The 130,319-nt window shown below is 39.6% G+C and overlaps 3 protein-coding genes across 4 annotated transcripts; 1 reads left to right on the forward strand and 2 right to left on the reverse strand.

The window, feature by feature from the left end:
• Nucleotides 1–2,423: 2,423 nt before the first annotated feature.
• On the reverse strand, nucleotides 2,424–58,210 carry LOC125239889 (protein phosphatase 1 regulatory subunit 3C). Of its 2 annotated transcripts, XM_048147654.1 has the most exons (3): nucleotides 58,190–58,210; nucleotides 57,977–58,037; nucleotides 2,424–5,792 (listed from the first exon to the last, which is right to left on the reverse strand). In XM_048147654.1, exon 3 carries the CDS (start codon nucleotides 5,783–5,785, stop codon nucleotides 4,913–4,915), a length of 873 nt encoding a protein of 290 aa, XP_048003611.1. In that variant the 5' UTR covers nucleotides 5,786–5,792; nucleotides 57,977–58,037; nucleotides 58,190–58,210; the 3' UTR covers nucleotides 2,424–4,912. The 2 variants fall into 2 exon arrangements, with proteins under 2 accessions (XP_048003611.1, XP_048003610.1); XM_048147653.1 differs by lacking the exons at nucleotides 57,977–58,037; nucleotides 58,190–58,210 and adding an exon at nucleotides 22,154–22,372.
• Nucleotides 58,211–68,816: 10,606 nt separating this feature from the next.
• LOC125240137 (serine/arginine-rich splicing factor SR45-like) lies at nucleotides 68,817–102,611 on the forward strand. Its single transcript, XM_048147984.1, has 14 exons — nucleotides 68,817–68,937; nucleotides 69,045–69,147; nucleotides 70,549–70,652; nucleotides 71,101–71,221; nucleotides 81,370–81,456; nucleotides 85,031–85,147; nucleotides 86,086–86,302; nucleotides 88,321–88,430; nucleotides 90,829–90,940; nucleotides 91,706–91,938; nucleotides 96,772–96,927; nucleotides 97,508–97,635; nucleotides 101,052–101,161; nucleotides 101,795–102,611. Exons 1-14 carry the CDS (start codon nucleotides 68,817–68,819, stop codon nucleotides 101,840–101,842), a joined length of 1,767 nt encoding a protein of 588 aa, XP_048003941.1. The 3' UTR covers nucleotides 101,843–102,611.
• A 14,867-nt stretch (nucleotides 102,612–117,478) lies between these two features.
• Nucleotides 117,479–126,493, reverse strand: LOC125239936 (C-type mannose receptor 2-like). Its single transcript, XM_048147713.1, has 7 exons — nucleotides 126,374–126,493; nucleotides 124,648–124,770; nucleotides 123,261–123,392; nucleotides 122,010–122,150; nucleotides 120,096–120,287; nucleotides 119,073–119,294; nucleotides 117,479–117,685 (listed from the first exon to the last, which is right to left on the reverse strand). The coding sequence occupies exons 1-7, from the start codon at nucleotides 126,441–126,443 to the stop codon at nucleotides 117,519–117,521; spliced, it is 1,047 nt and encodes a 348-aa protein (XP_048003670.1). The 5' UTR covers nucleotides 126,444–126,493; the 3' UTR covers nucleotides 117,479–117,518.
• Between the last annotated feature and the right edge of the window lie 3,826 nt (nucleotides 126,494–130,319).

Genomic DNA, 130,319 nt, shown 5'->3' on the forward strand with positions numbered 1-130,319 from the left:
TTTACTTGCTCGTTTTTCAATTTCACACTCGGCGTTAAAATACAACTTTGCCCCCTTGTATAACAAATAACTATTATTTATTTATTCAAATGGCCTCTATCTTTGAGGCTAAGTGCGGAAATCGGAGCCCATAAGCCATAACCATTCCTGACTTAAAGGATCATTGAATTATTATTTATTTTATTTCTTTTATTCAAATAAGTTACACAGCATAAAAATTTAAACCTAAAGGATCATTATTATGCATCAGTCTCCCGTGTGTGGGACAAATAGCACAACCAGCATAAGTATAAATTCAGTTGACGTTTTAATTTTTTTTTTCATTTACCTCGTTTCAATTTTACACCTAGTTTTATTTAATTTTACATTTCATTTTATTTGTTCCTGTTACATGTTGTATTTTAGTATGGGCTCAAGATTTGAAATAAATGTCATTTTTTATTTCTTTATTCGATAAGTTACACAGAATAAAAGTATAAACCAAGGCACTGTGTAATTAAAAAATTAAATACAAAATCAAGAAAACAATATACAACAAAAAAAAAATGCTATTGGTATCATCGTGGGTCCGTCGCGTCGCGTCGTCTGATTTTTTTTAAATAACTTTATTGTTTATTTATTCATTAGTAGATATTATTTACTCGTATCATAATTCATAAGTTTATTCTTAGGCACTGGTCCCACCGCGAGCTAGTAAGCTATGAGCTATTGGCTATAAAAACGAACAAAAGATAAGCACTCCTGTGCAAATAAAAGAGACACGGCGATTTTGATAGCTCACCGCTGGGCGAGTAACTATCAATATCGCCGTGTCTCTTTTATTTACACGAGAGTGATTATCTTTTGTTCGTTTTTATAGCCGATAGCTCATAGCTTACTAGCTCGCGGTGGGACCAGTGCCTTAAGTAGTTATTTAGTTAGAATCTAGTTTTATTGAATTTGTAAGATTTAAATTTAAGTGTTTATTATGTTTTAATTTGTTTCTCAGTTTTTAAAGTTTCAGGTCTTTTGAGCCCAGTCATTTATAAGGCATGCGTGGGGATATGGATCCAACACGTAGAGGCCGTTTGGAGATATTGGATGTCATGTAGAATTATATTATTATTATTAAGAGCCCATATTGTCCCACTGTTGGGAAAAGGCCTTCCTCAAATTCCTCCACGCATCCCTATCTCCTGAAGTGTTAGTGTTTAATGTTTTAATAATTATTGTTAAATAAAAATATTATGTATTTTAGTCATCCTTATGTACACCAGTTAATCGTAAACTACATACTTAACCAACGTGCATGTAGATTACTTAACTACTCGTTTGTCTAGACATCAATAATGCCTATCAAATAAAGATTAGCAATCTATATCAGTCTGACATTTTTATCCATGCATTTTATCTACACACGTGTACGACGCAGTAAGCTAAGTATCTATTTTTTTTTCTTCTGGAGAATTGATAAAGTCTTTATTTACATCAACATATTTACATAATTATATAAGAAACTAAGACTAAACTCAAAAGCTAGCTAATGTCTAAAATATACCCTTGAGGCATTGTACCAAGGATACTGGCGACATCGCTGTATCGCAATGCTGAGATGAATTCATTCATAATTTCTCCATGCTATTTTGCAGCTCACTGTACTTACCATACCCATATTCGACTGCATGACGACATGTCGACGGTCATTACATAAAGCTTCGGCCGACCTCGGCTATATTCGGCTCTGGGTCGTCCGGTTGGTCAACAGCAGTTCCTCTTGGTGATAATACTGGTTGTCTGCAGGGCTACACATGATTGCCGCGAGAGTATGTCGCCGCGAGATAGATGACACTTTTAATTGTATTAACGACATAAGGACGACTTTCGTTCCGGAGGCGGCGGGTTCGAACCCCGGCTCGCACCAACGAGTTTTTCGGAACTTGTGTGCGAAATGTTGTGCATTTGACATTTGCGAGTCGCTTTTCGGTGAAGGAAGAAAACATCGTGAGGAAACCGGACTAATTCCAATAAGGTCTAGTTACCCTTCGGGTTGGAAGGTCAGATGGTAGTCGCTTTCGTAATACTAGTGCCTATGCCAAATCTTGGGATTAGTTGTTAAAGCGGAGTTCAAATGAAATCCCTCAAAACTGAAAACATTTATTCAACAAATAGGCCACAGGGGCACTTTTAGGTACATTTTTATTATTTATTACAATATGAAATGTAATGTGTCAACATTACATTTCTAACTAACGAAAATTCTAACTAAAGTCTAAAGCTACTATAATTAGTTACAGATGTCGCTAAATGTCGATTGCATCTAAAAACTCCGTCGTCGGACCGTATGCTTGTTTACCACCATGTGCTATAAAAAAACTAGGGGTTGATTTCAAGTAGTAAGTACTTATTAATACATTAGGTAGAATATAGGATTAATAAAAATCACATTTAATTCGATTCATTTTATTTTATAGAAAAAGTGTGGTCAATATTTACATACCGATTCACGTAAAAATTAACTAAAAAATTAACATTTTTCTATAATTATCTGTACAAAAATATAAATTAAAAACTAAATTAATCAGTTCTTTCATTAAAAACATACATCGCTTCATAAATAACAACCCATTTTTTTTATGGGATAGGAGGCAAACGAGCAGACAGGTCGCCTGATGGTAAGCGATCACCGCCGCCCATGGACACCCGAAACACCAGAGGTGTTGGAGGTGCGTTGCCGGCCATTTATAAATATAATCAAATATTCTAATAAAATCATTGATTTCAATAAATTATCATCATTCAATTTCAATTTATTTTTTGCCTAGATTTTAATTTATTCTGACCTCTATAAATGTCACAATGTTTAACGAAATAGATGCTATCAAAATAAATAATATAAAATGAAATATTTAAAAATTATTCGGTAAATATTTCAATATAATAAACAAAACATACAATTACATTTTTGCATTGACAAAAGTGACGTATGCTGTCGTTTATAATATTTATTTTTCATTAAAAAAAATTGAAAGTCTACCTACTTATTATAACTCTTTTTAAATGGGAAATAACTATTTTATTGACTGTTTGACTTGACAAATAGTTTATAAAATATACAATTAGGACATAACTGACATAAAAAAATATAAACAGTTTTGTCAGAGATTTTCGAAACCTTAAAAAGTAACATTTCACGATTTCATTTATACAGAGCTGTATCAGTTACTTATAGATTAAAATTCATTCATAAAATAAATTAATATGTAGCATGAAATAGTAAGTCGATTATAGTCTAGAATATTGCCACTTGAAGTTTTGGATCGATTTTTATTTTTTCGTAATTAATAAGTATTCGCATTATTTTTGTTTTATAGACTAAGTTCCTTATTCTGTACAACGATGTATTGCGTATTTTCACTTATTTTTGGCCCTAAAAATCAAGTCACTCGGGAAAAAGTGAGATTAGCCCAATTATTATATACAAATTATGTTTTTAAATTTCGTTATAAATAAAATCGATAAAAAAAATCCGCAGAAAAATAAAAATCTATCCATATAACTTCTCTTACTTCATCTAGTAATGCGAGGAACATCAGTGCTAAATAAAGTATGTATAATTGTATATTTAAGAATATTAAAACGGGAAAACCCTTTTATAGTATATTTAGAGTTTAAATCATTTAATGCATTAACTGACTGTAGAATTGTTTAAAAATTAACAGTAATATTTATTCTAAATTCTAACCCTTATTTGCTATTTATTATAATAGTAAAAAGGGCGATTTGAAATCAAATTTCATTCAAAATTCTAGGGTGCCCAAGTTTTTACAAAACGACGGACAAGTCTTTTATTTCGAGACTACATGCAAAAATTCAATTATTTCGTACCTACTTATAATTATTCGCGTTCATTTATTGTATATCTTTGGAAACCAATATCTAATATACTTTCTGACATAAAGGAATGTTCATGTTTCACGAAAAAGCTTAACAATAAAAAAACAGCAAAATCATGAAATGTCAGACACTCTTCACTTTACATAATAATTTAATCGTTGATGTCCAAAGAAATACAATTTCGACTCGACTATGACTCAAGATTTTTATATAAAAATAAGTCTTTTATAATTATTATTGGCTTATTTTTAGTTCTTGTCTGTTGATAGCATGGAGGCAATTTGTTTTGATAATCACTATAACAACATTAGTGACTGTGAATCACGCTTGATGCAAAACAATGTCGTTTATCAGTTAACATTATCAGTCAACGAATACATTTTTTCTCAACTCGGAAACGATGTAGGTATTTATAGTAAGCGACAACGGAACTACTTTACTGTTCAAGGCTTTTAAAACGATAATGAATTTAATGTTGTTATTGCAAGAACGAGATGTCCTTTTGAGGCAATTTTAATTTAAAATGAAAATATAGCGACCGGTTTAAGACTGGCAAAAGCAATTTTGTTTAATTGCAACGAGTCTCAGTCGGATTTCGTTTTTTTTAGTACTCTTTTATCTCTTTAGCATTTTTAATTGAAACTACTTAAGTATAAAACATGTAGGCTATTTTTCACAATAGCCAAATATACATTGAGGAGAATATTATCACAGCTGTGCCTCTAATAAAAAAGAAGACTAAACTTATGTAGTTTCCTCACTTCATCGGAAGTAAAAGCTGAAATACCTTCTTTAATAGTCTCTTTTCTACTTATCAATGGAAACTTCCACGGAAATCCAATTATACCCATATTAATCAGTCGGACATATCTCCGTGCTATCTACAGTCAAGTGTCAAAGCGCACTGCCCTCCTGTCACGATCGTGAATCATGTCAAGCATACATACCTACGGATCCAGTCTTGACTTGGCACTTCAATGGCACTTAGATCACAGTAAAGCCGACAGGCAACTAAATCCACAAGCGAGGCTAGTGTCTTTCACCAGTAAGGTGTGTTTCCGTTTAGGTCTGCCCGTGCACTCCAGGAGTTCCCATATTTTATCCTAGCGCAAGACACTGCTGGCGTTTTCCGGACTGAAGACTTCTCAATCGTGTAGTTCTGACCTTTATTGCTGTCCCAATACTCGTTTCCTTGGCACCGGTATCCAACGCAGAAATCTAGCCGTCTTGAATGTATTGGTAGTTGTATTCTGAATCCAAATGTATCGTAAGCTGAGACTCCCTGCTGATTCAAAGGTCCAGATTCTACAAAAGCACAGTATGTATCCTCGCTTGTCGTCCAGCCGTCTGATGACGTTCGCACAAACACCTCTTTAGTGAAGTCCAGGTTTTTAACTTTAACAGTTCCGTCAACTGCACATTCGTTCTGTTTCAGGATGACATTCTCAAGCGTGACACAGTCTTCGTTTATTTTTCTTCTGAACTCGACGTAATCTGACGCTGGCTGGACGAATCTACGCTCCCACACGTCTTGCGGTGGTTGGGGCGGTGGTTTTCTCTCTAGCGTTGGACTGGCTACGATCTTCAAGGCCCAGTAAGGTGGTACATGAGAAGGTTCGGTCATGAACTTGACTTGTTCCAGAGCGTACCCTCTATCATCGGCGAACACTACCCTCTTCTTCTTGTTGTCAGTCGGCATTTTTAAGCACGATCTGGGCGCTGCCTTCAACGTAAGTTGTAAAGGTTTTAGCGTCATGGAAGTGGGTAAACATGGTGACGAGAATCCTCTGGTGACGGTGGTGATCTTGGATATGTTTGGCCGTCGTACTGTATAGTCCGTGAGGAAGCCCGCCGGTGGACTATGTCCGTAAAACAGCTGTTCCGATGATAACATGTCGATCGCCGCGCACATCGCGAGTCTGTAACAATCGAGCCACAAGTTACACTTCGCGTGTGATAAGAGAGTGGACGATACATCCGCACAGTCTGGCGGTTAGCGATGAACTAAACGGAATGCCGGGCGCGTGGGGTTTATATAGCTGCGGGGGCGCCGTGCACGCGAACGATATGAATAAACATCGGGTGACAATGAATCGATCATTCATTGTTAGGACAATTGACAATATACACGTCACGTGGGATGGTGCGTATATGTTGACTGTTTAAATATTATTAGTTAGCAAACTTTGTTAGGAAAATATTAATGGCGTTTGATTTGATGGATTTTTATGCAAGATATAAAATCAAAATTATCTTTTTAAAGCAATTTTTAAAGTACTTTTGAAAATACAGTATATATTTAAAAATACCTAAGAGAAAATATAAAATAATTAAAGTATGCCTGAGCAGTTCCCGGCAACTTTGTACATAGCCACGTCAGCAAATTTTAATTGATCCTTTTTTGTTACCAACATTTAGTAATATAAGTCGACTTTCGTAAGATATATACAGGTAAATTGTTATAATTAAGAAAATATAGATTCTAGAGAACCTTAATGACGAAATAAAACTTAATAAAATCTCAATTCATCAACAAAATCTTGGTAACAAAATAGGAATTAATAAAAACAAATTTAACTTTTTCCTTAATTTTTGTACAAACTTTTCGAGAACTGCTGGCCTATTTCATTATGGATGCTTAAATGAATGATATATCAACAAAGTATGGGTTATCACATCACATTCATCACAACATTCACAACCTATAATTTTATATGATACTTATAAAATTAAGTAGGTAAAATAATCCCAATTTATTTTACTATTAAGTAGATTTAAAGACTATAAAGTAATTAGATCATTGTATAAACTGAAATAAATTATAGATAATTTTATTTTATTGAAAACTTTTTTCCAGCCCTCCATAACCTTTTTAATTAAAAGATATAAACGTTGAATGAGTCAAGGTTGCTTCAATTACGTTATATTAGATCCGAGAGAACTCTTCATGTGAATCATAATTAATATGATGCTAATAAAAAATGTTATTTATGATTTTACTGCGATTACATTAAATTTGGGACACGAAAAACAAAGTGGGTGTTTTCTGGATTATATTTAGTACTGTATTGCGTCGCGTCGCGTCCTTCTTGTAATTAAATTGTGATGTAAATTAAATTGAAAAATCAGTAATGAAAATATATACTTATATACCCACTAATATCATAGATGTTAAAGTAACTTTACATGTCTGTCTGTATATTTTACCTTATAATGATTCTAGCTGGAACACATTTAGGTAAATTTTGGCACGGACTTAGTTTCAAGACCATAGAACAACAAAAGATATTTTTTGTGAACAATAGGGAACTTGACTGTAGTTAAAATAAAATATTTTATAACATGCACGAAATAAATCATCAGATAATTATAAGAAAAACACGGACAGAAGTTACTTTTAAATCCAATTTCTATTTAATAAGTCAAGTAGAAATAAATAAAGTAACTGAGTTGACCGTGACGTCACTCAATTCGATTTCATAAAAAGAAGCTGATTTGACTAGGAGCTAGCCTATTGTTAGCATCATAAATTCTTAAGTAAACAATTGCAGCAAGATTTCGCTTCATTTTTTAATATTAACGTTCCCAGTGCTTATAACATTACAATAAATATGACAGATTATTCACACTACAAATAGATAAATAATAAATACAATAAAAATAAAATAAATAAATAAATATTATAGAGCGTTCTTACACAGATTGACCGAGTCCCACGGTAAGCTCAAGAAGGCTTGTGTTATTGTGGGTATTCAGACAACGATATATATAATATACAAACTTATATACATAGAAAACATCCATGACTCGGGAACAAATATCTGTGCTCATCACACAAATAAATGCCCTTACCGGGATTCGAACCCGGGACCGGGCCTTAGCAGGCAGGGTCACTACACGCTAGGCCAGACCGGTCGTCGATATTATAGAACATTCTTACGTACATTGAGTCCCACGGTAAGCTCAAGAAGGCTTGTAGTAGGTATTCCCACTCAAATAGACACCAACTTTAAAAAATTGAACCACAACCACAGAATATATAATAGTACAAGTACAGAAGGCCCACTGTTTTGATGTTTACGAAAGGCCGCCTTTTTAAATGCCTACAATTTTTTTACAAAGAAACCAGCCGCACGTGCGCAGCGTCGGATGATAGGGTTGCCTATGGATTAAACGAATTACTCAGATAAAATGTTATACTATTATATTTAAGTCTTGGGTACTTTCTAAGTATATTTACAGTATTTTGGTTTAAGTTCCAACAGCACAAGCCTTATTGAACTTTTCCGTGGGACTTAATCAATAGTAGATCAGTGTAAGAATGTCCTATGGTACATATTTTATTCATGATGTCTATTTAACTTAGCATTGTTAGCCATTCCACACGCGGACATCGCATATGAACCTTTACATATTCATATATTGTATTTGTTCATATTACCCGTGTAGTGCCGGGTTTAGAATTTCACCACCCCCTTTCTTCCCATGGGTGTCGTAGAAGCCGACTGTGGGATATGGGTTAAAATTGTTGCGTAGGCGAGAGTCTGGCAACCTGTCACTGCAATGTCACAATTTTAGTTTTCTTTCAACCTCTTTTTGCCAAGAGTGGCACTGAAACTTGAGTAGTTCATGTGCTCTGCCTACCCCTTTATGGGATACAGGCGTGATTGTATGTATGTATGTATGTACATATTCACATATTCAGGCGTTAATAAGTCTGACAAGTTCCGTTTCTGGGTGGCTAGCCGAATGGCACAATCGCTCACGAAACGCTCACGAAACGAAGCGCTAGTAGATATCTATCTCTATCGCGCTTGCGTATTGGCGCGACAGAGCCAGCGGCGTATCGCTTTCGTTTGGCGTCGGAGAAATGCCATTCGGCTACGGGGCCTGATATCAGTATTTACTCCTGATACTAGTTGCTTATTAACGGAGAATGTTAACAATTACCCTCTTTATTTCTAAAAGGACGTATCTGTTCTAAGTTTTTAAGTAAAATATGCGCTTTTTAATTTCAAAGTCAAAGCAATCCTGGGTAAGTAACTATTTGTTTACCTTAGCTGATTCAGGGCAGTAGATTATGTTTGTGTAATTAATATAAGTAGAAAAAGATCGTCTAATGTAATAATAATAGGGATCTGATTACTGTTAAAATCCATACTAATATTGTAAATGGGAAAGTGTGTGTGTCTGTTTGTCTGTCCGTCCTTCACGGCAAAACGGAGCGACGAATTGTCGTGATTCTTTAAGTGGAGATACTTCAAGGGACGGAGAGTGAGATAAGCTATTTTTTGTCCTTTCTAACGCGAGTGAAGCCGCGGGCGAAGGCTAATTAATAATATAAGACAAGAAAAAGAGGAAGTTCGTAAACAGTGGTGCTATATTAAAACACGACCGGAGCAAGTGTATTGAATCGACATGAGTTGCATATTACATATTACCTATTTGTGCCTCGTAAGGTTGTCTGGAAGATATCGGTTTTTAATGACACCGTCTGTTGCTTTGTTCCTCATTATTTATTTATTTATTTATTTATTCAAACTTTATTGCACAGTAAAAAAATGTACAAAAGGCGAACTTAATACCAAAAGGCATTCTCTACCAGCTAACCTTTGGGCCAAACAGAGATCAATATCAATAATACGTGCAAGAAATATAACAAGACGAGAAATTGAATATCTACTTAATAAACCTAAATGGTTACATACATATCTCATCATACAAACGTTTACAAAAATAAAATTATGTATTGAGGTGTAGGTACATTTAAAAAATATTATTTTTATTGTCAATGAATGAACATTTTTTAGTTGAGACCAGTCTCCGTCACATAGCCACTGCGCACCCTTCATTTTCCACTACATTAATATCCGAGACTATCCATAATTTCCCTCCACGCACTGTCACCAAAAAGTTTACTTTTTCCACTTATTTGCAATGCGATATGCCTAATTTTCCATAATCGCACACTACAATCATTTCCCCTAGATTCCAAACCTAGACTATCCTAAATTTCCCCTCACACATTAGCCACCGTACACAATCATTTTTTCCTCAACGAGACTGTCCCAAATTTCCCCTTACGCCTGGTCACCGCTCACATTTGCACAATCCTTTTTTCCTCAACGAGACCGTCCCGAATTTCCCCTGATGCGTGGTCACCGCGTGCGCACGCGGCGCGCACACAGCGACGCTACGGTCCTGCGTGATCGTCTGGCGCGTGGCGTGATACTCATACCAGATACCTGTTGACACGGTTATGTTATGTGACATGGGGTTATGGCGTGCATGACAAAATAACATACAAATTATTAGATATTTATACATACAACATACATACAATCACGCCTGTATCCCATGAAGGGGTAGGCAGAGCACATAAAACTACTCAAGTTTCAGTGCCACTCTTGGCAAATAAGGGATTGAAAGAAAACGAAACTGTGACATTGCAGTGACAGGTTGCCAGCCTCTCGCCTACGCCACAATTTAACCCATATCCCACAGTCGCCTTCTACGACACCCACGGGAAGAAAGGGGGTGGTGAAATTCTTAACCCGTCACCACACGGGCTAGATACGAGCGAGATATTTATAGATCTTCAAATATATCTGAACAAATAAAAAAAGGAAAAGAAAAAAAAAGACAACAAAATGTTGACATGGGGCTATGGGAAAGTAAGAGACATAGGTACAATATGTGAGAAAAGCATACAGATTAAATATATATAATATACACATCCACACATAAAATCACGCCTGTATCGCATTAAAGAGGCAGAGCACATAAAACTACTCAAGTTTCAGTACCACTCTTGGCAAACGAGGGGTTGAAAGAAACGAAAATTGTGACATTGCAGTTACAGATTGCCAGCCTCGTCACAATTTAACCTATATCCCACAGTCTACGACAGCCACGGGAAGAAAGGGGGTGGTGAAATTCTTAACCCGTCACCACACAGGGTATAATATACAGAGCGGTCGAATTGTTTAAAAATAAGTATCAGAATTGGCATTCGATTACGTGTAGCAACCAGGGTAGAAGTTTTTCGTCTTTTATATAGTGACATATTTGGGGGTGTTTGGGGTCAGATAAAGCAGTTTATGCAGGTATGTAAGTATTGCCACGCTTGAGACGGTTATACTGTGCATATATACATATATGGGGTTATGGCGTGCACGAGACATAACACTTTGTTATTTATAAATATCTTCTATATTACCTCTGAGATAAGCAACCTCCCATAGAAACTGGTAGATAGTAGAGAGAGAATATTCGATATTCGGCATATTCGGCATGTTTTTCAATGTTCGTATTCGGCCTAATAATCCGGTTGCATTGCCGAATAGTTACCGAATAAAAAGAGTAAATAACTAATGAAGATATTAAGTATTTCATTGGATAATAAGCTCCTGTTTTATTAGCTTTCTAAGGAACTACTAAAAAGTCAAAATATAAATACTTACAATTGTTTTGTAAAAAGTAAAAAAACCGTAGTTTAAGAGTTGAGAAGAGTTCAGAGTTGTTTTAACTAAGTTTTAGTTATCCACTAAATGATAAGAACATAGTTGTAGTAACATATGTAAATTATGTAACCATTATCAATCACTTAATAGTTTTAATCTCAACCTCCGCTTTAAAAATATGGCGTAACCGAATGTTCGGCCGAATATTCGTATTCGGCAAAGTCCATATTCGGTCCAACGGAGTCCCACACTAAGGAAGCCTAACGATTCGTGGTGTACGATAGTATTAGTGAACGTTTATATTTTTGCCATTTTCTTTTATTTTCATATTTTTAGGAAAATTTAGGTCAGTTTTACTCAGAGTCATGAGTACTTTCTATCTCAATAGGAAGCAAAAAGTGTTCCAGAATTTCTATACATTTTTATTACTTTCCTCTTTTGTAACCCCATACAAAATGTTTTGGACATGGTAACGTAAAATACGAAAAATCGTATGGGACAATTTTTTTTACCTATTAGAAATGAGAAAGCTCGTGATTATGACCAGACCAGCATATTGGAATCTTTCGCTTGCTCGGGTATCAATATTGGCACTTTGCCCCCTTGTAAAACAAATAATTATTGTTTGTTTGTGTTGTTCATTAAGAGGATACGGTAGCGAAAATGCTAAAATGGAAAGGAGCCCCCCTTTCAACTTGGGAATTTTAGTTAAATATACAAGTGTTATTAACTAGATTTATCGAAAAAAAAATTGTCCATTAAGAACAACTCAGTCAAAAAATATTTCAATAAAATCTTTAAAATCCGCTCTCGACTCTTTCCTCCTTCAAAACTTAATCAATCGGAACGAAATTTGAGAATCTAAATAACAATGAAATAATCTATGTCGGACCGTTTAGCTTTTTTGGTTAATTGTTACCAATCTTGAGTATCACACCTTTTTTTGCCCCACAATGAAAATGGCCGTTTTTGGAAAATTTTGATTGGCTCTAGAGTCTTTAAAAAGCAGAATATCAAGAAAATCAAAACGGTCCGACACAGATAAAAATAATAACAATCTGTGTTGAAAAAATTATTGCTCTATCTTCAAAAACCAGGGAGGAAATAGTCGAGAGCGTTTGTATGGAGAATTGACCCCTACCGTATCGTCTTAAAAGTGCTAAAAAACGAATATCTCAGCTGACGTTGATGCCTTACTGAATAACTGGCCGGAAGAAACAGATAATTTTATTAGGAGTTCCAATTGTTACATTTGAACTCCACGTGTACAATTTATCAATTATAGATGAAAGCGATAGAAGCTGATATACTCGTAAGGATAAAATAACAACAAAACAATACGTATTTTCCACTTAAAGTTAGATAACTCTGTTGCCAGACAGATTTTGCTGATAATATTGAAATAGTAGGTCTCTGACGTTTCTATCAATTTGTGATGTCATTGGTTTTGTAACTCAAATATTAATCAAAATCAATATCAGAATCGATACACAATAATTCAATATGATTTGGTTCGCGGGGTGCCACATTTAATAAACGATATTCGGATCATAGCCCGAACAGTATTACTGTCGCAGTATTGGACCCAAAAACAGATTTCATATATTTAGACAACGCAAAAATGATGAACACTCAAGAATCTAAAGATATATTTCTAATTTATTATTTATTCGTATGGCATACATGTTAGAAAATAGAAACATAGAACGTGAAATTTTACTTAAATATCTAGACTAAGAGCAGTCAGCCATTTTGTGGCTTCGTCGCACAGGGTGATCAGGTCTTCGAGAGGGCCGGCATAGCGTGTTATAGGGCAGTCTTGAATTATGTGCTGGATGGGAATTTGGGCTTCCATATATATCTAATCACAGGCAAGTAACAACTTCAGTACAAAATCTGACACGCTCGGCCCCTATACAACATTACAAATAGATGAACTTGTTTCTTCTATCTTGTTAATCTCTTCTATTATGCTAATCCGAGCGGTAGGTAAATCGATTTTGACATAATCGGTAGTAATATCATGCCGCCAGAGCCAGCTAAAGATGTTTCATATCCGAAGAATGAAGGAAAAAAACGGATAGCGGAGATCGGATCACACTTTCACGGATTCGGATCGCTCGGCCACACATGCGCGTTTTGAGAGCGTAGGCGGAGCGTTAGCGGAGCGCAATGACAGCGGTGCGCCGGACGAACGCTGGCGTTGCGCCCTTGCGCCCAGCGGACGTCGGCGTTCCTCCGGCGACCGCTGTCATTGCACTCCGCTAACGCTACGCTATCAAAACGCTTTATGTGTGGCGGAGGCTTTAGTGCGAACTTGAAACCACTATAACGGTATAACCACTGTCGTGGCCGGACCGTTACTGGTATCACGTTAAAAAGTTGGTTTAGTACCTCTTGGAACTCTGGGCCTTATCACTATAACGTGTCATTTATAGGACACCATTATGTAACTGACTGCAATATGATTCTTACGTCTCAAGTATAATCAGCCTAATACCTGACCTGGGTGGCTAGCCGAATGGCACAATCGCTCACGAAACGCTCACGAAACGAAGCGCTAGTAGATATCTATCTCTATCGTGCTTGCGTATTGGCGCGACAGAGCCAGCGGCGTATCGCTTTCGTTTGGCGTCGGAGAAATGCCATTCGGCTACGCGCCAATACGCAAGCGCGATAGAGATAGATATCTACTAGCGCTTCGTTTCGTGAGCGTTTCGTGAGCGATTGTGCCATTCGGCTAGCCACCCTGGCCCCGTAGCCGAATGGCATTTCTCCGACGCCAAACGAAAACGAAACGTATAGTCCGGCTCTGTCGCGCCAATACGCAAGAGCGATAGGGATAGATATCTACTAAGCGTTTCGTTTCGTGAGCGTTTCGTGAGCGTTTGTGCCATTCGGCTACGCACCCAGGCCTACGTCACTCGCTCGCGGTCGCGCGTTAAGTACCTACCCGCTAGCAGTTGCCTCAAGGTAACAAGTGGCCGAGGGGTGGCGCCTTTCTGTGTAGTCGCGTGGCACGTACCTAGTATTCTTCTGAGTTTTACGTAGTAACTTTATAAGTATTAGTTAAATAAAGCGTAGGCATTTGTCGTTTTGCGGGCAAGTGAAGGATTTGTTACCTACGTCACACGAACATATGTGTGTTATAACAAGATCATACCATCCCATACATTAAAATGCGACCGCCTAAGGGACCGGCCACATCTAAGAGACGCATGTCCTGAGGTGCGGAACGGACGTCCGCGCCACGCCGCCTGAATGTAATTCAAAAAACGTCTCCTCTGTACATTTTGTATAGGAAGGACGTAAGGAGCGCCCCCAGGTGGCGCGGCGCGCGCCACGCCGCCGCCACGCCACCCTGTGGGGCGCGTCTTACCAAATCCTATACAAAATGTACTGAGGAGACGTTTTTTGAATTACATTCAGGCGGCGTGGCGGAGACGTCCGTTGCGCGCCCCGAGACACGCGACGCTTAAGTGGGAACGCTGCCTTAGACCGCGCTTACACTCCACCACACAAAGATGGCGCCACAAAAAAAATGTCTTGTAGCTTTCGATTATACTTGTAGATAGCGTTAAGTGTCACTTTTGACATAGATTTACGGAATTGACACTTAATGCCAATCTACAAATAATCGGTGGCAACAAGGCATTTTTTTGTGGCGCCATCTATGTGTGGTGGAGTGTAAGCGCGTTCGTAGGCGGTCGCATTTTAATGTATGGGATGGTATGATCTTGTTATATTTAATTTATACACGAAAATATGAAAGAGGCGCGTTCCTAGCACACAGTCTAAGCTCGTGTATGTGAACGCGCACTATGCTTGTATGAGTGACATATGACAGTTCGACTGTTCGCGTTTTTAACAGGCGGTCGCTGTGAGGTAGCCGACAGGGGGTGAGCGGCACTTTCAGCGGGGAGCGGGAGTGGCCATACTGTACGATAGTACTCTTACTATGCCTACGTTAATAACTTATTTATAATCTGTGCCCTAAAGAACATATCATAGACACATAGATAAGATAAGGTAAAAATTCACAAACAGCTACATCATATTATTATGGATACAAGGTTATTGGCCGTTGTTATACTTGTTATCTTCGCATTTTATAATCAATGCCAAGGTGACGCTCTTCAACTGTTGACTAGCATATTAATGTATGTGTTGTGTTTGTGTGTGTGACTACTTAAATAATGTCCATACTAATATTATAAATGGGAAAGCGTGATTGACGTGATTTTTTAAGTGGAGATAGTTGAAGGGATGGAAAGTGACATAGGCTACTAGGGTTGCCAACTTTTTTCTAGGGAAAAATAGTATTTTAGAAAATTCCATCTATATAATATAGTACATCGAAATAAAATATAGTACGGTACAGATAATCGATAACCGAATCGTAGAAATCGTTTTTTCTGCCCACTGTAAGGGGCTCCACTCGGTTTTCATCGATTTTGACAAGTTTTGTGTTGTATTGGTTCTCTTAGGCAGCGTCCCCACTTAGGCGTTGCGTGTCTCGCGGCGCGGAACGGACGTCGCCGCCACGCCGCCTGAATGTAATTCAAAAAACGTCTCCTCAGTACATTTTGTTTAGGAAGGACGTAAGACGCGCCCCAGGCGCACGCGCCACACCGCCGCCGCGCCGCCGGTTCATCCGTTCGGGAGTTACGATGCCACAGACAGACACACACACAGACAGACAGACAGACAGACACGTCAAACTTATAACACCCCGTCGTTTTCGCGTCGGGTGTTAAAAAGACAAATGTTTGCAAACAACGGTGGCTTTATATATTTGTAACTGTAATAATTTCATGTCAGAACGAAGTAATGATATGTACAATGGATGTCAAGTAGAAATGAAAGCGCGAGCGTAGCGAGCGCGAAATTTTTTTTATTATAAAAACGCCGCCCCTGGCGGTTTGATCCTACAATAGTAAATTTGCCACTAGCAAGGACCCCAAAAATATAGTATTTTTGCGTACTATATCTTTGTCATGTAGAATATAGTACGCTGGGCCAAAATATAGTACAATACTATATTATATAGTACGGTTGGCAACCCTATAGGCTACTATTTGTCTCTTTCAAACGCGAGTGGAGCCGCGGGTAAAAGCTTGTATTTTTTTAAAGATTATGTTACCTATATGTTATGCCCTCGTTTTAAGTATAAAACCTAGCACGGCTGCTTGATTTCATACTTAGCTAATCGCTTAATTTCCCTTGATTTCTGAATAATCGATATACAGGATGAATTTCGTAGCAGGGCCAAAAAACAAAAGTCGTTTGTAGTACGCGTCGGTGCAAACTGCATACAAAAAACGCGAAAGTGCATGTAAAACATACCTATTGACCGTCTGCAAGTATTTATTTTATTTTATTTTTAAATTATTTATTTAATGCATCATTGGACAAGTATTATTGCATGGGCGTTCGTATTTATTATTTTCTTTATTTATTTTCATTCTTAAGTTAGGCTGTATATAATATGAATACAAATGTAAAATACAAAGACACATACAAAACAATATAAAAAACATATAAACATATTATAAAAAACCTAACCTAAATAATAAATAACCTAATCTAACAAAAAAGGAAGGTTTCATACAAGCTACACAGGGTACTTTGGGAAACCTAGTGGAACTTGCTCAGCATCATGGACTCTATCAGTCTAGTCTTTTTATCCAAATCGGAGACGTGATCCAAATGTACAAAATATTCGGGAATTGCTGAAATAATCCCTTATAAAATTCTTAGTCTTTAAGAATAACCACTGTACACTTATGTTATTCATAATAAATTATATGTATTTGTATTTATTTGAATATGTCTCACAAAAGTTTAACCCTTTATTTTCCGTGAAAGTTTCGTGAGTTTTTCGTGAGAAATTTAAGATTTTTTGGAGAGTTTCCGTAACTTGCACATCACTACGGCACCCTGTATACACCTCACATCGAAATCAACTTAAATCCACACCGTTTTAACACAATTCTAGTACCAAATAACCTTTGTAAATAAGGCTTATAATGGCTTGTGTATACATTTATAATGCTCGCGTGTCACGTCCATCATAGTTTGGCGGAATTAATTCGTAATTAACAAATATAATCAAAGTTTGCCGCTCGATCGGGCAGTTGCAAAACGTACAAAAAGTGGTATGTACTAAACGCAAAATATTACTGAAAAAAAACTAAGATATGCAGACCGATTCAGGTTTTAAAGTTGTTGGCGTTTTGAACTGTGCTATTGTGAATTTGAAAACGTGACGGTATAAGTTACGCCGTGGCTTGCGTGGGCGACGGTCGCGCGATCGTCGCGCGACGGCGATGCGACGCATACGAAATCAAACCTTATCGATATGGAAGTAGACGATGCGATGAGACGCGTCGGCGACGGTCGCGCGACGGTCGCCCATGCAAGACACGGCGTTACTGCCAACCCCATTTTGTTTGCGATTTTGTCTAGAAAATATATGTGGTACATAGGTATCAGTGGCGTAGCGTCGATACAACTCGATTCCCAACGGGTTCCCTAACATTCTGCATTATTAGCGTATTGACATAAATTGTTGAGTAAAAGCCTTTTTAATCGCCGTAAATACATCTACACCGTGTTTTTTTTTGTTTTCCGTTAAATTCGACATGTAGCTAGGTTCATTATCAGGAACCACCCTGTATATGACTTTTAGTTAAATTCGCATAAAAAAAATTTTCATCTTTTTCATACATAATAAATGAATTTATTAGTGTGAGAGACCCTTTAGAATTACATTCAAGTTAGTGTCAAGTGATTGACAGCACATGTCAAAACAAATAACATTAGGAATTGGAAAAGGCTGTCACACACGTGTTCAGTAATTATCTTTATTTTTTTATTAACTCGTTAACCGTAACAGTTAAGACCCTAGTTTCTTAGAGAAATTAATTGTATTTGATCTGAAGAACCTTCCCTTAAGGTTAACGGAATTCAATAAAAACAGGGTGTATAATCAGTAAATAAGTGAACTCTCTCTAAACATTAAATCATTATGATCAGTATTATCGAGTTTTCTAAATTTGTAGATAGATTAGAGATACCTACTTTTTATTCGCCGTCACAATCACAATATAAATAAAATAAATAAATAAATATTATCATTATTAATATTTTTTATTAAAAAAAATTATTATAGGACATTCTTAATTTCTTACACAGATTGACTGAGGCCCACGGTAAGCTCAAGAAGGCTTGTGTTGCAGGTACTCAGACAACGATATATATAATAATATGTACCTAAATAAATACGTATATATTTACATAGAAAACATCCATGAGTTCCATGACTCACGAACACCGTTCGAGGGGACATCGTTATATTAATATAACGGTGTCCCCTCGAAATAAAATAAAATTTATTTAATGCTGTGTGTGTGTGTGCCGGTAAGGGCATTTATTTGTGTGATGAGCACAGATATTTGTTCCTGAGTCATGGATGTTTTTTCGTACCGATCGCTTACAGCGCCATCTAGCGAAAAAAATTTACTAGCGAAAATTAAAACGAATAGTTTTATTTTAAATATTTATCGATAAATAAAATACACCACTTCATTTTAGATATTGTTGTCCATCTTAAACTCCATGACAAGTCATCCTGTAATACTAGGTAGCCTGTTTTTAACTTATATTATGAAATGTGATATTTAAAAAAAAATATGCTATTTCTACTCAGAATCACTAGCTTTTCCAATCCTAGTAGTTAAATTGACCCAGGATACGAGTTTTTCTTATTTTGTTACCATTTTCCGTACATTGTGTGTTGGGGTAACAAAAGAGGAAAGTAACAAAAATGTACATATGGAAATTCTGGGACACTTTTTGTCTCCCAGTGAGATTGAAAGCACTCGTGATTCTGAGTACAATGCTTTGAGTACAATTGACCTAAAATTCCCTAAAAAAATAAAAATAAAAAACCGGCCAAGAGCGTGTCGGGCCACGCTCAGTGTAGGGTTCCGTAGTTTTCTGTATTTTTCTCAAAAACTATTGAACCTATCAAGTTCGAAACAATTTTCCTAGAAAGTCTTTATAAAGTTCTACTTTTCTGATTTTTTTCATATTTTTTAAACATATGGTTCAAAAGTTAGAGGGGGGGGGACACACACTTTTTTTTCCTTTAGGAGCGATTATTTCCGAAAATATTAATATTATCAAAAAACGATTTCAGTAAACCCTTATTCATTTTTAAATACCTATCCAACAATATATCACACGTTGGGGTTGGAATGAAAAACAATATCAGTCCCCACTTTACATGTAGCGGGGGTACCCTAATAAAACATTTTTTTCCATTTTTTATTTTTGCACTTTGTCGGCGTAATTGATATACATATTTGTACCAAATTTCAGCTTTCTAGTGCTAACGGTTACTGAGATTATCCGCGGACGGACGGACGGACGGACAGACAGACATGGCGAAACTATAAGGGTTACTACTGTTACTAGTTGACTACGGAACCCTAAAAAATGGCAAAAAAAAAAAGAAATAATCAGGTACCGTCTTGCTAAACATTTGAAAATATCACAATATGGCGTGATCATTGTTTACTCACGTAGAAAGCCAGACTATGCAAATATTTTGGAGGATATTTTACTAGTCAATAGGCAGAACGCGTCATATTTTAAACACATGAGACTTGAGACGGACATGAACACTTGAAAAACAGATGTTACAGAAGACCGCAGCCAAATAGCACTAGACCCTACTCATAGTGTTGTGTTCCTGCCGGTGAGTAAGGCTGCCAGAGCTCAACGAGGGTGCGGTGTGCTGATGACGGGAGGACTTACGGAACTGACTTATTCCTTTATGTCCTTTGAGTCGTCGGCAACCCGAACCCTCCTTAGAACTTGTGCACTCCTTTTTACTGTGTATTTAACACAGCAAAAGGGAATGTACAAGTTTCTAATGGGGTGGCAACGCGCATGTGACACTCTTTGAGTTGCAGGCGTCCATAGGTTACGGTGACCGCTTTCCATCAGGCGGGCCGTACGCTTATTTGCCACCGATGTAGTATAAAAAAAAAAGATGTTAGCTTCAATGCAATGGTCCTTACACAAATTTTTTTTCTTGACCTTTTACGGACCGATTTTCATAGATGTATGTAGATGCTATTGCTCGCGGCTTCGCTCGCGTTATAGTATTTTATGCAACAGGCGTTTAAAGGGGGTCAAAAAAGACGAGTGGCGTGGGTAACAATTTGAGGCGAAGCCGAAAATTGTTATTAAGACGCCACGAGTATTTTTTGACTCAGTTAAACACCGTTGCATACAATACTTTTTCTACGACTATGCACTTAGTTTTTAATAGTTTTCTTGAATAACTTTCGTGAAATTCATACTGTTTCCTTTATTTTGACGCAAAGGTTTGCACTGTCAGCTCAGCACGCGCGCAGTATCGTTATAACAATGCGTTGCCATGGTTACAAAGCCAAACAATGCGTTTTCAGTTTTTTCGATACTGCGCGCATGCGCTGAAAGCCGGCGGACGTTGGCTTTAGGAACAGACTTTTATGTAGGGTTTTAAAGATCTATGCACGACCCTGTAAATGACGAATAACAGTTCGGGAGTAGAAAAAATTTGAAAATAGCGGAATGTTCCATACAAACTGCCACCCCCTATTTTAGGAAAGTGGAGGTTAGAAAGAGATTAAAAGTAGCCTATGTCACTGTCCATCCTTTCCACTATTTCCACTTAAAAATCACGTCAATTCGTCGCTCCGTTTTGCCGTGAAAGACGGACAAACAAACAGACACACACTTTCCCAATTATAATATTAGTATGTATTTAAAAGTATCGTTTAGCCTTGAAACCTTAATCTGCGAGAGCGAGTAATTTCTGGAAGCTCTGATGACAATATTCTTACTTATACATACAATTAATATTTAAAAAAACAACAACATACAATTAAGTTTAGTATTATGAACACCACATGTAGAAAAAACCGGCCAAGAGCGTGTCGGGCCACGCTCAGTGTAGGGTTCCGTAGCTTCCCGTATTTTTCTCAAAAACTACTGAACCTATCAAGTTCAAAACAATTTTCCTAGAAAGTCTTTATAAAGTTCTACATTTGTGATATTTTTCATATTTTTTAAACATATGGTTCAAAAGTTAGAGGGGGGGGACGCACTTTTTTTTCCTTTAGGAGCGATTATTTCCGAAAATATTAATATTATCAAAAAACGATCTTTGGAAACCCTTATTCATTTTTAAATACCTATCCAACAATATATCACACGTTGGGGTTAGAATGAAAAAAAATATCAGCCCCCTCTTTACATGTAGGGGAGGTACCCTAATAAAACATTTTTTTCCATTTTTTATTTTTGCACTTTGTTGGCGTGATTGATATACATATTGGTACCAAATTTCAGCTTTCTAGTGCTAACGGTTACTGAGATTATCCGCGGACGGACGGACGGACGGACGGACGGACGGACGGACGGACGGACGGACGGACGGACGGACGGACGGACGGACGGACGGACGGACGGACGGACGGACGGACGGACAGACAGACATGGCGAAACTATAAGGGTTCCTAGTTGACTACGGAACCCTAAAAATACCAAATTATTTAATCATTTTTGTTATTTATGGGGGCGATTTTTGAACCTCGCATACGGGATTTTGTCATTAAAATACCGGTTGAAAACGGTGACTTGCTTATTATTTTCAGTGACAATTTTCTGAATTCAAACGCGTGTGACTCAAAAATCGGCCCGCAGGTATTTTCTTTGCTAGGTAGGTACATTAGTAATACAAACAAATTGTTATGTCTCACCTGCTAGAATGACTCAACTCGCATAGCGATTTGTTTCACCAGACACTGTATCCACAAAACCACACTTGGCACCTCACGTTGACATTCATATGACACTTTTAAACAATTCTTAATCGACCATGAACAAAACAATGTATGAGACCGTTTCACCTTGTTTTCGTGCTTTATTTTGAACGTATGCAGGTTGTCATTTGTTTTCGAGCTACCCACCTCTTTGGTGCACTTTTTTTTAGCAATGTGCGTTCAGCTGTTTGAAAATTGAGACATAAATCGTGTAGTTTTTTTTATAAATACCTCTAGATGCCGCGATGCATAGACGCGACTTTCACTTTTTAAATTTAGTTTTTTTTTCGTTCAAAAATTGTCCTAGACGTAGCTCAATTTTTTAAATATTTTGTTATATTTTACAATGTAAGTAGTACAAATCCGGTCTTATTTTAATCACAGTCGAGACACGTTTAAGATTATGCCGTAATGAGCATTGCGCAGTAGTTTATATGTAAATAGTCACTTTATGAGTGGATGATATTTATATTTAAATACATGTACGAATGGAATTTGTAATAAGTGATTTTGTCGTGATTTTTGTAATTTTATCGCTTATCTCCTTGTGTGAAGTGAAAGAAGCTTGGTTGTAGTTAAAAATAAATTAGTCAAGGTGACAAGAATGTCATTAGAAGGGGTTACGAAAGCATTTCCTTTGACCTTTGTTCTCAATCTATTGCCTCTTTTAAATCAAACCTTAAAGAATACTATCTTTCCCTTCCTTAGATTTTATGAATGACACTGTTGTTTGTTTCTTTAAGGTTTATACCTTTTTATATATGTATTTATGTGTGTATGTTTATGTATGTTTATGGTTATACTTATTTAATATGTCTATTTGAATGAGTGTTTTGTGTTATTTGGTTGTATTTAAATTCTACTTCTCATATTTCTTAGAGCCACCTACCATATATTCTGATTATATTAACTCCAGTATCCAAAGGTTGTCTGGAAGAGATCTCTCTTAAGCTATAAGACCGCCTGTTGTTACCTCTGTTTAATTTGTTTTGTTTCTTGTGTATTACTTGTAAACTATGTGAGGTGTGCAATAAAGAGTATTGTATTGTATTGTATTATAGGTTAGGTAATTGTCAGAGAAAACAAAAATCTATCAATAATTATTTATGATAGGTATTTTTAGTACCTACTAAACTCATAAAATTACACTGAGTGAGAACTGCATTAGGTACTTGTATTTACGATAGACGACAATAAAACATATATACTCTGTCAAACAAGTCTGTCAGTAAATAAGAACAAAGAAAACTATATGCATCCTTTTCTTTAGGGTGCTAGAGTAAAGGATACTTACCTATAATTTTCTTTGTTCTTATTTACCTACTGACAGACTTGTTTGACAGAGTTTACATACAAAGTAATATTTTCATGTCATGAATGGATATGAAACCGTGTGACTCATACAAAGTATACATGTAGCAAGCGCGGATCCAGCTTCGTGCCCAGGGGGGGGTCACGTGGTAAAGGCCCGGGGCCCCAGGGGGGGGTCACGTGGTCTATTTGTATGGCCAACTTAGGCTCCAGGGGGGGGTCATGACCCCCATGACCCCCCCCCTGGATCCGCGCATGACATGTAGCATTTAGTATTGAGTATTTAAAACTAATTAGGTATGTTACCTACCTGTGTCATTTTTTCCAAAGTTGTCCACCCCACTTTTTTGTAACATAGGTATATTTTACGCGATTCATACTCAGAATCGCGAGGTCTTTCGATCCTGTTAGGAGTAAAAAAATGTCCCAAGATTTCCATACATGTTTCAGACCTTCCATTCCGTTACCGCCATACAAAATGCATGAAAAAATGGTAACGGAATGGAAAAAAAACCTTGGGACACTTTTTTTCCTATTAGGATTAAAAGAGCTCTCGATTCTGAGTGGAAACCACATAAAAAAATCCAAGTCCAAAAAAAAATGGCTCACCTATAAACTACTAAACTAACTACATAACAAATAATGTATGTATTTGTATATCATATATAGGTAGCATAGTATACAAGTGCACATAATATGTTAGGTTTAAATCTCGTGACATCTAGATTGACCTTTACTAATGCTGCTATTTCCGTGATCGATTATGATGACATGTGCAATTGCAGTTGCACCTATCTGATGCCACACTTAAGAGTGCCTTTCCACCAGAGATAGGCATTTTTGCGAAAAGAGTTTAAAAAAACTTTTTTTTTCTAAAAGAAGGTCAGTGTCGGGAAGACCGTCTACTGAATATAACTTTTGGATTTATATATTTATCACTTCTTACACCTCCGAAGGTATAGTACCAGTTTTTCATCCTTAATCCATTGGTCTTCAATAGATATCCCTAGGACGAACACTAGTTAACAAAAAACTTGATTCGTGTTTCGAACTCAACCGTTGAGTTCAACAAGGTTACGCAAAAAAAAATAGAAGCAGTTGGAATACACACACACATTTTGTGCATTATATATGTAACGTGTTAATTTCATAATCGTTCATCCTGTCTAGATATTAGGTGCAAGTGTTCATAGACTACAGTTTGCTTATAATTAGACAATCTGCATGTTTCTTTGCCACCGTACTTGTAAAAAGCATCCTAGCTATCGTATTACATATTATTATAGTCTTCTAACTTCTTCGATGACAAACTTCATAACTAATTATACACCGTGTTTTTTTGTTTTCCGTTAAATTCGACACGTAGCTATTAGGTTCATTATCAGGAACCATCCTGTATATCACTTTTAGTTAAATTCATTAAAAAAATCATCATTTTCATACATAATAAATGAATTAATTAGTGTGAGAGACCCTTAAGAATAACATTCAAGTTAGTGTCAAGTGATTGACGGCACATGTCAAAACAAATTACATTAGGAATTGGTAAAGGCTGTCACACACGTGTTCAGTAATTATCTTTTTTTTTTAATAACTCTATAACCGTAAGAGTTAAGACGCTAGTTTCTTAGAGAAATTAATTGTATTTTATCTTAAGAACCTTCCCTTAAAGTTAATGGAATTCAATAAAAATAGGGTGTATAATTTTAAGGTTAACTATCGCAAGAAATGAAATAAAACTATGAAAACGGAATAAATCGCGAATAATGAATTTACAATTCATCCCGACGTTTCGTTTGTTTTTTAACATAGTACTTGTAATTGTTATCAATATTGTATAACTAGCTTTATTAAATAGTGTGTGAACCGGCCTTAAAATCTATATTATTTATTTAATATTTTTTTGTATGTGGGTAGCTTTTGCACATTGTAATTTTTCCTCAGTCACCCGTTGATCACGAATGCTGTAAAGTGTTCGAAACGTCGGGATGAATTGTAAATTCATTATACGCGATTTAATCCATTTCCATAGTTTTATTTCATGAGTAACTATCGCGGTAACCGAAGACAATATTATATCGCATGAAATATAAAAGTATAAAAGTATTAATATAGGTATATTTGATAATAAAATCGTATGATGCTTTCTTTTTATAAACGTAGACATTATATACTGATAAAGTATAGTTCTGTTATTAAAAATAGTAGACTCATAATAAGATTAATAACAAACTATTTATTGAATAGGTCAGAAAATTATCTTAAGTCAATGTCACATTTATAGATATTTCATGTGTTTTCTTTATTACTTACATTATGTTTTAGGTTGTTTGTTAGGTAACAATGGGTTAATTTTATGGCAGCGTAGTCAAGTACACCGAATGAATAAATAAATGAATAAATATTGGGGACACCGTACACAGATCAACTTAGCCCCAAACTAAGCGACGATATGATATACATACTTATATAGATAAATACATGCTTATATACAGAAAACATCCATGACTCAGGAACAAATATCTGTGCTCATCATACAAATAAATGCCCTTACGGGGATTCGAACCCAGGACCGCGTCTTAGCAGGCAGGGTCACTACCGACTGAGCCAGACCGATCTTCAAAACAAACAAATAGTTTTAAAACATGTCAGTTAAGGTTATAATTAATAATTTAACAAACTTATCAAAGCTGCTATGAAACTGAGACGTTGTCAACTTGTCACCAACCACCAACCATACGTTAAGTCCGGTAAACACAAAATGACAGGATTAATTAAAAATTAGAAAAAATAGTATGCAAAATATTAAATACTAGTGTGGATACAAATACTTAAACACAAAAGAAAAGTAAATTTTCTAGAAAGAAAAATCTGTACTCACCACTCAAATACCCGGATTCGAACCCATGACCACAGCCACTAACTCACTATTCGCTACCAGACCGGTCGTCAAATCACAAAACTGCAACCAATATCTCAAATATAAGCCAAACTAGTTCATCACATAAGTCTGTTTCCCTGCGCGATACTAACTCATAAACCACTTTCTCCAAACAGGTTTCGATATAAATATTATACACACCCGATGTATGTCGACAGTCGACACTTTGGAAATCGGTAGTCAATGTTGTCATTGTTTGACAAGTTTGACAACCGGTCTGGCCTAGCGCGTAGTGACCCTGCCTGCTAAGCCGCGGTCCCGGGTTCGACTCCCGGTAAGGGCATTTATTTGTGTGATGAGCACAGATATAAGATATTTGTACCTGAGTCATGCATATTTTCTATGTATTAGTATACATACAGCGTGTAAATCTAATAAGGGCGACAGATTCAATCGGACATAGTATTAGCGTAATCATGAATTAAAAGGTTTTTTCAAGTTACACTTAATTATGAGCCTATAATTAATTTTTTCTACTCCCGAACTGTTATTCGTTATTTACAGGGTCTAGCATAGATCGTTAAAACCCTACATAAAAGATGCCCGCCCCCGCCCGGCGTCCCGCGCACCCGCGCATACGATATAGCTCTTAAAGTATTGTTAGCTAGCCTTTAAGGGATATAGCGTGGGTGCGCGGGGCGCCGAGGGTTGCGGCGGCGCGGGGGAGTGCGAGCGACAGGGTGAGTGCAGGATCGTTACAGAGGACAAGTCAAAATACAGGGAACAGTGCGAAATTCACGAAAGTTATTCTAGAAAACTATTAAAAAGTAAGTGCATGGTCGTAGATAAAGTATTGTATGCAACGGTGTTTAACTGAGTCAAAAAATACTCGTGGCGTCTTAATAACAATTTTCAGCTTCGCCTCAAATTGTTACCCACGCTACTCGTCTTTTTTGACCTCCTTTAAACGCCTGTTGCATAAAATACTATAAATAGTAGTAAAATAAAAGCTAATGAGTTTTACCCGCACATTTTTAAATAAAAGCGCTTTACAAACATACCATGAAGAATCTACTCATGATAAATAAATATTGGGGACAACTTACACAGATCAACTTAGCCCCAAACTAAGCAAATGGGTACTAAGCGACGATATACATACTTGAATATAGATAAATACGTACTTATAGATAGATAGAATACTCTTTATTGGCACACCTCAGCAAAAGATACAGTGGAGACAAAACAAATGATTATAAATAGAGGCAGACAACAGGCGGTCTTATCGCTAAAGAGCGATCTCTAATAGACAGCCTTTGAGTAGTGGAAATATAAAACATAATCAAAAAGAGTAGGTGCTTTGAAATAAAAAATCATACATACATACATACAATCACGCCTGTATCCCATAAGGGGTAGGCAGAACACATGAAACTATTAAAGCTTCAGTGCCACTCTTGAAAAAATCATAATTATTCTCAATGTCACAATTTCGTTTTCTTTCAACCCCTTTTTGCCAAGAGTAGCACTGAAACTTGAGTAGTTCATGTGCTCTGCCTACCCCTTTATGGGATACAGGCATGATTGTATGTATGTATGTATAATTATTTTAATTTCCAACACACAAATATATACTTATATATGATATTACTTGTATTTTGTTTGTCATCCGATCCTAAACGGTAGTAGTATCTTAACCGCAAACACGTGAACGCGGATAGCAGAAGGACGACCGCAATCTTCCGATATTCCTTATGTAGGTACTCGTATAGCTACCGGGTAGGTACATCTTCGGATGAAGGTTGGATAACTTAGTTAAGTACTAAATACTATAAGTACTTATTCATAAAATAGTAAGTAATATTTTCAATAAAAAGAGTTACTTACACAAGTTCGAATCGTTTTATTTACGATCTCGAGTAACGCGTACTTACCGTTAAAAAATCATGACAGAGCCTACCTATTAATAAAAAGGTTGTGTTTTTTCGAAAAATGTGAGGCCAATTTACACGGCGTTTATTAATTAGTCTGGTAATTTACTTACAAGAAATTTCACCAAACACCGTAGTGACAGAAAAAAATCTATCGCATCTTTTACATTTGCGGCGTCATCGATGCAAATACTATCTAGTCGAGTAAACTATTTTGAACGTTGCCAAACAAATCGGAAATGAGCAACCGTGTTAAATTTGGCTTGACAGTTTACTTCAGCACCCCCAAAGGGTTACGAGTACATAAGGTAATGGCGCCTATTAACGTGGTACTTAAGGCAGATTTCAAAAGATACCAAAAAATTAAGGGTATCAAAGCTCATTAACGACCACAAATATTTTTTTTATGGAAGAGTATTTATTGAACTATTAGTTTTGAAGAGTTTTAGGATCATTTTAGTTTATTATATGTCATAAAATGATTATTGAAGCCAACATACCTAAATTTTCTATTACCGTGGTAATGAACAGGTTGCAGTTCTATTAACGCGAATTGAGATTTCATTACCGAGGGTATGAATGACAGTGTTTTTCTGCCATCGGTAAATAGAAACCCATCTCAAAATTCGGAGCTTAATACCGACGGTTGAATATACAAATTATGACAAATACATATACCTTTACTATCCTCCTTTATGAATACCCACAGAAGACTCAGTTTCACCTAAGAAATCTGTACTTACGATACACTAAATGTCATATTTTGATACAAGACTAATATGTCGCTCGGTAATAGATACTTCTATAGGAACCCATTACCGACCCAAACAAATATTGCATGGATCGGTAATAGATTCTTATATATTCTATTACCGAGGGTTATCTGATCGTACCATCGGTAATAGGCATAAATTGGAGTATTATAAAATCTAATTCCGACCCATAAAAACAAAGTCATACAGATGTATTTTCATTACAAATCAAAATAAAATATTGCAACCTTATATTAAAACCAAGTTTACATAACTGGTAAGTAAGCATCAGACTTTATGTCAATGTTTAAAAAAATTGACAAATTAACGATTTTCATAGAAACTACGAAATCAGTCATGAAGTTTTTGCTAAAAATTAAGGTTTTGTTGAATAATTTTCATACCGCGTAAATAGTTCTTTGATAGCGTGAATAGATCAAGATTGAAACAACTGTAAGACATTATATAACTGATCACATATACTTAAAATAAAGCAAAAAGAACTAATATCACTACTTTAACTATTACCGTGGTATACCACAGTAATAGAATCTACTCACGAAATGGCGCCTTTCACCGCTGTCTTTTAATTTCCACTTTAAACACATTTCCAGGCTAAACAATACGTAAAAAGTACTCAGAAGTCATGTAGAAAACTATAAACAATAATTTGAAATGCATAACTTTCACCTGTTTGCCATAATTATTACATAAACTACTAAATGAGATTGGAGTTCACTTAGGTTTAGCGTCACACGTCAGTATGACACAAACTCTTCTCGCGGCCCCGTGGCAAAAACTGTCAAATAGCGAGCGTCTTCTTTCATTCACACTCTCTATCGCCTATATGTGCGTTAGTCAACTAAACAGGCTTCCTTTGTGTGAGTAACTTTTTTTAAGAAATTGGTCGGTTTGCCTATAAAATGCGTATTTGCAAATGCGGCGGTAATGGACGTCGATTTCGATACCCGCGTTGATAGCCGCCGTTACCTTACTAGAACCAAAAATAGATACCTATGACGTTTACGCTATAAAATAACGTATTCTAAAACGTAATAACTCATAGAAAAGACGCAGCTGCCACGAAACGTCTGTAGATGCATCACGCCGTCACACAACGGCGCCACTGAAAGAGTCAACAGGGCTATGCTTGAAAACTTGCCAACAATCTGCAGACGTAGATTTTTTGTATATTTAAATCTGCAGTCGGCTGTTTAAGCCTTAATCAGATAATCTATTTGAGGAGTGTCTTTGCAAAAGGACTTATTAACCTGGTCGCCCGGGAGCCGCTGACGCGCGCTGTGCGGACCCTCAACAAAATAACAACAACCATATCCATTTTACTGGTAAAATGCCACGATTTGAGAGCAGCGCATTTGAGTACCATTTCACACTACCTAGTAACAGCCCAGTTCAACCCTAAAACTCTGTTATAAATATTCCTAACTACACTAGAACTGAACGTTGACACAAAGACTGGATCAAGCAAGGGAAATCCCTTTAGTCTGTTATCGTAATTGAGATTTGGTAATTTACTACGAAAGAAGAATTATTTTTCATGTGTGGTGGCTGTGAGTAGGCTTGAATGCTCCGCTTAGTAGTCGAGGTATATTTTATGCCTCAAGGGCCTATTTTAAACATTAGCTAGCTTTTAGGTTTAGTCTTAGTTTCTTATATAATTATATAAATATGTTCATGTAAATAAAGTTTTATGTATTTGGACACGTGAACATCAGAACATACTTTTATTTTAGATATTTCTGTTAAGATGTGTCTGAGAATAGGTAAACGCCCTCGATTGTAGACGCATTTTTCAACAAAGGCGGCGCCGAAAGTTTTCAACGCGTGCCAACAATCGTCAGACCACACCCGAATTAACCCCGAATAGTCTGCCTTGCCAGAGAATTCAACACAATCATGTGATAGTGACAAAACGAAACGTAAAAGCAAAGAGGATCGAGTATAAAGAGAATTACTGTCAAAGTAAACGTTGCATAGACTTCCATCTCTCGACACAGGATTAAAACTTTTGAACCTCAGTTTTGAGAGTTTGGCCCAATATTTTTAAGTTGATCATCAATATCTTCATTCTCCTTGCGTTATCCCGGAATTTTCCGCGGCTCGTGAGAGCCTGAAGTCCGATTTGACAAAAATTCTCTAGATTTGACGTAGATCTTCAAATCAAGAGTATCTTATAAGAGGCATCTTCTGGGCGAGCTCACTCCATCGTAGGCCACGTCTTTGGCTAGTTCTATGGTCAAGAGTGAGATAATTAAAGGAAAAGACACTAGTTTTACGAAAGCAACTGCCATCTGACCTTCCAACCCGAAGGGTAACAGGCCTTACTTGGATTAGTTCAGTTTCCTCACGATGTGGTCCTTCACTGAAAAGTGGCTGGCAAATGTCAAATGACATTTCGCACTTATGTTCTGAAAAACTGATTGGTAAGCCACAGTTCGAGCCCGCCACCTCCGGATTGAAAGTCGCACGCAAATTGCTAAGCTACCAGCGCTTTTTAAGTTGATATGTGGTAAAATTGACAAATATAAATCTTAGCGCCATCTACCTGAGAATTAACCAAAGGTGTTGCGCCATTTAGTTGACCATACACCGAGTTTTTATTGTTTTCCGTTAAATTCGACACGCGGTTAGGTTCATCATCAGTAGGCCTAGCACATGATGGCCGCGGGAGTATGTCGCCGCGAGATAGATGACACGTCTTTGTCTAATTGTATTAATGACATAAGGACAGGTAGTCTATCTCGCGGCGACATACTCTCGCGGCCATCATGTGCTAGGCCTGCAGGAACCACCCTATATATCGCTTTTCGTTAAATTCGAAAAAAAATATTTTTTTTCTTTCCATACATAATAAATGAATTAATCAGTTTGAGAGGACTTTAATCATAACATTAAAGTCAGTGTCAAGTGTCTGCCGGCAAATGTCAAAACAAATAAAATAACATAAGGAAGTAGTAATTGGTGCCACACACGTTAGAGAAATTAATTGTATATTTGACCTAAAAAAACCTTCCCTTAAAGTTAACGGAATTCAATAAAAACAGGGTGTATATTTTTCTTGAAGGTCCCCAGGTGCGTTTCTTCTTAGACTTTATCTGTATCTGTCTATACGGAGTTATATCGTTGGTAAAAGTAAAAGAACTTAATGTTAAGAAGATTTTTATGCAGAAATGGTCTAAAACTTCAGACTGACACTATCCTCTCTCTTTGCCAAGCCACATCCCATCCCATTTCAATTAGAATGGGTACGTTGCCAAATGCACAAACGCTCACGATAATATCTATTTCCTAGCTACCACAGATGTCATATAAACCATAGATCAAGCAAACGTATCTACTTAGCGTGTCAAATGAACTCAGTGAAATCCACTGAGTTGTCCGTCTTTACTCGCAGCTTGCAGCTTTCGGGCGTCAATTTTTGTAAGTTGAAGTCAACAAAAACATTAAAAATGCCTCGTTACATGATATTTAATTGCAACAACATAAAACTTATCAACACTCAAGGGCCTGAGACATATTTAAAATCACAGGCAAGTAACAACTTCAGTACAAAATCTGACACGCTCGGCCGCCATACAAATAAATGAACTCGTTTCTTCTATCTAAATCTAATTCTGTGCTAGCTACCTATTCTATCGCTCTTGCGTATTGGCACGACAAAGCCAGACTGCATCTCTGCCGGCGTCTGGCATCGACTATTAGCATTCAGTCACACCTCGGACACTGGCGATCAAATATATTGAAAGAGGCGCATTCCTAGCACACAGTCTTAGCTCGTGTAGGTGAACGCGTACTATGCTTGTATGAGTGAAATATGACAGGTCAACTGTTCGTGTTTTTGACAGGCGGTAACTGTGAGGTAACCGAGAGGGGGTGGGCGGCACTTTCAGCGGGGAGCGGGAGTGGCCATACTGTACGATAGTACTCTTTATTATACTGTGATTCAGCTATAGGCACTTCTCCGTATCAATTATCGCCACACTTCAGTTTTAGGTCATCGTGTCATTGACTTAGGCGTTCTTTAGGTAATTCTTATTAGAGGACATCCAATTTTCTGGGTCTGCTTCCTCGTACCAGTATTTATACTGAGAACTTTTCTGGTAATGCGATTAACGGGTCATTACGTATCCATTCTAAGTAAGAAAAGTCAGCTAGTAGGTCAGAAGCTCAGGCTGACAATACCGAGAAAATAATTTCGACGGCTGATAGATGATTTTTTTTACTTGAAAATTGCATGTTCTCAAACCTGGCATAAACCTTTGACTATTTAATTTATTTTGTCTCTCCTATCATGTTATTTCATGACATTCAAATAAGCATCTGGTCTCCCGCAATATAGGCCCTAGTGCGGTAACTTCGGAAATATCTTTAATACCTATTAAGTTATACACCCAATTCCATAATATAATATGTATTACTAGCTTTTGCCCGCGGCTTCGCTTGCGTTAGAAAGAGACAAATAGTAGCCTATGTCACTCTCCATCCCTTCAACTATCTCCAATTAAAAAATCACGCCAATTCGTTGCTCCATTTTGCCGTGAAGGACGGACAAACAAACAGACTCACATACTTTCCCATTTATAATTTAAGTATGGATGGATGTAATGCATTTAATTTCCCGTGTTTTTGTACAATAACTTTTGTCAATTTATAAAATTCTGGACAGGATTTTTGGACCAAATGAAACTAATGGCCGATGCATGATTTTACAGAAAAAACTCGAGAATATACAAACAGGGTAATTTTAGAGTACCTAAATAGAAACTAGAAGATAGTCAATGATTGCGATTAAAAGCGTCCACTTACGGTCCGTTCTTATGGTCTAATAGTTATTTACCCATTTTCAGTTTCATTTCATAATAACATCTTAAGTACCTAGATCTTAAACGATAGACGTAATTCACAATTTCAATTTCAATTTATTTATTTATTCAAATAACAAAATGCACCTTACAGCTAAAGCCAAAGCGGCACAAATTGGAATACATTACAACGTTACATTATAATTTATAAAACAATACACTGATAAAAAACAAGAAAACACACAGGTAAAAAAAAAAAAAAAAAAAACTATGGGATGGTACTCTGAGGCATCTCTCTTTCTAACATCTTCTTGCATTCTGTTATAACTTGCCCCATCGCACTATCAAAGAGATCGCACTGGGGCTGTGCCTCGAGCACGGAGTTGAGCAGCGTGAGCGCGCGTGCGATGGGCGCCTGCGCGTGCGCCTGCGTGCGCGCCGCGCCCCACGCCAGCAGCGGGTGCCGTCGCGCGCGGGTGTACTGATTAGGTACAAACAAGCGCACACAGACTTCAACAAGTTTTATGCTATCGATTTTATTTCTAAATATTTGTAAAACGAATTTGGCTAAAGAGAGCGACCTTCGTAATTGCAGAGAGTCATACCCGAGTTGACCCTGCAAAAATAAGGTGGGATACATATAGGGATAAAATACATACATTTTCTTGTACAAAGCCCTGAGGTACATTTTCTGGACCTGCTCTAACATTAAATTATATTTATGTTCATGCGGACCCCATACTACCGAATTCGTCTCCAATAAACTGCGGACTAGTGCAGCATAGAGCACGCGAGTGGCGCACACGCTCAAGGACCCAGAATTACGCAAAACGAATCCTAGCCTCTTGTACGCCGCATCAGACACCGCCTGGATATGGTCATTAAATGTGAGTGCAGCGTCGAAGAGCACACCCAGATCGCGGACGCGAGTTGACCGCGTCATACATACATCGCCAATGGCATACCCGTACTCAACTGGACTAAGCGATCGTGAAAAAGTCATCACCTCACACTTACTCGAATTAAAATATAATTTGTTTTCGAGGCTCCAACGATAGACCGCATCTACATCCATCTGTAACTTCTGACAATCCTTCTGACTTTCGACACATCTAATTATCTTTACGTCGTCAGCAAACAGCAATAGTGTAGAGTGATGTACTCGTAGCGGCAAGTCGTTTATGAGCAGTACGAAAAGGAACGGGCCCAAATTAGACCCCTGACTAATACCGGAACGCGTCCCATAATCACCAGATACATAGGGGCCGTACTTGACATACTGCGTCCTCCCGGAGAGATAGCTCGCGAACAACTTAAGGAGTCTCGGAGTAAATCCCATTTCTCCTAACTTTCGAAGAAGAATGTCGTTGTCCACGCGGTCGAAGGCTTTTTGGAAGTCTAGGTAGATGACATCGACTTGAGCCTTCCTATCTAACTCACGTGACAAGATCTGGGTTAGGGTTAGCAGATTAGTTGCCACAGATCTTTTGGGCAGGAACGCGTGTTGTGCATCGGTGATATGAGCAATACATTGAGGAAGCAGCCTTGCTTGAATAGCTGACTCGAAAATTTTGGCTAAGACACTTAAGATGGCAATAGGACGATAGTTTTCTACTTTTATTTTAGAGCCAGCCTTAGGAATGGGTGTTACCCTAGACCTCTTCCATACTTCTGGATAGACTCCTGAATCTAAGATAAGCTTAAAGATAAACTTAATCGGAGTGACTAAGTCCTCAATGCAAGCCTTGACTAGAAACGCCGGTATCGCGTCAGGCCCAGGTGCGGCACTAGACTTTAACTTTTTTACGGCGTTTCTTATATCAGAGGAAGTAAGACATTTAACGTCCACGAGCCTAGCATCAGCTGGCAAGCTGGCGCTGGCCACATGGGGATCTAGAGCTGGAGTATCTGGCAAAAAAACAGAACTGAAGTGATCTGCAAAAGCAGTCGCAGCAGCAGGACCTGAGTACTCTATATCTTCACGAGTTACTTTTGGCTCTACGCCACCTTTGGAACGGAGAGAGTTCACAAAATCTTTATTCCCCTTTCGTTCTTGACATGACTCATGAAAACCCCAGAATCTAAATGCCTTAACATTCCATAATTTCTATAATACTTCCATCTTTTCTTTAGTAATCTTATTTTATATGGCGTTGTACTAACAGCAACACCCGTAACTAACCAATAGATTTTATGCCCTTGTAATAAGGATTACAAATGGACAGCTAACAGTGTTGCCAATGGTACAATTTCGGGCACGTTGCCAGAGATTAAAATAACTAAATTAAACTGTTTGTCCGGCCTTTGCGTGGGCATGGTTACTTGGTTTTGGGATTGTGACACACCTGTTGCGTGGTAGGTATGTACCACACCTTTTTTGGGCTAAGAGTGAATAACTAGTGACCTCAGTCACATGTTTTTTCAAACAGAATCTTAGGTTCACCAACTGTCAAAAGTCCTAAGAAAGTAACCGAAAAACCATAAGTAAATATAAACTGAAATAGATACCATACACTAAAGAAAAAGCGATCAAGCCCACTGGTACCGGCGGTTTTGACAGTTCCTTAAAAAAACAGATTTTACTACACAGAAAGAAAGTAGCCTATTCTTACTTTCAGCTATAGTCAGACCAGACTTTTTAACCGCCTTCCAAATCTCAAAGGAAGGGGTTATCAAGTCGTCTGTATGTTTTTTTTTTTATTTTTTTTATTTTTTTTTATGTTTGTTCCTCGATATCTCCGTCGTTACTAGACCGATTTTGAAAATTTTTTTTTTGATTGAATGTATATGCATACAGATTGGTCCCATTTTTCTCAGAACCCAGTTCTGATGATGGGATCCTGGAGAAATCGAGGGAACTCCTCAAATCTGAAAGGCATACATATGGTGATTTTTGTGTTTTTAAAGGAACAGCATGCATTTACGTACGGAACAGTGACATTTGGTGCAGTGGAACTCCTGATGATGGTCAGAATGGAACTCCTCAAATCTGAACGGCACACTTATAGTGACTTTGGAATTTTTATAAGAACAGCATGCACTTACGTCCAGAACAGTGATATTTGGTGCAGTGGAATTGCTGATGATGGTCAGAACGGAACTCCTCAAATCTGAACGGCACACTTATAGTGACTTTGGTATTTTTATAAGAACAGCATGCACTTACGTCCAGAACAGTGACATTTGGTGCAGTGGAACTGCTGATGAAGAGTGAGCCGCCCCTGGTTAGAGTTCCGTTCTGATAATCATTCTCATCTGTAAGTACTTCAGAATCATCCAGATTTCAAAATTGGTTCAGAAATGACGGAGGTATCGAATAACAAACATTAAAAAATATACAGACGAATTGATAACATAATCCAACATTTGAAAGTATTTATCACCAGAACCCCAAAGGAAGGCGGTTTTTTTTTCTTAAAAATTATATAATCTACTTCCTTGGTTATGTATCGTAAATTCATAATTTAATTAGGTATTATTTGTTATGCTTGAAGTATTTCAAGTCAATAGATTGAGCTACCAATTTTTTGTAGCGCGATTGCGTGCCATCGACGATTTTGCGTAAATAAAAAAAAAAGTTGATTCGTGTAAAGCACGCTAGTAATTTTGTGAAATATTGGCATATTAATTTAATTATACGTAATTAAAATATAGTAAAAGTTTAATACAAAACGTTGATTAAACAAGTACAAGAAAAATTCACTCGCGAATGAATACCTAACTGACAATCTTGAAATATAATTTTGATTTCAAAATAAATAAATAAATAAAATTAATAAATAGTATAAGACATTCTTACACAAATTGACTGAGGCCCACGGTAAGCTCAAGAAGGCTTGTGTTGTGGGTACGCAGACAACGATATATATAGTATTTATAAATACTTATATACATAGAAAACATCCATGACTCAGGAACAAAATATCTGTGCTCATCACACAAATAAATGCCCTTACCGGGATTCGAACCCGGGACCGCGGCGCAGCAGGCAGGGTCACTACCGACTGCGCTAGTAGGCCTAGCAAATGACTGCCGCGGGAGTATGTCGCCGCGAGATAGATGACACGTCTTCTTCTAACTGTATTAATGACATAAGGACGGGTAGTCTATCTCGCGGCGACATACTCTCGCGGCAATCATGTGCTAACCCTGCTGACCGGTCGTCAAAAATAAAATAAATAAAAGAAAATTGTATAATAGGCCTCTTGGATCAAAACAACTTTTTCAACTTCCGTTTTGAAAATATACGTGAGAATCAGCCTCTACCTTGGAACTTGTTCCTTCGAGAAATGGACCACTGTGCCATTGACGATCGGTCTGGCGTAGTTAATAGTAGTAATCCTGCCTGCTAAGCCGCGGTCGCGGGTTCGAATCTCGGTAAGGGCATTTATTTGTGTGATGCGCACAGATATTTGTTGGTTGAGTCACGGATGTTTTCTATGTAAAGAAGTATGTATTTATCTATATAAGTAAGTACTTATATCGTCGCCTAGCACCCATAATACAAGCTTTGCTTAGTTTGGGGCCTAAGTTGATCTGTGTAAGGTATCCCCCAATATTTATTTATTTATCGACAACACTGTTAGCTGTACATTTGTAATCCTTATTACAAGGATATAAAGTCTACCAATGGGTGTTGCTGTTTGTACCAAACTTTTTTCGAAATATAGCCTCGTATCGCCCACCATTTTGATTCTTATTGTACCTACTTAAGATTGAAACAATTTTAGAAACAAAAGAAATCATATTTTTCCTCTCACTAGCTCGGAAACACGTGTTTTGTCCTTTAATACCAGCGGGTAAAAACGCATTTTATTCAGTAGTGGGTAAAGTAATTTGACCCTGAATAAAGTCAAATTAACTGCTTTAAAATTGATAAAAGTAGGTGAATCTAGTAATAAAGATGATTTACCACCTGTCCACCTGGAAGCAGTGATAAAAGCATTTTTGCGTTGTAGTTTCCTCGCTGTAGTGAGGGGAAAAATGTTGTGTTACACTCGGGTGCAAATGTATTTTACTCCTCGTGTGTTAAAGTCTAAACTCGCAAGTTCAGGATTCTATTCTCGAACCACTCGCTTCGCTCGTGGTTCAACTAGAATCCATTCACTTGCTCGTTTTTCAATTCGACACTCGGCGTTAAAATACAACTTTGCCCCCTTGTATAACAAATACATAACTATTATTTGTTTACATGAAAGTTAAAATTCCATTGAAACCGTTACGTAAGTACTTTAGAAAGTACATTAGGCGGCACGAGGCTCTTCCATCCCAGTTTATTTTTAAATCGAAAGAATTAAGCTATGAAAATAAAGATGTTGACAAACCAGCTACTAAAAATTAAAATGACACAAGGTTGCAACATTGACCCACATACAGACGGACTTGTGAGGTTACGGTTTTGTGAGGACTTCCTCCTCGAATTTTATATATTAGATATGTCAGCTTTATCCTGAGACTTGGTCGCAAAAGTTTCCTTTCCCTGACCTTAAATTATATATTTATTAACGATTTTTGTCTTAGTCCGTTTTCACATTATCCGATCCGATATCGGATGTCGGAACGAGTTCAATAGAAAAAAGCCAATATGGCGTCTGGAATGTATGGGGATGTCGGTCAGATCCTCAGAGGTCAGATCGGATAATGTGAAAACGCACTTGTTACCAATAAGTTTATTGGTTACATTACATTGTAAGCTTCTGACTAGGTATCCATTATTCTACTATTATAAATGGGAAAGTGTTTGTATTTGTTTGTTTGTCCGTCTTTCACGACAAAACGGAGCGACGAGTTGACGTGATTTTTTAAGTAGAGATAGGTGAAGCGATGGAGAGTGACATAGGCTACTTTTGTCTTTTTGTACCCCCCCCCCCTCCCCCACTTCCCTAAAATAGGGGTGGAAGTTTGTATGGAGCATTCCAGAATTTAACACGAGCGAAGCCGCGGGCAAAAGCTAGTGTGAAATAAAGGCTACTGAAATTGACATTTAGAAAAGACTAACTTGAAATTCAGTCTGATTTCTATAGTCATAAATTAAATATAACAAGATCATACCATCCCATACATTAAAATGCGACCGCCTACGAACGCGCTTACACTCCACCACACATAGATGGCGCCACAAAAAATGCCTTTTTGCCACCGATTATTTGTAGATTGGCATTAAGTGTCAATTCCGAGCCGTAAATCTATGTCAAAAGTGACACTTAACGCCATCTACAAGTATAATCGAAAGCTACAAGACATTTTTTTTGTAGCGCCATCTATGTGTGGTGGAGTGTAAGCGCGATCTTAGGCGGTCGCATTTTAATGTATGGGATGGTATGATCTTGTTATATTTAATCTATGCTATAGTCTAGTTTCTTATTTCTAGTTCGTTGATCTACTTTTCTTATCTATTTAAAACTCCGTTCCGCCTCTGATACACATGGCTAATAGCCATAATATTACAATTAGCAACACATTCAATTGTGTTTGCTCAACAAAATCACGGTGCATGGCATTTCAATTATACTTTGTGAACACACTAGTGGAATGTAGGTACCTATGTCTTATCTATCACCAGTAGGCCTAGCTAGCAATGCACGGCCGAGAAGTTTCCAAAGTTGCAGAACTTTCCTCATGAGAATTTTCGGTAGCTTCTGAAAATGTTCTCGAGAACGAGAATTTATCAGAATACTTAGTAACTTCGTAGTTTATACAATGATTTCGTCGGACTCAGCAAGTCAAGGCGTAGTCCCGTGGTAGTGCGCTGGCTTCGTATGCCGATGTTCTCAGGTTCGATCATGACAGCGATCTTTTTTTATTTATATTTTGACATGACCAAATCAAGATCAATCAATTAATCAAGAATTAATAGTTCGGTACCTAATTTAAAAAAGTCAGGACTAAAACTGTGAAGTCTGAAAGTCGAAATGGTCCCTGAAGTATAGTGAGAATTTAAGCAACTTATTGGTAACCTATCACTTATCAACAAAATAGCTAACTGTAATAGACAATATTATATGTATAATAACATATAGTTTTATATTATGCCCATTTAAACTTTATTTCAAGTATATTCTCTCGTTTAAACAATAAATTTCATGTTGCCGGAATGTTCTGCGAACATTCTTAAGAATGTTTCCGCTTTTTAGGAATGTTCTGCAATTTCTACATTACTAGGCTTACCACATGATTGCCGCGAGATAGATGACACGTCTTCTTCTAACAATATATTCTGTGACTTTAGGTATATATTAATGACATAAGGACGGATAGTCTATCTCGCGGCGACATACTCTCGCGGCAATCATGTGCTAACATGTGCAGACATCGTAACCTTTTCAGAAATTATCGTGCAGCATTGTCACGTTAAAGGATATATGAGGATATATGTCCGAAGCTAGCAATAGTTAATTAGGATTAATAACAGTAAAATGAGCCTGATCATCTACCTAGAAAACACATATACAGGGTGTCCCACGACTATGGGACATGAAGGGGAAATACCTAAAATATCGTAAGATATATTACCAAAGGAAGACCTCATTTTTTTTTATATGTTAGTAACACTGCATTCAAAGGTATTCTAAAAATTACTTACATCGTCTGGGAATCGAACTGACTAAAATAAAATAAAAAAATCAACCTATTTTTATGATGCCAATCAAAACAATGGACAAAAAGGAATAATTCGTCTTAAATAACATACTATTTTAAAGGAAAGGAACAAGGTGAAGTAAATCATTTTTATTAACCAAAAACGTACATGAAACTGCCGTCCATTTATTTTCAAATTTATTAACAACATTTTAAGTATGCAGTACCTATTACTAAAATTGAATATATAATTACCATCACTGCAAAAAAGAAATTCCTAAATGGCTACAAGAAAAAACCTATAATGAGACTGAACAACTCTTAAATCTTTGATCCATACACACACAAACACACACACACACACACACACACACACACACACCGCGTGCGAAAATACGCACACTTGTATATGGTATCTTACACCTTTAACTGTAATCTGAAATCTGACATCTTCTGTATTCTCCTATTCTGTAGGTAAGGGTTCTAAATATATACGTGTACCTTAGATATATATTAAATACATGCTGTACTACTTTCGTAATCAGGCGTTGGATGAGGGGTCGTCTCAACACAGGCGCTGTAAGCCTAAAGAGAAGTCCCAGCAAATTGTATAAGCATATGTTATTATTTAAATAAAGATATTTTTCATTTTTTCATTTTTCATAATATCAACTATATTTAAGGTACTTTCCCTTCATTTCCCATAGTCTTGGGACAACCTGTATGTATGAATTCCTTATTTCTACGTGAACCGGTTATTATTATTATATTAGGTATATACTTATGCTTGTCAGTGTACTGGTAAACAGTGGAAGTAAATTTGGGGGGATGCCAGGCCAGGTAGGTATTTGTGTCTTTGAAGAGCGGGGTCAATGCTTTATGTGATCTAATAATTTAACATACATTAGAATATTTAAAGTCACACACAGGTCGAACGCGATTAATTAACATTATTTTTACCTTTTTTCCCAACGTTTCGGCCAGGTTGCACTGGCCGTGGTCGCGGAAGACTCCCAGTCGGCCAGTCAGACGGCCAGTGCAACCTGGCCGAAACGTTGGGAAAAAAGGTAAAAATAATGTTAATTAATCGCGTTCGACCTGTGTGTGACTTTAAATATGTGTACAAAGCGCGAGAACTTAAAGTGTTATATTAGAATACATAGGCATACGGTGGGTAAAGTACCTACCGTAAAATTATCCGTCTAATGCGAGTAGGTGTAATATTGGTGACTAGGCTTACGAGATAACCGCCATGTGAGATGTTGATTTTTTTAGGGTTCTGTAGTCAACTAGGAACCCTAATAGTTTCGCCATGTCTGTTTTTGGATAGGTATTTAAAAATGAATAAGGGTTTTACTAAAATTGTTTTTTGATAATATTAATATTTTCGGAAATAATCGCTCCTAAAGGAAAAAAAGTGTGTGTCCCCCCCCCTCTAACTTTTGAACCATATGTTTAAAAAATATGAAAAAAATCACAAAAGTAAAACTTTATAAAGACTTTCTAGGAAAATGTTGAAAATATCAACGTTATTTATTTTAATATCTATCTCATTACTGTTGTTACAAAATTGTTTTCAACTTGATAAGTTTAGTAGTTTTTGAGAAAAATACGGAAAACTACGCGGAACCCTACACTGGCCCGACATGCTCTTGGCCGGTTTTTATACACCCTATTTTTATTGAATTGCGTTAACTTTAAGGGGCGGTTCCTTAGATCAAATACAATTAATTTCTCTAATAAACTAGCGTCTCAACCCTTACGGTTATTGAGTTATTAATAAAATAAAGATAATTACTGAACACGTGTGTGACAACCTGTACCACTTCCCAATGCTATTTGTTTTGAGATGTGCCGTCAATCACTTGACACTAACTTGAATATTATTCTTAAGGGTCTCTCACACTAATTAATTCATTTATTGTATGTCTTTCCCATCACGGAACAATGGTGTTCCGGACCTTTGGGAGGCGTGCGCGGGGCCGAAGCCAACGCGTAGAGGCCCTTTCGACACTTTAATGAAATGTAAGGGGTACACCGAGCGGATGTTGCCCTTGCCCGTATCATGGGACACACGCAGAGGCAACACCCGCCAGGGTGTAAGGACTATTTGAGAGTTAATGGAATCTAAAATGAACTGGTCTATTTTGATGAAAGTGATGGACTAAATACTGGGCTATGGATAAAAAACCGGACGCCTGCCTAATAAAACGGTATCCAATTTTATTTCCGGCAGACGGTGACTCGTCCCCACAAGATGGGCCCCCACAAAAAGCGACATCCAAGATGGCTCAAGGGCAACACCGGTGTGAGAACTCAAGGGTGTCGAGAGGTGTACACCGCTTTCTGTCCAGTGGCTGTTAAGCCACTGTACCAACTCGCGTCTTATGCAAATTTTCACTTCCACCCCTGGGGCATGTAGCCCTAACGACCCCACTCTGGACGGCCAGCCAAGGCAAGCCAGAGGTAGAGAGTACTGTCCCACCCACCCGCCTTACGGGTAACAGAACTCCCCAGGAGCACTCGGGTACGTGGGGTCGCTGTTCCCCAACAGCTCGCCACAAGCTGCCCTGCGTTGACTGATTGCACTGGTAAAACCAATGGGCGATGGGGTCGTCACATCCCTACGCCATTTATTATTATTATCTATGAAAACGGTGAAAATTTTTTTTTGCGAATTTAACTAAAATTTATTTACAGGATGGTTCCTGATAACGAACCTACCGACATGTCGAATTTAACGGAAAACAAAAAAAAAACACGGTGTATATTATTTTGTTTGTAAATGTTTTTGCATTTTGAGTTGCGAGTAAATGTCTTTGGTACAGGTAACTTCGTCAGCTCGTCAGTGTAAAACTATAAATTTGCAGTTAAACCCAGACAGTAGGTAGGTACATTTTCCTGTGGATTATATTATTCGTCATTTTACGTCACGTCCACAGAAATGTAGATAGGTATTTAGGTATATGACGTATTGTATGTCGCAATAAGTTAACATTTTTCGTCACAGTTTGAAGTATGTGTAATTTTGAAGGTTTCTAGAAAAACACAAATGTAATATGTAAGGTGCATTGGGGTAATTTCGAAGCACAGAAATACTCGGGTAATTTCGAAATGGGAATCTTGATATGATGGAAATAATGATTTGGTGATTTTTATGAGGTTTTCGAAATTAGAAGACTTTCGAAAATTAACTTAAGTTGCAAGTTGAATGCATGTACTTAAGTACTTTAATTACTATTAGGACCACTTGCGCCAATGAAAATGGAGGGTTAACTCGAGGGTTAACCACCATTTTATATGGAATTTGACAAATGACAGCCCACTAACCCTGAGTTAAGTGGGTGGTGCAACTGAGCCTAGTCACGTACTTTACAACTTTCATAAAGATAAGAATTTGTTCTGAAACGAGTCTATTTTCAAGCATTCATAAGTATTTTTAGACTTCACACATATTTACATGAAGTAAATTTATCCAAGTGATAATTATATATTATCTACATTATTCATTCGTTCTTAAAAACACATTGACGCGTGAAAATTGCGTGTTTACTGCGTGATTCTCATGTCGGTTTGTATAATATACATGAACTCACGCATGTATTTTAAAAAAGGGGTAGGCGGTAGGCGGAGCACATGAAACTGATCAAATTTCAGTAGGCCTAGCACATTATTGTCGCGAGATAGACTATTCATATTCATATTGGTTTATTGCAGTCATGTACATGCATTACCTCTAGGACTTATGACTATGTTACATGGACCCGGGTAGGGTAAAGCAATTTAGTACATACTTATAACTTATAACTAACACTATCTACTCGCACAAATAAATTTTGCCTGCACAACATATTATTCTAACAGTTAAATATTCAGTCATAGTAAAATGTATGTCAAACTTAAGTTTTAATCAGCATTATTAATATAAATTATTTAAGTATAGGCAGGTACAATAAGTTTAGGTAACATCATAGATTAGCGTCGTTAAGAAATTCGTTCACAGTGTAGTAGCACTTATCAATTAGCAGCTTCTTAAGATTATTTTTAAAAGCGGTTGGATTTATTTCTAGTTTAATTTTTCCGGGAATTTTGTTAAAAATATCTATAAACCGTGTGGTGACGGGTTAAGAATTTCACCACCCCCTTTCTTCCCGTGGGTGTCGTAGAAGGCGACTGTGGGATATGGGTTAAATTGTGGCGTAGGCGAGAGGCTGGCAACCTGTCACTGCAATGTCACACTTTCGTTTTCTTTCAACCCCTTATTTGCCAAGAGTGGCACTGAAACCTGAGTAGTTTCATGTGCTCTGCCTACCCCTTCATGGGACACAGGCGTGATTGTATGTATGTATGTATAAAACGGGAATGAGGGCTGTTTCTATGCATTTGCAAGCGCGACTGTGGTATTGCTAGTCGGTTCTCATGCCGCGTTTTCATGGTACGGTTTGGTGCGTCCTTTATTTGTCTAAAAAGGTGTGTATGGTTTACTACCCGTCCTTATGTCATTAATACAGTTAGAAGAAGACATGTCATCTATCTCGCGGCGACATACTCTCGCGGCAATCATGTGCTAGGCATACAGTGCCACTATTAGCAATTAACCCTTAAATACATACTGCTGCCGTTTGGCTACAATGTATATATTTTTAAATAAACTAGCCAAAATATACGATGGACACTCAGTCAAGTGTAAAAATATGGGTGTACACATCTTACTCAAAAATATGTCCCATAGCACCTTAGTCCGGTCAGTCCGGTGTAATAAATAAGAGCGTAGTACCCACAGATGTCATATATACCATAGATCAAGCAAACGTATCTACTTAGCGTGTCAAATGAACTCAGTGAAATCCACTGAGTTGTCCGTCTTTCTTTACTCGCAGCTTGCAGCTTTCGGGCGTCAATTTTTGTAAGTTGAAGTCAACCAAAACATAAAAAATGCCTCGTTACGTGATATTCAATTGCAACAACACAAAAATTATGAACAATCAAGAGCCTGAGACATATTTAAAATTACAGACAAGAATCAACTTCAGTACAAAATTTGACACGCTCGGCCCCTATACAAATATATGAATTTGTTTCTTCTATCTAAATTAAGTTCTGTGGTAGTACCATATTTTGAGTCGATTTTTTCGATACTTGTTTTTGCACTTGACTGGACCAAATCGTGACATTGCATATGACAAGTTTTTGGCCCATCCCTCACACAATTTAACCCTTATCCCACAGTCGACTTCTACGAAACCTACGGGAAGAAAGGGAGTGATGAAATTCCTAATCACTAAACAAAGACATAATATATGCACCGCGCACTCACACTCCTCAATGATATCTTGGACAGCGACAGCAATCTGGACATATTCCATAGTACCGAGACCTATTTTATGATAGTCAGTAGCAGATACCTGGAATCCATAACGACGCCGAGCTCAATTACAATAGGTTAACATTTTATGTTGTAATTAAGTAACTAACTTTGTAAACTGTCACTCCTTTAACAGTTTTAATTAGCTAGACTGTAAGTGTTAATATAAGGAATAAATAAATAAATTAAATAAATAAATAAATATGTAACTCCGTATACACGGATAAAGTCTAAGAAAAAAACGTACCTCAAAGCCCTAGAGAAAAAGGTACGGTGGCCTAGATGGCGTTATACCTTTGGGCAACGCTCGGCTAGATGGCGCTAATATTAGTATTTGACATTTTAACACATATCAAGCTTACAATATGGGCCAAATTGACAAAACTGCGGTTCAAAAGTTTTAAGCCTGCGTCGAGAGATGGCAGTCTAAGCACTGTGATTAAACATTTTACTCTGACAGTAACTCTCTATAATACTCGATCCTCTTTGTCTCTAAATTAATACTTGCCACCATAGGTACGGGTATTAATTTTTAACAAAACCTAGGTAACGTCATCACGTAGGTAACCAACTTCCACCAGCTCGCAAAAATATCAGCAACAGGAGCCACGTCCTTTTGCGCATTTACCATTTGCCTAGGTCTAAGTTTAGATTGCAGCATGGTTTTCGAGACTTCAATCAATCAATCAATCAAAATATTTATTCGTAATAAACTTATAACTACACAATATGCATAAAAACAGTATTACTAAAACTACAAACGTACAATGGATTGATAAGTTTATCACGAAATGGTCCCGTCTCAGCAAAATGCTGACCCGGGGGTCAGCGCTGCCCATATAACCATAATCGGTCGCCGTTCCTACGCAAATCCTCCTATTTTGTGTACACACAGGTGTTCGGGTCTCAATGTTTAGTCGCAGTACGGTCGACGTTTAGTCGCGGCGACCCAAATGGGGACGATTGGTAACAGGCACAAATGGTCGCAGCGTACACGCGTGACCGAAAGCAGTGAATATTTATTATATTTTCAAAATGGCTTCTTGTATTAATTTTTTCCAGGTATCCTCAAACTTTACAAACAATTAAATATGTCGTCGTACTCAGTTGCCCTCACTAAAGAAGATTAAAAAAAAATTGTAACGTGCGTACCGAGACCGAGACGAATTGACATTATTTTTTAATTGGAGATAGTTGAAGGGATGGGGGTGGAGAACATAGGCTACTTTTTAACCCCCGACGCAAAAACGACGGGGTGTTATAAGTTTGACGTGTCTGTCTGTTTGTCTTTCTGTCTGTGTGTGTGTGTCTGTCTGTGGCATCGTAGCTCCCGATCGGATGAACCGAGTTAGGTTTAGTTTTTTTTGTCTGAAAGCTAAGTTTGTCGGGAGTGTTCTTAAGCCATGTTTCATGAAAATCGGTTTACTATGTCGCAGTCGGGGGTTTTTTCAAAATTTTAATTTTGTGGTTATTGTCCCTTTCTAACGCGAGCGAAGCCGCGGGCAAAAGCTAGTAAAACAATAAATACAAATATGTTATACAACAGAAAATTAAATTAATGCTAAAACTAAATATAAAAAATCTCACCTAGAGAACCGACCTCTGGAAGTGAACCCAGGATACTGGCGGCGTTGCCCCTTTGCACCGCTAATAGTACATTACGATACAAGTGCGTAAAAAATGAAGTTACGAATTTCCTTTTCGCACGTGTACCTATCGTACGACGTTTTTCAATACAGATCGCCCTCTGAAGTTTCAACCTGACAAGAAAAGAACCACTTCTCGCACTAGTGCATAAAAAAAACACCATCTGTACCACCAAAAGAAATAAACGTTACAAAAGAATACGGAACCCTAAAATCATGAACATGTTACTTATGAAAAAATGACATTCACACCCCCAGACATAATTAACATGATAATACATTAATTAAACTATTTTAAAACTCTCGATCATGCGCTGATCTAAATAAATAATTACTATAACGAGTGTGAAAGGCTATCTATGGTAAATATGGATTGACATTTTGACCTTTTTTGTTGATTGTGTGTCCAAAGAAAGCGTAATAGGTGAATGATAGCAAAGAGGATCAAGTATTATAAAGAGTTATGGGGGCGATTTTCGAATCTCGCATACGGGATTTTGTCACTAAAATACCGGTTGAAAACGGTGACTTGCTTATTATTTTCAGTGACAATTTTCTGAATTCGAACGCGTGAGACTCAAAAATCTGCCCGCTGATTTAGACGGCGTGCGAACTCGCATGCGATTTTAGTTACAATGCGGGCTGTTGAGATTACATACAATTCAGCACAGCCATCAAATGCCGCAATGTGCCGCAATGTAATAAAACTTGTATGCGAGTTCTCGTACCGTCTAAATCGGCCCTTACTGACAAAGTAAAATATGTAATCACAGTGCATAGACTGCCATCTCTCGACACAAGCTTTAAAACTTTTAACCTTCAGTTTCGAAAATTTGGTCCATATTCTTAGCTGGATATTTGTTAAAATTACAAATATTAATATTAGCAGGCATCTTCTGGGCGAGCTCACTCCATCGTAGGCCACGTCTTTGCCTTTGGCTAGTCTGTGGCCAAGAGGAAGCCCATTTAAAATTAAAAAAAAAAATAATAATAATTAGCGCCATCTAGCCGAGCGTCACCTAAAGGTGTAACGCCATCTAGGCCACCGGACCTTTTTCTATAATGGTTCTAAGGTACGTTTGTTTCTTAGACTGTAGCTGTCTATACGGAGTTGATATGTCTTTGATGATAGTCTTATAGTGAGATATGATAGAAAATAGAAATTAATTATAATTAGATACCTATCATCATCATCCTCCTCGCGTTATCCCGGCATTTGCCACGGCTCATGCGAGCCTGGGGTCCGCTTTGACAACTAATCCAACTAATTAGATACCTATGTAAATAAATATTACATTACGATACAAGAGCGAAAAAAAGGAAGTTCAAAACGCGAAAAACACGACTGAAGGGAGTGTTTTAAATCAACACAAGTTAGGTACGTATTTCCTTTTCGCACGTGTATCGTAAGACGTTTTTCAGTACAGATTTCGGAGGGCCATGAGGCCCCGTAGCCGAATGGCATTTCTGCGATGCGAAACGCCGCAGAAATGTAGTCTGCCCAGGGTGCGTAGCCGAATGGCACAAACGCTCACGAAACGCTCACGAAACGAAACGCTAGTAGATATCTATCTCTATCGCTCTTGCGTCAATGCGCAACAGAGCGAGACTACCTTTCGCGGCGTTTCGTTTTCGTTTCGCGGCTCACTCCGCGATTCTATCGCCGCGCTACAAGTACATGTCGGCGGCCGCGAGTTCGCGGCTCATTCAGTGGTGACGACCTTCGCGCGGCGCAATAAAATTCAATGTCGGCTGCTCTCGTGCGGTCCGTTTGTTAATGTACTTAGGTAAGAATTTAGAATGGCGGCATTTTATGAATGACAAAGGAGTGAGCCTTCTGTAAGTACTTGTACAATTAGAGAGCGCGCACACGGGCAACTTTTTTCAGCGACTTTTTTGTCGCTCACATCATCGGTCTATGGGCTAATGAGCATTTCTTTTTTTTTTGCCAATATTTTTTTTTTATTGTTTTAGGGCATTTTAGGTCAATTGTACTCAGAATCACGAGTACTTTCAATCTCACTGGGAGACAAAAAGTGTCCCAGAATTTCCATACATTTTTGTTACGTTCCTCTTTTGTTACCCCATACAAAATGTACGGAAAATGGTAACAAAATAAGTAAAAATCGTATGGGACAATTTTTTTAACTACTAGGATTGAAAAGGCTAGTAATTCTGAGTAGAAATATCATATTCTTTTTCAAAAATATCACACTTCATAAAAGTAGCAAAATAAAAAAACGAAATGCTCTAGTATGAAAGTGCGCACACGAAGCGACGCAACTTTTCATACAAATACGTAAGTCGCCGAGCAACTTTGTTGCCCGTGGGCGCGCACCCTTATATATTCTGTGGTCTGGCTCAGTCGCGCCAATACGCAAGAAAGATAGACTACGAAAAAGTTATTAACGTAACAGTTTTTTATGCTCGTATTACAGACGAAATTAACACAATGAATTAACATGCAAATGTATGGCCTTGCCAACTCCTTATCAGAAATCCAGGATTCGATTTCTACTTCCCTCAGGCCGTCAAACTTGTCGATGAAGCAATTGATAATTTGATAAGTACAGTCAACAACACAGCAGTGAATACAGTAAGTGTCAAAAATATACATACATACATACAATCACGCCTGTATCCCATAAAGGGGTAGGCAGAGCACATGAACTACTAAGTTTCAGTGCCACTCTTGGCAAAAAGGGGTTGAAAGAAATCCAAATTGTGACATTGCAGTGACAGGTTGCCAGCCTCTCGCCTACGCCACAATTTAACCCATATCCCATAGTCGACTTTTACGACACCCACGGGAAGAAAGAGGGTGGTGAAATTCTTAACCCATCACCACACGGGACCAAAAATATTTATACGGTACAGCGGGGCAAATCCCAACTGGGGGACAAATGTAATTAATTCATTTTTTCCATGTTTTACAATGTTTTCATAATTAACCCTTAAATGCATGAATTTTACTTTTAACGAGATATTAATATATGTGATAGACAATGGTTTTCTGACTCTGGGAAAAATAAAAAATAAAAATTAAAATCGATTTTTATACTAAATCAGTGTTAGAAGTTAAATAGGCCAAATCTTATTTATATAAATATATCGTAATTGGTAAGTTTTATTAAAAAAAAATACTACTATTAAAAAGGTACACAATTTGTGAAACCTTTATGATAAAATGTTTAAACATAAACTAATTACTAACTCCGAAAAAATCAGCCTAAATCACATACTAAAAATCGCCATCGTCCTGTTTTTTTACACTTTTCCGCCATTTCATCTTAATCCTTAAATAATAAATAGTAAATCATTATATTATTTAATTTATTTAATTGTATATTAAATAATAATAAATAATGAATAATGAAAGCCGAGAAGGACAAGTTCAGTAAGTACCTAGACTTGGCTTACAAGATAACCGCCATGTGGGATGTTGATTCGACGATCATTGTCCCGATAGTCGTTTCAGCGAACGGTCTTATAGCGAAGAGTCTCGACCAACATCTCGAGAGACTCTCGCTAGGTGGCTGGATCAAGGGTCAGATGCAGAAGGCGGTGATCTTGGACACGGCGCGGATAGTCCGACGGTTCCTCTCTCTGCAGCCCTATAACCACCGGCAGCTTGGGCCCTGCCCCGCTGCTGGCGGCACCCTAGGTTAGGTTTTTTATAATGTGTTTATATATTTTGTATTGTTTTGTATGTGGTTTTGTATTTTACTTTTATAATCATATTATAAAAATACCTAGCCTAAGAATTGAAATGAATAAAGAGAATAATGAATAATAATTAAGCAATAAATGTGATTTTGGATAGCTACATGTCGAGCCACGGGCCATCAAATATATGATGCATATATACATCACCATGCATTAAGGGTTAAATAGTGTCCACCGGTTACAGATGAGCCGACGGAAAGTTTCCAAAATTCTGAAATTTTCACATAGGAAAACTTCGGAAACTTTCCATACTTTGTGTGGATAATTGTATGGATGGAAACTTTACATTTCATAAATTTAAATTCCCACCCACCATTTTACATGGAATTTGACAGTTGAAAAGCCCACTAACCCTGAGTTAAGTGGTTGGTGCAAGTGGGTCTTAGGGAATATAGGCTTGAATTTATGTGAATATAACATTAATGTTTTATACATATGTCACACGTTTGAAAATAAATGGACAATAATAATAAAACGAACCATATTTTAATAGTTTACATGATTATTTAAGATTTTAGAAATTATTATTAGGGGTAATTAATAACCTTAAGTAAGAATATATTTTTCCCCTCACTAGCTCGGACACACGTGTTTTGTCCTTTATTACCAGTGGGTAAAAACGCATTTTATCCACTAGTGGGTAAAGTAATTTGACCATGAATAAAGTCAAATTAACTGCTTTAAAATTGATAAAAGTAGGTGAATTTAGTAACAAAGATGATTTACCACCTGTGGAACTACTGGAAGCAGTGATAAACGCATTTTTTGCGTTGTAGTTTCCTCGCTGTAGTGAGGAGAAAAGTTTTGTGTTACACTCGGGTGCAAATGTATTTTACTTCTCGTGTGTTAAAAAACTCGCAAGTTCAGGATTACATTCTCGAACCACTCGCTTCGCTCGTGGTTCAACTATAGAATCCTTTCACTTGCTCGTTTTTCAATTCCACACTCGGCGTTAAAATACAACTTTGCACCCTTGTATAACAAATAACTATTATCTATAAAAAGTTTGTCGATATTTTTATTTTGTCAAGCACTAACAACTTGTCGTTCGTGTCAGAAAAATATCTACTTTAGGTATGCTTATGATTGAGGAGGGCACACAGATAAAAATATTAACAGTCTGTGTTGAAAAAATTATTGCTCTATCTTCAAAAACCAGGGAGGAAATAGTCGAGAGCGTTTGTATGGAGAATTGGACCCATACCGTATCGTCTTAAAGCTATTCACGTCTGTCATAAACTCAGATATAAAATTTGTATTAGTGGAATTCTACCTAATTAAAAACATGTTTTTGCAAACACGAGAGGCGATTCTGTAAATCACGCGGTAAAAGCGTGACGCTTTTTTTTACTGTTTACCAAGCAACGAAGATGAGAGGGTCCAACATGAAACATGAAAATCTTTTTTCACCACACCAACTGGTGCTCCAAAACCACCATAACATCATCCTCCTTGCGTTGTCCCGGCATTTGCGACGGCTCATGGGAGCCTGGGGTCCGCTTTGACAACTAATCCCAATATTTGGCGTAGGCACTAGTTTTACGAAAGCGACTGCCATCTGACCTTCCAATCCGAAGGGTTACTAGGCCCTATTGGAATTAGTCCGGTTTCCTCACGATGTTTTCCTTCACCGAAAAGCGACTGGCAAATATCAAATGACATTTCGCACATAAGTTCCGAAAAACTAATTGGTACGAGCCGGGGTTCGAACCCGCGACCTCCGGATTGAAAGTCGCACGCTCTTACCGCTAAGCCACCAGTGCTTCACAAAACCACCATAACCTAACCACAAAATTAAAATTTTGAAAAAACCCCCGATAGTGGACCGATTTTCATGAAACATGGCTAAGAACACTTCCGACTAACTCAGCTTGGAAACAAAAAAAACTAAATCTAAATCGGTTCATCCGTTCGGGAGCTACAATGCCACAGACAGACACACACACAGACAGACAGACAGACAGACAGACAAATAGACACGTCAAACTTATAACACCCCGTCGTGCACCAAACACCAAAAGACTTACTTTGCTATTCGAAAACAGATAATTCAAAATTGCATGTTATCCATATGAGTGCAAAGTAATTTCATACAAATTTTAACATGATATCTTGAGCTGGTTGGTAGAATTTACCTATAAATGATCATTTTGAATCATAAATCATAAATGAGCATTTCTTTTTTTTTCGCCACTTTTATGAATGTGATAATTTTGAAAAAAAAAATATGCTATTTCTACTCAGAATCACTAGCTTTTTCAATCCTAGTAGTTAAAAAAAATGTCCCATACGATTTCTTCTTTTCTTATTTTGTTACCATTTTCCGTACATGTTGTGTGGGGTAACAAAAGGGGAAAGTAACAAAAATGTATGGAAATTCTGGGACACTTTTTGTCTCCCAGTGAGATTGAAAATACTCGTGATTCTGAGTATAATTGACCTAAAATTCCCTAAAAAAATCAAAATAAAAGAATGGCGAAAAAAAGAAATGCTCAAATATTGAATAAATTGATAGATTTGATTTAGTTTCATGTTCATATACAATCAATATTATAGTCAGTATTTTGTTGTGTTGGTGTGGTGAAAAATGTTGTGTTTCACTCGGCGGCAAAGTTTGTTTAACCTTCGTGCCTTGAAACCCTCGCTACGCTCGCGGTTCAACATTGAAACCTCCGGGGGCTTAATACCATGATGAGTTACGATATTTCTGTTCATTTGTACATGCGACTATAACACAAATAATGAATAAATTGAACTATTTTATAAAAATAAAAACAATGTTATCGGTCAATGAACTTATTGACAGTATTTTGTTATTGTTATTCTTTCAATTTAATTAAAATACTTAAGTAATTATTTTTAAGAGGCGTCCTTATCGGAGAAGTTTGAATTGAATTCATTGTTGCTAACTTGATAAGTCTAAGTACTTTCATTATTTACGTCAAGTCATAAATTAAATATAAGAAGATCATACCATCCCATACATTAAAATGCGACCGCCTACGAACGCGCTTACACTCCACCACACATAGATGGCGCCACAAAAAAAATGTCTTGTAGCTTTCGATTATACTTGTAGATGGCGTTAAGTGTCACTTTTGACATAGATTTATGGCTCGAAAGTGACACTTAACGCCAATCTACAAGATGGCAAATGTGTAGTACACACACTACACATTTTTTTGTGGCAATGAAGCTGGGAACATACTACGCGGACGTCCGTCGTAAATCGACCGCGACCGATCAGTGTGCACGGAACAAAACATCCAGCGAGCCAGATTTCGATCGGACGTCCGTGCGCTCAAGGCCACGTCCGCGTCCGTCGACCGATAGTTTGCACGGTTAAGCTAGGAACACACTACGCGGACGTCCGTCGTAAATCGACCGCGGACGGGAATCTGGACAATGGAAAGACACATAACCGTGCAAACTATCGGTCGACGGACGCGGACGTGGCCTTGAGCGCACGGACGTCCGATCGAAATCTGGCTCTCTGGATGTTTTGTTCCGTGCACACTGATAGGTCGCGGTCGCGGTCGTTTTACGACGGACGTCCGCGTAGTATGTTCCTAGCTTTATGTGTAATTTCATTGTCCAGATTCCCGTCCGCGGTCGATTCACGACGGACGTCCGCGTAGTGTGTTCCTAGCTTAAGGCATAAGCGGTCGCATTTTAATGTATGGGATGGTATGATCTTCTTATATTTAATCTATGGTCAAGTAAAGATTTGCATACATAAACTCACGCCAGTCACGCCTATATTCCTAAACGGGGTAGGCAGAGCACATTAAACTACTCAAGCTAAAGTGCCACTCCTGGCAATTAAAGGGTTGAACACAGGGTATAAATAGTTATTTATTTTACAAGGGGGCAAAGTTGCTTAAAAACTGCACGTGCCAATATTGATACCCGAACCCGAGCAAGCGAAAGATTCCAACATTGAACCGCGAGCGTAGCGAGTAACGTTTTCACAGGAGGATTTCAATAGTAAAAAATCAAAGATGGCGGCTTAAATTATGGGATGTCGGTCCTACATCCAATATCGGATCGGATAATGTGAAAACGCACTAAGGCAATAAACCGCACAGCGTTTGTAATCGTAGATTACAGTAGCGACATCTGTAATCTTTGGCACACCTCGGACACTGGCGATCAAATATATGAAAGAACCGCGTTCATAATTACGCACACAGTCTAAGCTCGTGTAGGCAAACGCGTACCATGCTTAGTATGAGTGAGCTATGGTCGACTGGTCGCGTTCTTGACAGGCGGTAACTGTGAGCACCCGCTCTCGGTTACCTTAAGGGACCATCCACTGGAAAGACGTAAGACGCGCCGCTTGGCGCGCGAGGCGGCGCCAAGCAACGTCCCTTGCGCGTCCTTCCTATACAAAATGTACTGAGGAGAATTTTTAAGATACATTCAGGCGGCGTGGCGCTGACGTCCGCGCGTCGGCGGACATGCGTATCTTGAGTGTGGACGATCCCTTACAGTCACAGGGCGGCACTTTCAGCAGGGAGCAGATAGTGGCCCTGTACCATAGTACTCTTTATTATACTGTGCTTTCAGTGTACATTAAATTCTCATTAACCTCAATAGAACAAAGAACCGTCCGTACTGCTATCGGGAAAGTAATTAAGATAGGCATTCTTAAATAAAAACACGCAAAACAATATGGTATTGATGAAATAGTTATTTGTTATACAAGGGGGCAAAGTTGTATTTTAACGCCGAGTGTGGAATTGAAAAAGGAGCAAGTGAAAGGATTCTATAGTTGAACCACGAGCGAAGCGAGTGGTTCGAGAATAGAATCCTGAACTTGCGAGTCTTTTAACACACGAGAAGTAAAATACATTTGCACCCGAGTGTAACACAAAACTTTTCCCCTTACTATAGCGAGGAAACTACAACGCAAAAAATGCGTTTATCACTGCTTCCAGTAGTTCCACAGGTGGTAAATCATCTTTATTACTAGATTCTCCTACTTTTACCAATTTTAAAGCAGTTTGACTTTATTCAAGGTCAAATTACTTTACCCACTAGTGGATAAAATGCGTTTTTACCCGCTGGTATTAAATGACAAAACACGTGTTTCCGAGCTAGGGAGGGTAAAATGAATTTTAGTGATATTTAATAATGTATGAATGGATTGAATGGGAAATACAGCCCGAGCCCTCTCAAGCATGCGAGGAGGCCTGTGCCCAGCATTTGGACCTATATAGCTAAATTCTTTATTTAAATAAATAAATATAATATTAAATAAATATTATAGTACATTGTTTACACAGATTGACTGATATGAGCCCCACGGTAAGCTCAAGAAGGCTTGTATTGTGGGTACTCAGACAACGATATATTTAATATTATACAAAATACTTATATACATAGAAAACATCCATGACTCAGGAACAAATATCTGTGTTCATCACACAAATATATGCCCTTACCGGGATTCAAACAAGGGACCGCGGCTTAGCAGGCAGGGTCACTACCCGCTAGGCCAGACCGGTCGTTAATTAAGGTGCATTAGGGTAATTCCGAATCACAGAAGTGCTCGGCTAATTTCGAAAGGGGAATCTTAGATATCATATGACGGAAATAATGGTTAGACGCGTGACTTTCGGAATTACCCTAATGCACCTTATACCTAATGAATGAAGATGAGATAAAGCTAAAATCCTACCTAAAATATATGTTATAAAACTTATAGATAGATCATAAAATATATAAATTAATCTTATACCTACCTTGTGGCAGTATAGATGCTGGTTTTCTTGGTGTACAGAAGGCTAGTTTTTCCTCTGATACCTAACAGCAAAATAATAATACATTTAGATAGGTATCGTGTTATTAGAAAAAAATATTTTGACGTCGACTCTATCTCCTGACTTTTTCGGGATCACATGTATCACTTGATAGTTTATCAGTAAGAATTTAAATAGTTAATTAGTTATACTAACCGAAAAATATGCCTCCGAAGCAAACCCCCACCTATCCCCCACCTACACAAAGTTGATACTGTTTTTTTTTCAGACGACATTGACACATTATCAGGCTCAGTCAGGCTGATCCGAAAAGAGGTAGTCTTCATGGCTATACCTAACAAAATAATTATATAAAGAAAATAATAAGAAAATGTGTTTATTTTTCATCCATTCCTATTGAAAATGAAGAGTTTCATCTGAGATAAAATTTATACAACACCCAGGTTTGGGTTTCAGGCATTTTTCAGATTCAAAGGAAGTCCTGAAAACTGAAAATAATTTATTATTATGTGCTGGCAACTATTGCCTGTAGGGCTGCCAACTTACAACAGTATGCTGAAATTCACGCTTTGTAAACTAGCAATGTAAACGCAAAATGCCAAAAGATGACATTGGTCAAGGGTCGGAAAACTAACAAATGTAGACGCTAAAGAAAATCTTGTTACTAAAAAAATGGACGATAAACCTTCGCCACTACATTTTTCGCTGCTTAGATTTGCTTGACCGTCTACCACACCTGTTAAGACTTATTAATGGGTCTTGAATTTTGGTTGTTTTCAAAATGACGGGCGTTTTCCTTAGCCTTCATTTATAATGTCATTGGTAGTATTCCGACCAGGGATCGGATACCGGTATTTTTTTCGGAACGGTTCCGTACGTTGACCCGAGAACTTTACTTTAGCGTTTCTGGTTCCATTAACCGGTATTCTTTTTCGTTCAGTGAACGAACGTTTATGAGTGAGAACTGTTCCGAAGAACAGAATTAAATGATACGTTCTTTAAAGAACAGTTCGCGGGAACGGAATTAAATGATACGTTCTTTAAAGAACAGTTCGCAGGAACGAAATTATTTCGGTTTTTCTATTTCCAAGAATTTGAACGAACAGTGCAAGCGGTGTCGGCCACGGCCATCACTTTAGTAACTTTAGTTTGATTTGAGACTAGCGGTGAGTAAACGTGGCGTCGAACGAAACAAATACGTCGAAAACATTCTGCACCACAACCACAATGAAGTAAGTTTTTTCTTTTAACTTAGTGCTTTCAATTTTACCGATTTTAAAATTTAAGTAATGTCACGACGCTTAAGTATTTATTTACAGGCAATCGTACAGTCCAAGGTCAAATAAGGACGGGACGCCGCTATTAGCAAGAGCGAGCGTCCTTATTTGACCTTGGTACGGTCATCTCAGGTCATCTGTGTGTGTGTGTGTGTGTGTGTGTGTGTGTGTGTGTGTGTGTGCGTGTGGGTGCGTGTGCGTGTGCGTGTGCGTGTGCGTGTGCGTGTGCGTGTGCGTGTGCGTGTGCGTGTGCGTGTGCGTGTGCGTGTGCGTGTGTACAATATACACTACTTTCCCATTAATTGTGTCGTTGGTACTGTAGATAGTCAATTACCATAGAAATTACATCAGCTACTATCAACAATGGACCTTTAGGGTCAGTTGCACCAAACCGTCTGTCACCGTTAAAGCATTCGTTAAATTTTATTGTATGGACAGTTCCATAGGCGTCTGCTGCGTGACGATGATGTGTGTGTCAAATGTGGTTGATGCAACGGGCCCTTAGTCTAAAAACGTCACAATGAAAGATGTGAAATGTGCAATTAGTCACAAAAATAAATTGTTTTTAGTATTCAACACTCCCGTGTCCCAGAACTCGAAGCATCCCAATTCATCCAATGTTCTTATACTGCTGCGAGTGAAAGGGGCACTAATGATGATATTTATGACTTGATCGATGCACAGAATGAGCCACTGAGTAAGTACTTACCTATACTAAACCTTCATAAACCTAAATACTGAAACTCTGCCCGGTGGTCCGGTGTTAGGGCTTGCAATTATCCGTCCAATTCGAAATCCGGATGATTCGACTCGATATTTGAAAATCCGGATATTCGGATAAAATGGATATTTCGAATATTTTTTATTTTATTTAATAAATCTCATAATTAGTAACATAATTATGTACTACGATACGAAAAACACGTCGTAGGAAATTGTTATTTTACAATCAGGCTTGAGCTGTTGTTCGTAACCTTAATGTTAGGTTAGGTTACTTAGTTATTTCATTCTTGCCTTTTTTAGGGTTCCGTAGTCAACTAGGAACCCTTATAGCTTCGCCATGTCTGTTTGTCCGTCCGTCCGTCCGTCCGTCTGTCCGTCCGTCCGTCCGTCCGTCCGTCCGTCCGTCCGTCCGTCCGTCCGTCCGCGGATAATCTCAGTAACCGTAAGCACTAGAAAGCTGAAATTTGGTAGCAATATGTATATCAATCACGCCAACAAAGTGCAAAAATAAAAAATGGAAAAAAATGTTTTATTAGGGTACCACCCCTACATGTAAAGTGGGGGCAGATTTTTTTTTCATTCCAACCCCAACGTGTGATACATCGTTGGATAGGTATTTAAAAATGAATAAGGGTTTACTTAGATCGTTTTTTGATAATATTAATATTTTCGGAAATAATCGCTCTTAAAGGAAAAAAAGTGCGTCCCCCCCCCCCCCCTCTAACTTTTGAACCATATATTTAAAAAATATGAAAAAAATCACAAAAGTAGAACTTTATAAAGACTTTCTAGGAAAATTGTTTTGAACTTGATAGGTTCAGTAGTTTTTGAGAAAAATACGGAAAACTACGGAACCCTACACTGAGCGTGGCCCGACACGCTCTTGGCCGGTTTTTATGAAATGACTTCAGTTGCCCATAAGATATATGATTTTATTTTTATGTAATTTTGACTAATATTTGATATTAATGAATTTTAATGCTAGAGACATAATCTGATTGCCATATGAGGCAAAACGTCATGTTGTGATCGTTTAGATCGAATATTACCTAAAAAAGGTATTACCTACCTACTCCTTGTTTAAATATCAGATTGCATTTACGAGGTTTTCATTGCCGATTTATTCAAATGCAAAAAGAACTATGACATATTACAAACACCATTTAGCTTTGTTAAATAACAAGGCTGAATGATCTTTCTCTCTAATAATTTTCACCTCTTATCTTTGATGACTTCGTGACTCCATTCCAGTTACACTTGGGACTCTCGGGTAGACGTTCTTAGCCAGAGGGCCTTACGTTACGTATACAGCGAAAAAGTTTTGGTGTTGCAACACTTGCAACCTATTTTGAAAGGATAAAATGTAAAAGCGTATCTGCTTAACTACTTCATCTTGTTCTGCAGTTCAATACTAAACAGGTCTTCCGCCGCGGGATACATAGAAGACTTCTTTTTGTCAGAAAATTTGAACAGTTTTAGTTCTGTTTGCAATTTATTTATTTATTTATAATGTATTCGGATGCTAACAATAATAAAAGTGCAGCGTTTGATACGGTACTCAGTGTCACTTGATTGATTGAGTTAAATTGATATACATTTACATGAGATTATCCACAAATATTCATGAAAAAAACCCTGCCTGCTAAGCCGCGGTCCCGGCGGATTCGAATCCCGGTAAGGGCATTTATTTGTGTGATGAGCATAGATATTTGTTCCTGAGTCTTGGATGTTTTCTGTGTATATAAGTATGTATTTATCTATATAAGTATGTATTCGTATCGTCGCCTAGCACCCATAGTACAAGCTTTGCTTAGTTTGGGGCTAGGTTGATCTATGTAAGATGTCCCCCAATATTTTTGTTTATTATTTATTTACTTATAGTCATACTTGTTATGGAGAATTTTTGGCCAAAAGCTGCACTTTTGGATGGAAGCAAGCCGCTTTGCATGGTGATAGTAGACATTATAGTAAACGATTTTTTCCGAGGATATCGAAATTTCATCTCTTAGGAAGCCGAGCGTAGCGAGGTGTTTTATGAAAATGAAAAAAATTCTATCTTTTTATTGTATCGTCCGATTTTGACAAAACGTATCTCAAATGAAAGGTATTAATTTGTGTAATTTAAAAAAAATACAAAGAAAAAAAAATTTAAAAGAAAAGTAAGAAAAAAAAAAAAAAGTAAATTTCCGTCTCGCACTGAATAACTTCAAAGAATGACAGACAAAATGTACAATGTCGATATACAAGTTTTTTTTAATCGAAGACAGATAAATTTTTAGTTGAAAACTGAAGACCGCATCGAAATCAGATCAGCATTTTTTAAGATACAAGTTGCCAAAGTTGGGAAAGATCGCTTTATATGGCCACTTTGAAATTCCTTTGCCAGAAAGTCAGAAATAACATGTTTTTCTGACACAGAAAAATACATAGTAACAGTACACATCAAACTAAAATTAAAAATTCCGAGGATATTATAATTTCATCCCTTAGAACGACGAGCGTAGCGAGGTCGGTTACGAAAACCGAAAAAAAAATCTCATTTTTTTGTACGTCGTCCGATTTTGACAAAACATGTTTCATTTGAAAGGTATTACTTTATGTAACTTAAAAAAAATATTGAAAAAATTGGAAAAAAATGTAAGATTTAAAAAAAAAAACCTTAATTTTCGTATCACACTGAATAACCGCAAAAAACGGTAGACACGGTGTATAATTTCGATATATGATTTTTTTAAATTAAAGACAAATAAATGCATGATTATAAACTAAAAACCGAATCGAAATCGAATCAGTAGTTTTTAAGATGCAAGTTGTCAAAGTTGGCTTAGTTTGTTTATATGGTCGCTTATAATAGTTATAATATAAATTCCTTAGCCAGAAAGTCAGAAACATTATATTTTTCTTACAGTTAAAAGTATGCATAGGTAATAGACATCATTATAAACATTTTTTTACAAGGATATAAAAATTTCATTCCTTAGAAACCCTTACAAAGACGATCCAATAAAAAAAACTGCCTTTTTTTTGTTTTTCGTAACAGACATCGCTACGCTCGGCTTTCCAAGGGATGAATTTTTTATATCCTCGTAAAAAATTGTTTATTATGATGTCTATTACCTATGCATACTTTTAACTGTGAGAAAAATATAATGTTTCTGACTTTCTGGCTAAGGAATTTATAAGCGACCATATAAACAAACTAAGCCAACTTTGACAAATTGCATCTTAAAAACTACTGATTCGATTTCGATTCGGTTTTTAGTTTATAATCATACATTTATTTGTCTTTAATTTAAAAAAATCATATATCGAAATTATACACCGTGTCTACCGTTTTTTGCGGTTATTCAGTGTGATACGAAAATTAAGGTTTTTTTTTTAAATCTTACATTTTTTTTCCAATTTTTTTCAATATTTTTTTTAAGTTACATAAAGTAATACCTTTCAAATGAAACATGTTTTGTCAAAATCGGACGACGTACAAAAAAATGAGATTTTTTTTCGGTTTTCGTAACCGACCTCGCTACGCTCGTCGTTCTAAGGGATGAAATTATAATATCCTCGGAATTTTTAATTTTATTTTGATGTGTACTGTTACTATGTATTTTTCTGTCTCCGAAAAACATATTATTTCTGACTTTCTGGCAAAGGAATTTCAAAGTGGCCATATAAAGCGATCTTTCCCAACTTTGGCAACTTGTATCTTAAAAAATGCTGATCTGATTTCGATGCGGTCTTCAGTTTTCAACTAAAAATTTATCTGTCTTCGATTAAAAAAAAACTTGTATATCGACATTGTACATTTTGTCTGTCATTCTTTGAAGTTATTCAGTGCGAGACGGAAATATAAATATTATTTTTTTCTTACTTTTATTTTAAATTTTTTTCTTTGTATTTTTTTTTTAATTACACAAATTAATACCTTTCATTTGAGATACGTTTTGTCAAAATCGGACGATACAATAAAAAGATAGAATTTTTTTCATTTTCATAAAACACCTCGCTACGCTCGGCTTCTTAAGGGATGAAATTTCGATATCCTCGGAAAAAATCGTTTACTATGATGTCTACTATCACCATGCAAAGCGACTTGCTTCCATCCAAAAGTGCAGCTTTCTTTTCATAACTAGTATGACTATTATTAAATAAGGTAGTAGTGCCACTCAAGGAGTAATTTTTGATATAAATCGCTTTAATATCGTAAATGTGTTAATTTTACTTTAAAATTTGTTTTCCAAATGAGCTTCTTAAAAATTGCAATGGTATTTCTGTCATTCACAATATTCGAATTATTCGTTTTATCCGGATTTTAACGTGCAAATTATCCGAATTTCAAAATCAGCGGATATATCCGGATTACAATACAAGCCCTATTCGGTGTCACTCCTAAAGTAGGTACTTACAGGCGACCGTAACGACATATGTCAATTAGGGACGCAGTTATTTGTAAAAATTGGCCAAGAGCGTGTCGGGCCACGCTCAGTGTAGGGTTCCGTAGTTTTTCGTATTTATCTCAAAAACTTCTGAACCTATCAAGTTCAAAATAATTTTCCTAGAAAGTCTTTATAAAGTTCTACTTTTGTGATTTTTTTCATATTTTTTAAACATATGGTTCAAAAGTTAGAGGGGGGGGGACGCACTTTTTTTTCCTTTAGGAGCGATTATTTCCGAAGATATTAATATTATCAAAAAACGATCTTAGTAAACCCTTATTCATTTTTAAATACCTATCCAACAATATATCACACGTTGGGGTTGAAATGAAAAAAAAAATCAGCCCCCACTTTACATGTAGGGGGGGTACCCTAATAAAACATTTTTTTCCATTTTTTATTTTTGCACTTTGTTGGCGTGATTGATATACATATTGATACCAAATTTCAGCTTTCTAGTGCTTACGGTTACTGAGATTATCCGCGGACGGACGGACGGACGGACGGACGGACGGACGGACGGACAGACAGACATGGTGAAACTATAAGGGTTCCTAGTTGGCTACGGAACCCTAAAAAATGAGAAAGCCTTATACGGTCAACCGGGGTGGCTTTAAAACGCAGGGGTGACTTTGAAAATTTAGTTTTAAAGTCATACTGTAAGTAAATTCGCGATTTTCTATGGTAGATTTACAAGAATATTTATTGATCTATTATCTATCTACTAATTACATGAACAGTTTCAGTAAATAATGAATGATGTTAATTTTAAAGCCGTTCAAATACCATCAAAGTAACCCCAAATTTTCCTAAAGCCACCCCGGTTGACGTAGCTCTCCCGCTCTTACAATCCCGTACTTGTTGGACCTTGGTCGGTTTGGTCGTCTGTAGACAGTGTAGACACTAATACACTCGCCAACTACAGTTGTGTATTCCATGTAGATACACCAAGGGCCCAATTCTCAAAAGCTTGTAACTTATTGTAATAATTTTCTAGAAATGTAAGTACATTATGCAAAATAAATAAGATATTTTTATTGCAGATAAAAGCTTTGACATAGATGATGAAGATCTAGCCTTCAAAAAAATATATATAGAGAAAAAACTACCCCATATCCAAGCGATTCTGATGACCTTGAGTTGGATGTAAGTGCTTATAGTGTGAGAAAGCTGTATAAAATATAATCTGCACTAATTTGTATAAATATGTGTGTTACTTAATCTGTGTGAATTTGTAATAGTGATATGTTTTTAAATGTTTTTAAGGACCAAGATGCAGTCCTTGAGAGAGCACAACCCATGCAATCCATTTATAGTGAACCGGAACCGGACGCGATGTGCCCTTGTTCATGCAAGCGTAATATAGTTGCAGTCGTTATAAGAAAAAAGTTAGAACAAGTTCCCGAAGAGAATTTACGGGCTTGTTTAGAAGATCTCGAAAATAAAATAGAAAAATATTATTAAATGTGTATCAAGATTATGTGTACTCTATCATAATTATAGCTTCAGTGTAAAAGTCAATCATATTTTGGTACATTCGTTAGTGAAATATCGTTATAAAATAAGGGTTATTCCACTAGTCAGAGTTACCACTAAGTTGTTACCAGTGGTAACTACAATGTTATTTTCCCATAGGCAATTACTGGAAAGATTATATCATAAGATTCATAAGTTTTGTTTTATTTTATACACATGTAAAGCATGACCAGAAATATATGACTACGCGCCATGTAGCGGAATTTCATTAAAACTATTTTCTTCATAGTCATCATACTATACTGAACTGTCACTCCATACATCAGAATAACAGCGCACTCCTGCCTGACAATAGTTATTTATATTTCTGGTCAGGCTTTAGTTTCTTAACCATACTTACCATATCCAACGCGATCAATGTTATTTTCACCAAATCTAATGGCAACAGCTGAGACTGTTTCCTCACCTTTAATTGATTGGCCTCAATGGCCACTGCGTAAGAGTCGTTAGAGGTGCACATTGACTTGCCTAATATCAAGGACGATAGATACCGGGACTGACAAAGCCCATACAAAAGTTTACCTCTGAAATGTCCCATACATTTCCGAGCGATTATTTCCGAAAAAATTAACAATATCAAAAAATGTTAGTAGTAAACCCCTATTCATTTTTTAATACCTATCCAACAATAGGTATATCACACGTCAGGGTTGAAATGAAAAAAAAATCTCTCCCCACTTTACGTGTAGGGGGGCGGGCACCCTAATAATGTTCTCATGCAATGATTAGTTGGTTTCGATTTAGCTTAATATATTTTTTGTTCTTATTTATGGTGTCTGTATTTAGCTCTGCCGTGAAAAATATTTAAAGAAGAAAGGAGGCCGTTTCATCATCGCCACCAGTACAAAACAAGGTCCCACGTAAGAAGAAAATAAACATCGACGACTTCGATACAGGCACAAGCTTCATGAATTTTAGGCTGTGTGGAAGTAGCAAGTCTTCAAACCTAGCTTATTAAATTGTCATTCTCTAAAACCATGCTTTAATTTTCTACAAATATTAACGCGAAACGAAACCCAGTACTCGCTGTCCCGATTATACATGACGTCGGCACATTATTGCCATATGAAAACGATTTGTAGCGACACTCTTCCAGGGTCAAATAAAAACTTGTCAGGCTTTAGTTACTAAAAAAAATCCGGATTTAATCCGGAGTTCGGATTTTGCCCTAAAAATAATCCGAAAATCCGGATTTTATATTATTGCAATCCCTAGGTCCCACCCCAATCCTTTCAGAAAATATTTACTTTATCACAAAATTATTTTAAACTTTCTTTTTGACATCGAAAAGGCTTTAGTTTTTTACATACCGAATAACTTTATTTCGGTATCATGATTCCTTTTAAGATAATTACATTATGTATAAGGTAAGGAATAATATTTAGAATACCTAAAATATGACAAATTTGCATTCTATTCAAATCAGTACGAGTATACTTCACGGAGTCCAAAACTATACGCAAATCAGAAGTCCAAAACTAGAAAAATATAGATAGAGACTATAGAGAGCGATTGCGGGCGCCGGTCGGCTCGAGCGCGAGTACTTGCGCCGCCGGCGTACGCGTCTGTGTGCGTGCGCCACGCGCACACACAACTTTACTATACAGGGCCTCTCTGTGGGTTCCGCCCCCGTCAACGCGACGGCGATAAAGACCTAAAAATCTGAATTCGTGCTTGCCTCCTGTATCGTCTTAATCCTTTAATGATTCCGTTAACGTGAAACTTTAAGTAGACAGGTTTTATGAAGACAATTGGCCGGTGAGCCCTACAATTTTAAAATTTGCCGCCCTTTATACATGGTGTATATTCTATGCTGTTTCTTCCTATCCTAATAGTTTCAATATCAAGCATACACTATCACTGCACGTTCGCTGTTTATACGCCGAAAGTTGCAACTCAAGTAAATGAAGTAAACAAAACAAACAACCTACCTTCACCTTCATTGCCGGCCGCGGCCGGCCGGCTAACCGAAACAGAAATATACATGAACTTCGTGTGAAAAAGAGACAGCGAAAGGCGGCTCGTGCGTCGGCGAAAACGTTCGGCTCTGGCGCTCGCTACAGTCGCTATACCTACTCCCGCGCGGCTCGGAACGAAATAATATTGGTTTTAGGAACGCTAAAATTCTGTTCGTTCATTTAAACGTTACTGTAAGGAACTGTTCTTTGAGGGAACGAAATAAGAACCGAAACCGAAATTATTTTGTTCCCACTGAACAAAATTTATAATGAACCGTTCGTTTAGGGAACGATATAAGAACCGTAACCGAAATTATTTTGTTCCCATTGAACAAAATTTATAGGTAACGGTTTAAGAACGATATCAAATGGTATTTGGGAACGGGTTCCGATCCCTGATTCCGACACTCGATCAGTTTGGCACAGTTTATTATAATTTGGCACATTTTTTTCTTTCGAGCTGGCAACACCAAAATTATGCTGCGTTTTGTTACTGCTATAAATAAAATCATCAGTTGAAATTATAGTTTGATCAGACTTTTCACTTTTCGTTATAATATCTTATTTAAAGTCCATCACAGAGCTCAAAATATAGACTTATAAATAAATGTATTTTTGCATTTATTACGCTACTATTAAGGAAAATTGAGATAAATAAAATTGATTACTGTTTTATTCGAACCATAACAAAACGTAACGAGAGAAAGGTCAATGAAATAGGCAATTCGCATCGCAAAAACAAAATGGCCGTCTCTGATGGAGAAAGGTGTGTCGCTGTCGCGTAATATTTTGCGAATTGCAGCGAGGAATATCATTGAACTTCTGTGAAAAGTTTTGGTGTTTTATTACTACTGGTTCGTAACTTTGTATTGTGATTAATTAAGGTGGATTTATTATGTTTGATGTTCAGCAGCTTGGCTACAAGGAAAGGAAGCAAACCAAGGAATCTGGAGGTGATCCTGCATCGCGTACGGCCTATACCGTGAGGCCTCGTCGCGAGCGCCCGGAGGCTGCATGTTTGCCTCACGTGGGCTTTTTCGGTCCGCGTAGTTGCCTTTTTTCGCGAGGCATTCGCGTTCGTTACATCGCGCGCCGCTTGATAAGTATGTCGGTTGTCTTGCAGCGCCGCCGGCTGCCGTGCGACCGCCGCGTGGCAGGGCTTCGCCCTTCGCGTCGCGCGCGTTTGGAGCCCTCGCTCCTCCCGACCCTCGGTCGGAATCCTCCAGGTAAGCTCTTGAATCATTATGAAGACGATCAATAATTGGGCGGCCATCTTGTGAAAGTATATTTAGATTTTTTCGTAATTAGGGCATCATAAGTAAATGTTGTACGCTTAAATGTTTATAGGAAGTCGGCTAAGTGTCCCAGGTGTAATAAATGTCTCGATCATCAGATAAAAACATTGATTGTTGTATAACGAGTGTTGTTTTGTTGGTATTATGTTAAGTTGCTTTGTCCTTGGCCTTAGATTTGATTACAGATGGCCTAACATAATTCTATTTCTTTATAGCTAACTCATTCCTACATATTTTCAACTTCCTTCGACATGTTTATAATAATTTAGAGAAGTAAATCAGTATTTAGTCTTTTTCAGTTTTAATATCATATCATCAACACCATGCTTATTTTTTTATCCATGTTTCTATTTTGAAGAATCTACTTTTGATGCACTAAATATCTCGATATAATAAAAAGTACAATTTTTCCACTCACAAATTGAAAAAGAGCATACCAATATTGTTAAAACAAATTCATCATTTTATTTAAAAATGCTTATTCTGCAATAATATTGAACTTAGTACCTCTGCAAATAAGTAATTTTACACCAACTTGCTTCTATGTAGTTTATACGCCTTATTACTCACAGTTTATTAGTCCGTTTCTGTGGTCTAAGATTAGAAAGAATTCACTAATGCTTCTTCGCCAATATGACTCTTATCAAGTCAAGGTCTCTTTCTAGCAAATCGAAGTAATGCACCTCTCTCTCATTTTACAAGTGACACCTACTAAATGTAAATTTCTCTAATATCAGGCGGTTTAGCACAACATGTGTTTTCGCGTGCGAGTCCATGCATAGATTTCAAGTATGGACTAACGGGTGAGAGGCAAGTTGTGCTAGACCTGGCTTTGATAATTCTATGGCCAAAGCACTGTCCCACACTCCTGATATAATATTTAATAACTCATCATCCTCCTATCCCGGCATTTTCCACGGCTCATGGGAGCCTGGGGTCCGCTTTGTCAAGTAATCCCAAGATTTGTCATAGGCAGTTTTACGAAAGCGACTGCCATCTGACCTTCGAACCTGAAGGGTAACTAGACCTTATTAGAATTAGTCCGGTTTCCACACGACGTCTTCCCTCACCGAAAAGCGACTGGCAAATATCAAATGACATTTCGCACATAAGTTTCGGAAAACTCATTGGTGCGAGCCAGGGTTCGAACCCGTGACCTCCGGAACGAAAGTTTCAGGCACTTACCGCTAGGCTACCAGCGCTTCTTAATGATATTTAATAACTAAATAAGTTAACACATTGCGGAGAGACAATGGGAGACTGATGCCTTCTACAACTTTCCGCAGACTACCAATCCCATAGAGAATGCTATAACACTTGTCTGTGTAACAGGATGTCGAGCTCCCGGCGCAACGGGTCGGTGTCCCGCGCCGCGGAGGCCGCCTCCAAGAACCGGCTGCACATGGATCGGAATCCACAGCACTCCAGGATAACCGGTGAGTGTAAAAATCCACTGTAGAATTATAGGGAAACATGTGAGTAGTATAAATAATAGTATGAACCTGCACATTTTACATTGGTTATTCATCATCCTCCTTGCGTTATCCCTGCCTGGGGTCTGCTTTGACAACTTATCCCAAGATTTGGCGTAGTCACTAGTTTCTAGTTTTACAAGAGCAACTGCCATCTGACCTTCCAACCCGAAGGGTAACTAGACCTTATTAGAATTAGTCCGGTTTCCTCACGATGTTTTCCTTCACTGAAAAGCGACTGGCAAATATCAAATGCCATGAGCCGGGGATCTCCGGATTGAAAGTCGCATGGTCTTACCGCTTGCCCACCAGCTCTCCTGATATAATGCGTTTCCATAGTTTTATTTCCTGACCTTTAAACTTATTAAGTTTTTGTTTGTTCTTCAAGTACTTATTGTTATTTGCTATCCAGATCCATCGAACCCGGCCGGTCGCCGCAAGGAGATAGATAACGTGATGAAGAGAGCACGGCAGGCTTCCCCGGGCAGCTGGGATCGCAAGCTGCTGCAGGTGGAAGAAAAAGACCCTAACAGGTACTGTGTTCATTAAAGCTCGGCCACATATGCGCGTTTTGATAGCGTAGGCGGAGCGGTAGCGGAGCGCAACGATAGGGGTGCGCCGGACGAACGCTGGCGTTGCGCCGAGCAGACGCCGGCGGGAACTAACGAGCGCGGAATACGAAATGCGCGCGGATTGCGAGCGGAACGCCCCGGCGCACCACTATCATTGCGCCCCGCTAACGCTACTCTATAAAAACGCTTTATGTGTGGGGGAGGCTTAAATCTTTGTATTAAGAATAGTTATGATACAAGTGCGGAGAAGAGGAAGTTTGAAACGAGTGGCGATAAATTAAAACACGACCGAAGGGAGTATCTTAAGGGCGTTCTCTGCGCCAATGACCTTCGATTTGAATCCATTGATATTATGATAGTTGTTCGGTGCAATGCACCTTCAACACGTTCCAGGCCTCGTGCGGCACGTGTGCCCAGTCAGCCATCTTAAGCCCATCATATTAACAGCATTGACTCGTCTTTAAATAAAATAGTATCTCATTACTTCACAGCTCATTGTTTCTGTGATATTTGGCATTTAGAGTCAGAAACTACTTTTTTGGTCATATCTTTTGTTTTGATTCATTTAACAACAATCTCTCTTGGATTTTTAGAAAAGTCAAACGTAAATCCAAACATGTCTGTATGTAATGCTCTTCACTAAAATCTAATTTCGATAAGTGTTTTTTAGAGCATGTTTAAAAAATTCATAAAAAAATAAGTTTGTATTTTTTTTTAATAAGGCTCTTACGAATAAAGATAAAAAATTGAAGAACCGATGGTTGTTGGTCTTATAATTCTATCTGTAGTGCAAATTTAGGAGTTTCAACTTAAACTTGTCAAAAATCGATGAAAAACGTGTGGAGCCCCTTAAATCTACATGAGTTACGAATTTCCTTTTCGCTTGTGTATCATACGTTTTTCAGTACAGATGGCTCTCTGAAGTTTCAACTTGACAAGAAATGAAACACTTCTCGCACTAGTGCGTGAAAAAAGCACCATTAGGGGGGCGATTTTTGAATCTCGCATACGGGATTTTGTCACTAAAATACCGGTTGAAAACGGTGACTTGCTTATTATTTTCAGTGACAATTTTCTGAATTCGAACGTGTGAGACTCAAAAATCGGCCCGCTGTACTGAAAAATAATCCATTGCATGACTTTTTTGCGAGATTTGCATGTCATGTCTTTGTGTTTCACACCTTTACCGTAGACGAAAAAGTAAGGGAAGAGTTGTAACTCAATACATCAGTAAATGCAAGTTATCTGAAGTGACATCTAGCGACAATCACACGTCAATCATGCGTCAAATAGCGTAAATTATCAGTACCACTACTCGACACTAGGTGCCACCAGTGCTGCGTTGCCAAAATGTAATAATAAAACAGTTTACAACTTATGTTTACAGTTTACAACTGTACCGTGTGGTGACGGGTTAAGAATTTCACCACCCCCTTTCTTCCTGTGGGTGTCGTAGAAGGCGACTGTGGGATATGGGTTAAATTGTGGCGTAGGAGAGAGGCTGGCAACCTGTCACTGCAATGTCACAGTATCGTTTTCTTTCAACCCCTTATTTGCCAAGAGTGGCACTGTAACTTTAGCAGTTTCATGTGCTCTGCCTACCCCTTTATGGGAAACAGGCGTAATTGTATGTATGTTTACAACTTATATTACAAGATTTACAAGCAGAAGGAGTTGAAAACAGAGTACTGATTAATATTATTGTAATATTAGCAAAAAATTGTTGAGCATTAGATTTTTTGTTCGTCGCGACATTTATTGATAAGTAGCAGTACTGATAACTTACGCTAGTTGACGCGTGATTGACGCGTGGATGAGCTAGATGTCACTACAAATAATTTGCATTTACGGATGTATGGAGTTACAAATCTTCCTTTACTTATTCCTCTATGCTTTTACGCAGATGAGTTAAAAAGTGACAAAGAAAAATCAGTCTATCCATAGATTAAATATAACAAGATCATACCATCCCATACATTAAAATGCGACCGCCTAAGACCGCGCTTACACTCCACCACACATAGATGGCGCCACAAAAAAAATGTCTTGTAGCTTTCGATTATACTTGTAGATGGCGTTAAGTGTCACCTTTGACATAGATTTACGGCTCGGAATTGACACTTAATGCCAATCTACAAATAATCGGTGGCAACAAGGCATTTTTTGTGACGCCATCCTATGTGTGGTGGAGTGTAAGCGCGTTTAATGTATGGGATGGTATGATCTTGTTATATTTAATTTATGGTCATCTGACTGTGTTTTTCGAGCAGCATATCCAAGTTTTGCTCTAATGCTGGACTGTTGGAGACGTGAGGTCTCCATTTTGTTTAAGAGACATACAAGACTGCTGTTTCTGTTATAAACTTGTGAAAATGCCAAATGCTTGTGGAGCTGTAATAAATTGTCTTTGAGTTGATATGATAAATCCTTCAGTCTGTTTATTTTTATGCTTTGCTTCTTTCACATTGCATCGTATTTTTACGTTCGCCATCAAAATAATTTATTAAGCTTCTGTACCGTTATTTGAAGCCTATTTAATATATTGAGAGACAGCGATACTGCTTGTAGATGCGTAGCGGTTCACAGCAGGTACCTACAGCTGAACACCTGTAAACAACTTGCAACTCCAGTTTTACGATTCAGGTTTCCCCTTCCACCAGGCGACCCGTGCCGTAGGGACGGCAACGATGTTTCATCATTGGCGTTCTGTTTGTCGGAACGTTCGGTTCACTACAAAAAATTCTTAGAATTCTTTAATTCTTGGAATTTTTTGTAAGTTTAATCAAAAATATCGTTTTAGAAAACGGTTTTACCGTTCGTTTACTATTATAAATTAAATTAGAAGCTGAGCACCTGATCGATTCACTTTGGGCGTGTCGCGTAAGTAAGCGATTTTTTATTTCTTTTTCAGTTATTTTTTTCAGTGAATCGATTCGTCTTAAGCACGGAACAGGTCAAGAAAGTAAAAATTGAAAAATGATCTCCTTGTCCTCTTTGAGACTAAAACAGTCCTAATTAAAGTCGTAATTGACGCGATTAGTGTTTGTTTTGCCTTGCGGCCGAAGATGAGCCTGTGCTGTGACCTGATAATTTCCGTGCGTGCCCATTGTGGTAGGTACTGTGCTGCGGGATAAAATTCCTTTACAATCTCTTTAAATAGATCGATATTCTGTAACGGAATTCAGAAATAGATCAAAAGTCGAAAGTTAAAGCCTATAGCTGCCGGACTTGGCAAGGGCGTCAATAAATATTTATTGATTCTAAGTATCATGTTGGCTTTTATATCCGATCCCTGTGTGCCTTAAAATAGACTTTCTGCTCTAAAGAAAGGTAACTAACAAACCTATATCATTGGCGTCTTTGGGGAACATGTTTGTGTAATCCGAAAAATGTTCCGTAAATAAATATGGGCAATTTTAAATGCACAGTACGGTATCGTCAGGGATACCTCTGAAAAATGTAGTTGGTAATGTTCTTATGCCTTAATCAAATCTAAGCCGCTTGCCAGTGGAAGTAAAGGATTACAAAGTGAAACTCAGGTATGTGGAGAGTTGTATTAATTACCAAATATAAGTTCCGGTTAAAGATAATTGAGAAAATCCGCATACGAGAGAGTCACTCTTTAATCCTTAACTATAATAATAGCGTTTAATAACGCAAGGCGAGCGTATTTGATTAATTTGATTACTTGGCTGCTGCGTAAGCAGAGTAAAAGGGTGCATCATAGCACTAGCTTACTAAAAACTTCTTACCTGCGCAAGGTGTGAAGAAATTTACAACCAGTATGTTTTTATTTTGTGTATAGTCCGCTTAAGGATATTAAAGGCTAGTATAATAATTATTATTCTGTGGAACGCAGGCATTAGTGGAAAAAATATCAAGTGTTAAGACGGTGTAAAAGCACTAGTCTAACACAGTAGGCAGTGACCCTGTCTGCAGAGCCTATGGTTCTGGGTTCGAATCCCAGTATGGGAATATGTTTGTGTGATGCACACAAATAGCGGGACGTAGTTGAACGAAAGAGAGCCATCCTCTGAAAATAGGCTTTTATTTGAATGGCTTTTCCTTTTTACGTTGAGATTATATTCAAATAATTATGTTTATATGAATTGGATCTTTTTCCTTTTACTACGTCCATTTTTTCCCGAGTTACGGTTGTGTTATTATGTATTTAAGTTTACATATGTCTATAATAAGAGTAATATGTCGCCTTGCTACCATAGTACAAGCCTTCCTCAGTTTTTGGAAAAATAGATTCCCCAATGTCTATTTATTTTGGTACCGATAATAAATTTCCCGCTTATTAAGGCTTATGAGTATTACTATTTATCTAGATAAAAACCAGCCGTCTGCGCAAGACGTGCATCTTCCCATTTTCATATTTCCCACCTGCGCAAGGTGTGTGAATAATATGATTATTAAGACAGCTGAAAATTTTGCAGTCTGCGCAAGGCTTGCAATTTTCGTGACTCAATTTTCTGCCTGCGCAAGGCGATTAAATATTTTATTTAGCCTGCTGAAAACCTGCCGCCTTCGCAAGGCGCGTGTTTACATATCCTGCGTCACAAGCAGATCAAGCAGATGTGGTATAATAGGTATAATACAATTAGCATGGTTCTAAAGCGGTTTTTGTCGGCCTACGCAAGGCGTTTTTGAAACTTACGTGTGATGGAGGAAACAACACAATATGATAACGCCTCCTAAGCTTAGTACCAAGTGCTTACTTTGTTAATTACAAAGTCATTTCGACAGGGGTTATATATTTCTACTGCGGAATCACTTCCCAGTAATCATTAAATAGTCTCGAGAAGACTTGTCAAAGCGGACCCCAGGCCTTCACAGGCCGGGGCCAATGCCGGGATAACGCAAGGAGGATGATGATGAGTCTGGTGAAGACTAAAAAGATTATCACAGTTATTGCTGGCGACTTGATAAACGTGGTTTCTTTTTTTGTGGAAACTTTTTCCACTATATAGTTATCTACTACATATTTTATCTTTGTCGTTAACGACGTTTGAAACACCTAGCTCACGCTGACGCGGAGTGAGTTGACACGATAATATTCAAAATTAACCACGGTTTTATCAGCCTACTTATTTAGGTTTTAAAGTGGGATTTGAGGTCGTTTAATCATTTAAGTAAACCTGTTGATAGTGTTGATGCATATCAAGGCCGCAGTATTCTTTGGTTCAGGATATTAACCGTTTCCCAAACATCTTAAATGGGTTATTTATTCTATTATTTTAATCAAATAGTTATCTAGCCCGCTGGCCGCTCCGGCGCCATATGAGGCCAATAATCTAAAGATCAGATTGCTTTGGACTGTTTTAGGTCATTAATTTGTTCAGTTAAGCCCACGTGGGCTGAACACATTTTAAGGAATTGGCTATGTGGATGAAATAGCAAACATTTTTGCATAGTTTTTCGCTATGTAAGAATGCAGTTGTGATATGTTATTACATATTTTGAGACTCCAGGAACGACCTGAACCAATGTTACAAAGAACCATTACATTAAAATGTGTTCACATCCTCATAAAGTAGCACGGGGTGACTCGTCTACTCATTATTTAGTCCGAATGAAACAATACGTATTTAAATTATGAGTTTTAGGTTAAGATTACCGCCATAACACGTTTTTAAAAATAAAACAGGGGAAAAGAACACCTACGTAAGAAGTGATGAAATGTACGGGTTAATAAACCCAACTACAAACTTAAAACGCTGTCATATTACAGCTTTTAATCTGTTTTTTTTTAAATAAAGTAACCTCTATGGTTAATAAATATATCACATTCATGGGGTATTCGGAAAACTATTTTTCATACCTAATCATTGTTTTTGGTAACAATATTTTGCAAGATAAGTACTTGATGTGGTTTCATAATGATTTTAATACTCATATAAAGATGGACCGTCAAAACAATTTTAAAGCTATGCCGAATAAGCCCATGACCCATGGGGTTTGATGAGTGTCTCAAAATTTTGTTTGGACCTCAGATCTCGGAACTACAGATCTAGGTACCTTAACCTCAATATCATATTCTTCATTACAAAACCAGAAGGCTACGTCATGCCATATAATGGAATGGTTATATATCTTTATGCTTCCAACGAAAATCACGGGTCTTACCCGCATACATACGTATCCTTAAGGAGAAAAATATTTGATTGTAACATCTTGCGCTTTCATAAGCTGGTTACCCAAAACAAAAAGGCATTTATATACGAAAAAAATTCTATCATCAGCATTGGCTTAACATGTGTACAAATTACAAATAAAACGCTTCGCACATGTGCGTCTAGCCGCCTAGGCGTTGTTAGCCTATGCCAATCCTTGGCTTAACAGAAAGTACATACATATTGGGTAAATAACTAACAAAAAATATTAGGGAACTGGGAGAGAACTCTCCAGACAAAAAGTCTAAGGTTAAGTTGTAGCCTGTTAACCAAGGCAATTAAAAGTTGAACTGTTGTAGTACCACTACTACCAACTGCACAGGAGGTACTTTGTTTAGGACTGTATTCATACATGGATTCAATGACCTTAATACTCATAATGTACTCATAATGTATAACGAATGACTAAGTTATACTTATACAAAACCTCAATAGTCTTGTTACTTGATATACTTACACTTCCTTCCTGGATGATAGATTCGTTTACCAAAAGAGTATCTTATGCTTAGGAGTTTTCAATGATGAAAAATTCACAAGTGTGCTTATCCTCAATATATGATAATAAGACTTTTTAGAATGATTAGATTATTTTTTTAGCACTTACCAAACGTGCCCAGATTATTATTTCCGTTAATAAAATTGGAACCACGTTACACATGGGTTCAGTATGGGTTATACCCAAGAGGCCAAGAATATTTCCGGCATACTAGAATGCTCGGGAAAATTACTAAAATTAGATTTCATAAAACGAATTAAGTACATCACGAAAGAACCATGATTGTCGGAACATTAGTCATACCATGGGTATTAAGGTTTTCAATAGCTGCGCACATTAGTGTTATACACTTTTAAAGTTGTAGCTGATTGAGCGAAATTTTTCTTCGCTACCAAATTTTGCCATGTCATAGCCATAAGGCAGTAATTATAATATTCACTGTCTATTATGTAATGCTGTAATTGCCGGAAATAAATAGTGACTATTTGGATAAGGCATTAATGAATGGATCAGTTCCTTAACTGTTTTCTATAATATCATATGTAATAATATCATGTCATGCAAATCAATATATCAATATAATGTACCTATGTCATGTCGATTATTCTATGATACTGAAAAGAGATAAACGAGTTGCGAGGAATTTGACACACAATCCAAAACTTAAGTTTTTCGCTTATACCCTAAAAGTAATGATACTGCAATAACCCTACTTACTGGCAATTGCAGAGTCGGGGTCAAAACATTAAAAACATACTAAGTGTATTAAATTGAATATTATAATGAAATAAACGTAAACATAAGTCATGACCTGACCTTGTTAGGGGGATGAAATAAAAAAGTAACAGGTTTTTCATAATTTATTTTAATATCATTATGGGTATATACATAATAGGTATATACATAAAATTTAAAAATGTTTCAAACTTTCCTTACCGACGAATAATAAGTTACAATAGAAAAATAGGTCACTGTGCACTTATCAATTCAGTCACTGCAGCTGCTGTCAGCTGCAATTCACATTCCTCCATATAGGTACACAAGGTATCTGATGTGTGAAGTGCACTTGAAGTTGTTATTTCCATTGGCGATTCAATTAATCACATTGGCGTTTCTTGACCACCAGGCGAATACAGACACGTCTCAATATATTAAATAGGCTTCAAATAACGGTACAGAAGCTTAATAGCAGCGTTTTACCTTACAATAAAACGCATATTAAGCGAAATACCTTATTTGAAGCCTATATTTTTAACTACGCCTGTGGCAACAACACTCAGTTGCAATAAACCAAGGCACATTTATTTTTCCATTTGAGGGTATTTGTTGTTCGCTGCTAGTAAACAACATTTTTAGACTATTCAGTTTCGAAGATACGTCTTTATTTCATTTCACATTTGAATTCATAAATGATGCAACCGTTTGGTAAGTGGTATATTGCAACTTCGGTTAAATTAATATTTTGAGAACCAATGATGAAACATCGTTGCCGTCCCTACGGCACGGGTCGCCTGGTGGAAGGGGAAACCTGAATCGTAAAACTGGAGTTGCAAGTTGTTTACAGGTGTTCAGCTGTAGGTACCTGCTGTGAACCGCTACGCATCTACAAGCAGTATCGCTGTCTCTCAATATATTAAATAGGCTTCAAATAAGGTATTTCGCTTAATATGCGTTTTATTGTAAGGTAAAACGCTGCTATTAATTTTAAGTTTACGACATAAACAGCCATTGATTGTAGAGTCCAAAAGTTTAGGAGACTAACATTATACACAGATATTATTTTATGACCTTAGTATGATAACATATGTTTAAATGGTCCGCTAGTACATAATATATAATAGGAGGGGGTAAAAACACGGTGCGATGTGTTGTGTAGATGAGATGATGATGTTTGTCTGGTGAATTTCATTACTATAATCTACACATTAACTACCTGACAAGAAATACCGCACTACGATTAGGGCATGCTCCCGGTATTTCCCGGTTCTTGATTTCCCGGGAAATCCCGGTAATTTTATGGTAGCAAAAGAACCGGGACAAAAATTTAGGACCCGGTGCTCCCGGTTCTTTTCAAAATATCCGACTTATTCATTTTTTTAAATTGTATCTGCATTTGGATTTGTGCGATGGCATTTTTAGTATTTGTAAATAATTAGTAAAGTTCAATCTGACAAGATAAACATGATATTTATTGCAAATAATGCACTTTGCAACATTACTTGATACCATGGTACTATTGTACATCCTTATAAAAAATGTAAAACAAACCACAATAAAGAATTGTTTAGGGCAAGAATTTGTTAATTATTTCCAATCCAATGTGCTTATTCTCTCAAAACACACAGACGGACGGACAGAGTCTCGCCATAAGGGTTTCTTTTGAATTATTTTGGTATAGAACTCTAAAAATACTAAGAACCGGGACTCCCGGTTCCAGTCCCACTTAGAACCGGGAAATGAAATTCTTGGAACCGCTCCGGCTCTGCATGCCCTAACTACGTTAGAAACCGGTCGTGTTTCATAACCTTGTATGCAAGGCTCGGAACCGGTTTATTTTTTACCGGTTAAAACCGGTTTATTTCGATTTTACTCCGAACTTTGTAAAGAACGTTATGAGAACTTTATTTTAACCGAAATAAACCGGTTTATTCGACGAGCGGCGAGACGCACCGGCGCCGCGTAAATACCTACGTTCACACGCAGCGACTTTTTTGTTTGGTTAGAACAGTATTACCTATCATGCTGCGGAATAAACCGGTTTATTTTGTTCTAAACCGGTTAATGTAACGAAAGCTTTATGAAAGCGTTCCCCTAAAAACCGGTTTAAAAATAGCGGTTTTTCGAGCGAAAACGAAATTTAAAGGTTTTGCCGCAAGTATATAATAATAATAAATCCGTTTATTGCAGACAACATATGGTCCAATTAAAAATAACAGTACAATTAAAATAAATAAATCACAGTTCAAAATAAAAAATACATAATTTACCAGTAATTTCAAAAATTAAAATTATATTTGCGACAATACTGACATTTTTTTCTGTTTATATTATAGCATTTTAAAAGATAAAATCATAAAAACTCACAGATTAAATTAGAATTACATATAGTCCTAGGCTACTTAAAATTCAAATAAATATATTATAATTATAAGTCAATGTATAAAAATGTCAGAAATGTCAGCAATAAATAAAATAAAATTAAAATTATAAAATTACATTTGATTTAAATTATAAAATTAAATTTAAATTTAATTACAAAAATTAAAGCTAAATTAAATTAAATATGATAACGGTTTGAAAATTTAACCGGTATCCGAGCCCTGCTTGTATGGCGAGGACCCGCTAAGGTTCTCCAGCATCTGAGTAAATGAACGCCCACCAGGCGAGTTCTTGGTTTCGAGAGTGAGGGTAAAGTTGCGCGCGATATTCTGCAGATGGCGCCACACGGGCTACAAGCAGTTGTATCTGGATGGCTCTCGCTCCCCCTCCCCGCGCCGCTCGCGGTCCCCCAGGCGCTCCAGGTACTAAACACATCCACAGTAACTTTGCACTGACTTGGCAGTAACTATCTATACATATTATAGGAACGACCTGACTTCACGAATACCGATAGCACAGAGTTTTATCATTTGTGCCTGTGTGGTGACGGGTTAAGAATTTCACCGCCCCCTTTCTTCCCGTGGGTGTCGTAGAAGGCGACTGTGGGATATAGGTTAAATTGTGGCGTAGGCGAGAGGCTGGCAACCTGTCACTGCAATGTCACAGTTTCGTTTTCTTTCAACCCCTTATTTGCCAAGAGTGGCACTGAAGCTTTAGTAGTTTCATGTTATTATTATTATTTATTTATTCATAATAAACAATTACACTTATGCTGTACAATTAATGCGCCAAACGGGAATAACCAGTTTGTTGGCGCTGCGCTCAGTTCTAACTTTAATCCTTACTGGTTGATAGGTAACTGTTTACATGTTGTGTCTTATGTCACCTACCCCTTTATGGGATACAGGCGTGATTGTATGTATGTATGTTTATCATTTGAGATGGCAGGGCCGTCATGTGGAACCCTCAACCATATAATCTCCTGGATTTTGATTATAATTTTGTTGTGTTACTCATGTGTGACCAGTAAACAGTTAGAGCTAGTAATTAATTTTTATTAACACTTTCGCTACCAAGAACCCGACTGTCGGGTACACCGCTCGTAGAAGCGTAGCCGATTACATGGGTTTCCCCGTATGTAGCGAAAATGTCGTAGCGCCGCGTAGAGCCCGGTTTCGAAAGTGTTAAGCAGAAACGTCTGCTAACGATTCTAAACATTTTTATATTCAGGGACCGCAACTTTGGTGCCGGTGACGTCATTATGACGTTTAGTCCGATATAGGATGTTCTTTTAATAACATTGCAATACCTCAATTCTTAATAATGAGATATTGAGAACTGCTTGGTATTTGCATAAAAAAATAATGTTAACATTAAAAAACGATGCAAATATTATTTTTATTGGCTTTTTTTACAGTAATGTAATTGTAACAAAAAATATTATTCTTCGTGTACTTAAATAAAACAACATATTAACAAAAGGTTGTTTTATTTTTCCTTCTTCTCGTTCTATATGCTTTTTTGTTTTCAAATGTTTATCTATATTACTTGCTTTTCCTCTTAAATATTGGTCACAGCAGGAGCAGTATATTTTTTCATTTTGTAAAATCAGAAAAGGAAATTTCTGCAAATACGGTTCCATAGCGAAACAATAATATTTCGGTTATATTTTACCAATGAAAAATAGTTAAACAGAAATTGGTTGTCATTTCCCACAATCTCGGTTTTAACATGACAAAGACAGTTATGTTTTTATACGTGGCCAGTACGTGGAAAAACTCTTAACTCAAGTTTGAATATCAGTAAACTAAAGAGGCTAATAAGTTGTTATTTGATTAAGTGTATATAATCTAGATAACAACACTCTGTATTTAGCTTGACGTCATACGTCTGTCATCGGCACCAAAGTTGCGGTCCCTGTTTATATTAAAGGAAAAAATGGAAATTTTTTTTAGAAAAGACGTGTGTACAAAAGGATAGGCATGGAAAGATTTGCGAAGTCCGGCGTGGCTTCCGTAGCTCAATTGGTAAGAGCATTGCACGGATTGCAAAAATGGTGCGGGTTCAAGTCCCGCCGGAAGCGTAAATTTTTCCATTTTTTCCTTTAATATAAAAAAAAGAGCTAGTAATATTTGGTATTTGTATAATATTAATGATTTGACGCTTGTAAAGTATTTGATTACGAGCTATGATAGAAAACAATACATACATATAGCACATGAACTACAAATGTAGTTCGAAAAGATTTGCCTTCGAATTGTTACGGAAACGTACGAACGTGTCATGCTATTTCAGTCAGTGTCAGTACAAGATGTACTGACTAGAGATGGGCCGAATATTCGGTAAATATTCGGTATTCGGCATATTCGGCAAGTTTTTCAATGTTCGTATTCGGCCGAATAGTTCGGTTACATTGCCGAATATTTACCGAATAAACAAAGTAAATAAATAGCACAAGTTGTTTCGTAATTCATGGGATAATAACATCCTATTTCAGGATTCTAAGAACCAAAGGGGGTTAAAAATGCCTTAAATATAAGTACCTACAATAATTATGTAAAAAAGTAAAAATAACGTAGCTTAAGAAACAAAAATCAAAATGCGCTATGCACTAAATTATAGGAACATTAAGAGCCTTAGCACACCTCGGACACTGGCCATCAAATATATGAAAGAGGTGCGTTCCTAGCACACAGTCTAAGCTCGTGTAGGTCAACGCGTACTAAGCTTGTATGAGTGAAATATGACAGATCGATTGTTCGCATTTTTGACAGGCGGTAACTGTGAGGTAACCGAGAGGGGGTGGGTGGCACTTTCAGCGGGGAGCGGGAGTGGCCATACTGTACGATAGTACTCTTTATTATACTGTGGCCTTAGTTAGTACCCATTACCAACCATTGAAAAGTTTTTAACTCTAAGCCAGGTATTAAATATAGTGGAACCGAATATTCGGCCGAATGTTCGGTTCGGTAGCAGCTGAACCGAATATTCGTATTCGGCAAAGTCCGTATTCGGCCCATCTCTAGTACTGACATTGACTGAACTAGCATGAAAGATACGAACGTTTCCGAAGGAAACCCTTTTCGCCACTACATCTGTACTAAGTTTCAGTGCCACTCCTGGCTTGGCAGTTGCCAGCCTCTAGCCTACGCCACAAATTAACCCATATCCCACTGTCGACTTCTACGACACTCACGTGTCAGCACACGGAAATAAATATATACCTATATTATATATTAACTTAAAAACACATATACAGTGGGGAAACAAGCCTTTGGGTTCTGAGCTAGGATATCCTGTACGTTTAATAGTTATTTCGAGAATAGAATCCCTTCACTTGCTCGTTTTTCAATTTCACACTCGGCGTTAAAATACAACTTTGCACCCTTGTATAACACAAAACTTTTCCCCTCACTACAGCGAGGACAGTACAACGCAAAAAACGTGTTTATCACTACTTCCAGTAGTTCCACAGGTGGTAAATCATCGACATCACTAGATTCACTCACTTTTATAAATTTTAAAGCAGAAAAAATTACTATATTCAAGGTCTAATTATTTTATCCACTAGTGGATAAAATGCGTTTTTACCCGCTGGTATTAAAGGACAAAACATGTGTTTCCGAGCTAGTGAGGGGAAAACGTTTTTTATGTTTACGTTACGAATAGTTTGTACGTTTTTTGAATTATCGTCTAAGGTCATAAAATGAAATAGCCAGTAGCCAAATTTAGTTTACAAATAATGTTAGGGTTACTTTTTTATTTCCCATTATTTCATTAATTATAATCATCATTAAGCCTCCGTCACACAAAGCGTGCGCGCGGCAATCCGCGGCGCAACGCCAGCATTCGTCCGGCGCACCGCTATCATTGCGCTCCGATAACGCTCCGCCTACGCTCTCAAAACGCGCATGTGTGGCCGAGTTTTTATTGTATTAGTTGACTTTTGAGTAACAGCAATGTTAATAAAATAACTATAATTTTCGTCGGCCACAGGTCCCCGCCGCCCATATCTCGGCGCTCGCGCAGCCCGCTGCGGCGTTCGCGCTCCCCGCTGCCGCGCCGCGCCGAACACGCGCGTTCGCCGCGTCGGAGCCCCCGACGATCGCCCAGGTAACTATTATAGGACATTCTTAGGCAGCGTCCATACTCATGAGACGCATGAGTTGCGGCGCGGAACGGACGTTTCCGCCACGCGCCCCAGGCGGCATGGCGCGCGCCGCGCCTCCTGGGGGCGCGTCTTACGTCCTTCCTATACAAAATGTACTGAGGAGAGGTTTTTTTTTAATTACATTCGGGCGGCGTGATGACATATATAGCTGTAATATTTTTGACAACGTATGCTTAATACTAATAAAGATGAATATGAATATGAATGTGCGCACATTTCGCTCGCAATCTGCGCTCCTTAGTTCCCGCCGGCATCCGCTGGGCGCAACGCCAGCGTCCGGCGCACCACTATCATTGCGATCCGCTAACGCTACGCTCAAAACGCGCATGTGTGGCTGAGTTTTTAGGGAGCTGAAATTGAAACTTATTCAGTAAAAGCTCAATATAGGTTTTGGTATATATACTGCATTCATCTTCGTAGTTTCTGCTATGACAGTCACAATGTGGGTAGGCTTTCTTGCAATTGCTATTTAGGGTTAGGTAGGACAGACAGTTCTGATTTGGATTTGGGTAACCTTAATATTTGGGATTGTTGAGGATGGCAGTGTGGTATAAAAAGTTGTCAATACACGTACACACATACAATCACGCCTGTATCCCATAAAGGGGTAGGCAGAGCACATGAACTACTCAAGTTTCAGTGCCACTCTTGGCAAAAAGGCGTTGAAAGAAAACGAAAATTGTGACATTGCAGTGACAGGTTGCCGGCCATACGCCACAATTTAACCCATATCCCACAGTCGACTTCTACGACACCCACGGGAAGAAAGGGGGAGGTGAAATTCTTAACCCGTTACCACACGGGCAATACGCGGGCGAAATCTCTCGTACGCTTGCCAAATTTCATACCTTTAAGCCACAATTGTTTGTATTTAATCCAGACGCAGCCCGCTCGCTCTCGGCGGCCGCCGCCGCTCGCCGCGCCCCCGCTCGCCCCCGCCACGCCCGCGCGACGCGCGCGACACGCGCGACTCACGCGACACGCGGGACGCGAGAGACGCACGGGACAGGCGCGACGCGCCGGACGCACGCCGCGCGCGCCCGAGACCCGCGCCGCCGCCGGCTGCGAGGCCGCCGTCACCGCCGGATCCTAGGAAGGTTAGCTCACTCTATGTTTATTTCTAGAGACAGACATTGATGATATGAGCATAAATTAAATATAACAAGATCATACCATCCCATACATTAAATGCGACCGCCTACGAACGCGCTTACACTCCACCACACATAGATGGCGCCACAAAAAAATGCCTTGTTGCCACCGATTATTTGTAGATTGGCATTAAGTGTCAATTCCGAGCCGTAAATCTATGTCAAAAGTGACACTTAACGCCATCTACAAGTATAATCGAAAGCTACAAGACATTTTTTTTGTGGCGCTATCTATGTGTGGTGTAGTGTATGCGCGGTCTTAGGCGGTCGCATTTTAATGTATGGGATGGTATGATCTTGTTATATTTAATCTATGATATGAGAGAGATAGATTCTGGAACTATAGTAAGCAGACACCAGGAAGACGCAGGGGAAACTAGAAACCCAATGTTCAATAGTTTGCAGCGGTATATCGAAAACTTTAATGTCAATCAGTTACTAATGACTTATGTTTTACGTCTTACCTTAATTTTATATAAATTGTTAATATCTGGGCAACCGAGCTTCGCTCGGTTCTGTTTCGTATCCTTGACATGTGTCGCCATCTAGTTCAAAAATGAATAGTACCTACATCGAGCGAAAGAATTCTCAGCCTTAACAACACAACTACTCCACACGAGATGGCGCGCATTTCGCCACAAAAACTCAAATAGTGTATTTTCTATTCGTTTTAGCCTTGACCTGTGTCGCCATCTAGTGTTTGCAATAAATAGTACTTACATCGACCGAAAGAATTCTGTCTTAACAGTACAACTACTGCACACGAGATGGCGCGCGAAGAAAAACGCATGAAAACTCGAAAATTCGCGTTTTCCGGGACCTAAGGATAAGTTAGACCGATTTTTCACCCCCAAAAACCCCCACATAACAAATTTCTGCGAAATCGTTAGAGCGGTTTCCGAGATCGTCAGTGTAAATAAATATATATATAAATAAATAAATAAATATACAAGAATTGCTCGTTTAAAAGTATAAGATTAATTGTGTCGCTTAACTTCAAACCTGGGTAAATCCATTCTGTTTTAAGGTTGAATATATAAAATATATAATATGATCTGAAAGATGATCAACCTTATAGCAGAATGAATTTCTTCTTCTCAGTCGTTCCCTCATGGCTGAGGATCGTGACCAACAGTGATTTCTCTCCACTTGACGCGGTCTAGGGCCATATGGACTGCCATCTGCATGGAACCACAAGCTTTCTTCACGGTCTCAGCCCACCTTAGCGGTATTCCACCCCTGGAGCGTCGGCCTTCGACTGAATGGATGGATTGAATGGATTTACCCAGTTTTAAATTAAGCGACACAATTAGTGAGTGTGTTTAGTAAAACGTCCCACTTTGTCGGTTTCCATTAAGGCGGGATGTACTTGTATCTTTATATGAATAAGCCACAGACCAACCCCTATAGACATCCATTACAAGACGACTCGCGGTCACCAGCCTTACTTGTATTTGCCATGATATAAGCGCGGGCGCTCGCCGTGCCCGATCAGTAACGACCAAGTAACCGACCCGAAAGCAGCGCGTGTTTATCGCAATAAAAAAATTGAAAAAGGGTATTTTGATGCCTTAAAGATGTTGTGTGAAATGGTGTGGAAAGGTAACAAGAAGATCAAATTTAAAAACGGACGGTATTACATTCCACAAATTGAAATAAGTCATAATTATAATTTATTCAGAGCCGGCATAGGTCAACTTACACCCTGGCTACTTACGCGACTCCCTTTTCATCTGGCGCGACTGCCTGCCGTCCTTGAAACGACCAATCGCAGCGCGCTAAACACATTCCCCTCCCGCTCCTCGCGCCCCAAGCACTGGTGATTTGTAGCGCGCACAAAATTTACAATATTGGCACTCTATAGGAGGTTCTCTGTGGAATAAACTGACAAGTGGCTTTATAACAATCGACAACGTCCTACACGTTTCCCCGTGCACACTTACATTTAATATTCTATTCAACAGTCCTCTGGCTCCGGTTCATCAGGAAGCAGCTGTTCGGACGAGTCCTGCTCAGTATGTTCAGCGAAGAACAAGAAAGGACCGCCGCCCGGACCTAAAGGAGCTAAGCCACCGTGAGTTTCTTATGTATACCTATCTTATCTTAAATCTGCGGGGGCCCTTACGGATACACTTCGACCCATCGGGATCTTTTGTGCAATTACCCCCTACGATCCTAAGATCCTTCAGCTATTCAGGAGCTTCTCGACCATTTCCACGTATCGGATGATGAGGCTCATGGGTAGCTCTCTGAAGTCCTTCGGTGCCAGGTAGCCTGCTCCGAAGTTCTTCATTCTTTGTCTGGCGAGGGCGTGACATTCACACATTAAATGTCTGACGGTCTCTTCCTCTTCGCCACACATGCGACAATCAGTGTTGTCGGCGTGTCCCATCTTGGCCAAAATTCCTTTGACCCCGTAATGGCCTGTGAACACCCCCGTTATAATTTGGAGGTGTCTTTTGCCTAGCTTCCCTAGCTTTTTGCTCCATCCAGAGTCTACCCTCTGCATAAAGAGCTTTGAGTGCTTCAGACCAACCAGGGCTTAGGAAAGCCTGCGTCGGGCTTCGCCCGACACCTTAAAAGTCGCCGAAGGCGCCGGACTTATTACTGCGTGCGTCGGGCTTCGCCCGACAATGTATACCTAACTAACTAACTAACTATTATGGCACTGTGATCCAAAGAGGATCTTGTCCTCCAAAACGAGAGCACGCCACTTATCCCGATCCTGCTCAGCTTCCTGTCAATTATCGGCTTGTAGCTGACACAGATCCGCCATCACGCTGTCTCCCCGGCGGTATCTGGCCCGACCCGCCGGGCGGCCACCAGTTGGTCTTCCCAGATACGCCCTCTTGGCAGCCCGATCCGAACCCATTCTTATTCATATATATTCATATTCATATCTATTTATTGCATCCATGGTGTTATAAGATGTTACAAAGTAGGTATACGTGCTCATGGACCCTATTAGGGCGTGGCAACATATATTTATATGCTATAACTACGTTTACATTAAACACTTAGTAGGTAGTAGGTAGGTAGGGTAGGTTAGGTTGGTAGGTAGGTATGTATACCTATTATACCAAAAAGCTTTTGGTTTTAACAGCTATCAAAATTTACATTTGTGCCCGTGTGGTGACGGGTTAAGAATTTCACCACCCCCTTTCTTACGTGTTGTAGAAGTCGACTGTGGGACATGAGTTAAATTGTGGCGTAGGCGGGAGGCTGGCAACCTGTCACTGAAATATCACAATTTGTGTATGTAAAACATCCCACTTTGTCGGTTATTATATCTTATATTGAACAAAAATGTGGCAAATGGTTTTGGCGTCAGCATGATGCTGAGAATGCCAGCCCACATGGGTAACACTTCAGCGCTGTTTTTCAGCCAAAACCACATTCCCTTCGCACCTCCACAGTTAAATTTACATACAGAACCGCTTATATAGTAAACAAAGAGTAAATAAAAATAAACAAACATTAAAATATAGCACTTTTAGCACACAGAAAAAAAAAGAAAAAAAGAAAATTATGCAACTCCAGTAGCTATTTTAGTTCCTTAGGTTCGCCACTTCAGCTTGTTTATTAAATAATAATGTTTATTATATAATAATAATGTATGAATAAACTTACAAAGCGGCTTTATAGCAATCGACAAAGTGGGACGTTTTTCCGTGCACACTCACATTTAGTTTTCTTTCAGCCCCTTAAATTGCCAAGAGTGGCACTGAAACTTGAGTAGTTTAATGTGCTCTGCCTACCCCTCTATGGGGTTACATGTGTTGATTGTATGCATAGATTTAGAATTATTAAACTAGATTGTTTAGTTAGGTCAAAAAGAGTGTCCACATGAGAGGTAATTGTTTGGGCTGGTGTCCCTCTCGCACTTGCTGACAATGTCAACATTATTCAGTGACGTCATCACTGTCATAAATTGGGGATACCAGTCAATTTTCAAAGTTACTACTAAATCTACTAACACCCAATTGAAAGTATTTTTTAATTATACAAATCTTTGATTTACTGGCATCAAAATAATTACATTATAATTATTTTCAAATTTTTTGAAATATATCGAAACCCTAGTTTGAATATAACATTAAAATAAAATAAGAAGTTATAAAGTCAGGTAATATACAGATAAAAATACTACTAATATGGGAACCTCATTAACACTGGCAACACGTGCGAGAGGGACACCAGCCCAAACAATGCCCTCTCATGTGGACCGTTTTCGCTAGTCTGATACGATCGACTTTCTGTTTCAGTAATAAGGTTTAATTTCGTATGGCAAAAAATGTGATTGAGCTGTCCCCTGTAAAGGTCTTTGATTGTATGTATGTGTAAATTTACATTTACAAGATCATCAGTTTAGCTAAAGGCCTTAAATCTAGTGGCCTGTTTCACCACTTGCCGTTCTTTGCTTGTTCAACATTAACATTGAAATTTGTCTCTAAACTCATTCTTGTTTCCAGGCCCGGAGCGTCCCCAGCAAAGCGTCCACCAGCGTCCTCAGCTCGCGCCGTACAACCGACGCGAGAGCTTCTCAAGGCTAGGGAAGCCAGCAAGCGAACCCGGGAGGAGAAGGTATGTATCCTTTACATAGTTTACATGTTACCAAAGCTGTAATCGGCAATGGCGACTCTTCCCAAAGTCGAGAGTCAACTCTGTGTGCATTGTAAAAACGAACCTGGCCTACGTCACTCACGGTCGCGCGTTAAGTAACTTGCTAGCAGTTGCCTCGAGGTATTAGGCAGCGTCCATACTCGAGAGACGTATGTCTTGCGGCGCGCGCCACGCCGCCTGGAGGCGCGTCTTACGTCCTTCCTATACAAAATGTACTGAGGAGACGTTTTTTGAATTATATTCAGGCGGTGTGGCGGAGACGTCCGTTCCGCGCCGTAAGACATGCGTCTATTGAGTGTGGACGCTGCCTTAAGTCGTCGAGGGCGCCACACGCCCGCCCGTGTAGTCGCGTGGCACTTACCTACCATTTAACTGAGTTTTGCGTAGTAACTTGTCAGTAACTAAATAAAGCGTAGGTATTTGTCGTTTTGCGGGCAAGTGAAATATCCGTAAGCCGAACTTTTATCGAGTTCACTAAATCTCGAATAGTCTGTCTGACAGGGGCAGCATTCGTTAGGTGCTGTACCATATCAAAGCGGTCATAAGGGCTTCTACTTGTCGGTCAGTTAAGCGATCCGATATCGGATGTCAGACCGATATTCCATACATTACAGGCGTCATCTTGGATTTTTTCCATTGAATTCTTCCGACATCCGATATCGGATCGGATAATGTGAAAACGGACTAAGGGAAAGATAATGCACAGTCGAACCATTATTTGTGTAGGTGCTAGAATGGCAGCGCTCCCAAATGGCGGTGAACCGTTTGCCGGGCGCGCCCATCCCCGCGGCGCACATCAAGCGCGAGGGCGAGCGCCGCCCGCGCGACCCCCGCGACCCGCGCGACGCCCGCGAGCCCCGCGACCCGCGCCGCCAAGTCTCGCCCGCCGCCATCGCTGCGGCCTTGAACGACTCGGACAGCGACAGCGAGTCGGATGCCAGCTCGGAACAACCGCAGAGGTCAGTAAAACTTTCTATAGCGCGATGTAGGAACCGACGCGGTCGGTACGGCGCCATCTCTCAGGACATGTTGATCAACACTAAAATCTTCATAAATTAAGTGAGAGGACTGAGAGAGCGAGCGCCGCCCACCGCCATCGCTGCGGCGTTGAACGACTCAGTGACAGTGAGTCGGATGCCAGCTCGGAGCAGCCTCAGAGGTAAGCTTATATAGGTTTTCGATAAAACTTTCGATAGCGTGATGTAGGAATCGCCGCGGTCGGTACGGCGCCATCTCTCGGGACACATGGTCAACGCCAGAAACTTAGACCCTTAGAGCGTGACCCTCGCTACCCGAGAGAGGTTTGGTGGCCTGCTGCTATTGTTGCCGATGCTGCCTTGAATGATTCAGACAGCGATAGTGAATCGGATGCTTGCTCGGAGCAGCCTCAAGGTAAGATTATATATTGTCTCGATAAAACTTTCGGTAGCGTGATGTAGGAATCGCCGCGGTCGGTACAGAGCCATCTCTCGAGACATTTGGTCAACACCAGAATCTTCATAAATTAAGCGCGAGGACGAGCGCCGCCCGCGCGACCCGAAACGCGGGATCTCACCTGCCGCCATAGCTGCTGCCTTGAATGACTCTTGACAGTGATAGCGAGTCTGATGCCAGCTCGGAGCAACCGCAGAGATCAGCTTATTATATACCAACTAGCTGCCCGGCGTACTTCGTATCGCCTTATACTTGGAGGCGCAAAACATAGGGCAAGGCAAAGAAGTGACCATTTTTACTTGACACAATTAAGTAGCTACATCATTAATTACATTATAGCGTACCTATTTAATATACACATACCCATAGCTGGGCATTAACTCGTTAATCCGTTAATCGTTAATTAACGAAGTTAACATTTCGATTAACGGATTAACTTTTAAGTTAACTCTAAGAAATGTTAACGGACTCGTTAACTTCCGTTAAATTTCTCCGAGTCCGTTAATCGTTAATTTCGCAGGGCAGCGCCGCGAAAAACACGCTACTGTAAAAGTCCGAAGTACGGAAAATCCTAGGATTTAACCGGTAAATCCCAGCTTTTACCGATTTTGATCGCCAAAAGCCCAAATATTACCTAAAGAATTGTTGTTCACATGGGTTCGCTTTTACCAACGTTGATTCGATGAATCCTAAGTTTTACCATGGCAACTGTTCTAGATTATACTGTGGTTCTAGTGACAGGGCAGCAAATTCGAGCCCAATTTAAGACCACATTCTCTTCCCTAGCTTCTACCCGGCTTCCGCCTGCTGTGATCTTGCAGCTCTCCTGACACAGTTCTTGGCAGTAGCTCAGGCAATCACTGCCTTCCACATGTAGCCTAGAGTTCAATAGGCTTGCTGTAATTCGGGCTTTTACAGTAATATAATACATTATAGTGGATTACTGATACAACTAAATATATACCTACAGTAAAAATATTTTTTTGTCACGCGTTAACGGATTATCGATTAACTTTAACTTACGTTAAATTTGTTGAAATGTATCGCATTAACGATTAACGAAGTTAACTTTTTTAGTAACGGATTAACGATTATCGAAGTTAAATATTTGATTAACGGTGCCTATGCACATACCTATTGAAGAGATAAGATGACTTACCTTTTTCCTCTTGTGGCAATCATCCGGTTATTGCGTTGTTTTAGTTACTAACTGTAATACTTTAAATTGCTTTTGAAATCAATTTGGAGTTTTTTTACCATTCATTTAAAATACACCATTTAAGCTAGTTTATTCCAACTACAAAAATATACTATTTTTATTTTATCTCAAAACACAAATAGTATGTACGTTGCTTCTGGAAAGTTATGTATGAAAATATTGGCATAATTAATGGAAGATTTTTTTGATTGGGATATGTACATTATAGGCCGAAGTTATTTTTCATCAACCCTCCCCATCTCTCCCCCTCTGCGTCACCCCTCTTCCCCCCTTAAATAGCCGAAAATGCGGTTTTTCGCGATTTCTAACAAAACAGTTGAAGATACAGAAAAAGCGTGTAGAAACAAAGTAATCCTTAATAAATTTACTACAAATCATTCATTGAAACTTTGGTTCTAGCACTTACAGTTTTCGCGTGATCCATCACGAAAGTTGGTCCTTTGCTGCAATTTTCTTTAGTGAATGTTAAGTTTTCTCCCAAATTGCTTACGAAATCTGTTTGATATTACTAAAATATTATAAACTGAAAATGAATTTCAGGGGGAAAAAATCACTACCATGGGTGGAACTTGAACTCACGGCTTCTGGATTGAAACTCCAGGGCTCTACCAACAGCTACCAAAAGCTCATCCCCAGTCATCGATATACTATATGGATCAATGGTACTCCTAGCGACTACTACTGTGAAAATATTACGTCTTAAATAGTTATTGGAATTCCAAGACAAATATTGGAAATTCCACTCATGGTAGTGATTTTTCCCCCTTAATTTTATTTTAGTCATGTGTTACAATATTTTAGTCATATCAAACAAATTTCGACGATTTCGTAAGCATTTGGGCGAAAACTTAACATTCAATAAAGAAAATTGCAGCAAAGGACCAACTTTCGTGACGGATCACGCGAAAACTATAAGTGCTAGAACCAAAGTGTTAATGAATGATTTGTAGTAAATTTATTAAGGATTACTTCGTTCCTACGCGCTTTTTCTGTATCTTCAACAGTTTTGTCAGAAATCGAGAAAAACCGCATTTTCGGCACTTTAAGGGGGGTGACGCAGAGGGGGGAGGATTGGGGAGGGTTGATGAAAAATAACTTCAGTCTATAACGTACATATTTGAATTAAAAAAACCTTCCATTAATTATGCCGTAATTTTAGCTAATTTCCCCCTACTAAAATCACAGCAATAACAGTTGACAACGTCTAACAGATTTTTTTTCTGTTATGACAGCTCATTCTCATTCATTTCATTTCAAGCAATATTTTTTAGCCGCATTACCTGGCCGCTACATATTAAGGTGGATGATACACTGGCTCCGGTTGTGCGATGCGAATCGGAGCCAGTGTGACATCCACCTAATCAACTACTTGTTGCACGATTAGAGTGAGATGGAGCAATAGGTAGAGAAGGACAAACATGTATTGCCTCACTCTATCGCTCTATCTCACTCTAATCGAGCAACCGATCGCCATGTGTGTAGAGATCTTGAGGATTGTGATCGTTTCGGTTTCCTTCGCCTAAGTTTTGCACGGAGCGAATGTAACTATTTATTTGCGATGGTACCGGTTCATCACTACTTTTGTGAAGTATAAAATTAATAGCTGTAACAAACTGTCAGATTTAGTTCGAGTCGGACAGCGGATTTAATTCGCTCCGAACCATATCCGGCCGTCTGTAGAGCACGCGGACCAAATCCGACCGGTCCGGCCCGAACCAAATCTAACCGTCTGTTATATTACAGCTATTAGAGAAAATTTATAAATCTGGCAAGCAATTTGACAATGACAACTTCATAGACTACTTAAAATAGCTGTAACAGACGTGTGCGTTCCGATTTAGTATTATTTCTTATTTCTTTAACGGAATAATTACTAATTTTCACATTATTTTGCCATTCCTTATTTCTTTAACGGAATAATTACTAATTTTCACATTATTTTGCCAAGATAAATTAATAAAATCACAATGCGTTTGGAACGCATCCGTCATTAATGTAAGTTTGGAACGCACCTGTCATTAACGTCACGTCATTGTCAAGTTGTCAGGTAGGAACAATTTGTATGGGAAAAAAGAATCACTGTTTTCTAATTATCATCACAATATTTACGTGTTTTTACACTGCCTAAACCTTCTGCGGTCTAATACAAACATTTCAATACCAAAATTACGTAAATCGGTCCAGCCGTTCTCGAGTTTATAGGTAACTAACAAACGCATTTCATTTTTATATATATAGAAGACATATGTAACTCCGTATAGACGGATAAAGTCTAAGAAATAAACGTACCTCAAAGCCCGAAGGAAAAAAGTACGGTAGCCTAGATGGCGTTACACCTTTGGGAAACGCTCGGCTAGATGGCGCTAATATTAATATTTGGCATTTTAACACATATCAAGCTAACAATTATGGGCCAAATTGTCAAAAGTGAGTTTCAAAAGTTTTAACCCTGTGTCGAGAGATGGCAGTCTATGCACTGTTATTACACATTTTACTTTGACAGTAACTCTCTATAGTACTCGATCCTCGGTCTCGATAAAACTTTTGATAGCGCGATGTAGGGATCAGCGTTCTCGGTACAGCGCCATCTCTCGGAACATTTAGTAACATCTTTGTTCCTTGCAAATTGAGTCTAATGCTAGTGCAAAATGGCTGCCATTTGTATGGAAACTCTGCAATTCCGCAACCGCAAGTCTCGTATAAATTGCTGTCAGGTTAAAGCGACGCCAAAGTAGAAATTGCAAACGTAATTAAATCAGCAATTCCTGTCAATTTTGTACAATGCCACGTCAGCAAATTTTAATTGATCCTATTTTGTTACCAACATTTAGTAATATAATTCGACTTTCGTAAGATATATACAGGATAATTGTTATAATTAAGAAAATATAGATACTAGAGAACCTTAATGACGAAATAAAACTTAATAAAATCTCAATTCATCAACAAAATCTTGGTAACAAAATAGGAATTAATAAAAACAAATTTAACTTTTTAAAACAAATTAACGCTTCGCTGACTCTACTCTATCAAAACGCTTTATGTGTGGCGGAGGCTTTAGGCTACATCAACTTCTTCCTCTATATTCCATTAATTTAATATCAATTTGTATATTCTAATATTAAAGTTTATTCCACAGGTTAACCCTCTCCGAACGCTTCGGCAAGATGGCCCAATGGTCCGCCGACCGCAGCGCTCGTCTCGAGAATATGCGCATCACGCGGCGAGACAGCGCGCTCCACGTGCGCATTGAGCGGCCCGACGGAGCCTCCGAGCCGGTAGACGAGCCCTATCCGTGAGTTGTAAACGCTATACACCCATACTTATATTATAAATGGGAAAATGTGTGTCTGTTTGTCCGTCTTTCACGACAAAACTGAGCGACGAATTGACGTGATTTTTTAAAGTGGAGATTGTTGAAGCACAGTATAATAAAGAGTACTATCGTACGGTATGGCCACTCCCGCTCCCAGTTGAAAGTGCTGCCCATCCCCTCTCGGTTACCTCACAGTTACCGCCTATCAAAAACGCGAAAAGTCAACCTGTCATATCTCACTCATACAAGCATGGTACGCGTTCACCTACACGAGCTTAAGAATGTGTGCTAGGAACGCGCCTCTTTCTTAAATTCGATCGCCAGTTTCCGAGATGTGGTTGAAGTGATGAAGAGTGACATAGGCTACTTTTTGTATTTTTAGGGTCTCCCCACATCTAGCGTCTCGCGAGCGTAGCGTCGGGCCAACCGTATGGCAAAGCCTGACGCCGCGTCGACGCAACGTCTTTTTCCATAAAGCTGGCGCGACGCTACGCGAGACGCTAGATGTGGGGGGACCCTGTAAACACGTCTTTATAATATTTATTTCCGCTTGTTACAGAGGCCTAGAAGCGGCTCCAGTGGGCAGCTACCCTGAAGAACTATTAGCCGCGGCCCCGGGAGGCCTGCCGTCCTGGGACGACGTACGAGTCCGCTACGACTACTACAAGAAGCGTGGATACTTGCGAGGTGAGTCAGAGAGGCCTATAGCAGCCCCTAGAGGCCTGAAGTCCTGGGACCATTTGCGATTCCACTGTGACTTGTATGAGAAACTTGGGAGAGGACTTACAGAGTCCTGCAGTGGCCCCTAGAGGCCTGAAGTCCTGAGAGCATTTGCGAGCCCGCTGTGACTTATATAAAAAGCTAGGATACCTGCGAGATGTCTCACAGAGTCCTACTGTGGCCCCTAGAGGCCTGAAGTCTTGGGACCATTTGCGATTCCGCTGTGACTTGTATGAGGAACTTGGGAGAGGACTTACAGAGTCCTGCAGTGGCCCCTAGAGGCCTGAAGTCCTGAGAGCATTTGCGAGCCCGCTGTGACTTATATAAAAAGCTAGGATACCTGCGAGATGTCTCACAGAGTCCTACTGTGGCCCCTAGAGGCCTGAAGTCTAGGGACCATTTGCGATTTCGCTGTGACTTGTATAAGAAGCTAGGATACCTGCAAGGTGAGTCATAGGGCTAGAGTCTACAGTTGGCAGCTACCCTGAAGAACTTAGCCGCGGCCCCGGGAGGCCTGCCGTCCTGGGACGACGTACGAGTCCGCTACGACTACTACAAGAAGCGTGGATACTTGCGAGGTAGGCCTCCGCCCATCATTGCCATACCACAGTATAATAAAGAGTACTATCGTATAGAGATGGGCCGAATATGGACTTTGCCGAATACGAATATTCGGCCGAACATTCGGTTCAGCTCTTACCGAACCGAACATTCGGCCGAATATTCGGTTACGCCATATTTGGAAATCGGATGTCAAGAAAAAAAACTATTAAATGATTGATAATTGTTACATATGTTACTAAAACTACATATGTTATTACGATTTAGTGGATTTAACCAAAACTTAGTTAAAACAACTCTAAACTCTTCTCAACTCTTAAACTACGGTTTTTTCAACTTTGTATTTGTATTTTGACGCATAGGCAATTATCTCTTCTTAGAAAGCTACTAAAATAGGAGCTTATTATCCAAAGGAATACGTAAGATCTTCATTATTTTTTTACTTTGTTTATTCGGTAAATATTCGGCAAAGCAACCGAATTATTCGGCCGAATACGAACATTGAAGAACTTGCCGAATACCGAATATTTACCGAATATTCGGCCCATCTCTACTATCGTACAGTATGGCTACTCCCGCTCCGCGCTGAAAGTGCCACCCACCCCCTGTTACCTCAGTTACCGCCTGCCAAAAACGCGAACAGTCGACCTGTCATATTTCACTCAACAAGCATTGTACGCGTTCACCTACACGAGCTTAGGCTGTGTGCTAGGAACGCGCCTCTTTCATATATTTGATCGCCAGTGTCCGCGGTGTGGCCATACATTTTATTTGTACATTACAGTACCGGTCAAAAATTTAAGTTCACTCCTTGTTTTCAGTACAATTGACTGCTTTAGAGAGATAGTTTTTTGTAGTTCAGACGTCAAAATTTGTTTCGTAAACAATTTATATTTTTTTAACATCTGTTTCCCTCAAATCTTATAGGCTAAATAATTATTTGGCCTATATTATCTGGCTAAAACTGTGTTTCGTGTAAAGATGTGTCTCAATTAGTGGCAAAGGCAAGGCCATAAATATAACTAGCATTTTGCCGTCATGTTTATTAGATTTTAGTGAAAGAAAGGTACGTGAATTGTCTCTAACTAGTAAAACAAATCTCCACAAAACGATAAATATAAGTTGAAAACATATTTCGACTACCAAACCGAAGATAATTATCGTACAAAAGTACTCATTTGTACCGAAATCAAAGGGTGAACTCAAACTTTTGACCGGTACTGTATACTATCTGTTCCCCCAATTTAAGGAGCCGATCTTATTGTCGATGGCGCTTACGGCGTTATGAGCGATGTTCATATACAAACGGGCGCCGTGGGACGTAAGCGCCAAGGGACAATAAGGTCGCTTTACCTAGATAACTTCTCATATATGGATAACTTGCTGTGCCGAGGCTACGCGTCGCACGGTGCGAAAACTTTAAAACTGCGCGCGAGGGGTTATTGTATAACCTAACCACAAAATTAAAATTTTGAAAAAACCCCCGACCGCGATATAGTGGACCGATTTTCATGAAACATGGCTAAGAACACTCCCGACTAACTCAGCTTTCAGACAAAAAAAAAACTAAATCTAAATCGGTTCATCCGTTCGGGAGATAATATGCCACAGACAGACACACACACAGACAGACAAACAGACAGACAGACACGTCAAACTTATAACACCCCTTCGTTTTTGCGTTGGGGGTTAATAAAACAGTGGTGCCCAAGTTGATTAGGTTCTGATCTAACTAACAATATATCGCTCACGCTAAGGGTCCCCCCACATCTAGCGTCTCGCGAGCGTCGCGTCGGGCCAACTGTATGGGCAAAGCCTGACGCCGCGTCGACGTCGCGTCGACGCGACGTCTTTTTCCATACAGTTGGCCCGACGCGACGCTCGCGAGACGCTAGATGTGGGGGGACCCTAAGATACCACGGTAGTTGCAACTCTTATTAAATACTAGCTTTTTCCCGCAGCCTCGCCCGCGTACTAATCTTGTTTTACCATACAAACTTTAGACCCCCTTTTCACCCCCTGAGGAGGTGAATTTTGAAAAATCATTTCTTAGTTCTCCTCCGCCAAATTTGGAATCTCTTGGACCAGCGGTTTCGGCTATACGTTCATATGTTGTCTGTCAGTCAGTTTCTTCTTTTATATATATGTCGGATCGTGGGCGTATCATACCAGAACCGTTGTCAGGACCCGTTGTAGTTGTTTATGAGAGCTTTTCAATGAAATACCATGTCCATTTCACAGAATTTACTTCACAAAATCGATTACACATTAAATTACGTTATAGATTACATCCCGCCTATTATTTCGAGCAAACTGCCGGATTAGACCGACGAATCTCCAACAACGCCAGCACTCCTCAACCATTTCCACTGCAGATCGATTGACAGCCTCCAATCATCTGTTCATCATCTGTTTTTCGATTCTGTTCTTTTAGACAGTAGCGTCCTCTCTGACGTTTTGGCAGAACTCAGTCGAATACCAGCCAGTAGGCCTAGCACATGATGGCCGCGGGAGTATGTCGCCGCGAGATAGATGACACGTCTTTGTCTAATTGTATTAATGACATAAGGACAGGTAGTCTATCTCGCGGCGACATACTCCCGCGGCCATCATGTGCTAGGCCTGCAGGTTGTACAAAGTTGTAAAACCCTTGTTTGCTTTATTTGTCAAATATAGCGTCATAAAACGTATCTTAAACCACATTTTGGTCATTCTCCGACATATATTTAGATTCGTTAATGACAAATTTTATACGTTCGGGATTCATGTGTTCAGTACAGACTAGTTTTAATTCTAGTAAATGTCTAATTTATACCTTGCAGGACTGACTCTGAGCGACTACGTGAAGTGGGAGGAGTGGTGGTACAAGTACCAGGAGTGGCTGAAGAGAGAGCGCGCCTATGAGCGCTGGGCCGAGGGCGAGGTGGGATCGGTAAGTTAATAAACAAATATAGTTACTCGAAGGTTGTCTGGAAGTGATCGTTTTTTAGCGACTTAAACGGTCTCAGTCTGTGACATCACTCAAGGTGAATCTGAAGAAACTTTGGCTTTCTGGACAAGTATGATAATGGTTGGGAATTTTATATATAATATACTTCTTGCGATTTTCTTGTATATTATGTATGTATTGATATATATTTATATATTGGTTAGGTACATATTTCGTATTTTATTTATGTACTCTAGTATGTAATTTATTTTATAGTGTCGTTTTGTATTTATGTAGTTTATATAATTGTTAGCAATATTTTGGATTACTTTTGACCTTTACTGTACTCCTGTAAGTTTGTCTATCTTACGTACTGGAACGATCCTCTCATCTTCTCCAAGGTTAGCTGGAAGAGATCCCTTATAGGGATAAGCTCGCCTTTGTATCTCTATTCCTACAAATTGTATATAAACTGTTGTACTCAATAAAGTGATTACTACTACTACTATACTCTTACTCAACATTCTGTACAATTTTATATGTAAAATGGCGCATTAAAGTATTTATTTACTTAATTATAGATGCATGGCACGATTCGGTGTAAGTTTCCGTCTGTAACAGTCTATTCTCGTACAGGTGCGGCGCGAGCGTCGCCGGCGCGGCGGGCGGCACCGGCGCAGCTGAGGGCGCGCCGCCCCCGCGGCGGTCCTGGCCGTGGACCTGGCCGCGGGGGCGGCGTCTGAGATCTAGACGCCACCGAGGGAGGGCCGGCTGTGAGTATACTATCCCTCTCATCCATTATTGTCCCGGTCCTGGCCGTGGACCTGGCCGCGGGGGCGGCGTCTGAGATCTAGACGCCACCGAGGGAGGGCCGGCTGTGAGTATACTATCCCTCTCATCCATTATTGTCCCGGTCCTGGCCGTGGACCTGGCCGCGGGGGCGGCGTCTGAGATCTAGACGCCACCGAGGGAGGGCCGGCTGTGAGTATACTATCCCTCTCATCCATTATTGTCCCGGTCCTGGCCGTGGACCTGGCCGCGGGGGCGGCGTCTGAGATCTAGACGCCACCGAGGGAGGGCCGGCTGTGAGTATACTATCCCTCTCATCCATTATTGTCCCGGTCCTGGCCGTGGACCTGGCCGCGAGGGCGGCGTCTGAGATCTAGACGCCACCGAGGGAGGGCCGGCTGTGAGTATACTATCCCTCTCATCCATTATTGTCCCGGTCCTGGCCGTGGACCTGGCCGCGGGGGCGGCGTCTGAGATCTAGACGCCACCGAGGGAGGGCCGGCTGTGAGTATACTATCCCTCTCATCCATTATTGTCCCGGTCCTGGCCGTGGACCTGGCCGCGGGGGCGGCGTCTGAGATCTAGACGCCACCGAGGGAGGGCCGGCTGTGAGTATACTATCCCTCTCATCCATTATTGTCCCGGTCCTGGCCGTGGACCTGGCCGCGGGGCGGCGTCTGAGATCTAGACGCCACCGAGGGAGGGCCGGCTGTGAGTATACTATCCCTCTCATCCATTATTGTCCCGGTCCTGGCCGTGGACCTGGCCGCGGGGGCGGCGTCTGAGATCTAGACGCCACCGAGGGAGGGCCGGCTGTGAGTATACTATCCCTCTCATCCATTATTGTCCCGGTCCTGGCCGTGGACCTGGCCGCGGGGGCGGCGTCTGAGATCTAGACGCCACCGAGGGAGGGCCGGCTGTGAGTATACTATCCCTCTCATCCATTATTGTCCCGGTCCTGGCCGTGGACCTGGCCGCGGGGGCGGCGTCTGAGATCTAGACGCCACCGAGGGAGGGCCGGCTGTGAGTATACTATCCCTCTCATCCATTATTGTCCCGGTCCTGGCCGTGGACCTGGCCGCGGGGGCGGCGTCTGAGATCTAGACGCCACCGAGGGAGGGCCGGCTGTGAGTATACTATCCCTCTCATCCATTATTGTCCCGGTCCTGGCCGTGGACCTGGCCGCGGGGGCGGCGTCTGAGATCTAGACGCCACCGAGGGAGGGCCGGCTGTGAGTATACTATCCCTCTCATCCATTATTGTCCCGGTCCTGGCCGTGGACCTGGCCGCGGGGGCGGCGTCTGAGATCTAGACGCCACCGAGGGAGGGCCGGCTGTGAGTATACTATCCCTCTCATCCATTATTGTCCCGGTCCTGGCCGTGGACCTGGCCGCGGGGCGGCGTCTGAGATCTAGACGCCACCGAGGGAGGGCCGGCTGTGAGTATACTATCCCTCTCATCCATTATTGTCCCGGTCCTGGCCGTGGACCTGGCCGCGGGGGCGGCGTCTGAGATCTAGACGCCACCGAGGGAGGGCCGGCTGTGAGTATACTATCCCTCTCATCCATTATTGTCCCGGTCCTGGCCGTGGACCTGGCCGCGGGGGCGGCGTCTGAGATCTAGACGCCACCGAGGGAGGGCCGGCTGTGAGTATACTATCCCTCTCATCCATTATTGTCCCGGTCCTGGCCGTGGACCTGGCCGCGGGGGCGGCGTCTGAGATCTAGACGCCACCGAGGGAGGGCCGGCTGTGAGTATACTATCCCTCTCATCCATTATTGTCCCGGTCCTGGCCGTGGACCTGGCCGCGGGGGCGGCGTCTGAGATCTAGACGCCACCGAGGGAGGGCCGGCTGTGAGTATACTATCCCTCTCATCCATTATTGTCCCGGTCCTGGCCGTGGACCTGGCCGCGGGGGCGGCGTCTGAGATCTAGACGCCACCGAGGGAGGGCCGGCTGTGAGTATACTATCCCTCTCATCCATTATTGTCCCGGTCCTGGCCGTGGACCTGGCCGCGGGGGCGGCGTCTGAGATCTAGACGCCACCGAGGGAGGGCCGGCTGTGAGTATACTATCCCTCTCATCCATTATTGTCCCGGTCCTGGCCGTGGACCTGGCCGCGGGGGCGGCGTCTGAGATCTAGACGCCACCGAGGGAGGGCCGGCTGTGAGTATACTATCCCTCTCATCCATTATTGTCCCGGTCCTGGCCGTGGACCTGGCCGCAGGGCGGCGTCTGAGATCTAGACGCCACCGAGGGAGGGCCGGCTGTGAGTATACTATCCCTCTCATCCATTATTGTCCCGGTCCTGGCCGTGGACCTGGCCGCGGGGGCGGCGTCTGAGATCTAGACGCCACCGAGGGAGGGCCGGCTGTGAGTATACTATCCCTCTCATCCATTATTGTCCCGGTCCTGGCCGTGGACCTGGCCGCGGGGGCGGCGTCTGAGATCTAGACGCCACCGAGGGAGGGCCGGCTGTGAGTATACTATCCCTCTCATCCATTATTGTCCCGGTCCTGGCCGTGGACCTGGCCGCGGGGGCGGCGTCTGAGATCTAGACGCCACCGAGGGAGGGCCGGCTGTGAGTATACTATCCCTCTCATCCATTATTGTCCCGGTCCTGGCCGTGGACCTGGCCGCGGGGGCGGCGTCTGAGATCTAGACGCCACCGAGGGAGGGCCGGCTGTGAGTATACTATCCCTCTCATCCATTATTGTCCCGGTCCTGGCCGTGGACCTGGCCGCGAGGGCGGCGTCTGAGATCTAGACGCCACCGAGGGAGGGCCGGCTGTGAGTATACTATCCCTCTCATCCATTATTGTCCCGGTCCTGGCCGTGGACCTGGCCGCAGGGCGGCGTCTGAGATCTAGACGCCACCGAGGGAGGGCCGGCTGTGAGTATACTATCCCTCTCATCCATTATTGTCCCGGTCCTGGCCGTGGACCTGGCCGCGGGGCGGCGTCTGAGATCTAGACGCCACCGAGGGAGGGCCGGCTGTGAGTATACTATCCCTCTCATCCATTATTGTCCCGGTCCTGGCCGTGGACCTGGCCGCGGGGGCGGCGTCTGAGATCTAGACGCCACCGAGGGAGGGCCGGCTGTGAGTATACTATCCCTCTCATCCATTATTGTCCCGGTCCTGGCCGTGGACCTGGCCGCGGGGGCGGCGTCTGAGATCTAGACGCCACCGAGGGAGGGCCGGCTGTGAGTATACTATCCCTCTCATCCATTATTGTCCCGGTCCTGGCCGTGGACCTGGCCGCGGGGGCGGCGTCTGAGATCTAGACGCCACCGAGGGAGGGCCGGCTGTGAGTATACTATCCCTCTCATCCATTATTGTCCCGGTCCTGGCCGTGGACCTGGCCGCAGGGGCGGCGTCTGAGATCTAGACGCCACCGAGGGAGGGCCGGCTGTGAGTATACTATCCCTCTCATCCATTATTGTCCCGGTCCTGGCCGTGGACCTGGCCGCGGGGGCGGCGTCTGAGATCTAGACGCCACCGAGGGAGGGCCGGCTGTGAGTATACTATCCCTCTCATCCATTATTGTCCCGGTCCTGGCCGTGGACCTGGCCGCAGGGCGGCGTCTGAGATCTAGACGCCACCGAGGGAGGGCCGGCTGTGAGTATACTATCCCTCTCATCCATTATTGTCCCGGTCCTGGCCGTGGACCTGGCCGCGGGGGCGGCGTCTGAGATCTAGACGCCACCGAGGGAGGGCCGGCTGTGAGTATACTATCCCTCTCATCCATTATTGTCCCGGTCCTGGCCGTGGACCTGGCCGCGGGGGCGGCGTCTGAGATCTAGACGCCACCGAGGGAGGGCCGGCTGTGAGTATACTATCCCTCTCATCCATTATTGTCCCGGTCCTGGCCGTGGACCTGGCCGCGGGGGCGGCGTCTGAGATCTAGACGCCACCGAGGGAGGGCCGGCTGTGAGTATACTATCCCTCTCATCCATTATTGTCCCGGTCCTGGCCGTGGACCTGGCCGCGGGGGCGGCGTCTGAGATCTAGACGCCACCGAGGGAGGGCCGGCTGTGAGTATACTATCCCTCTCATCCATTATTGTCCCGGTCCTGGCCGTGGACCTGGCCGCGGGGGCGGCGTCTGAGATCTAGACGCCACCGAGGGAGGGCCGGCTGTGAGTATACTATCCCTCTCATCCATTATTGTCCCGGTCCTGGCCGTGGACCTGGCCGCGGGGGCGGCGTCTGAGATCTAGACGCCACCGAGGGAGGGCCGGCTGTGAGTATACTATCCCTCTCATCCATTATTGTCCCGGTCCTGGCCGTGGACCTGGCCGCGGGGGCGGCGTCTGAGATCTAGACGCCACCGAGGGAGGGCCGGCTGTGAGTATACTATCCCTCTCATCCATTATTGTCCCGGTCCTGGCCGTGGACCTGGCCGCGGGGGCGGCGTCTGAGATCTAGACGCCACCGAGGGAGGGCCGGCTGTGAGTATACTATCCCTCTCATCCATTATTGTCCCGGTCCTGGCCGTGGACCTGGCCGCGGGGGCGGCGTCTGAGATCTAGACGCCACCGAGGGAGGGCCGGCTGTGAGTATACTATCCCTCTCATCCATTATTGTCCCGGTCCTGGCCGTGGACCTGGCCGCGGGGGCGGCGTCTGAGATCTAGACGCCACCGAGGGAGGGCCGGCTGTGAGTATACTATCCCTCTCATCCATTATTGTCCCGGTCCTGGCCGTGGACCTGGCCGCGGGGGCGGCGTCTGAGATCTAGACGCCACCGAGGGAGGGCCGGCTGTGAGTATACTATCCCTCTCATCCATTATTGTCCCGGTCCTGGCCGTGGACCTGGCCGCGGGGCGGCGTCTGAGATCTAGACGCCACCGAGGGAGGGCCGGCTGTGAGTATACTATCCCTCTCATCCATTATTGTCCCGGTCCTGGCCGTGGACCTGGCCGCGGGGGCGGCGTCTGAGATCTAGACGCCACCGAGGGAGGGCCGGCTGTGAGTATACTATCCCTCTCATCCATTATTGTCCCGGTCCTGGCCGTGGACCTGGCCGCGGGGGCGGCGTCTGAGATCTAGACGCCACCGAGGGAGGGCCGGCTGTGAGTATACTATCCCTCTCATCCATTATTGTCCCGGTCCTGGCCGTGGACCTGGCCGCGGGGGCGGCGTCTGAGATCTAGACGCCACCGAGGGAGGGCCGGCTGTGAGTATACTATCCCTCTCATCCATTATTGTCCCGGTCCTGGCCGTGGACCTGGCCGCGGGGGCGGCGTCTGAGATCTAGACGCCACCGAGGGAGGGCCGGCTGTGAGTATACTATCCCTCTCATCCATTATTGTCCCGGTCCTGGCCGTGGACCTGGCCGCGGGGGCGGCGTCTGAGATCTAGACGCCACCGAGGGAGGGCCGGCTGTGAGTACCCTATGTCACACCGGGATACCCCCATTTGCCAGAATTTCATTTGCCATAATTTTATTTGCCACCCTATTCAACAATCATAATATTGTTTCTCATAACATCTTATGCCATAATCATTGTTTACTATATTAATCAAGTGCCAGAAACTTTGTTTCCCATGAAGTCAGTTTCCATAATGTCATTTGTCAGAATCATCGAAATCAGTAATTACCACATTCCATACCATCATTTGTCATCCAAATTAGCGACCCGAAAAGTCAATTTCCATAATGTGATTTGGCAGAATCATCGAAATGCGTAATTATCACAGAGACGACACTACTAGAAGTACTAAAAAGAATGGGATAAGAATGAATCTGCTATCAGAGAGTAGGTTAGGTTAGAACTGTGACCACCTGAAAAATAAAACTGCTATCAGAAAGTAGGTTAGGTTAGGTTAGAACTGTGACCCCTGGAAAATGAAACTGCTTGAAAAGTAGGTTAGGTTAGGTTAGAACTGTGACCCCTGGAAAATGAAACTGCTATCAGAAAGTAGGTTAGGTAATAATATGGGCAATAATTAATATGGCAATAATTGCTTATGGCGTTTGAATATTATATTAAACCATATTATTGCACTTAATAATATGGCTAACAAATAGTATGGCATTGTATGATTATGGAAGGTAATGTTCGGATAAACAACCAGTATGTCATACAATTTTTATGGTAAACAAATCATTCGGGCAAATGAAATTCAGGCAAGTTAAATTCGGGCATATGAATATTATGTTAAATGACTGTCGGGCAAACAATAGACAACCATGTCACACCCTATACGACTCACTAAACCGCTTGACCGTCCAACCCGCGAGACTATCCTGTTAACCGTTCGATTTTTTTAGCGACGCACGCCCGGATAGTAAAGTATCCGCGGACGGTCTGCTGCATATTTTTTGTGGAGTGGGCGTACAGGTGCAACTGAGATGTAGGCGCCACCTAGCGAGTGCCGGCTGTGAGTATACTGTACTAGCTCAGGTGCTTCGCGAGCTTTGAGTATACCACCTATGTGATACTATGTACGACTCCCGTGAGGTTTATCCCGAGTGTCATAGGAGCGACCTAGCCCTACCTAGCTACCCTACAGCTGAGATGTAAAGTAAAATCCATAATCCTACGGACCAAATTGACAAGTAAGTGTGAACAAATGTTGCCACAGTTTGGCCAGTGTCGTTCTTATCGATATTAAAATTATTATTACATCGTATATTTAAGGTGCACCCAGACGGGACAATGAAATTGGCAATTTGATCGGCTAATCAATATACCAACTTTTTCTGTGATTTCGACAGATCAAAAGGTCTGTAGACAGATATTTAAAGATATTTTTTTTATTTCAAAGCAACAATAATATTATACGAAAATTATATAGATATTTATGATATACTTGCCATAGCGTGACGGATACTTTATTATCGTCGGACATGGTATTTTATTTTTTACCTACAGGCTCGGAAACCTTTTTATGTTTTAAAACTAGTGGGTAAAAACCGGCCAAGAGCGTGTCGGGCCACGCTCAGTGTAGGGTTCCGTAGTTTTCAGTATATTTCTCAAAAACTACTGAACCTATCAAGTTCAAAACAATTTTCCTAGAAAGTCTTTATAAAGTTCTACTATTGTGATTTTTTTCATATTTTTTAAACTTATGGTTCAGAAGTTAGAGGGGGGGGGGCGCACTTTTTTTTTCCTTTAGGAGCGATTATTTCCGAAAATATTAATATTATCAAAAAACGATCTTAGTAAACCCTTATTCATTTTGAAATACCTATCCAACAATATATCACACGTTGGGGCTGGAATGAAAAAAAATATCAGCCCCCACTTTACATGTAGGGGGGGTACCTTATTGAAACTAATATACTTATTCTTGATTTAAACTTGTCTGTTGTATGTACTTTACAACTTGTCGATATATTGTTATCGACAACCCTTCCCTATTTTTATTTTGCTGTTCCTGGTAACACTTTACCTGTCAGTCATTTGTCAATTTAGTCCGTAGGGTTATGGATTTTACTTTAGGCGCTACACAGGGAGGGCCGGCTGTGAGTATCTCAACTCTATCACGTAGTCGTTTTAAAAGTACAAAAGACACGATTCCCTCCACTGTACTAGACCGAACTACTCCCAAATGATTCTGCTCTTCAGTACATCAGGTCACATGCGCAACAGAATAAGAGCGAGCCGAGTATAATGTTCGGCGGTAGGAGTGCTAAATAATACTCTTACTTACAGTGCAGTAACGAATCAAGAATGAATCGTTTATTCGAAGATTCTTGGGCTTATATAGTTGATGCCTACGCGCGTGACATTTAACTATTGTTTTAACATAGATATTAATTATAACTAGAGATGGGCCGAATATGGACTTTGCCGAATACAAATATTCGGCCGAACATTCGGTACAGCTATTACCGAACCGAACATTCGGCCGAATATTCGGTTACGCCATGTTTAGAAAGCGGATGTTAAGATTAAAACTATTAAAATGATTGATAATGGTTATAATATATATGTTACTAGAACTACATATGTTCTTACGATTTAGTGGATTTAACTAAAACCTAGTAAAACTACTCTGAACTCTTCTCAACTCTTAAACTACGGTTTTTTCAACTAATTCAACTTTGTATTTAGTAGTTCCTTAGAAAGCTACTAAAATAGGAGCTTATTATCCAGTGGAATACGTAAAATCTTCATTAGTTATTTACTTTGTTTATTCGGTAATGCAACCGAATTATTCGGCCGAATACGAACATTGAAAAACTTACCGAATACCGAATATTCGGCCCATCTCTAATTATAACTAATTTAGGTCGGGCCTTTACAATGATAAACACGTTACGTCACGTCTACACTACACGAGGAGTGACAATGACAGCAAAACGATCCGTGTGATCCAGCCGCCAAAAGAAGGAGAACCGACTGACTCGGACCGAGAGCGCACGAAAGCGGCCGATCAGCTCTCGGCTTGTACGAGCGAGACAGCACATACACCGTGTTCTTTTTTGTTTTCCGTTAAATTCGACACGTAGTTAGGTTCATTATAAGTAACCACCCTGTACATCAGTATTAGTTAAATTTGCAAAAATAATTTTTTCATCATTTTCATACATAATAAATTAATTTATTAGTGTGAGAGACCCTTAAGAATAACATTCAAGTTAGTGTCAAGTGATTGACGGCACATGTCAAAACAAATAACATTAGGAATTGGTAAAGGCTGTCACACACATGTTCAGTAATTATCTTTATTTTTTTAATAAATCGATAACCATAAGAGTTAAGACGCTGGTTTCTTAGAGAAATTGTATTTGATCTATTTCCCTTAAAGTTAACGGAATTCAATAAAAACAGGGTGTATATCACTTCGTTACTGTTTACTGTACACCTCCATATAGTTTGTCTCTCGCTCTCTCGGTGTACTACCCCCTACTGCAAAACTCGAAATATACAAACGGCGTAGTGTGAGTTTTATTATTTCAAAACCACTAACTATATATTTTTGTCCACAGGCAATCCTGCGATGCAGAGGTTGTTCTCTAATCCAGCCGTTACCCGAACACAAGACAAAGACAATTCAGTGCTAGTGTTTACTATTACTAATCTGTGCGTACTAACCCTAAATGAAATATAAAAAGATCATACCATCCCATACAATAAAATGCGAACGCCTAAGAACGCGCATACACTACACCACACATAGATGGCACCACAAAAATGTCTTGTAGCTTTCGATTATACTTGTAGATGGCGTTAAGTGTCACTTTTGACATAGATTTATTGCTCGAAAGGTGACACGACGCCAATCTACAAATAATCGATGGCAACAAGGCATTTTTTTGTGGCGCCATCTATGTGTGGTGTAGTGTATGCGCGTTCTTAGGCGGTCGTATTTTAACTTATGGGAAGGTATGATCTTATATTTAATCTATGTACTAACTTAGAATATAATAGATGTAGAGGGGATTATTCCCATGTAAAATAGTAAAGCCTGGCGTCCACTAGGCTCGCTGAGCCTCGTTAATTCGCCTTCTGCGTTTCTTATGAGACTGCGTCCGTTAGCGACGCGTCGAATCGCATTCAAATGTATGGGTACTCGATGCGACGCGGCTCGATTCCCTCAGTGGACGCCAGGCTTACTCGTTAAACTGACTTTAAACGTAGTTATTGCTGCGAGTTTTGAGACAGAATTATATGTAAGAAAGAGTTGCGTCTCAAAACTTCCAGCAATAACTTGCTGGTCTAAACTCAGCTTAAGGCACTCGTCCCACCAAGAGCTAGTAAGTCCTGGATGGGACATGTCTCATGGCACATATAGTGGAAAAATTGTTGACAAAAGTATTTTTGGCATTGTGAGAAATATTTTAACCCTGGTCCCGCCAATCTAGAAAAAATATCGATGTTTTGGCGATAGATTTTACGTCGAATCATATTCTGAATAAGTGCAATCTAATTTGTAACCTGAATGTGTCGATATGTGGTCAATGAAATATACTTTCCTTGGAAAAGGGTTAAAATAAGCAAATTTTACTTTGAATATGACAGCAAAATCAGTGTAGGTATAAAATGTTTACTTACTTGACTTTGTTTAATGAAATTGTTTGTATGTGGCTAGTCACATCTTTGAACGTGTTTAGACTAAAGGCATAGCGGCATATGACCCAATACCATTGGCCCTTCTATCAATTATCATTAGATATTTAGGACCTTGTCAAGAAAAAAACCTTCAGTACACATGTAAATTGTAGCTTACAAGTGGGCTTAGGCTTAGCTTGGGCCCATTTCTCGAAACTACAAGTTACAATTTACAAGTGGTTGTCAATGTCTAATATGACAAGTTGGAAATAGACTTCCGCTTGTAACTTGTAACTTTCTGTTTTGAGATATGGGCCAATGGTGCTATTTTATCGCACTAGCGCGAGGAGTGGTCTTTGTGCCTATGTCAAAACTTCAAAGAACCAAGTAAGGTCAGTGCGGGCAAGATCGGCATACTTTATAAAGTTTGAGTGGATAAAACTCGACAATTAAAGTAGTCTGGATTGATCCGCATGGTCCTATGAGCTAGCAAATATTCAGAACAGGCCCCGTAGCCGAATGGCATTTCTCCGACGCCAAACGAAAGCGATACGCCGCTGGCTCTGTCGCGCCAATACGCAAGCGCGATAGAGATAGATATCTACTAGAGCTTCGTTTCGTGAGCGATTGTGCCATTCGGCTAGCCACCCTGATGTAATGGTATTTTTTACGCACTAGTACGAAAAGTGGTTCATTATATGCCAGCACGGGAAGCATGGTCGCGCGATAGACGATAAAATAGCAGGCCGTCCCTATCGCACTATTTGTAAGTGCGATAGGGACGGCCTGATATTTTATCGTCTATCGCGCGACCATGCTTCCCGTGCAGGTTGAAACTTCGAAGGGCCATCTGTACTGAAAAACACCGTAACGATACACGTGCGAAAAGGAAATTAGTAACTCGTGTCGATTTAAAACAATCCCTTCAGTCGTGTTTTAATTTATCGGTATGGAACTTCCTTTTTTACGCACTTGTATCGTAATGTACTGTTATACAAAGCTGTTATAATACGTTGTGTCCGCTTCTGGGATACTTGAAAAAGCATATGTCGCTGTGGTTCCTTCCTACATGTATGTAGAAACTATGACTTTTTTAATAGTATATAGATATAGATTATTATAAATATTTATTTGTTTTACTAATACGATATTAGAACGTAATTTAAACGTGTAGTTGTAAAATGTCAATTGTCTATCTAATTTACATGTTGTAAAAAAACCTTATAGTCTACAATTATTTATTATCTATGGTTGTTTTTTTTTTAAGGCAGCTGTAATGATTAGTTTTGTACTATGACCAGTCATATTTTCAGCAATTTACCCTGATATCCATGACACCTTGTGCTAAGTACACAGCAAAAAGGAGTGTACAAGTTTCTAATGGGTTGGCAACGCGCATGTGACACTCCTTGAGTTGCAGGTGACGGTGACCGCTTTCCATCAGGCGGACCGTATGCTTGTTTGCCACCGACGTAGTATAAAAAACCTTTACTATATGTATGAAAATATTCAATAGTTATTCTGAAGATTTGTTTTCTATCAACATCTAAATTATTTAGACAATTATTTTAAGTAGTGATCAAAACAGTACAGTAAGTACACTTGTATATAAAAAATATATAATCTCATAATTATATTTTGTCGGTTAAGTACGAAAAGAGAGCTTTTTGGCGTGTACGTAGCTTGTATACGGCCAATATATTACGTATTTAAATATATGTAAACTTAAATCACGTGACATCGTTCGCCCAATGAAATGCTACCACAGATACAAAACGTTTTATAAGGGGGCACAGAGGTTAAGATAGATGTCGCCACTGTCGCTGCAGGTAACGGAGTATTGTACAATTAATAACAAAAAACACAGTAATTACAGTAATGAACAGTACAAAGGCGAACAACATCCTGATAAAAATGTTCGGAAAATATATTTGATTTGACAGTGACAGTAGCCAATGAGGATCGAGTATTATAGAGAGTTACTGTCAAAGTAAAATGTGTAATCACAGTGCATAGACTGCCATCTCTCGACACAAGTTTAAAACTTTTGAACCTCAGTTTTGACAATTTGGCCCATATTGTTAGCTTGATATGTGTTAAAATGTCAAATATTAATATTAGCGCCATCTAGCAGAGCGGTCCGCAAAGGTGTATCGCCATCTAGGTCACCGTACCTTTTTCGGTATGGTTTTGAGGTACGCTTTTTTCTTAGACTTTATCTGTCTTTACGGAGTTATATATGTCTTTGCTACTAGTCAAATCAGCTTCTTTGAACTCTCAAAACGATTTTCTGATATGGAATTACTGAGGAGTGACGTCACGGTCAATTCATTTACTTTAAATTATCTTTCTCTTTGACTTATTCAATAGAAATTATGTTTAAACGTAACTACTGTACTGTCTATATATTTCTTCTAATTATGTGGTGCTTTATTTCGTACACTGCATAAAATATTTTAAGTATAGGAAACTAGCCTATTCTGTGCCTAGTTAGCGTTAATATTTCTTTGTTAAACAGTCACTGTGGTCAAAGGCATAAATATTACTCCGTATAGACAGATAGTCTAAGAAAAAAACGTACCTCAGTACCATACAGAAAAAGGTACGGTGGCCTAGATGGCATTACACCTTTGGGGTACGCTCAGCTAGATGGCGCTAATATTAATATTTGACATTTTAACACATATCAAGCTAAGAATATGGGCCAAATTGTCAAAACTGAGGTTCAAAAGTTTTAAGCCTGTGTCGAGAGATGGCAGTCTATGCACTGTGATTACACTACTTCGACAGTAACTCTCTATAATACTCGATCCTCTTTCTGTGGTGAAACAATGAAATATCAGGTTGCCTCCTCATTTCTTAAAATTTTATAGTATTGTCTGTGGTACAATCTTATTGGTCGAATGATCGAGTCACGTGGGTTTTCTAAAAGGTTTTTACCTCTGAACAATGTAAATGATGGAGAAAAAGTAAAAAAAAAAAATAGCTTATAGTTTGTAAAATACATAGAGTCAACCAAGCTAAGTTTGCAGCGTTTTTAGTAGAATATGGAAATGTCATAATTCCATAAAAGTTTGACGTTTAAAATTACCCTTGTGTAGTCTCATCATCCTCCTTGCGTTATCCCGGCATTTGCCACGGCTCATGGGAGCCTGGGGTCCGCTTTGACAACTAATCCCAAGATTAGTAGGCACTAGTTTTACGAAAGCGACTGCCATCTGACCTTCCAACCCGAAGGGTAACTAGGCCTTATTGGAATTAGTCCGGTTTCCTCACGATGTTTTCCTTCACCGAAAAGCGACTGGCAATTATCAAATGACATTTCGAACATAAGTCTGTGGTCATTTTTATATTAAAGGAAAAAATGGAAAAATTTATGCTTCCGGCGGGACTTGAACCCGCATCATTTGCAATCCGTGCAAGGTTACAAGATGTAATAGTCTGTCGGTAGATGGCGCTAGACGTCACCCCAAGACGTGTGTACATAAGGAAAGGCATGGAAAGATTTGCGATGTCCGGCGTGGCTTCCGTAGCTCAATTGGTTAAGAGCCTTGCACGGATTGCAAATGATGCGGGTTCAAGTCCCGTCGGAAGCATAAATTTTTCCATTTTTTCCTTTAATATAAAAATGTTTAGAATCGTTAGCAGACGTTTCTGCTTGTTAAAAATAAATAAGTCTGTGGTGTTAAAATCTTTGCTAACTTGGCTTCGCCTGACTCAATTTTTAGATTAAGATTTAGAAACTATAAAAATCATTTTTCAAATTAATAGAAGTCAAAATTCGAGAGCACATTTTACTCTAAAGTCGCCGTCAATAGAATTTGTGAACAATGTAAACAAACCTTGTAGTCAAAATGTCTTTAATTTTCATTCTAACTCATCAGATACTGGCTAAATCCATGTGTTATTTAATCAATTCATATCAAATTGTGATCCTCAACCTTTGAAATAATAAAATTGTGCTAAAATATTGATATTTTGTATAATGGTTTGTTTACATTGTTGGCAATTTCTATTGACAGCGATTTTATAACTCATCTGCCTTACTGAGCTTGCAGTGTCGCGAATCCGGTCGAATCCTCGCGTACGCGGACGGATTCTATCGCATTCATAATTGTATAATAATCACGTTTCAATTGCACTCCTACGCGACCCTACTCCAAACGGTGATAAGCGATAACTGTCAGTCATTGGTCGATTTGAACTTTTAGTTATATTTTCCTATGATAGCACAAAAGTTGCTTTTTAGTTAATCATGTAATAGATGTTATTAATAAATGAGAATAAAATATTTATAGAAAAATTATTCAGATATTATTATTGCCCTTTCACAGACACTACTAAGAATGTTTTTGAATAAATACTAAGGTTACTAAAAGGTCGGGCTTCGTACACCCGTCCACTTATTAAGACTAAACCACAGTATAATAAAGGGAACTATCGTACAGTATGGCCACTCCCGCTCCCCGCTGAAAGTGCCGCCCACCCCCTCTCGGTTACCTCACAGTTACCGCCTGTCAAAAACAAACAGTTGACCTGTCATATTTCACTCATACAAGCATAGTACGCGTTTACCTACACGAGCTAAGACTGTGTGCTAATGCGTCTCTTTCAATATATTTGATCGCCAGTGTCCGAGGTGTAACTAAACACAAGTACTTTATGTTTTGTGTGTCGAGAACTGACAACCTGGACGCTTCGGGCCTTCGGTCCTACGCGGAGCTCGGCCTTCGCTTTTAGACACTTAGGGCTACTTGCACCACCCGCTTAACTTAAGGTTAGTGTTCTGTCAACTATCAAATTCCATATAAAATGGAGGGTTAACCTCGGGTTAACCCTCCATTTTAGGTGGTACAAGTGATCTTTATTGGTGTTGTATTTGAGCACTGATTTCCCGCACGCTTCAAGCCTTCGGCTATACGCGGAGCTCGGCCTTTGGGATTAGACACGTGTACTTTTCTTCAATATTTGAGATTGACTGACGCTTCGGGTCTGCGGCCCTACGCGGAGCTCGGCCTTCGGCCGTTTTAGACCCTCTTATTCTGTGTTTGATACAGTACCGGTCAAAAATTTAAGTTCACTCCTTGTTTTCAGTACAATTGACTGCTTTAGAGAGATAGTTTTTTGTAGTTCAGACGTCAACATTTGTTTCGTAAACAATTTATATTTTTTTAACATTTGTTTCCCTCAAATCTTATAGGCTAAATAATTATTTGGCCTATATTATCTGGCTAAAACTGTGTTTCGTGTAAAGATGTGTCTCAATTAGTGGCAAAGGCAAGGCCATAAATATAACTAGCATTTTGCCGTCATGTTTATTAGATTTTAGTGAAAGAAAGGTACGTGAATTGTGTCTAACTAGTAAAACAAATCTCCACAAAACAATAAATATAAGTTGAAAACATATTTCGACTACCAAACCAAAGATAATTATCGTACAAAAGTACTCATTTGCACCGAAATCAAAGGGTGAACTCAAACTTTTGACCGGTACTGTAGGTATAACCCTAAAATCAAGCAAATTCGTCTAAAAATTGTACTTTTAATATAAAATAACATTAATTATTTACATAGAACCAGATCGTTCACAAATAAACGGCCTCGCGTGATCCAGACAATCTATGTCCACAAACTTAGGTATGTCAGCCGCGATACAGCCACAACGCTCTACGTTCGCGTCATTTGGCTCGCCGGGGGCCCATTCGTCGTAACCGGCTTCGGTTATGGTCTCGCCTGAAACAAAACAGACGCTACACACACACAGCGAACTACAGGCGCGAAAATGGAAAGGAGCCCCCCTTTCAATTTGGGAATTCCAGTTTAATATACTAATGTTATTAACTATATTTATCGTAAAAAAATATCCATTAAGAACAACTCGGTTAATAGTTATTTGTTTTACAAGGGGGCAAAGTTGTTGTTTAACCGCACGTGCCAATATTGAAGCCCGATCAAGCGAAAGATTCCAATATTGAACCGCGAGCGTAGCGAGTGGATCAAAAAGTGTAATCTTGAGCGTTGCGAGGGTTTCAAGGCACGAAGGTTAAATAAACTTTGCCGCCGAGTGAAACAATATTTTTCACCACACCAACACGAACAAAATACTGACTAAAACATCAAACTAAATCAAATCTATCAATTTGTTCCAGCCAGCTCAAGATAATATCAAGTTAAAAAAATTGTATGAAATTACTTTGCACTCTTGTGTTTTCGAATAGCAAATTAAGCCTTTATCAGTTGGTGTGGTGAAATAGTTATTTGCTATACAAGGGGGCAAAGTTGTATTTTAACGCCGAGTGTGGAATTGAAAAACGAGCAAGTGAAAGGACTCAAGGAGTGGTTCGAAAATAGAATCCTGAACTTGGCGAGTTTTTCAACACACGAGAAGTAAAATACATTTGCACCCGAGTGTAACACAAAACTTTTCCCCTCACTATAGCGAGGAAACTACAACGCAAAAAATGCGTTTATCACTGCTTCCAGTAGTTCCACAGGTGGTAAATCATCTTTATTACTAGATTCACCAACTTTTATCAATTTTAAAGCAGTTAATTTGACTTTATTCAAGGTCAAATCACTTTACCCACTAGTGGATAAAATGCGTTTTTATCCGCTGGTATTAGAGGACTAAACACGTGTTTCCGAGATAGTGAGGGGAAAAATGATATTTTGCCATCTGTTTTCGAATAGCAAATTAAGCCTTTATCAGTTGGTGTGGTGAAAAAGATATTGCGAAAAAATCTTTAATTTTTTTTCTTGTTATTCTACCCGGTTTTTTTCTTTTGTTTCGCATCTGTATTAATCATTAGATTTATGTACTTGCATAGTCTAAGCATATTTGTATACCTACTAGTAATACCTAATACCTAGTGAAGTTAATTTATATAAGATTTCTATCTGTGAGAACCTATAATTGGGCCACCTGCACGGGAAGCATGGTCGCGCGATAGACGACAAAATAGCAGGCCGTCCCTATCGCACTATTTGTAAGTGCGATAGGGACGGCCTGATATTTTATCGTCCATCGCGCGACCTTGCTTCCCGTGCTGTTTCTATTGTTTCTGCTAACATGTTTCACGTGCTGTCGGTTTTCCATTAAATAAATAATAATAAAACCTACCATGAACAGTCACCCACAGGCCCTCCCTCCAATAGCTGAACCCCAGATGGGCCCAGATCCACTCCGTCTTGATCATCCTCGCTAAAGTCCTGGCTTCATACTCGCTGTTCACAATAGCCAGGTACGATCCTTCTCGGTCACACATGGCGTACGCTGCTTGCCAGGAGACGAATTGAGGGTGGATCTTGTGACAGGTCTTTGTGAGCTTATTGTAGACGTATTCTGTAAAATGATTTTTAAATTAGTGTTTTGCATCAATTTCTTAGGGCCCTTTGTCGAGCATGTTTGACCAATAAAGCCAGACGCACGAGAGACGCGCTCCTGATAGTCCTGTTGCGCTGTTTCAATATCGGTGCAGTTTCATTGATTGATTACTAAATAGTTAGATCGATATAAAACGCGCTGAGAACCCCCGTAGACGGTAAGCTGACTTGTGAAACTCATAATGACATGTCTTGGAAAAGGCTCTGCCCTAACGACCTATGAAAACAGTCCCTCGAATGCGGGCCCTGTCATGCGCTAAGAAAATATAATACTGCATCGCGCACGCGGGCCCTGACGGCCAATGAAACTGAGCCATCAAATCTAGTGCCTGTGAGTGCATGCTCACATTTGGCGTGCGGCGTTCATGTCTATGTAAACAATTGAAGCTCGTAAAAGTGTGTCGGCTTGGGCCACACGCTCGCATGCTACGCTGCTGGAATCCGCTCTTAGGTCGGGCAAAACCGGATATCAAACGTGCGCCATAGCCAACACCCCAAGCACCGGACACTGGCGATCAAATATATGAAAGAGGCGCGTTCCTAGCACACATTCTAAGCTCGCGTAGGTGAACGCGTCCCATGCTTGTGTGAGTGAGATATGACAGGTCGACTGTTTGCGTTTTTGACAGGCGGTAACTGTGCGGTAAGAGGGGGTGGGCGGCACTTTCAGCGGGGAGCGGGAGTGGCCATACTGTACGATAGTACTCTTTATTATACTGTGCCCCAAATGTGTTTTGTCAAGTTTTGTCTAACATCTCACCTGTGTCCGTAGTCCCGCAGAGTGCCATCTGGCTAGGCGGGTCCCTCTTGTAGCAGATATACGGGTACATATCATCGCACTTGCTGTCAAACAGCGGTCCACTCCGCTGCATGATCAGACAGTTCCCGAAGTGGTTGAGGTTGTTTGGCTCTCTGGGTGCCCAGGCTGCTGCCATCTTCTTCAGCGGAACACCTGGACAAATATAAAGCTGAGTTTAGACGTGCAAATTATTGCTGCAAGTTTTGAAACAGAAGTATATGCAAGAAAGAGATGCAGATATTTGCCACTCACTCTTATCTATAGTTGCGTCACTTGCGTCTCAAAACTTGCTGGGGCCCGTTTCTCGAAAGGTACAAGTCTTGTATTACAAGTGCGCGAACTGTCAAATCGTATGGGTTGTCATGGAAACACACTTGTAATACAAGGCTTGTACGTTTCGAGAAACGGGCCCCTGGTCTAAACTCAGCTTAAGGCCTGCGATTTTAGTTACATTGCGGGCTGTTGAGGTTAAATAGGTACAATTTTGCACAGCCAACAAATACAGCAATGTAATGAAACTCGCTTGCGAGTTCTCGTACCGTCTAAATGGGCTCTAAAGATGGTCCATCAAATTTTGGCAGTACAAAAAGGCGGTAAATTTTAAAAATTTAGGGCTCAGCGGCCAAATCATGAAACACCTGCCTTCCTAAACCTTTCCGTTGGCGGAACCATTGACGAGCCATAATTAGTTGTTTTTCCCCTCACTAGCTCGGAAACACGTGTTTTGTCATTTAATACCAGCGGGTAAAAACGCATTTTATCCACTAGTGGGTAAAGTAATTTGACCTTGACTAAAGTCTAATTAACTGCTTTAAAATTGATAAAAGTAGGTGAATCAAGTAATAAAGATGATTTACTACCTGTGAAACTACTGGAAGCAGTGATAGACGCATTTTTTGCGTTGTAGTTTCCTCGCTATAGTGAGGGGAAAATTTTTGTATTACACACGAGTGCAATAGTACATTACATCAGAGGCCGGGAAAATGAGGATTTCCGGCCAAGTGGGTATATACGGCCGAGCGAGCGTGCGAGCGAGGCCGGATAGGCATACGAGGCCGGGAATCCGTTTTCACGCCGAGGCATGTATAGTGCTTTTCTCAAACATACAATGAAATAAAAAAAAATGCTCTAAAGGACAATATTTTATAAAAAAAAGTTACTTTGCAGGCCTAGGCCTGAAAAATAATATGAAATCCCTTTACAGTCCTCTCGAGTTGTTGCGCCCAAAAAGCGATACTTCCCAGCCCATTTTAAGGAACGTAAAGACAATATTTCATTGCATGTTTGAGAAAATATATTTTACTTCTCGTGTGTTGAAAAACTCGCAAGCTCAGGATTCTATTCTCGAACCACTCGCTTCGCTCGTGGTTCAACTATAGACTCCTTTCGCTTGCTCGTTTTTCAATTCCACACTCGGCGTTAAAATACAACTTTGCACTCTTGTATAACAAATAACTTTTACAAGGGGTCATAGTTGTTTAACCGCACGTGCCAATATTGATACCCGAGCAAGCGAAAGATTCCAATATTGAACCGCGAGCGTAGCGAGTGATTCAAAAAGTGGAATGATATCTTGAGCTGGCTGGTAGAAATTACCTACAAATGATGATTTTGAATTATAAATATTGAACAAAATTGATAGATTTGATTTAGTTTGATGTTTTATAGTCAGTATTTTGTCCGTGTTGGTGTAGTGTGTGTATAGTTTGTTTAGCCTTCGTGCCTTGAAACCCTCGCGACACTCAAGATGCCACTTTTTAAACCACTCGCTACGCTCGCTGTGTAATTGGAATTTTTCGCTGGCCCGGCTTCAATATTGGCACGTGCGGTTAAACAACAACTTTGCCCCCTTGTAAATCAAATAACTATTATTACCTTTGAGAGAAGTAAAGTATCCTCTGCTCAACAAGTCGTTCACGCCTGTGAACACTTGCAGCACTGGCTGCCGGCTCGTTAGCAGTACTCTGCTCATGGAGTACAATAAGGCTTCGTTTTCTGGGGAAGCCAGTTCAGCACCTGGGATAAAATATGGGATGAAAAAACACGTGTGGTGACGGGTTAGAAATTTCATCACACCCTTTCCGTGGGCGTCGTAGAAGCCGACTGTGGGATATGGGTTATAATGTGGCGAGAGGCTGGCAAGTGGCAACCTGTCACTGTAATGTCACAATTTCGTTTTCTTTCAACCCCGTAATAAACTAGTTTCCTGTACTTAAAATAAAATATTTTAGGCAGTGCCGAAATAAAGCACCACATAATTAGAAAAAAAAATGGACAGTAGTTATATATGTTTAAACATAATTTATATTTAATAAGTCAAAGAGAAAGATAATGTATAAAGTAAATGAATAGGGAACTTGACTGTAGTTAAGATAAATATTTTATACCATGCACGAAATAAAGCATCAGATAATTATAAGAAAAACATGGACAGAAGTTATTTTTAAATCCAATTTCTATTTTATAAGTCAGGTAGAAATATATAAAGTAACTGAGTTGACTGTGACGTCACTCAATTCGATATTAGCAAGTCGTTCAAATTCGTTTTGACAGTTCTTAAAAAGAAGCCGATTTGACTAGGAGGCAAGTAGCCTATACCAGAGTATAATAAAGAGTACTATCGTACAGTATGGCCACTCCCGCTCCCCGCTGAAAGTGACGCCCACCCCCTCTCGGTTACCTCACAGTTACCGCCTGTCAAAAGCGCGAACAGTAGACCTGTCATATTTCACTCATACAAGCATGGTACGCGTTCACCTACACGAACTTAGACTGTGTGCTAGGAACTTTCATATGTTTGATCGCCAGTGTCCGAGGTGTGCCTATACGGCCCAGCCACGACATTGGTCTAAGCGCGACAGCGGTGAGCGGCAGCCACGCGGCAGCCATACGTGCGAATGAAAAGTCCCATCGCTGTGTCTCGCTCCAATATATGGCCGCCGCTCACCGCTACCGCGCTTAGATCAATGTCGTGGCTGAGCCGATAATGTACAAGTTGCAGAAATTTCAATTTTTTTTTTGGAAATTACTGAGTCGACGCTGCATAATGGACGCACGCTCCCCGCCCCGTTTCACGCTTCGCTCCTAGCGTCCACTCAGACCTTACACGAGGGTTGAATGGCTCACCTTCATCAAAGCACTTCAGTCTGGCCTCACTCCAGCTGGCAGGAGTGCGATGTAGCTTCATAGAACCATTCGCTGCGTCATAGTAGATGTACTCTTGCCCTGGAGACAGGTTCAGGGGCAAAGGCTCTGGTTCTGAAATATTTGTAAAGAAAAATTTCCTCAGGGTCCTTTGATGACTGATGCCGTAGCTAAATGGCATTTCTACGACGCGAAACGAAACGCCGCGATCTGCCTGGCTCACAGATGTCGTCTGGCTCTGTCACGCCAATCCTCAAGAGCGATAGAGATAGATATCTGCGAGCGTTTCGTTTCGTTAGGGTTTGTGCATTCGGCATTCGGCTAGGCACCCAGGATCGGGTCTAGTGGCGAACAGTCGTGTTGGAGGCCATGACACACTTTGGGTTAATGTTCCAGAGGAGTAAGAAAAATAAGATTCTGTCAGGGGCGGCTCACTCCGCGATTCTCTTGCCGCGCTACAAGTACATGCAGACGGTCGCGAGTTCGCGGCCCATTCAGTGGCGACGACCTTCGCGCGGCGCAATAAAATTCAATTCGGCTGCTCGCGTGCGGTCCGTTTGTTAATGTAGCTAAGAATTTAGAATGGCGGCGTTTTGTGAACATCAAAGGAGTGAGCCTTCTGTACTTGTACTAATATATATTCTGTGATTCTGTGGCCAAACTGCCAAGGAGTGGAATTCTTCGTAGATATCTATTATCCTCTATCGCTCTTGCCTATTGGCGTGATAGAGCCAGACTACCTTTCGCGGCGTTTCGTTTTCGTTTCGCGTCGCAGAAATGCCATTCGGCTACGGGACCTGACGTATCGTCAGCGTTGCGTTGCAGCGAGAAAATGTCTCAAGGACCTGGCCCCGTAGCCGAATGGCATTTCTCCGACGCCAAACGAAAGCGATACGCCGCTGGCTCTGTCGCGCCAATACGCAAGCGCGATAGAGATAGATATCTACTAGCGCTTCGTTTCGTGAGCGATTGTGCCATTCGGCTAGCCACCCTGTTTTAGGGCCCATTTAGACGCTACGAGAATTCGCATACGAGTTTTATTACATTGCATTTTGTTGGCTGTGCAAAATTGTATATATAACCTCAACAGCTGGCAATGTAACTAAAATCGCATGCGAGTTCGCACCCCTCTAAATCAGGCCTTAGATATATGCTAGCAGCGGCTGATCCATACAAGCCGATTCCCACAGGCTTGCCTAAAATTGATTAGGTACTAGTAAAGTACCTAACCTACGTTTAGGTTTATTTTTGCTCAGTGTTGCCTAGCAGAAATTTTCACCAGCCGCCACTGCTAGCTATAAAGTTTTATGATTAGTCTTAGCTTCTGTTCAAGTAGTAACTATTTACTAATTTTACTGTTTCTCCTTACCTTCATTTCCCATGGACATCAGCAGATCCACATTTCCCGTGGATGCCCTCAGGATTCCCTCGGGTGCTCTGATAACTCTCTTTAGTGTTGTAGGTTTCTCATAGGGTAGTTTTTCATGGAGGTCTATAAAATACACAAGAAATTGGAGATTTCAAGAATCATATTTAACGACCGGTCTGGCGCAGTCGGTAGTGACCCTGCCTGCTGCGCCGCGGTCCCGGGTTCGAATCCCGGTAAGGGCATTTATTTGTGTGATGAGCACAGATATTTGTCCCTGAGTCATGGATGTTTTCTATGTATGTAAGTATTTAAATATATATTATATATATCGTTGTCTGAGTACCCACAACACAAGCCTTCTTGAGCTTACCGTGGGCCTCAGTCAATCTGTGTAAGAATGTCCTATAATATTTATTTATTTATTTATATTCAGTAACCGGACAACCGTGTCCAGGGTTCGAATTCCGGTAAGGGCATTTCGTCACTACTTTTAAAAAATCTCGTATCTCACGCTGTTCCTCAAAGTTAAAACGCAGTAAGTCTATATGAATTCCATACATACTTACTACAATTTTCTTTTCATTCACAGACGAAGATACAAGTTTTTTTAAAAGTAGTGTTTTGTTTCTGTGATGAACACAGATATTTGTTCCTGAGTCATGGATGTTTTCTATGTATATAAGTACTAACTTTTGCCCGCGGTTTCGCTCGCGTTAAATTCGAAAATTACAAACTTCCACCCCCTATTTTAGGGAAGTGGGGGGTTAGAAATAGACAAAAAGTAGCCTATGTCACTCTCCATGCCTTCAACTATCTCCACTTAAAAAATCACGTTAGTTCGTCGCTTAATTACAAATAACATGTTTTTTCTTAACTACTAATCTTAACTAATAAAGATTTTTTGAGTTAAGGAGTCCTATCTTTTATGGCTAAGTAATTATACTAATGATTGCATGCATTTTTTTTTACATATTTATTTGAGGGTTAAGTATTCAATTAATTGGCGTCGTTAGACTGCCTTATCTTAAACAAATATTTCTTTACAATATTTCTTACCTGCTTATTCGTTTGTCCCTCCAACGAATTTAATAGTTCGTTTGAAAATCTATTCAAGATATGCGGTAGCATATACACTTCCCTAACCTTTGCCCGTACACATTGTTACTTTTTGTTACTTCAAATGTTGGAAGGTCGGCTAGGTTACGTAATCGCACGGGTCGTGTTTTTTTCTTTAAATCTGTTATATTGTGATAGTATTGAGTTATTATTGCTAGATCAATTTTTTCAAATACAGTTAATACTTTGCAGTATTTGAATAGATTTTCATAGTTATCTTTGTATTTATATTTAATTTTAGTAGGTACAATTGTCTTGAGTATACGTAGTTGTAGGTTAAATATGTCGTTTAGATATGTTTTATATGTTCTGCCGTAGCTTTCTAAGCCATAGCTTATAACAGATTCGGCCAGTGCCATGTACAGGAGCCTTAAAGTATTGTAGGGCTTCAATTCGTCGCTCCGTTTTGCCGTGAAAGACGGACACAAACAGATACACACACACACTTTCCCATTTATAATATTAGTATGGATTTTAATTCTGTTTATTTCAAGAATGAATTCCTTAACTTAAATCTTTGACGATCAATTTTATGATTTTTATATTTTAAACACTGTGAATAACTTGTGATTTTTATATCATTTCGAATTAGACAAATAATACGACATACCTTCGTCTATACTAAACACACATTGCACAAACAAAACTAATACAAAACACACGAACACGTTCATTTTCATTAAATATTATATCGAAATGTTCAATATACGCTTTATGATAGCGAATATTAAAAAACGTCGCACAGTGAATCCAGTAGATGTACAAATCGGACAAAACTACTTAAATAAAATAATTAAAATCTACATTGTGAAAAAGGACCGTAAGTACAAACTTTTAACTTTTATTATGGGACCAATGCTGAAATCGCAAAAAAAAATTTGGCTGTTCCATGCGAGTAGAAATTAGCGGCATAATGTGTAAAATGCGATCGAAATGTATACAACAGGCAAAATTTTTTTTCGAGATTTCAGCATTGGTCCCTTAATTAAAGTTGTTAATTATGACCTCAAAAGTCACTATGCAAAGTTTGAACGGCTCTTTTTATTTCATCGTGTATAAATTAAGTTCCTACACAGATTGTCTAAGTCCCTCGGAAAGCTCGAAATGAAATGAAATGAAATGCATTTATTTGCTTAACAGATATTATGTACAGATAAGTTGGTAATAAATATCATTAGTGTTATGTCCAGATAATGTCAATACCTTATACTAGTAGGCATGCAAATGTTATTAATTAAAGCTATTTACATTATAATACATATTTATACCATTCATTAAAGTTAAACTATTGATTCATAATAATTTACATAATAAAAATTACAGATTTAAATAAAATTCATTAATAATAAAATGTCTAAGTATTAATTAAAGTCTCCATTTAAATATTCCTTAACGCTATAAAAATTACGATTACTTAAAAATGAGAAGGCTAGCTGTTGTGGATACTCAGGCAATGATATAATGTACCCATCTAAAAGTAAATACTTAATTATGCATATAAAACATCGATGACCTAGGATCTGTGCTCATCACAGACATAAATGGCCTTGCATGGATTCGAACCCAGACTCACCGACTTAGGCATCAGGGTTGCTACCAAATAACCCAGACTGGTCGTTAGAATAAAACGCAACGCTTTCGTGGCAATTATTATGTATGTAGGTACCTATATTTTTGTGTTGTGTATATAATTTGACGACTGGTCTGGCTCAGTCGGTAGTGACCCTGCCTGCTAAGCCGCGGTCCTGGGTTCAAATCCCGGTAAGGGCATTTATCTGTGTGACGAGCACAGATATTTGTTCATGAGTCATGGATGTTTTCTATGTATATAAGTATGTATTTATCTTTCTAAGTATGTATATCGTCGCTTAGCACCCATAGTACAAGCTTTGCTTAGTTTGGGGCTATGTTGATCTGTGTAAGGTGTCCCCAATATTTATTTATTTATTTTATTTTATTTCTGTTGTCACTTGTCACGAATAAATGATTTCTATTCTATTCTATTCTATTCTAAAATATTCAAAAATTAAACTGCTTACGTTGCATTTTCCATACAAGTTTATACTTATGTAGTTTTTTTGCTCTAAAACAAAGTTTTTTTTTCTAGCCAATAATTGTGTCCCACTGCTGGGCAAAGGCCTCCCCTTTCCTCCGCCACCCATCACGATTTGCCGCCTGCTCCGGCCAGTCGCTGCAAAATGCGTCGATGTCATTCTGCCATCTTTTCTTTGGCCTACCTCTGCCCCGGCGGAGTAAGTATAACAAGTTTATGACTAGAAAAAGTTGCAAAATTAAATATGTATATAAGGGACGATAAACACCTACCTACATTTTTTAAATCGATGCGTTTTTCCAGTCACGTAACTAACGTGACCGATTTTAGTTAGGCATAATATTTTTTGTCCAATTTTATTATTGTGATTGATCCATTGTGTGATCAAACAGGTTTCTTCTCGACTGGTCTTATGGTTGGTACAGGGCACCTATTAACATATTGGTATTTGAAGATAGAGCACTGATTTTTTCGACACAGATTATTATTATTTTTATCTGTGTTGGACCGTTTTGATTTTTTTGATATTCTTATTTTTAAAGACGCTAGAGCCCATCAAACATTTCCAAAAACGCCTTTTTACATTATGGCGCAAAAAAAGGTGTAGTATTAAATAGTTATTTTCACCACACCAACTGGTAAAGATCAATTTTGCTATTCGAAAACGGATAGCAAAATTGCATTTTATCCACAAGAGTGCAAAGTAATTTCATACAAATTTTAACTTGATGCCTTGAGCTGGCTGGTAGAATTTACCTACAAATAATTATTTTGAATCATAAATATTGAATATATTGCTAGATTTGATTTAAATTGATGTTTTATAGTCAGTATTTTGTTCGTGTTGGTGTGGTGAAAAATGTTGTGTTTCACTCGGCGGCCAAGTTTGTTTAACCTACGTGCCTTGAGACCCTCGCAACGCTCAAGATTCCACTTTTTGAACCTCTCGCTACGCTCGCGGTTCAATATTGGAATCTTTCGCTTGCTCGGGTATCAATATTGGCACGTGCGGTTAAACAACAACTTTGCCCCCTTGTAAAACAAATAACCATTGTTATAAAAGGGGGCAAAGTTGTTTTTTAACGCCGAGTGTGGAATTGAAAAACGAGCAAGTGAAAGGATTCTATAGTTGAACCACGAGCGAAGCGAGTGGTTCGAGAATAGAATCCTGAACTTGCGAGTTTTTTAACACATGAGAAGTAAAATACATTTGCACCCGAGTGTAACACAAAACTTTTCCCCTCACTATAGCGAGGAAACTACAACGCAAAAACTGCGTTTATCACTGCTTCCAGTAGTTCCACAGGTGGTAAATCATCTTTGTTACTAGATTCAACTACTTTTATCAATTTTAAAGCAGTTAATTTGACTTGATTCAAGGTTAAATTACTTTACTCACTAGTGAATAAAATGCGTTTTTACTCACTGGTATTAAAGGACAAAACACGTGTTTCCGAGCTAGTGAGGGGAAAAATTTATTTAGTTTTGAAGGAGGAAACAGTGAAGAGCGGAACCTCAATTTTAAAGATTTTTTCGCAATATCTTTTACTTAAAACTAAGTTGTTCTGAGTGAACAATTTTTTTTCGATAGATCTAATTAATAACACTAGTATATTTAACTAAAATCCCCAAATTGAAAGGGGGGCTTTCTATTTTAGCATTTTTGCTCCTGTAGCCTCTTAATTGTCGAGTTCTAAATGCCTGGTCAAATAATACATATCTAAATACTTATAATAATTTAAAATCCACAATAATCATAACATAATTATTAAAAGCTACATTTCATGAAATAATACTTAGGTGGTTATTTATCTTTACATCAAAAAAAATGGTAAAAGTATAAAAATAAATAAGACAAACTACGACCAGTCTGGCCTAGCGCCTAGCGCGTAGTGACTCTGCCTGCTAACTTGCTAAGCCGTGGTCCCGGGTTCGAATCCCGGTAAGGGTATTTACCATGGCATACGTAGAGTTGTTACATTTCATTAAAATAGAGCGACGACATGGCGCCCTGAGAGGGCATTGCAAAGTAGTCTTAATATATCTAGTTATCGTAAAACACTTAAAACTAACAGACACTTATAGTTATTTGTTATACAAGGGGGCAAAGTTGTATTTTAACGCCGAGTGTGGAATTGAAAAACGAGCAAGTGAAAGGATTCTATAGTTGAACCACGAGCGAAGCGAGTGGTTCGAGAATAGAATCCTGAACTTGCGAGTTTTTTAACACACGAGAAGTAAAATACATTTGCACCCAAGTGTAACACAAAACTTTTCCCCTCACTGGAGCGAGGAAACTACAACGCAAAAAATGCGTTTATCACTGCTTCCAGTAGTTCCACAGGTCGTAAATCATCTTTATTACTAGATTCACCTACTTTTATCAATTTTAAAGTAGTTAATTTGACTTTATTCAAGGTCAAATTACTTTACCCACTAGTGGATAAAATGCGTTTTTACCCGCTGGTATTAAAGGACAAAACACGTGTTTCCGAGCTAGTGA

This window comes from Leguminivora glycinivorella, chromosome 26 (genome assembly GCF_023078275.1).
Source record: "Leguminivora glycinivorella isolate SPB_JAAS2020 chromosome 26, LegGlyc_1.1, whole genome shotgun sequence".
Taxonomy (NCBI): domain Eukaryota; kingdom Metazoa; phylum Arthropoda; class Insecta; order Lepidoptera; family Tortricidae; genus Leguminivora; species Leguminivora glycinivorella.

Bases quoted from the DNA above. Each gene is read 5' to 3' on its own strand.
- LOC125239889 (XM_048147654.1), bottom strand. From the start codon at position 5,785: ATGTGCGCGGCGATCGACATGTTATCATCGGAACAGCTGTTTTACGGA.
- LOC125240137 (XM_048147984.1), top strand. From the start codon at position 68,817: ATGTTTGATGTTCAGCAGCTTGGCTACAAGGAAAGGAAGCAAACCAAG. The intron at 88,431-90,828 runs GTGAGTTTCTTA...TCTTGTTTCCAG, and splicing joins CCTAAAGGAGCTAAGCCACC to GCCCGGAGCGTCCCCAGCAA. The intron at 90,941-91,705 runs GTATGTATCCTT...TTATTTGTGTAG, and splicing joins AGCGAACCCGGGAGGAGAAG to GTGCTAGAATGGCAGCGCTC.
- LOC125239936 (XM_048147713.1), bottom strand. From the start codon at position 126,443: ATGAAAATGAACGTGTTCGTGTGTTTTGTATTAGTTTTGTTTGTGCAA. The intron at 122,151-123,260 runs GTGAGCCATTCA...ATTTTATCCCAG, and splicing joins ACTGAAGTGCTTTGATGAAG to GTGCTGAACTGGCTTCCCCA. The intron at 119,295-120,095 runs GTGAGATGTTAG...ATCATTTTACAG, and splicing joins CTGCGGGACTACGGACACAG to AATACGTCTACAATAAGCTC.